The sequence below is a fragment of the Pongo pygmaeus genome, chromosome 19, assembly GCF_028885625.2.
Source record: "Pongo pygmaeus isolate AG05252 chromosome 19, NHGRI_mPonPyg2-v2.0_pri, whole genome shotgun sequence".
Taxonomy (NCBI): Eukaryota; Metazoa; Chordata; class Mammalia; order Primates; family Hominidae; genus Pongo; species Pongo pygmaeus.
In genome coordinates this window covers 45,112,885-45,253,357 of record NC_072392.2, presented here as the reverse complement: position 1 = coordinate 45,253,357, position 140,473 = coordinate 45,112,885, and the positions used below count along the sequence as shown (strand labels likewise).

The window sequence follows — 140,473 nt, the reverse complement described above, 5'->3', positions numbered from 1 at the left end:
CATCTGAGAGCTAGAAGGAAACACAGAGGTTTGAGGCAGGCTTCTCATTTTTACAACTAAGTAGAAAACTACAAGCCAGAAGGCAGTGTCCCTTGCCCATCAAGATGACGCATCAGGTAGTAGTGGCGAAGAGAATGTGGGTCTGTCAACTTCCAACCCAGGGCCCTGCCCTGCACCCCGCTTCCTCCAACACTTTGTCTGAACAATGAATGACTTGCATGGGAATGTTTCGGAAAGCATGGTCATGTCTCGGAAAGCATGGTCATGTCTTCACTAGTCTTTGGTTCCGTCCAACCGTCTAGCTGCTCCTGCATGAGTCCATCTAGATGGTCCCCGGGGCATTTGGAATACAGATAGGCAAAACTGAGCTTGTTACCTTCTCCTGAGTCTTCTGCTTCCCTCTTGTTTCTGCTGTCAGCAAAGGGTGCCACCATTTGTTATTGCATCGTCCAGATTAGAAATCTGGGTGCGCTCCTTGACTCCTACTTCTCCCTCGCCCCCCAATCACTCCCAATACCTGTCAATCCCACCTCCTGCTCTCTCCATTTCATCCCCATCTGCAGTACTGAGGCTCCAGTTCAGGGTCTCCTCACATCCAGGCAGGCTCCTCATCAGTCTCACTACACTCAGACTCCAGTCCCCAGCAGCTCAAAGTGTCACCTGCAGGCTGTTTGTAAAATACAAACCTGGTCAAATGTTGATTGAAGTCCTGTGCTTGGTGCTAAATGAATGATGATGAACAAGACAGATGGGGTCCAAGGGTTGACCAGGGGAAGGGTGATATGGACAAGTATATTCTAATTATAATATACCACAGTGAGGGTTGTGGCAGGGGAAGTGCAGAGTGAGATGTGAACCTCAGGGAAGGACAGCTCCTGAAACTGGTATGTGGAATGAGTTCATGTGAGTAGATGAATACTCCTAACCTAGTGAGATTTCAACATTTGCATCTCTCCCTGTGTCTTGTGGGCTGTGTGCACTGTCCTCGAGAGTATGTGTGCATGCATGTGCATGTGTGTGCATATGTGTATTTCTGTTGGGATTGCATTTGGTCGTGAGTGACAGACAACCGAAAGAGTGGTGGCTTCAACAAAATGGAAGTTTATTTTTCTCTGACTTAAGGTCCAGACCCAAGTGGTCCAGGATTGCTGTGGTGTCTTGTGTGTGTGTGTGTGTGTGTTTCTTTTTTTGAGACAGGGTCTTGCTCTGTCACCCAGGCTGGAGTGCAGTGGCATAATCACAGCTCACTGCGGCCTCGAACTCCTGGGCTCAAGCCATCCTCCTGCCTCAGCCCCTGAGTACCTGCGACTACAGGTTTGCACCACCACACATGACTAATTTTTCTTATTTTTGGCAGAGATGGGGTCTTGCCCTGTTGCCCAGGCTGGTCTTGACTTCCTGGCCTCAAGTGGTCCTTGACCTTCCAAAGTGCTAGGACTACAAGCATGAGCAACTGCACCCAGCAGGTTGCAAATTCTTTGACACTTCTCTCATTGAGCAGTTGGTCAGTGAGAGACTCAGCCTCATTGAGCTATAAATAAAAGGTTCAATTATTATAGAAGAAAAAGAATCTCATATTGGGGAAGGTTAGTAGTCTCTGTCACAGCATGTGTGTGTGTGTATGTGTGTGTGTGTGTAAAGTTTCTAAGTGTTCTCTGTCCCTTCTCCTTGAATGTTGGTGGACTTGTGACTGCCTTGACCCAAAGAGTAGGTCTATTAGTGTAGGCAGAAGTGATGGCAAGTACCTTCTGAGGCTCAGTTGTAACAGGCCATAGAGCATCTACTTTGATCACTGAAATACTTGCTCCTGAAGCCTGGGCTGCCATGTAAGAAAGTCCAACTCTCCTGAGAGCTGGAGAGGCCACATGTGGATGTTCCAATTCGCAGTTCTGGCTGAGCCTTCCAGCTGCCCCTGCCAGCATGCCAGACATGAGTGAAGCCGTCATGGACCCTCCAAGCCAACCCGTGTCCCAGCTAAACTCCACCAAGTGACCTCAGTCAATGGCACAAGGAGTAAAAAAATTATCCAGCTGAGCCTTGCCTGGAAGATGCACTTATCAACACAATGTTTATCCTTGTTGACCAGGGAGTAGTCGCATGGCCACACCTAGCTGAAAAGAAGGCTGGAAAAAATAAAGTCTATTCTGGGTGGACGTTGCCTAGGTATAAATAAAAGTCCAATTACTATAGAAGAAGAAGAATCTCATATTAGAGGAAGGTTAGCTCTGTCACAGCATATGTATGTGTGTAATGTAAAGTTTATATGTGTTTAGCACTGGAAAGTCATTCAATATTTGTTGGTTCTGTCACACAAATGAAGACCAGAGAGGCAGAGTGAGCTGCCCACAGTCACACAGGAAGTGATAGTGCCCCGGGCCTCTAATATCAGCTCAGGAGCATCCAGGCAGTAGATAGACAAGGAATTTACAGCTTCTGGTCCCAGGCCTGCCCTGTCACCTCCCTGGACTATACTAGTGGCACCTGTTCCACCTGGCACCCATTTCCTTGTACCCACACTCACTTCTGGGTGAATGAGGGGACCCTGGATTAGGGCAGTACTTTCGTAGCATCCAGCCTAGAACCCTGGGCAATGCTTCTGAGTGTGGCCTGGGAAGCCATTGACAGGTGGGCCAACCTGGCTGAAGGACCTACAGTTGGACCTTTTGATCCTTGGAAGGAAGATGACTAGGTAAGACATAAGTCTTTCCTAGCCACCTTCCTGCTTCTGCATGGTGAAACCAGTTCACGCCAGCATTTCATCACATCCTCATCCAGGGAGGCACCCATTCCATCTACTTGTTCATGGACAGTGGTTCCCGATGCTGGTGACTGGGCAGCCTGAGGAACACTGGTGAGTCTTTGTGGTGCATCTGAACGGTGTGGCTCAGTGATTGGATGACCTCATGCAAGATGATTTTGCCCTCTGAGGATCAGCTTCCTCTTAAAATGAGGATCATAAGTGCCTTGTAGGATTTTTATGAGCATTAAATGAGATAATATTGGCTGGGCACGGTGGCTCACACCTGTAATCCCAGCACTTTGGGAGGCCGAGTGGGCAGATCACCTGAGGTCAGGAGTTCGAGATCAGCCTGACCAACATGGTGAAACCCCGTCTCTACTAAAAATACAAAAATTAGCTGGGCATGGTGGTGGGTGCCTGTAATCCTGGCTACTCAGGAGGCTGAGGCAGGAGAATCACTTGAACCTGGGAGGTGGAGGTTGCAGTGAGCCGAGATTGTGCCACTGGACTCCAGCCTGGGTGACAGAGCAAGACTCCGTCTACAAAATAAAAATAAAAATAAATAAATAAATAAATAAATAAATAATATAGGTAAAGCGCTTATCACAGTGCCTGGCCATAACAAGCACTTAACACATATTAGCCATGATTATTATCGCTATTAAGTCCTGCCAGGCTATAATATCTCTGGCTCTAAGAAAAAGGAAATTGGAAGAAATAATAATAACAATAAGTTCAGATATAGTTATTGATTATTATTATTATTAGAGACAGAGTCTCACTCTGGAGTGAGGCTGGAGTGCAGTGGAGTAATCTTGGCTCACTGTAGCCTCAACTTGCTGGGCTCAAGTGATTCTCCTGCCTCAGCCTTCCGAGTAGCTGGGACCACAGGAGCACATCACCATGCCTAGCTATGTTTTTTACTTTTTGTAGAGACAAGGTCTCGTTTTGTTGGCCTTGAATTGCTGAGCTCATGTGATCCTTCCATCTTGGCCCCACAAAATGCTGGGATTACAGGAGTGAGCCACTGCGCCCGAACTTGATGTGATGTCTTGCAGACCTTACCCATTTTTTCCTTACTGGCATTTTAACACTTCATGGCCACCACTGGCCCCTTTCCTAGGAGCTGGACTGTCCTGTGCTCATTGCCTCAGAAGATGATGCTGCAGAAATAAAGTTTCTTCCCGGCCTAGTTCTCCAGAAACCCAGCCTTTAGGGGAATGGAGAGGTTTCTGAACATAGGCCCGCATAGTTGAAGGAAATACCATAAGTGAAAGCTGGGTGGGGTAGGTTTAAGGGGAGTGGGCTTCCCTTTAGAAACTAAAGAAGCTTCCTCCAGGCTGGTGGCAGAGGAAATGGGATGACTATGTAGGTGGCCATGAGTTCCAGCAAGAAGAACCCTACTGTGTATTTGGGGCCACAGCCTAGGCGAGCAGAAAGAGAATGGCCCCATTGTGAGGCTGGGCAGATGGGAACTTGGCTCCCTGGAATCCTAGAACATCAACGCTGGCATGAATGTAGTAAAAAAAAATAAGCCACCAGAAGCCAGGCGTGGTGGCACAAATCTGTAGCCCCAACTACTCAGGAGACTGAGATGGGAGGATGGCTTTAGCCCAGGAGTTCAAGGATACAGTGAGCTGCAATCATGGCACTGCACTCCAGCCTGGGTGACAGAGCGAGATATTGTCTCTAAAACAAAAAACAAAAAACACCCATGTGTGAGCCAATGACTAGCGGAACAGTGGATGACACAATGATACCAATCAGCGGCAGATGACACAGAGGCAGAGTGCTTCCACCCCTGCCTTTGGACACTTTGAAAAATTCCTGGTGCAGAAGGAGGGGGAAACTAAAATTGACTGGGATTAAACTGAGTTATACAAAAGCTAATACCTATTTCCTATACCCTGCAGTTGACGGTGGAGTCGTTCCTGCTACACTTGTGTCAAGTACTGTATAATTTATGATGTGAAGTCATGGAGTTTGAGTCAACCCAGATCTGAGTTTGAATTCCAGCTGTGTGACCCAAGGTAAGTTACCTAACCTCTCTGTTCCTCAGTTTCCTCTGCTACAATGTAGGGATCCTAATATCAATCTCATAGAGTTGGTAGGAGGATTTGAATAAGGAAAGGGATGTAAAGTTTTGTGTGTTTAGCACTGGAAAGCCACTCAATATTTGTTGGTTCTCTTACACAAATGAGGACCAGAGATGTAGAGTGAGTTGCCCAAAGTCACACAGGAAGCCATAGAGCCCTAGGCCCTTGGTTTCAGGCTTGAATGCTGAGAGAGGTCAGGAAGGCCAGAGAAGCTCGGCAGGCTTTCTGGAGAAGGTGGCCCTCTCTTGGGAAGGTGCTCCTAAACTTCATTCCCAAGCTTCACTGCCCCTTCCACCAAAATGGGAAAAAGAGCTGCTTTGGGGAGGCATAAGCCACAGTTCCTGATTCACTGCTGCCAGTGTAGACCAAGATCTCTTGGGGGCCAGGTGGTTTCCAAGCCAGGCCTCATCTGCCCTTCCACACAGGACCCTCAGGACGTTCACACCTGTGGAACAAATTTAACAAATCTGGCAGGCCATGGGCACAGCTAGGTCCTGAGTGCTGGCAGTGGGGGGATTCTCGTGGCTTCTGTTGTGCCGAGTGGGCAGGATTTTGAGCACGAGGGATGCCCATTGTGTCTCCCAGCTTTTGTCCCAGCTTTTTCTGAGTTTTCCTCCTGCAGGGCCCCCAAGGCCTGGGGATAAACAGCCCACATTCTGCACATTCCCTGCTCTGCAGTACCCCTAAGCAGGCAGCAGATTTATTTGGACCTCCAGCTCTCAGAGACAACTACTCCCTTTCAGGTAAGAGAATGGTGGGCCTGGCTCTGGGGGTTTCCAGAAGGCAGAACCATACTCAGAGGGATTTAAGATAGACTGAAGGAGCATCTTGCTGATGGGGAGGAGAATGAGGCTGTGGAGCAGGTTTTGTCTATGGGTTTGGTTCAAGTTTTTTTCTTTTTTTGTGTGTGTGTTCTGGGATCATGAGATGTACAGGCCTTTCATGTCCTACCATCTCTCCTTTGGAGGCTGCAGAGTACAAAGGGCATAGGCTTTGGAGACAGCAGACCTAGATTGAAACCCCAGCTCTGACATTTAGTTTTCTCATCCATAAAATGGGAAAAACTATATGTAATTATATATATGGAATAACTATATATATCTTTATTATAAATTCCATATAGCCATTCATTCAAAATGCTTTCATTGATTTTTGAGGAATACTTGTACCAGTAACCAACCTAAGGTTATGAATGATAGACAACTGTAGTTTTGACAGGAATGTTGGTTGATACTCTCATTTAAGTTAAGGAGGAAGATGAAAGTGAAACAATGAAAATTTTTGTCCTGAATTTCATTCCTTATTCAATGACGTGAGCAACCTCTTTGGTGAATCAGATGGTAGTTTACAAACACTGGAAGAATATTTCCTTGAATTCTTGTGCTATTCATAATGTAATGGCTACAGACAAGACACACTATTAAGTTTAATCTACATAATTAACAATTTCTCCATCAGTTTTTTTTTTTTTTTTGAGATGGAGTTTTGCTCTTGTTGCCCAGGCTGGGGTGCAAAGGTGCCATCTCAGCTCACTGTAACCTCTGCCTCCTGGGTTCAAGCGATTCTCCTTCCTCAGCCTCCCAAGTAGCTGGGATTATAGGCATGTGCCACCATGCCCGGCTAATTTTGTATTTTTAGTAGAGTTGGGGTTTCTCCATGTTAGTCAGGCTGATCTCGAGCTCCCGACCTCAGGTGATCTGCCCACCACAGCCTCCCAAAGTGCTGGGATGACAGACGTGAGCCATCGCACCCGGCCTCCATCAATATTTTAAGTCTCAACAATCAACGAAACAATAGATCAAGCCCTGTTTTGCAGTTTTGCTGATTTCCAAACTCTTACCATGGCCAAGTTCATGCTACCAATGTGACATCACTGAGCATGGAGTTGGGAGGAGATTTACAGCAGCACACCGCAGTATTGCACTTCCGCCATGCAGATGTAATAGACATTAATAATCTCAAGAACATAGATAATAGGAAAATGTAGTAAAATAATTAGGAAGTTATGGGTTTTGTTTTGAAGATAATTTATTTAATTGTAAGTTTATATAATTTAATTTTTTATAATGACTGTACTTAACCGACTCTGAAAATTTGACAATCAGCCCTTGTGAAATGGTGCAAGCTGGCTGCAGCTCACCAGTGCTCAGGAGATAAGGTGGGTCTTGTAAATGGGAGAAGTTGGCTGGGTGTGGCTAAGGGAAATTGGGCAGCACCCCCTTTTCCTAAATGGGAAGCCACTAACCAGGTCCCAAAAGCTATTGCCCATCATCTGTAGGGTTGTCAGATTATCCAATTTTCTTTCCCAGAAATCTAGGTTTTTATGTGATTCTCTTGATTTAAGAAAATTGGCAACAAGTGAAGACAGTTTTGCAAACATAGTGCAAGCCAAACAAAACCTATTTGTGTGCAGAATGTAGCCTGTGGGCCCCCCTCTGCCTTCACACATGCCTCATGAACTCTCCTGTTAGGGACCCAGTGAGCAGGGCCAGGACTAGGGTGAGGCACTCACTTAAGTCATAGTACTCAATGGGATGCAAAAAACTCAGTAATCAAAATAAACAATATTTTAATGCCATATTTAAAAAAATGTTTAGGGGTGGGGTCTTTCTATGTTGCCCAGATTGGATTTGAATTTCTAGGCTCACACAATCCTCCCACCTCAGCCTCCCGAGTAGCTGAGACTATAGGTGCACCCCACTGTGCCTGGCCAATGCCATATTTTTTAGCAATCAAATTAATGCAAAAAAAATCCGTATTGAACAAAATAATATTTTCAATAAAGACAGAATCAGTAACAGTATCATGCCAGGGCACACTGGAGCCTGAGGCAAAAGGAAAAATCCATAATACTGATTTGGGACTGGGGAGCTTAATGTGCACTTGTTAATGGAGCTTAATGGCACCGTCAGTGCCATTCTCTGGCCCAGTGTTCTAGGGCTTTGGGGAGGGCAAGGATACTTTAAGATTTGAAACTGGGAAACTTCCTTCCAGGTCTTGGCTCTTCTTGAAGGCTTCTGTTTTCCATGTGGCTCCTAGGAAGGCCCAGAGAATGCTTGCTCAGCAACCTGCCCCAACCCCAGAAGATCTGAGTTTAGAGCGGGAGCGGAATCCATCCACAGTGGAGCTGATTTGCATGGCAGGGCTTGTCATTGCTGAGGACCTGGGGAGTCACCACTCCCGACCCTGCAAGGTCCTTGCTGTGTGACTTTGCGCAGCTGACTGGAGCTTCACAATTTCCTAGGATATGGGGCCTATGTTATTCTCCCTGACTTCCAGCCAGTCACAACATGTTGTTTACCCCTTGTGGAGTTTGACGTTGTATTGTTTTTTCTTTTTCTTTTTTTTTTTTAATTTTACTTTAAGTTCTGGGATACATGTGCAGAACGTGCAGGTTTGTTACATAGGTATACATGTGCCACGGTGGTTTACTGCTCCTACCAGCTCGTCATCTAGGTTTTAAGCCCCGCATGCGTTAGGTGTTTGTCCTAATGCTTTCCCTCCCCTTACCCCCCACCCCGTGACAGGCCCCCGTGTGTGATGTTCCCTTCCCCGTGTCCATGTGTTCTCATTGTTCAACTCCCTCTTATGAGTGAGAACATGCAGTGTTTGGTTTTCTGTTCCTGTGTTAGTTTGCTGAGAATGATGGCTTCCAGCTTCATCCATGTCCCTGCAAAGGACATGAACTCATTCCTTTTTTTTTTTGAGATGGAGTCTCGCTTTGTCACCCAGGCTGGAGTGCAATGGCGCCATCTCATCTCACTGCAACCGCCATCTCCCAGGTTTAAGTGATTCTCCTGCCTCAGCCTGCCGAATAGCTGGGATTACAGGTGCCCACCACCATGCCCAGCTAATTTTTGTATTTTTAGTAGAGATGTGGTTTCACTATAATGGCCAGGTTGGTCTTGAACTCCTGGCCTCAAGAGATCCCCCCGCCTTGGCTTCCCAAAGTGCTGGGATTACAGGCATGAGCCACCGTGCCTGGCTGAGTTTTACATTTTACATCCTAGAATATAAAGGTCAGTTCTTTTCTCCCCGGTTTCCAAGCAAAAAAACACTTTGTTTAGCATAGATCAGTGGTTCTCAAATATGGGTGGGGGGAATTTTGTCCATCAGAAGACATTTGACAATAAAGGCATTTTTGGTTGTCGTGGCCAGGAGCAGGAGTGCTACCAGCATCTACCAAGTAGAGGCCGGGAATGCTGCTAACCCTCCTACAATGCCCAGGGCAGTTCCCTACGCTGTAGAATTATCTAGTCCAAAATGTCAATATGCTGAGGTTAAAGCTGAAGTTAGGAAACCCTGGCCTATAAAGATAGATCCCTGCTCCATTTTCAAAGTTCTCCTGAGAGACTATATTCTCTTCCATTGCCTTAAAGCTCTGGCAACCAGAAACTTCTAACTCATTCACTCCTATTGTTATTTTATAACTTTTTTCCCTTCTGACTTCAAGAGAGATAGAAAACAAGTTCCTCAATCCCCACTCTCTTCTTGGGCTAACTGGCATTTCCCCCTCGCTGTTCTATGCCTTGTGGATTTCCTTCTTTTCCACCCTTCTCCCACCAGGGCTCAAATCAAGAGAAGCAGGGGCTCAGTTCTGGCTTTTGGGGTTTGAGAATGAGCCCCAGCCTCTGCTCTGTGGAGAGGCAGCCCAGGGAGACAGGAGCTGACAAGGATGAGCAGGGAGCTCACCAGATGATTAATAAATATTTGAACCATGGGGGGCAGGTAGTTTCCTTTTGCCACCCCCTCCTGGATGTCTTTGCTTGGCCAGAAAAGAAGGCCAGGCGTGGTGGCTCATGCCTGTAATCCCAGCACTTTGGGAGGCTGTGGCAAACGGATTGCTTGATCCCAGGAGCTCCAGACCAGCCTGGGCAACATGGTGAAACCCCTTCTTCATCAAAAAAAAAAACAAAAACAAAAATTAGCTGGGTGTGGTGGCGCAGCTACTTGGGAGGTTGAGGTGGGTGAATCACCTGAGTCCAGGGAGGTTGAGGGTGCAGTGAGCTGTGATCGCACCACTGCACTCCAGCCTGGGCAACAGAGTGAGATCCTATCTCAAAAAAAAAAAAAAAAAAAAAAAAGGGGAAAGAAAATGCCCAGAAGCCTCCATCTACCAAGTGCCTCCATCTCCCAGGTGCCTGCTTCCTGACCAACGAGGCATACATAAACTTCCAGCCCTGCAGGAACTTCTGCTTCCTTAGTGGTGGTGGTGAGGAGTTTAAATACTCAGACTGGGGGTTTCTAGTATTTTCTTCCTGAAGAGCGAAGAGAAGGAGTTTGGGGCAGCAGGAGGGGAGCTGCTAAGAGCAATAATAATAGCTTCTATTTATCACTGAGCACTCCTACCAGGTGCCAGGTACTGAGGAAGGTCCTGCCCACCCCCCACCATTTGGTTATATAAGCTTTTTGGGTTTTTTGTTTTTCGTTTTTGAGACAGAGTCTCGCTCTGTTGCCCAGGCTGGAGTGCAGTGGTGTGATCTTGGCTCACTGCAACTTCCGCCTCCTGGGTTCAAGTGATTCTCATGCTTCAGCCTCCCAAGTAGCTGGAATTACAGGCACGCACCACCATGCCCAGTTAGTTTTTATATCTTTAGTAGAGATGAGGTTTCACCATGTTGGCCAGGCTGGTCTTGAACTCCTGACCTCAAGTGATCCACCTGCCTCAGCCTCCCAAAGTGCTGGGATTACAGGCATGAGGCACTGCGCCTAGCCATTTTGGTTTTTTTGAGAGAGAGTCACTCTGTTGCCCAGGCTGGAGTGCAATGGCACGATCTTGGCTCACTGCAACCTCCGCCTCCCAGGTTCAAGCGATTCTTGTGCCTCAGCCTCCCGGGTAGCTGGGACTACAGGCGTGCACCACCATGCCTGGCTAATTTTTGCATTTTTAGTAGAGACAACGTTTCACCACGTTGGCCAGGCTGGTCTGGAACACCTGACCTCAAGTGATCTGCCCACCTCGGCCTCCCAAAGTGCTGGGATTACAGTCATGAGCCACTGTGCCCAGCCAATTATATAAATTTTTTGTAGTAAAATATACATACAAAATTTACGATTCTGGCCGGGTGCGGTGGCTCATGCCTGTAATCCCAACACTTTGGGAGGCCGAGATGGGTGGATCACCTGAGATCAGGAGTTTGAGACCAGCCTGGCCAACATGGGGAAACCCCGTCTCTACTAAAAATACAAAAACTAGCCAGGCATGGTGGTGTGCGCCCGTAATTCCAGCTACATGGGAGGCTGAGGCAGGAGAATCACTTGAATCCAGGAAACAGAGGTTGCAGTGAGCCGAGATCACACCACTGCACTCCAGCCTGGGCAACAGAGCGAGACTCTGTCTCAGTAAATAAATAAATAAAATAAAAATTTACCATTCTAGCCACTTTTAGGTGTACACTTCATTGGCATTAAGTATCGCCACAGTGTGGCACAGCTGTTATCACTCTCCACGCCCAGCACTTTCTCATCATCCCAAACTCTGCACCCACTAAATAATAACTCCCCATTCCCCCTCTCCTAGCCCCTGGGAACCCCTGTTCTACTTCCTGCCTCTATGAATTTTGGGCAGAGTTTTTAGTAATACATTATCTCTCATTGCCAATATGTCTTTGTCATTCTATGTTAAAAATCTCTACTTCACAGATGGGAAAACAGGCCCAGAGGAGTTAAGTAATTGGCCCCAAAGTCACACGACTAGCAAGCGACAGAACTAGGATTTGAACCCAGGTCTGTCTGGCTCCAAAGGCCAGAGAAAGGAGGGGCAAAGAGGGAGAATGGAGGAGCTGCCTGAAGTGAGTTTGAGGTATGGGTGAGGAATGGAGGAGGCTTGCGTTTTCTTTCTTTCCCTTCCACTGACAGCTTGCTCAGGAACGCTGACTGGGTGTGTCTCTCTCTCTCTGAGCTACCTAATTTAGGCCTGGAACTTTGAATGAGAACCGGTGGCTTTCTTTCCTGCCTGGTGCCTCTGTTTCCCCAATTTCATCTGACATCCTTCCTAGCTATGGTAAGGAGGAGCCAGCAGTGGGGGAAATTTGAACTCTGGGCTCTGAGTAAAATCTGGCAGAGCTTCCTCTGGAACCTCCCTCCTCTCAGGCCTTTCTGTTCCTGGACAAGTTGACCAGTGTGTGAGTCTATCTGAGCAGCACAACAACAAGATAAGGCTTGATAACAGGGAATGAGGCCAGCCAGAATGTGCACAGGGATCCTGCATAGCAGTGAGCATAAGGAATTCAGGGATGCAGGCATTCGGGGTGGGTTGGAATAGTCAGGGGAGAATTCCTAGAGGAAGTGGGTCTCAAGAGGTGGGTAGGGTTGGGATGAAAGAAAAAGCAAAGAGTGTTCTTGGAGATGGGAATAATTCAGAAGTCTTGGAGAGTACGCCTCTCTCTGGAGCTCTGGGAACCCCAATGATGGAGGAATTCTATCATCTACCCATTCATTCTTTCACTCATTCATTTAATAAACATATATTAAACACCTACTTCATATTTAGAGTGGTGATGGCAGGGTGCGGTGGCTCACACCTATAATCTGCACTTTGGAAGGTCGAGGCGGGCGGATCGCTTGAGCCCAGGAGTTTGAGACCAGCCTGGGCAACATGGTGAAACCTCGTCTCTACAAAAAAATACAAAAATTAGGCAGGCATGGTGATGCACACCTATAGTTCCAGCTACTTGGGAGGCTGAGGTGGCAGGCTGAGGTGGGAGGATCACTTGAGCCTGTGAGGCAGAGGTTGTGGTGAGTCCAGATTGTGCCACTGCTTTCTAGCCTGAGTAACAGAGTGAGACTTTATCTCGAAAAATAATAATAATAAGAGTAGTGACAAATAAGATACAGTTTCTGCCATTGAATGATTCGCAGTCAAGTAATGGAGATAATTCTTATGTTTTAAATGAAATTTGTATATAAATGGAAATTACAGACATTATGTTCAGCAGACAATGCACTAAGCAGGAGACCACCATGGGAATGGTCAGTCCTTTCTGGGATAGGATCAGGAAACTTCCTTGGAGAAGGTACTGCTTGAACTGAATGTTGGGAGGTTAGTAAGAATTGGCTGGAAGGACAGTGGGGCTGGACAGGCAGAGGAAGAGTGTGAGTGACTGCTCGGGAGCATGAAGCTGTCTGCAGGTGTGTAGGGCTTCCAGGAATTCTGAGAGCTGGAGGGTAAGGAGGGCACAGATGGGGCTGGAGGTGTAGACAGAGGCTAGATTAGAGAGGGTCTTACATGCCATCTTGGGGAGTTAGGCTTTATCCCGAGGACAATGGAAGCCATTGGATGGTTATTTATTTATTTATTTATTTATTTTTCTGAGACAGGGTCTCATTCTGTCACCAAGGTTGGAGTGCAGTGGCACAATCTTGGCTCACTGCAACCTCCACCTCCCAGGCTCAAGTGATCCTCCCACCTCAGCCTCCCAAGTAGCTAGGATTACAGGCATGCACCACCACACCCAGCTATTTTTTGCATTTTTTGTAGAGACAGGGTTTCACTGTGTTGCCCAGACTGGTCTCAACTTCCGAGATCAAGTGATACACCCACCTTGGCCTTGCAAAGAGCTGGAATTACAGGCATGAGCCTCTGCACGCGGCTGAGAGTTTTAAGGAGGGAGATGAAATGACCAGATAACCAGATATGCATTTTAGGAATGCAGCCATTTAGCCAGGTGTGGTGGCACGTGCCTGTAGTCCTGAGGCACGTGCCTGCCTCAGGAGGCTGAGGCAGGAGAATCGCTTGAACCCAGGAGGTGGAGGTTACAGTGAGCTGAGATCGTACCACTGCTCTCCAGCCTGGGCGACAGAGCAAGACTCCGTCTCAAAAAAAAAAAAAAAAAAAAAATCTATAGGAATGCAGCCATTTGAGGGTAGATCAAAGGGACAAAACTGGAGGCAGAGCAAGTTACTAGGAGGTTAGTGTAATAATGCCGGCAAGAGAAAGGGGAAGGTCTGGACTAAGTCTATGCCATGGAATGATGAGAAGGCAGTGGGCGTGAGCGATATGAAGGAAGTAGTACTGTGGGGACTTGGTTACCAATTAGATGAGGAGAAGCGAGAGGGAGAAATGACAGATAATGATCGGGATTTGGGCAACTTGGATGATGGCGCCATTCACCAAGACAGGAAGAGGAGTAGGTTTGGAGGAGAGATAATAATACTTAGTATTAATGAAGTACTTACCATGTGCCAAGCACTTTTCTAAATCCTTTACATACATTAACTCAAGTAACCCATACAACCCTATGAGGTAAATCCCCTTAGAATCCCCATTACACGGATGAAGAAACAGAAGCATAGAGAGTTTAAGCAACTTGCTCGAGGTTACACAGCTCTGGGTGTCTAAGTCCAAGTTCATAGCCACTATAACACTCCTTTCCAGGAGAGTACGTTTTTTTTGTTTGTTTGTTTTGAGAAAGAGTCTCACTCTGTCACCCAGGCTGGAGTGAAGTGGCACGATCTCGGCTCACTGCAACCTCTGTCTCCCAGGTTCAAGTGATTCTCCTGCCCCAGCCTCCTGAGTAGCTGCGATTACAGGCACCTGCCAGCACACCCAGCTAGTTTTTGTATTTTTAGTAGAGCTGGAGTTTCACCATGTTGGCCAGGCTGGTCTCAAAAACTCCTGACCTCAGACGATCCGCCTGCCTCAGCCTCCCAAAGTGCTGGAATTACAGGTGTGAGCCACCACACCCGGCCCAGGAGAGTATGTTTAATGTGAGTTGGAGATGCCTGTGGCCATCCTAGCGGACTGCATCCTCCAGGACCAGTAAGAGGCTTAAAGTATCTTGAGGAACATTAATGTCTACAGAGTGGAGAGAAGAACAACACATTGACTCAAACGGAGCAGACAGGGAGATAAGAGTCAAGACAACTTGGCTTCCTGAAAGTTAAGGAGGAAGAGGGAGGGGTCTCAGTAGGATCTCCAGGATTCTGTTTAGGAGGGAGTTAGGGAAGGCAATCAGTTACAGGGAAGGCTGGGGTCTGGTCTTTACCCTGAGTTTGTACAGTAAGCATGCTACGTACCGCTGCATAGTAAGCAGGCTACGTACTGTGTCAGCTGGGTGCAGTGGCTCACGACCATAATCCCAGCACTTTGGGAGGCTGAAGTGGGAGGATCGCTTGAGGCCAGGAGTTCAAGACCAGCCTGGGTGAGATAAGAAGACTCCCCCATGCCTCTACTACACACACACACACACACACACACACACACACACACACATTTTTTGAGATGGAGTCTCACTCTGTCACCCAGGCTGGAGTACAGTGGCATGATGAACTCAGCTCACTGCAGCCTCTGCTTACTGGATTCAAGCGATTCTCCTGCTTCAGCCTCCCGAGTAGCTGGGACTACAAGGCACGCACCACTAAGCCTGGCTAATTTTTGTATTTTTAGTAGAGTCAGGAGTTGGGGTTTTGCCATGTTGGCCAGGCTAGTCTCGAATTCCTGGCCTCAAGTTATCTGTGTGCCTCAGCCTCCCAAAGTGCTGGGGTTACAGGCATGAGCCACAGTGCCCAGCAAATTTTTTTTTTTTAATTAGCTGGGCATGTGGGACACACCTGTAGTCCTAGCTACTCAGGAGGCTGAGGTGGGAGGATCACTTGCGCCCAGGAGTTTGAGGTTACAGTGAACTATGTTCATGCTACTGCACTCCAGCCTGGGTGACAGAGTAAGACCCTGTCTCCAAAAAAATACAATAAATAAATAAACTACATGTTTATTTGAGAGGCAGAAGGGAGAGTGTTGACAGAAATAATGGGTGTAAATGCCCCACAAGCTATACCTTGGGAATTTTTTCAGTAATTCTCAGGGTCAGAAGCTGCAGAAATGTAAAGTAAAATGAGATTGTTGCAATATGAGGCCTTAAGGAGAATCCACTGGACAGAGACAGGAGGATGTAAGGCCTGTCTCTTTCAAACCCTGACATAGTAGTCAAAAAACATGTTACCCTGGACTCGGAAGAAACACAATCTAGGTCATGAATTTCCACCGTGGCATCTTGGGAGAAATATGCCTGGTACTATGTCGATCTGAAGAAAATGCCAAGACAGTTGGAAGGCCCGAAAGCCTGTTGAGTTAGGAAGAGTTCCGTGGAAGCCTAACTGTAATAGAAGTGTGCAGCCTGTCTTGGTGAATGTTGGGCTGTGTTGGGCTCCTTCTGGGAGTCACTGCTTCCATCTTTTCTTCTGCAGTGTCCTTTTCTCTGCCAGCTTGTTCTTCCCGTCCTTGTCAGGCAGCGAGTGGCATGCCTGGGCGTCAGGCACAGATGGAGCTGGAGCTCTTGCTGTGGGCCAGAAATAGCTTTGCAAATATCTGGCTGTGGGGGCATTATGTTTTCGTCCCCTTCCCTTCCTGTCCCCTCACTTCAATTTCTTGTGATTTCTGTGTCCACAGAAATCACAAGATGAGTGACTGGTCATTCCTGGGCTGGCTCCTGACCCGAGTGCAGAACAATTCCACCATGGTTGGCAAGGTATGGCTCACTGTCCTGGTCTTACACATCCTGCTTGTCGCCGTGCTGGGAAATGCTGTCTGCGGGATGAGCACTGCAAGTTCATCTGCAATACCCTGCAGCCTGGCTGCACCAATGACCACTTCTCCCACTTCCACTGGGGCTTTCCAGATTGTGCTGGTGGCCGTACCCTTCATCTTCTTTGTTGTCTGTGTGCTGCACTAGATGGTGAAGGGGAGACAGTGGGTGTGGAGAGGGGGTACCTGCTGGAAACCGTGAAAGAGCTGGCAGCTGGAGGGGCTCTCCCTGGACCCAGGCTGGGGCCCCTTGGGGCTTATTTCTTTCTAGAGGGGCAGCTCTTAGTAGGAGAGGAGGTTTTTCCCCAAATGCCTTGCGGCTGCCACCTGGTACCCCAGCCTGCAGTCATACAGGGTCCTGGCTGTCTGCACTGCCCACGTGGTGCTGCGGGCCTGCATGGAGCTGGCCTTCCTGGTGAGGTCTACTCTCTGGGTGTGATGTGCCATAGTTGCTTCACTGCCACTCCTCCCCTGTCCCTCCAGTCCTGACTGCTTTGTGTCCAGAGCCATGAGGAAGAAAATCTTCCTGGACTTCATGTGCAGGTGGGGTTGGGCTGCTTCCTCCCAAACCCGGTGGAGTTGCGCTACCTGGGCTGGGTCTTCCCTTGCCAGGCACGCTCTGTGGCCTGCACCAGCTAGTGCTACTTCCGCTCCACTGTGATGAGGAAGGACTGTGCTCCAGGTGCCCTCCTGCTGGTGAGTGCCCCGGCGGTGCAGGCCCCAGCACTGCAGGCTCACTGCCCGGTGGTGAGAAGCAGCTGGCTTAGGGTAGCAGCAGAGACCTGACACTCCCCCCCAACAATGCCACCCAGCAAAAAAATCCTGCCATCCTGCTTGGTCTTTGAGGGTGGGGAATGTGGAGTGGGAGTGGAAAACCCTGCTTCTTCCTGAAGACGTTACCTCAACAGACACAGTTTAGTGAAGTGATGAAGAGTGAGGCCTCTGGAACCCAGGTTCAAATCCCAGCTCTGCCATTTACCAGCTGTGTAACCTCAGACAAATTGCTTAACTTCTCTGTACCCCAATTTCTCTACCTGAAAAATTGAAATCAGAATAGATCTTCACTCCTACTTCATAGGAATGCTGTGAGGGTGAAATGAGTTTATACACGTAAAATGCTTATAGATAGTAGCTGGTAACAAACGTTAGCCATTTGTATTAACCTCAGCTGCCTACAGCATTGCTTTTGCCTTGCCTAGCTTCCTGGGCCACCCACAATCGTGGAATCTATTGTCAATTCCTCCCTCAGTTGCTCTTACGGCTGTTGGAAGCCAAGTCCCCACACATTCTTCCTTGCAAGTCTCTCCTACACCTGTCCCCTCTATTGGGTCCCCAAGTCATCTTCCTTGTTCAAGTTTGTATTCTCGGCCCCCTGCACTGCTTTGCTGAACCTGCCAAGCGCCTCTCTGCCTGCACTGCCCTTCCCTCCATTCCAACGTACACCTGCCTCACTGTGGAATCTCCTTGAATTAATCACTTAAAGCTCCTATGCCTGGAAACCAGCATCTTTCATGAGCCAGCCCGGACCTCCTTTTCTAGCCTGATAACCTACTTTTTCCAAAGAAGCCCTCCATTCTAGCCACAACAGGAGCTGTGCCTGGGGCCTTCACAGGCTCCCTCCCCTACCTCCCACCCTTTGCTTATGTTCCCTCCTGGGGACCTCTGACCTGGGAGGCTTCAGGACTAAGTTCAAATCCTGCCCCGCCACTCGGTGGTTGTGTGAGCTTGCGTAAGCTACTTGGTCCTCTGGTGATCAGTTTCCTGCTGTGTCAGAAAAGACTATACTTTCTTCACATGGTCATTGTGAGGATTAAACAAGATACTCTGAGTAAAGTGCAAGGCACACAATGTTCATCAACGAGTAGTAGATGCCATGATTATCACCTACATTCTACTATTATTGCTCAGATACTACCTTTTTTCTGTGCAACGTTCCTTGACCACTCCTCTGATTTTTTTTCCTCTGTGCCTCCAAGGCAATTTCACTTAACAATTAGTCACGCAGTGTTTTGTGACTTCCCCTTTACTGTGGTCTTCAGCAGTTATTTAAATTCCATCCTGCTGTGTAACTTTGCACATGTCTCTCATCTCGGTCTTTCATCTCAGTTGCAAGGAGGGGTGGTGATGATGTGCTTTGCAGGAAAAGGACACAAGCTTCTGCTCCCAGCTTAGCACTTTGCATGGAATAGGAGCTCAACTCATATATGCCGATTTAATTAATTTTGAAATCTTTAGGCCACAATTAGAACTGAGTCCAGACTGAGCTGTACTTGAGGCATGTCAGAAAAGCAGAGTGACAGACATTCCTCCACTCTCTTCCACAACTTGGGCCGATTTCTAACAATCCTTTAACAACAAAAAAGTTCCTTGTAGGGTCTAATTTGAGTCCTGCTTGCTGCAATTGAAGCTGCTTTTCAGCCTCAGATTATTGATGTCTAGGTCCTAAAAAGTGTGTGTGTGTGGGGCGAGGTAGGGGGGCAGCAGGCGCAGTGGCTCACGCCTGTAATCCCAGCACTTTGGGAGGCCAAGGGGGGCAGTTGCCTGAAGTCGGGAGTTCAAGACCAGCCTGGCTAACATGGTGAAACCCCATCTCTACTAAAAATAAAAAAATTAGCCAGGCTTGGTGGCGCACGCCTGTAGTCTCTGCTACTCAGGAGGCTGAGGCAGGAGAATCACTTGAACCCAGGAGGCGGAGGTTGCAGTGAGCCGAGATCACACCTCTGAACTCCAGCTTGGGAGACAGAGCAAGACTCCATCTCAAAAAAAAAAAAAGTGAGGGGGACAATATCTAGGATAATTGGAGACGTAAACCTCCTGTGACCCAGCAATTCTATTCCTAAATATATGCACCAGAAAATGTCTTGCACAGTTAGCACCTGAAGAGATGTCTTAAAATGTTCATAGCAGCATTATTTTGCAATAGCAAAAACCAGAAACAACCATGAATATTTATCAACAGAAGAATAGACAGACTGTGTTATATTCACATCATGGAATATTATACAACAGTGAAATGAATAAATTAGAGCTAATCATATTAATAGGAATCTTTCTTTTTTATTTTTTTATTCTGTTTTTTAAAATAATAGGAATCTTTCAATGATGAGCAAAAAGAGCAAGTTTCAGAAGAATAATGACAGTGTGGTATTATTTTTACAAACTAGGTAAAATAATATTTTATATTATTTGAGGATATATGCTATGTAATAAAAGCATATGGAAGTGCATGGAAATGACAAACATCCAATTCAGAATAGTGGTTGCCCCTGGGAAGGGGGAGGATAATGCAGGGTGGTACTGAGTGTTCAAACCGAGTTTGAGTAATTCTTTCTTTCTTTACCTCCCTCCCTCCTTCCCTCCCTCCCTTTCTTCCTCCCTTCCTTCCTTCCTTCCTTCCTTTGTTCCTTTTTTTGGGACGGAGTTTCGCTCTTGTTGCCTAGGCTGGAGTTCAATGGTGCGATCTCAGCTCACTGCAACCTCCGCCTCCTGGGTTCAAGCAATTCTCCTGCCTCAGCCTCCCAAGTAGCTGGAATTACAGGCATGCGCCACCAAGCCGGCTAATTTTGTATTTCTAATAGAGACAGGGTTTCTCCATGTTGATCAGGCTGGTCTTGAACTCCTGACCTCAAATGATCTACCCGTCTCGGCCTCCCAAAGTGCTGGGATTACAGGCGTGAGCTACCACACCCAGCTATTGTTTAATTTTTTAATTTTTTGTAGAGATGGGGTCTCCCTATGTGCCCAGGCTCATCTTGAACTCCTGAGATCAAGCAATCCTCCCGCCTTGGCCTCCTAAAGTGCTGGGATTATAGGCGTGAGCCACCGCATCCAGCCTAAATAGATTTCTATGTAGAGCCATTTTCCAAGGAAAGAATAATGGAGACATAACCTGGTTTTGTTCCTTCTATCTCTGCTGGGAGGATTATAGCCCCCCTCTATAAGCGGGAACTCTGAGCTGGAGAGAGGTGACAGGATTTGCTGGATGCTATGTGGGAAATCAGGAGACCCTGCTGGTTCCTCTTTCTTTGGAACAAACTGGATTTGTGGAAATTACTTGTGGTTTTAGAGTCATTGAGACTTGAGTTTTAATCCTGCCTCTGACATTATCTATAATAGCTGTGTGTTCTTGGCCAATCTCTGACCTTTTAAAGCCTCAGTTCCTCATTTAAACAGGAAAATAACAACATCGAGTTTGCAGGGTTGTTGGAAGGATTAAAATGGGAGTGGTCCACCTTGCTCTGGTTTGGTACATGGTGGAAATATAGCTCAGGTCCTTTTTCCCATGCTCATAATCAGCTAGTCAGTGACCTTCTTCTCCTGGGCCCCATCTGTTCTCAGGGAAGTTAGCCAGCTCTTCTCCCTGACTATAATCAGGCCTCTCGACTGAAGGGAAAGCCACTTTCCATGTAATTTTGACATACATCTTGTGCCATGGAAATAATTAATACATTTATTCTCTTAATACATCTATTAATTAAGCAAATAACTACTGGTCAGTATAATATGGTAATCAAACTTTAGGCTTCAGGGTCAGAGATCTGAGTGCTAGTCTTGGCTATGCATTTACTAGCTGTGTGACCTGGGCAAGTTACTTCTCCTGTCTACGCCTCATTTCCTCATCTGTATAACGGGGATAACAGTGCCTACCTCCATGGGCTTTGCTGAGAGCATTAAATGAGAATACACGTATGATGTTTAGCAGTAGCTATTATTACCCTATCATAATCCCAGCAATGTGCTTGGGACCAGGGGGAGGAAGAAGTATAAATAAGACTGGTCTTGAAGCATCACAGTCAAAAGACATGATGACAAATAAATACCATATCCATTCATAGAATGATAAATGTGGTAAAAGAGAAAGTGCTGGAGTCGGTGAGGGACGACCAACTCCTCCTGAAGGGGTTGTGGGGCAGCTCCACAGAGAAGCTAACATTTGGAATAGACCTTGAAGAGCTAGTGGACCCCCTCAACTTGAGAGATGGGGAAGGATGTTTCAAATTGAGGGGGCAGCACATACAAAGGCATGGTGCTATGTTCTGGGGAGAGCAAGGCATTTCCCATGGCTGCTGCATGTAAAGAGTCTTTTGGGTTATGCTAAGAAGCTTGGATTCTGCTGGGCATGGTGGCTCACACCTGTAATCCCAGCACTTTGGGAGGCCTAGGCAGGCAGATCACTTGAGCCCAGGAGTTTGAGACCAGCCTGGGCAGCATGGTACAACCCCGTCTCTACAAAAAATACAAAAATTAGCTGGGAGTGGTGGCATGCACCTGTGGTCCCAGCTACTTGGGAGGCTGAGGTGGGAGGACGGCTTGAACCCAGGAGGCGGAGGTTGCAGTGAGCCAAGATTGCACCATTGCACTCCAGCCTGGGTGACAGAGCCAGACACTATCTCAAAAAAAGAAAGAAAAGGAAGCTTGGATTCTATTCCCTAGGCCAGGGGTCAGCAAACTACTGCCCTCGGGTCAAATAAAGAGAGAGGTGGCTGTTATGCTACATGTTTTTGTAAATAAAGTTTTTTTGTTTTTGTTTTTGTTTTCTTTTGAGACAGCCTCTTACTCTGTGGCCCAGGCTGGAGTGCAGTGGCATGATCTTGACTCACTGCAACCTCCGACTCCCAGGCTCAGGTAATCCTCCCACCTCAGCCTCCTGAATAGCTGGGAGCACAGGCACACACCACCACACCAGGCTAAGTAAATAAAGTTTTACTGGCCCACAGCCATGCCCATTCATTTACGTATTGCTTTTGTGCCACACGGCTGCTTTTGTGCCACAATAAGAGTTGAGTAGTTGAGACAGAGACCATCTGGTCCCCAAAGCGTAAACTATTCACCATCAAGTCCTTTACTGAAAGTGTGCTGACCCCTGAGCTGGGCCATTGGGAACCTTTGAGGAATCCCAAGCCAAGAAGTGACACGATCATATTTGTATTATGGAAAGACAACTCTGGCAGCCACATGGAGGACCAGTTAGAGGGGATGAAGTGGAAGCAGGTGACCACGAGAAGGCTGTTGCTATTGTCCAGCTAAGAGCTGACAAGGCCTGAATTGAGGCGATGGCAGTGGGAATGAGTGGATGATGGAGATCTGAGAGATTTTTGTTGTTGTTGTTTGAGATGGAGTCTCGCTGTGTCACCCAGGCTGGAGTGCAGTGGCATGATCTTGGCTCATTGCAATCTCCACCTCCAGGGTTCAAGCGATTCCTGTGCCTCTGCCTCTGGAGTAGCTGAGATTACAGGTATGCGCCACCACACTTAGCTAATTTTTATTCGAGACAGAGTTTCACCATGTTGGTCAGGCTGGTCTCAAATTCCTGACCTCAAGTGATCTGCCTGCCTCGGCCTCCCTAAGTGTTGGGATTACAGGTGTGAGCCACTGCACCCAACCTAGATTCGAGAGATATTTAGGGATTAGATCAGTAGGACTTGGTGCCTGAGTGGATGGTGGCTGAAGGAGAGGAAGGAGGCAGGGAAAGTGGACTTCTGGCCCCAGCAAAAGAGGGTTAGGGTTATTAACCAAAAGGAAAAAGTCTGTGGTGAAGGTTGTACATTTCACTTGGGATACAGCTTGGGGTATTTGTAAGTGATGGTGGAAATACCAGGCTGGCCTCTAGAGTAATGTCTGCGTGGAGATTTGTGGGAGGTGTGGGAGGTGTTTGGGAGTCCTGAGAATGAACAAGATCTCCCAAGGAGGGAGTGTAGGATCATAAGAGCAAAAGGCAAAGGAAGAAATCCTGAGAAGTGTCAGCAATGAAAGTCAAACAGAGGAAGTATATCTAGCCAGGAGATCCACAAGTGCTTCTGGAGGCCAAGTTCTAGAAGGAAGGCAGGTTGAATAGGCATTGACTAGCAGGCCAGGGAGGCAGGCTCTAGAATTAGCAATTGGGCGGTTACTGCTTGGGTGACCAACTCACACCCGGAACTTTCTCAGTTTTAGCACTGAAAACTCCCATCCTGGGAATGCCCTCAGTCTCGGGCAAACCGGCAGAGTTGGTCACCCTACTGCTGACCTTACCATGAGTGATGTCAAGAAAAGTTTAGCTTGCAAAGAGCTAGCTTCTGAAGGTATCAATTTTCCTTTAAGTTGATGACCTAAGTCCTAAGTTGAACCCTTATTTATTTATTTATTTATTTTTTTTTTTGAGACAGAGTCTTGCTCTGTCACCCAGGCTGGAGTGTAGTGGCGTGATCACACCTCACTGCAGCTTTGACCTCCCACTCTCAAGCAATCCTTCCACCTCAGCCTCCCGAGCACCCGGGACTACAGGCACACCTGGTTCATTTTGATTTTTTGTGGAGATGGTATCTCACTCTGTTGCCCAGGCTGGTCTCAAACTCCTGGGCTCAAGTGACTAGGTTGATCTTTTCTGAATCACTCCAACCGTAATAACAAAAAGCTCTCTTTGTACAGCACTTGACCATTGTATGACCTCATTTGATCCTTACAATAACCCTGCGAGGTAGGAGTTTGTAGCTGCAATTGCACAGGAGTGGAGATGGAGAGGTTGGCATTTGATGAAGCACCTGTGCCAAGTAAGTGGCAAAGGCAGGGCTCAACCTCAGCCTTTTGACTCCAGAAGCATTTGCCTGGCTGCCTCCTGGTTGTAGATGTCCATAGTCTGGGGAGCTGGGCTCCTGGGGAGCTGGGCTCCTGGCTGGCAGGGCTATGGATCCCCTGCTCACTGTAGAATCAGGCAGAGGTCAGGAAATTCTTGGAAGTGTAGAAGGAGCCCCACCACTATGTGTAGATCAATGCAAGAGTAAGGCTGTAGGTTCATAGAAAGGCCACTACATAAACTTATGCCATCAGGGGTTTGTAAGAGGGGCCATATTCTATGCAATAGCCAGGCTCTTAAACAAATTTTTCTTGTGGTAAAATATGCATAACCTAAAATTTACCTTTTTTTTTTTTTTTTTTTAAAGACAAGGTGTGGCTCTGTCACCCAGGGTGGTGTGCAGTGATGTGCTTATAGCCCACTGCAGCCTCGAACTCCTGGATTTAATTATTTTATGTATAAAATAGTTAATCTCTGCATTTTAGCTATTTTATGTGTACATTTAAACTATTTTATGTGTACAATTCAGTGGCATTAAGTACATTCACAATATTGTACAACCATCACCACTATCCATTTCCAGAACTTTAAATAATCCCCAGTAGAAACTCCATACCCATTAAACAATGACTCACAATTCCCTCCACCCTTAGTCCATGGTAACTTCTATTTTCTGTCTCTGTGAATTTGCATATTCTAGGTAGCTCATATAAGGAGAATCAAACAATATTTGTCCTTCTGGGTCTGGATTCTTTCACTTAGCATAACATTTTTAAGGGCCATCCATGTTGTAGCCTGTATTAAAATTTCATTCCTTTTTATGGCTGAATAAAAATGTGCATACATTGTATGTACATGCCACATTTTGTTTATCCATTTATCTGTTGCTGGATAGACTCTTTTTATATTCTTATATTTCAAGTGAAGACAATCATGAATTTCTGATATCTTAAAGTATTGTTTCAGAGACAACTGGATACTATGTGCTTCCAGATATAATAAATATTCTTGCCAAAAAAGAAAAAAAAATCAAACTCAAAGCTGATCAAGCCTCTAGATCTATCTACCAATGATAGGATATCAAACTACACTATGTGGATGCTGATAGGGTATCAAACTACACTATGTGGATGCAATAAACAAAATCCTGACTGTGAGAAAATCTATAGGATAAATGACCACGTTTCTTCAACAAATAAGTTGCAGGGGGAAAACAGAAAGAGATAGAAGGGAAACCTGTAGATTAAAATATACTTAAAAGTCATGTCAACTCACTGCAATGTGTGGATCTTGATTCAAACACACATTTTTTTAAAAAAGACATTTATGGAGACAATTGGAATTTATGGAGATCATTCCATCACGGAGATAATAGAATGTTTGACGATATTAAAAAATTATTGTTTAAGGCCGGGCATGGTGGCTCACGCCTGTAATCCCAGCACTTTGGGAGGCTGAGGCGGGTGGATCACCTGAGGTTGGGAGTTCGAGACCAGCCTGACCAACATGGAGAAACCCCATCTCTACTAAAAATACAAAATTAACTGGGCATGGTGGCGCATGCCTGTAATTCCAGCTACTCGGGAGGCTGAGGCAGGAGAATCACTTGAACCCAGGAGGCAGACGTTGCAGTGAGCTGAGATCGCAGCATTGCACTCCAGCCTGGGCAACAAGAGTGAAACTCTGTCACAAAAAAAAAAAAAAAAAAAAAAAAAAATTATTGTTTAAAAATTGGTATGACCATTGTATTACGGTTTTGTTTAAAAAATAATCCTGGCTGGCACGGTGGCTCATGTCTGTGACCCCAGCACTTTGGGAGGTTGAGGTGGACGGTTCGCTTGAGCTCACGAGTTGGAGACCAGTCTGGGCAACATGGTGAAACTCCGTTTCTACAAAACAAACAAACAAACAAACAAAAATTTACCTGGGCGTGGTGGTGCGTACCTGTAGTCCCAACTACTTGGGAAGCAGAGGCAGGAGAATCACTTAAACCCCAGAGGCAGAGGTTGCAGTGAGCCAAGATCGTGCCACTGCATTCCAGCCTGGGTGATAGAGCCAGACCTTGTCAAACCCTTATCCTTTAGAGATACACAATGAAATTCCCTTTCTTTCTTCCTTCCTTCCTTCCTTCCTTTCTTTCCTCTCTCTTTCTTTTTTTTTCTTTCTTTTTTTCTTTCTTCTTTCTTCTTTCTTATTTTGACAGAGTCTCTCTGTTGCCTAGGCTGGAGTTCAGTGGTACGATCTCAGCTCACTGCAACCTCCACCTCCTGGCTTCACAGGATTCTCCTGCCTCAGTCTCCCAAATAGCTGAGATTACAGTGTGTGCCACCACGTCTGGCTAATTTTTGTATACATATTTTTTAACAGACAGGGTTTCACCATGTCAGCCAGCTGGTCTCAAACTCCTGACCTCAAGTGATCCACCCGCCTCAGCCTCCCAAAGTGCTGGGATTACAGGCATGAGCCACTGCGCCGGCCTGGCCTGAAATATTTTTATATAAAATTATTTGATATCTGGGATTTACTTCAAAATTATACTCAGTGTGGGGGTTGGGGAGTAGGTGGAAAGATAGTTGAAACAATATTTCTGTGAGTTGATAACTATTGAAGTTGTATGCTGGCTACTTGGGGGTTTATTATATTATTTTGTTTACATGTATATGTGTTTGACTTCCTGTTAGTAGCTTTTTTACCTCATTTCAGAGACGTTTTTCTTCATTTTGGACTGATCTTCAGCCGATACTCTAAGAATTTAGCTTTAAGTTTCCTGGAGAGCATTCTCCACCCACACTCCAAGTTTCTGCACAAAGGGTAAAGGATCTTAAGCTAATAAATGCAATAAGCTAATAAATGTTTGAGGAACAATATTTAAAGGTGTGCTTTTGACGTTTGAACAACACCAGCTATCAGGCAGATTTGCAATTCTGTGGACTTTTAAAAAAGCAGACTTGCTTATTTTCAATTCTTTTTGGAGAGTCATATCGTGGTAACTTACCACATGATAGGCATCATCTTACACACTTTACCATTTGCTATATCTTCTAAGCCTCACAGTAACTCTACATATTATTATCAGCCTCCATTTTACAGGTGAAGAAATAGAGGTTCAGAGAGATTAATAATTCCTAACACTTGTTAACCACTTACTATGTTTCGAGCACTGGGCTAATTGCTTTAAATGAATTTGCTTATTTTATTATCTCACACCCTTACAAGGTAGGCAATATTAATATTATTATTATTATTTTTGAGACGGAGTCTTGCTCTGTCCCCCAGGCTGGACTGCAGTGGTGGGATCTCGGCTCACTGCAACCTCTGCCTCCCAGGTTCACACCATTCTCCTGTCTCAGCCTCCCAAGTAGCTGGGACTACAGGCGCCCACCACCACGCCCGGCTAATTTTTTTGTTTGTTTGTTTGTTTGTTTGTTTGTTTTAGTAGAGACGGGATTTCACCGTGTTAGCCAGGACCGTCTCTATCTCCTGACCTCGTGATCTGCCTGCCTTGGCCTCCCAAAGTACTGGGATTACAGGCGTGAGCCACTGCGCCCGGCCACATTATTATACCTCTTCTACAGATGAGGAAATTGAGGTTTAGAAGGCTAAGGAGCTTGCTGGCAGCTTCTAGAGCCAAGCATCCTCTCTGTGAGGCCCCAAAGCCCAGGCACTCACCACTCCACACAGGATGCAGCCCAGAGCTTCAGGGCAAGCATTCCAGGCTCTGCTGTTTATTAGTCACAGTGCCTTGGGCAAATTAATTCACTTTCCCAAGCCTGGTTTCTAATCTGTGAAATGGCGATAAGAATAGCATCTCCCTAATATGGTAATTCTGGGGATTAAGTGAGACAGTGCATTAAGGGGTTAGCATACTGCCTGACCCATAGTTAGGCTCCCTTGATATAAGTGAGTTTTATTACCTAGCTTCTTTCTGGGATGAAGGGCTTCTTGATTAAAGTCGGATCATTTTAGGACATTAGGAATCTTCTGGGAAAATTGGCCTTCCCATGACCATCTGGGCGATTTTATGTGGATACTGCTCTGGCTTTTTTGTGTGCGAAGAGGAGAGGAGTGCTTTACTTTTACTTTTACTTAGAGCTAGGGCAGGGTTTATTCTGGCATTTGGGAAGGAAAAGACTAAAATCAAGTGACGAAGAACCAGAGTTACTGTGTCAGTGTGAGTGCTGCCCTGGAGTTTCAGTCTCGCTTAGTGTCTGAAACTGGTTCCCGGTTCAGGCAAGAAGAGCTCTCAGGGACACCATATGCTACCCGGAGAGTGCCCTAGGTGTAGACACATGTAAATAAAAGAGTTGTTGACTGGCACGTGGTGGCTCACGCCTGTAATCCCAGCACTTTGGGAGGCCAAGGCAGGTGGAGTACCTAAGGTCAGGAGTTTGAGACCAGCGTGGCTAATATGGTGAAACCCTGTTTCTACTAAAAATACAAAAAGTTAGCCGGGTGTGGTAGCGGGCGCCTATAATCCCAGCTACTTGGGAGGCTGAGGCAGGAGAATCGCTTGAACCTGGGAGGCGGAGGTTGCAGTGAGCTGAGATGGCGCCATTGCACTCCAGCTTGGGCAACAAGAGTGAAACTCTTTCTCAAAAAAAAAAAAAAAAAAAAAAGAGTTGGTATACCTATTCATTTCACTGCCATGGTGTAGGGAAAAGAATGGGCTTTGGAGCCTTAGGGACCTCAGTTTGAATCCTGACTCTGCTACTCTTAGGCTGGGTGCAAGTCACAAAGCTGTCTGTGCTTCATTTCCACAACTATGAGTTAGGAAAGATAACCAAGCTAACAGCTATAGAATGCTTACCATGTGCTGGGCATTGTTCTTTTTATATATTAAATCATGTAATTTTAAAAAATTAATAAATACAAGGCCAGCAAAATGGCTCACGCCTGTAATTCCAGCACTTTGGGAGGCCAAGGTGGGTGGATCACCTGAGGCCAGGAGTTTGAGACCAGCCTGGCCAACATGATGAAACCCCATCTCTACTAAAAATACAAAAATTAGTCTGGTGTGGTGGCACATGCCTGCAATCCCAGCTACTTGGGAGTCTGAGGCAGGAGAATCACTTGAACCTGGGAGGCAGAGGTTCCAGTGAGCTGAGATCACAGCACTGCACTCCAACCTGGGTGGCAGACTGAGACCCTGTCTCAAAATAATAATAATAAATATTATTTTAAAAATCAGTTTAAGTTCACAGCCAAATTGAGCATAAAGTACAGAGATTTCCCATATGCCCCCTGCCCCCACACATGCACAGCCTTCCCCACAATCACGCTCTTCACCAGAGTTGTACATTTGTTATAATCGATGAACCTACATTGACACATCAGTATCCCCCAAAGTCCATGGTTTACATTAGGATTCACTCTCAGTGTTGTACATTTTGTGGGTTTTGACAAACGCATAATGACATGTATTCAACTGTGCGGTATCACACAGAAGAGTTTCATTGCCCTAAAAATCCTCTGTGCTTTGCATTTTCATCCCTCCCTTGACCTTAATCCATGGCACCACTAACCTTTTTATTGTCTCCATAGTTTTGCCTTTTGCAGAATGCCATATAGTTGGAATCATACAACATGTAGCCTTTTCAGATCAGCTTCTTTCATTTATTAATATACATTTAAGTTTCCTCCATGTCTTTTCATGGCTTGATAGCTCATTTCTTTTTTAGTGCCACACAATATGCCATTGTCTGGATATACCATAGGTTATTTACCCATTTACCTACTGAAGTTCATCTTGGTTGCTTCCAAGTTTTGGCAATTATGAATAAAGTTGCTACAAACATCATGTGCAGGATTTTGTGTGGACATAAGTTTTCAACTCATTTGGATAAATACCAAAGAGTGGGATTGTTGGATTGTATGGTAAGAATATGTTTCATTTTCTAAGAAACCACCAAACTGTCCTTCAAAGTGGCTATACCATTTTGCACTGCTACCAGCAGAGAATGGGAGTTCCTGTTGCTCTACATTCTTGCTAGCATTTGGAGTTGTTGGTGTTTTAGATTTTGGCCAAAATCCAAATTTAGGTAAATAAAGTAGTTTTATCTCATGGTTATCTTAATTTGCTATTCTCTTTTATTTTTTATTTATTATTATTTTTTGAGACGGAGTCTTGCTCTGTCACCCAGGCTAGAGTGCAGCGGTGCAATCTCAGCTCACTACACCCTCTGCCTCCTGGGTTCAAGTGATTCTCCTGCCTCAGCCTCCTGAGTAGCTGGGACTAGAGGTGCGTGCCACCACACCCGGCTAATTTTTGTTCTTTTAGTAGAGACAGAGTTTCACCATGTAGGCCAGGATGGTCTTGATCTCTTGACCTCCTGATCCACCTGCCTTGGCCTCCCAAAATGCTGGGATTACAGGCATGAGCTACTGCACCTGGCTTTAATTTGCTATTCTCTAATGACATACAATGTTGAGTATCTTTTCTTTTGCTTACTGCTATCTGTGTATCTTCTTTGCTAAGGTGTCTGATCAGGTTTTTTACCCATTTCTAAATTGGGTGGTTCATTTTCTTATTGTTGAGTTTTTAAAACTCTTTGCATATTTTGGATAACAGTTCTTTATCAGATGTCTTTTGCATATTTTTAGTAGAGACGGGGTTTCACCATGTTAGCCAGGATGGTCTCGAGCTTCTGATCTCGTGACGCACCCGCCTCGGCCTCCCAAAGTGCTGGGATTACAGGCCTGAGCCACCACACCTGGCTTTAATTTGCTATTCTCTAATGACATACAATGTTGAGTATCTTTTCTTTTGCTTACTGCTATCTGTATATCTTCTTTGCTAAGGTGTCTGATCAGGTTTTTTGCCCATTTCTAAATTGGGTGGTTCATTTTCTTATTGTTGAGTTTTTAAAACTCTGCGTATTTTGGATAACAATCCTTTATCAGATGTCTTTTGCATATATTTTATCCCAGTTATGGCTTGTCTTCTCATTCTCTTGACAGTCTTTTGCAGAGCAGACATTTTTAATTTTAATGAAGCCCAGCTTATCAGCCCTTTCTTTTATGGTGCCTTTGGTGTTGTATCTAAAGAGTCATTGTGATACTCAAGGTCATCTAGGTTTTCTCCTAGATGTTATCCTCTAGGAGACAGTTTTATAGTTTTGTGTTTTACATTTAGGTATATCATCTATTCTGAGTTAATTTTTGTGAAGGGTATAAAGTCTGTGTCTAGACCCCCCTTTTTTTTTTTTTTTTTTTGCATGTGGATGTCCAGTTTGTTGAAAAGCCCTATGTGTTAAAAAGACTAAGCTTATATAATTTTCAAAACAAATTTTGAGGGAGGTAGTCACTGTTATTATCCCAATTTTTTGGATGAACAAAGTGAAGCACAGAGAGGTGATTTATAAAAAATCACCCAGAGTAACACAACTAGTACTTTACAGAACTGAGATTTGAACCCAGGCAATCCAGCTCCAGAGTCCATGCACTCAACCCCTATCTATAATAATAATGTCTCCCTCATAGGTTCATTGTGGGGAATAGAGATAGTGTATAGTATATAGTAGGTACTCAGGAAACACTAATGATAGTCATTGTCCTACCTAGCCTGCAAGGTTCTGCTCAAATGTCATGTTTTGGGTTTTTGGTTTTTTTTTTTTCTTTTTTGGAGACAGAGTCTTGCTCTGTCGCCCAGGCTGAAGTACAGTGGTGTAATCTCCGCTCACTGCAACCTCTGCTCCCCGGGTTCAAGAGATTCTCCTGCCTCAGCCTCCCAAGTAGCTGGGATTATAGACATGCACTACCATGCCCGGTTAATTTTTTGTATTTTTAGTAGTGATGGGGTTTCGCCATGTTAGCCAGGCTGGTTTTGAACACTGGCCTCAAGTGATCTGCCCACCTCAGCCTCCCAAAGTGCTGGGATTACAGGCATAAGCCACCATGCCTGGCCTCAAATGTCATGTTTTTGAAGCTGCTCTTCTCACTCCTCAAGCCAAATAAGCCTCCCATCATAGCACCTATCTCATCATCCAAGTTATGCCAGCATGGTGAATCCTACTACTGTCACAGCTCAGCTCTACCTGTTCCCCATGTGATTTCCCTGGAGATATGCCATGTCTAATCTCCTTCTGTGTCACCCCAAGTGCCTGGGGCTGCACTTGGCACTTAGCCGGCAGTTTGTTAAATTGAGTTTGAGTTGCATATTATTCCAAAATGTGTATCCCGCCTGGGTCTATTCCTCAGGAACTCCTAACTCTTACTCAACTCTCTGCTTTCTGAGCCTCCTTGCTCTAGCCTTCCCTGGTCTGTCAGGTTGGGCTGCCCTTGCCTGGAGAAGTACCTGTTTGGGCTGTCTAGGGAGGCAGCAGCCTTTGTCTGCTACACCCTTCTTCCTGCACCACCCCACTCAGTTTCTTCCACATTCTGGCACACCCCACTCCAGCATGGACACTGCCAGGGAAGTGTCCCCATTTCCTTCTTTCTCCAAACTCTAGACATAGCACCTATCTTGGAGGCCTGGTATCTGGATGTCCCTTGGCCTCTCCCAGGAAGTATAAACTGTCTTCTTGGTGGGTAGAGCAGCTCACTTGATATTTACAGCACACGGTGGACCCAGGGACAGACTGCATTCCAAAGAGCTTCTGAAAGTGTTAATCTTGGCACTGGTGAACTCCTTCAGGGAGTGAGTGGCACTTACAGCCATGGCTCCCGGGCCCTGGTACGCCTCTTGATCCACTCCATTTTGAGGCAGGGCTGTATCAGACCAAGCTACTGGGAGTCTGTTTTTACCTCGGGGAGTGCATTCTGGCAGTGCCATCTCGGACATGGCAGGCAGTACCTGGTCTGGACTGAGCCTGGGGCACCATCTAGCAGGGCCCTGTGTGTGCCTCTGCAGAGCCACCTTGGGAGGAGGCGGCCAGTAAGGCTTAATTGCTTCCTCTAGACAGCACTACCTTGAACACAGCCTGCAGAGTTCGGTGCCTGCCTTGGACAGCCCCTCTTCTATACGTTCATCATGACCCTGGTGCCTGTCCTGGGCAGTGCCACTCGGCCCCTTTCGGACCCTTTTCGGACAGTCTCCAGTGCCCAGTGCAGACAGAAACTCCAGGCAGGGCCTCTCTCAGACACAGCGAGAGGGGCTTCGGAGTCCACTGCGGACGGAGGCTGCCAGGGCAGCGCCCGGCCCGCCTGGCCCACGTCTGGCGGCGCGCACTGGCGCTGCCAGGCAGGCCGGGCGTTTATCCCCACAGCCGCCAGCAGGGAGCTCCCTTTCGGCTCGGCCTGCGCGGTCGCTGGGGGCGGCGCTGAGCTGCGCCGCGCTGCGCTCTGCTCCAGCCCTGACCGGGCCGAGGCTGCTGGATGCCGCGTCTCCGCTTCTGCTGCCTGCCGGGCGGGCTCCGGTGGCCGGTGAGTGCGGGTCGGCGGCGGCGGCCGCTCGGTGGCGGGCCCGGCTTGGTGGGGCGGCTAGGCGGGTTCCGGCCGGGAGGGCGGGGGCGGGCGGGCGGGCGGCGGGGCCCGCCGGCTCCTCCTCCTCCCCCGTCCCCTGGAAGCAGCGGCCCGGACTCCCGGCTCCCGTCCCTGGCGACGCTGTGGAGCTCGACGCCCGGGGGTGGGGGCCGACCGGGAGCGGCGGGGAAGGGGTACCACCGGCCCTTCCAGCCAACCTGGGGGGACGCAGGGAGGCAGGACAGGGTGGCCTTCAGTGTGGGGGGATTTGGCGCTTGGAGGCGCCCAGGTGGCCCGGAGCTGCGGGATGGGGGCTGCAGCCTCGGGGGTGGGGGGACTTCTCCTGCCCCCGTCCAGGCCTCCCGATGGAGCGAGCGAGCGAGCGGGGCGCTGAGGAAGGCAGCGGGGAAGGGGAGCACCTCTACCGACCCTTTTATCCCTCCCAGCGGCCTTCACTCTTTCACTGCCGGGCAGACTGCGGGCTCCTCTCAAAGGAGCAGCTGCTAGACAGCTGGCAAAACAATGGAGACCCCGCTTCCCTGGGCCCCCTCCTCTTGGGACAGAAGATGAGAGGGTGAATGGTGGCAGGCTTTGGGGATTAGGGAGTGCAGGCTGTGCCCTGCGATTGAATGCTCACCTCACCTTTCCCTGCAGAGGGGTGGGGTGCGTGTGGGAAGGTCGGACAAGCTGCCCCAGGCCTCTGGAGAGACCGCCCCGACGCCCCGCCCTGCTAACCTGTCATGCCAGTTGTTTCGCCAATGGGAAGGGGAGGTGGTAGGGGTGGCTGCCCCTTCACCCTGCCCCTTGTTAGTGGGGATGCGCTCCTTGGTCCCAAACCCGGCCAGGAGTGTGGGTCATGTTCCTGGGTGCGATAAGGCCCGCAGGGACAGGCCAGGCATTGGGGCTTTGTTTTGGGGGTGGAGATGGGGGAGTTGCCCTACTGCAAGGCACATGTGTCTTGCTGATTAGTTGGAAAGGTTGCGGCCAGAATGAGCTAGAGGTGGGGGTAGGGGAGATGGGGAGGAAGACAGCCAGTTTGTTTTTGAGCCGGTATTCATTTTGCCTGGCCGCTTTGCCAATGGGGCATGTGTTTGGCGCTGGCCTCATAGTTTGTATTTGTGTGGGGAGGGCTGGGGAAATGCTTCCTGAGAGGGACTTGTTCTGGGTAGGGGCCTTCATGCCCTCAGATGGCTGCCCCGAATTAAAGAATTGGATTCTCTCCCCGCTTCACCCTGCCAATGACTTGAGCTAGTTAGTGTGGGTTCGCCTTGTCTTTTGGAGCCCCTGGCGTGTCTGTGGCCGAGAAGGCCTCATCAGTGCCCCTGTGGCAAGTGAGCTCTGGGAAGTGTGTATGCACTGGGGCGTGCTGGAAGGGAGGGGAGGCCACCTGGGTGATTAAGAGCAAGATCACCTGAGCAGGACGGTGAGTACAGAGCCCATTGAATCAGCTGCCTTTCCGTTGTGCTTTGGAGCCCTTTTCTTGGGCAGGTTGGTGCCCTGTTGTTGTGGCAACAGGCCTGGCCTAATGTTCTCCACCCTTTTTAGTTCAGGGGCTACTTTCCATCTGGGGATATTGAAAGTTGCTCTCCTGAGGTCTCTGGCTTCCTGACAAGCCTCACTGGCTCTTTGTCCATGGGCTTCCCACCTCCTCAGCTTCCCCTCTGTTTTTTTGTGATGAAGGCTTTCCAGGAAACATCCTCCTGGTTTCTGGATTTGACATGACGGGTTATATATAGCCTCGGGTGGAGGTGTGCTTGTCCATTTTGGGTTGAGGACATCGGGGTTGTGGCCTCAATTCCAGGAAAACCGTGGCTTTGGGGGCAGCTGTTGTGTTGAGGGGATTAGGGGAATGAGAAGGGCTGTAGGTGGGGGTGGAGGGTGGGCGTGGGAGGGGCCACAGGCTGGCGGTCACTTCCTTTGGGAGCTTTGAACTTTGAACAGTTGATGACCTGGTGCCTGGTAGCTCTGAGTGTCTAGTTTGTTTACTCTCTCCTGGCCTGGCCTAGGTGCCAGTGTGTGTGCCTGAGGGCTTCCTCCTGCGCCCCAGACTTTCCTCATGTGGGTTATGCCCTTCGTGACCCCCAGCTGGTCTCTCGGCCTCACTCCCGGGCTGTCTAGGTAGCCAGCCAGTTCCCTGGAGGCCCCCTCACTGGCCCTGGTAGTGGCTGTTCATTGAGGACTGCATGTGTCTTCAGAAACTGGGCCTGAAAACTCTGGGTCCCCCAGAGGCAGGTACCTAAAGGTGGACTGGGTGGGGCAGAACTGGGGCTCATGTGAAAGGGAGAATCCACCCTGCTGAGGTGGAGCTGGGAGTTGTTGGAACTCAGGAAGTCTTCATCCGGACTTGCTGTGTCACAGGTCTTCAGGGCAGCAGGGTTGTTCTTAATCCTTCAAACCAGAGGTCTCTCCCCAGCCAGATCCTCTCACCTGGAGTGGATGCCACAGGCAGGAGCCAGAGCATCCATGTGAGCTGGGTTTTGTTGGTGGCCTGGGGTCCCAGGCCTGAGTGTGGTGGGAAAACTGAGGGGCTCTGGCTGGTTGTAGTTTAAAGGTTTGGGGCAGTAGGAGGGCCCAGCCCACTGTTTGCTGTAATTGACAGGTTCCCACAGGACTTGGGATTGGTAGGGCGGCTTGATGGAGTTTAAGTTCTGCTTTGGGTCAGACCCCCGGGTGCTTTAAGATCTGCACACCCCACCCCATCACCATTTTTTTCCCCCTAGCATTTTCCAAGGTGGCCTGAATTAGAGGAGGTGGGGAGGTGCCGAGGTAGGAGCTGGATTGGGAGGGCTGGTGAGCAGACCTGGTGAGCCTCCACTTCCCACCTTCACTTCCCTGCCCTTCTCTTGAGGTAGGAATTGCAGGGCTTGTAAAATGTCAATTTCCCTTGACATTTCAAACAGTTTAGAGTCAGGCAGCAGTTTTGGTTGTTGGACTGATGATTTTACAGGACCCAGGGCCCTTTCTGTCTGCCAAGTACTTTATCATCACTTACAAGAGATTATTGTGATTATTCTCTAATATTCAGAGAGGTTGGATGATGGGCTGAAGGTCACACAGCAAGTCGGAGGCAGAGCGGGATTACAACCTGCAGTGTGTGGTTGAGCAGAATAGCTCTCCAGCAGAGGCTGAGGGCCAAATCTGAGCTCTCAGGCCCTTGAAGATACTGTAGCTGAAATAGTGGAGGCCTAGGGAGGGGAGGGGACTTGCTCAAGGTCACACGGAAGGGGATGTTAGCGGAGCTGAGCGCCAGGCGGTGCACCTGGAAGAGCAGCAGGGGACCTGGCGGGGCCGCAGGAGCTTTCCCGCTCGCGTTCCTCCTGGGCCCGCGGGATTGCTGCCTTCCGGGGGAGATGGGATCGCAGCGGGAGGCGCCGCGGGGCTGCGGCTGCGCCGGCCCAGCCGCGGGGAAACGCCAAGGGCCGCCCGGCTCCCCGCGCGGCGGCGTGAGGGCTGGCTAATGTCACGTGAGAAGCGTGCAGTCGGAGTGAGGGAGCACACCTGGAGCCAGATATGCTCCGTGTGACCTGGCAGGGAGTCACCCGGCGCTACGGAGCTCAGCACAGCCGGCCGGGAGGAGGCTCCCCCTGGAGCACGGGGCCAGGCCAGGTGCTGGCGACCCCTCCGGCCGCTGCTACAACCCTTGGCGCGGGGCAGAGCCGAGATGGGGGTCCCGGGGCTGGAGGAAACGGCCGCTCAGGGAGGTCAGAGGCCAAGGGAGACAGGCCGGCTCTCTCGGGAAAGTATTTCTTTTGTATTTATTTATGAGTGTGGTCTGGGGGTGGGGGTGGGAGGACTGACCTAAGTATCTATCCACCACAGCCAAGTCTGGGCACCCTTGTCTTGGGACTCTAACGTTATAGTTTCCATTTCCTGGGGTTTTTTTTTCTTTTGCCAGCTGCTAGGTGACCCATTTAAATGTGTCCCCACTTACAGCCACAAGACACCAGTGAGCTCTATTTTAACCAAGTCCCCCAAGCCACTGAAACTTTTTCAAGACATGAAGGCAATCCTTAAACTGACCATTACCCTGTTTGCAGCTTTACTGCTAGTGGATTGCCTACTAGTTTGTCCATTTTTTTTTAGTCTGGAAAAAAGTTGAATCATTAGGTAGAAAGCTAAAGCGTTACTAAAGTGTTACCCTTCTTCTCCCCTACTCTCCAGAGATGACCACTGATAAATTTTTGGATCGAATTTTTCCAGACCGCTGTTTTTTTTGAGAAAGAGTCTCGCTCTGTCACCCAGGCTGGAGTGCAGTGGCGCAATCTTGGCTCACTGCAACCTCTGCCTCCGGGGTTCAAGCAGTTCTCTGCCTCAGCCTCCCGAGTAGCTGGGATTACAGGCGCCCACCACCACACCCGGCTACTTTTTTGTATTTTTAGTAGAGACAGGGTTTCACCATCTTGGCCAGGCTGGTCTTTAACTCCTGACCTCGTCATCTACCTGCCTCGGCCTCCCAAAGTGCTGGGATTACAGGCGTGAGCCATTGCGCCTGGCCAGACTGCTTTTTAAAAGCTTGTTATATATATTAGGCATTATATATGTTTATAGTTTAATATATGTTTTATAAAATATCATCTTATATAAATATTTAAAAAATTTCTGTAGGAGGCCGGACACAGTGGCTCGCACCTGTAATCCCAGGACTTTGGGAGGCCGAGATAGGCAGATTGCTTGAGCCCAGGAATTTGAGACCAGGCTGGGCAACATGGTGAGACCCTGTCTCTACAAAAAATACAAAAATTAGCTGGGTGTGCTGGCACGTGCCTATAGTTCCAGCTACTCAGGAGGCTGAGGCTGAGGTGGGAAGGATCGCTTGAGCCCCAGGAGGTTGAGACTGCAGTGAGCCGAGATCGCAACACACTCTAGCCTGGAGGACACAGTGGGACCCTGTCTCAAAAAAAAAAAAAAAAGATGAAATAAAAGTAGAAGAAAAATGATAGATAATCCCACTCCCTAAAGCTCCTAGGTGTAAGCAAATACACATTTACCAGATGAACGTTCTTTAATTTAAAAAATTAAAATATAGCCCGAGTGTGGTGGCCCATGCCTATAATCTAGCACTTTGGAGGCCAAGGTGGGTGGACCACTTGAAGCCAGGAGTTCAAGATCAGCCTGACCAACATGGTGAGACCCCATCTCTATTATTTAAAAAAAGAAAAAATATTAAAATATGGATGAAACACAAGTCTATTTGACCCTTCTAAAATTCCAGTCTCCTCCCCAGAGCATATGTTTTTCCTGCACATATGCAAATATTGTACACAATGTACATGTAATATATTCACACACATATATATATAGGTTTTTAAATTTTAGCAAAATTATAAACTATCCTGCAACCTGTTTTTTCACTTAACAATATAGTATAGAATCTTTCCAGGTCAGTGTATACAAATCTACTTCATTCTTTTGTAATTATACAACTGCTCAGTTGTATAATTTAGCTTTTTTTTTTTTAAGACAGAGTCTCGCCTTCTCGCGCAGGCTGGAGTGCTGCAATGGCGTGATCTCGGCTCACTGCAACCTCCGCTTCCTGGATTCAAGCGATTCTCCTGCCTCAGCCTCCTGAGTAGCTGGGATTACAGGTGCACCACTACGCCGGCAAATTTTTGTATTTTTAGTAGAGATGGAGTTTCACCATGTTGGCCAGGCTGGTCTCGAACTCCTGACCTCAAGTGATCTGCCTGCCTCAGCCTCCCAAAATGTTGGGATTACAGTTGTGAGCCACCATGCCTGGCTTTTTTTTTTTTTTTTTTTTGAGACATAATCTCCCTCCACCCAGGCTGGAGCACAGTAGCACGAATCTTGGCTCATGCAGCCTTGACTTCTAGGCTCAGGTGATCCTCCCACCTCAGCCTCCCAAGTAGCTGGTATTACAGGTGTGCGCCACTGCCTAGCTACTTTAAAAAAATTTTTTTGTGAAGTCAGAGTCTCACTGTGTTGTCTAGGCTGGCCTCAAACTCCTGGGCTCAAGCAGTCCTCCCGCCTTGGCCTCCCAAAGTGCGGGAATTAGAGGCCTGAGCCACTGCACCTGGCCAGTTTTACTATTCTCTAGTAAGGACTTTTATATTTATAGACTTGCTATTATAAACAATGCTGCAAGGATTAGCCGTGTGTATTATGTGAATGTACCTATTGATGTCTTATAATGGAATTGCCCAAAGAATATGTACATAAATATTTTCATATGCCAGGTGCAGTGGTGGTGCCTGTAATCCTAGCTACTCAGGAGGCTGAGGCAGGAGGATTGCTTGGGGCCAGGAGTTTGAGACCAGCCTGGACAGAATAGCAAGAACCTGTCTCTAAAACAATTTTTAAAAAATTAGCCAGTAATGGTGGCACACACCTATAGCCACAGCTACTCAGGAGGCTAAGACAGGAGGCTCACTTGAGCCCAGGAGTTCAAGTCTGTAGTGATCTATGATTGAGCCACCAAACTCCAGCCTGGGTGACAAAGCAAGACCTTGTCTCTTAAAAAAAAACATTTTTTTTCACAGATACCACTAACTTGACCTCTGAAAATACATTAGTTGGTGCAAAAGTAATTGAGGTTTTTGCCATTAAAAAGTAACGGCAGGCCGGGCGCGGTAGCTCACGCCTGTAATCCCAGCACTTTGGGAGGCTGAGGCGGGCGGATCACGAGGTCAGGAGATGGAGACTATCCTGGGTAACACGGTGAAACCCTGTCTCTACTAAAAATACAAAAAATTAGCCAGGCGCGGTGGCGGGCGCCTGTAGTCCCAGCTACTCGGGAGGCTGAGGCAGGAGAATGGCATGAACCCGGGAGGCGGAGCTTGCAGTGAGCAGAGATTGTGCCACTGCACTCTGGCCTGGGCGAAAGAGCCAGACTCTGTCTCAAAAAAAAAAAAAAAAAAAGTAACGGCAAAAACCATAATTACTTTTGCACCAACCTACCAATTTGTGTTTCCACCAAGACTTATGAGACTCCCTGCATCCCATGCCCTAATTGATTGATGTTATCATCCTTGATAGTTTTTACTAAACTGCTAATTGAAAATAGTATACCTCAATTTCACATGTCTGTGAATGTTGTGGAGGCTGAATACCTGTTCATGTTTGTTGGCCATTTGTATTTCTGCCCCTACAAATTGCCTGTCCATAGTATCCTTGGCACTGGCTACGTGGTTCCTCTGGACTCAAGCCAGTGTGATCCAGCTTGGCCTTGTGCTTATCAAGTTACCTTCACTTCTTTGGGCTTTACTTTCCATGTACAAAGGTTTTGACTTATTTTAGTCATACTTGTGCACTCTGTTATCCTCTCTACTGTGTCGTTTAGATGGCAAAAAATGTGCCCTGCTACTATTAGGTACCTCTCTGAGGGTAATTAAATATATTTCATTTAATTCCCCCACCTTAGGTGGTAGGTACCATTATTATCTCCATTTTATAGATGGGGAAATGGAGGCATGGAGGCCTTAAGTGACTTGCCTGAGATTTCATAGCTATTTACTCAGATTTGTTTTCATTTTTATTTAATTTTTTTTTTTTTAGACGGAGTCTCGTTCTGTCGCCCAGGCTGGAGTGCAGTGGCGTGATCTTGGCTCACTGCAACCTCTGCCTCCCGGGTTTCAGCGATTCTCCTGCCTCAGCCTCCTGAGTAGCCGGGATTACAGGCACATGCCACCATGCCCAGCTATTTTTAGTAGAGACAAGGTTTCACCGTGTTGACCAGGCTGGTTTCGAACACCTGATCTCAGGTGATCTGCCCTCCTCGGCCTCCCAAAGTGCTAGGATTACAGGCATGAGCCATCGCACCCGGCCCTGTTTACTCAGATTTGTTCACAGGTTTGTTACTTGATATCCAAAGCCCGAGCTCTGACACTGGGCTTATTTATCTTTATGTTGCTTGCCTTTAGGAAGTGGCTGATAGATACATATTTTTTCCCAAAATTTTATCACAATGACCTGCAAACATTCAGAAAAGTTAAAGAATTTTGCAATGAATACCCTCCATCTCCTAGATTCTACAATTAACATTTTCCTGTCCTTGCTTTTACACATCGTTATCCCTTGATCCATCCATTAGGCTATGGTGGTTTTTTTTTTTTTCTTTTTTTCTTTGTTTTGAGACAGGGTCTCACTCTGTTACCCAGGCTGGAATGCAATGGCGTGATCGTGGCTCACTGTAGCCTCGACCTCCCAGGCTCAGGTGATCTTCCCACCTTAGCCTCCCAAGTAGCTCCCACAGGCATGCACCACCACATCCAGATAATTTTTTGTACTTTGAGTAGAGACAGGGCTTTGCCATGTTGCCCAGGCTTGTCTCCAGCTCCTGAACTCAAGCGATCTGCCCGTATCAGCCTCCCAAAGTGTTGGGATTATAGGTGTGAGCCACCTTGCCCAACCTCATCAAGCTGTCTTAAAATTTTACACCTCAAAGTAAAATGTAGACATCAGTATATTTCGCCCCAAATACTTTAACATATATATCATTCACTAGAGTTCAATATTTGTTTATAGTTCTTTTCTTTTGAGTGAATATTTACAAACAATGAATGCACAAATCTTTTTTTTTTTTTTGAGGTGGAATCTCACTCTGTCTCCCAGGCTAGAGTGCAGTGGCACAATCATCTTGGCTCACTGCAACCTCCACCTCCCAGGTTCAAGCAATTCTCCTGCCTCAGCCTCCCTAGTAGCTGGGACTACAGGTGCGTGCCGCCACGCCTGGCTAATTTTTTGTATTTTTAGTAGAGACGGGGTTTCAGGATGGTCTCGATCTCCTGACCTCGTGATCCACCCGCCTCGGCCTCCCAAAGTGCTGGTATCATAGGCGTGAGCCACCGTGCCTGGCTGAATGCACAAATCTTATGTGTACCGTTTGATAACTTGACAAGTGCATATACTTATCAACCCAAACCACTATCAACATACAGGACATGAACATCACCCCAAAAAGTTCCCTCATGCGATCCCACTCCTACCCCCACCATAGGTTAGTTTTGCCTGCACTAGAACTTCATATAAAGAGAATCATACCCATATGTGCTCTTTGTCAAAGACTTCTTTCCCTCTCACTTGACATCATGATTTTGAAGTCCATCCCCATTGTGTGTATCTTTAGTTGTTTCCTTTTTCTTGCTGAGTAGTATTCCATTGCATGAATATGAGCATTGTTTATACACTCCCTGATGGACAGATAGATGTCTATTTGAGGTTAATGGTCGTTGCCTTTGGGATGCTTACTCTCTTAAAGTGATAGAGCAGCTGAGTTGACAGATTGTACTTTCTTTTTGTTTTTGGGGATAGTAAGATCAAGATAATTCGGGTCCATACCCTAACTTACATAGATGCCTTCCTTTTCTTAAAATTAGGAAAAACTTCTTAGAGTATGATGAGGAGAGAAACGCAGAAAAGGAGGTCAGGAAAATTGTAAGGTTACCTTTACTGGAGTGGAGGGAGAGGGTAGGAGAGGAACGGGAGGCAGATGGAAACTGCAGCCTGGAATAGGGGGTAGGAAGGTGGTGGTATCAGAGCTGTTGGAGACTTTGGACCTGAGGCCAGGAGGTGCTGGAAAGTGCAAAGTCTACAAGAAGGTGATGGAGCAGCAGTCGCATTGCAGCTCTGATCCTGGACGGGAGGCTGCAGACAGCCAGGCAGCTCTAGACTCAGGAGTGAACCAGTCCACAGCCAGGCCTGGCGATTATGGGGATGGCAGTGGGGAAGAGGTGCCTTCCGAGCTGTGAAGATTGTGGTGGCAGGACAGGGGTGGTGAGGGAAGGGCTGGCATAGCCTCATTTTCTGAAGGCCCCAGGGTTGGGATGAGAGGGGTGCCTTTGGTAGAAAGTTAATAACTTAACCTGTGTCCACAGGAGACTTAGATATTTAGAATTTTAGAGCCAGAAGAGATCTAGATCATGTAGTTCAACCTTGAGCAGAGTGACAGGCGCAAGGTCCCCCAGCGATTTTTTGGCAGATCCAGGCCTAGATACCACATCTCCTAAAACTTCTGGCCAGCGCCATCCCTTGTGCTGCTGCTGTGACCGTCTGCTGTCCTGCCTGCTGCAGTGACAGTGAGGAACAAGCTTTTGCTCAGACTTTTTCAGGGACCTTTCCAGCCCAAGGATCCTAGAATTCTGGGAGATCCTTTCCACTCACATTACTCAGCGATCTAGCCCCCAGCAAAGAGCCAGGATTGGGTAAGCATTATAGACCGAGAATTGGGCATCTTGGTGGGACAGCATTATAGTCACTTGGGTTCTCTGTGGTTGAACTGAGGCCAAGATACTCTTGTTTGTCCCATCCAAGTCCCCAATGTGCATTTCTTTCTTCATTTCTTCCACAAGTGCCCCTGGAGTTATCTTCTAAACCATCCCTTTAAGATGGTGCAGGCAGTGGTGGGTGAGGTATAAGGTGGGCAGTAACAGCTGAAGACCCCACATCTTGGTTTATGGTAGGTCTGTGCCACACCCCATCAACATTCAGGAGGAGAGAGACTCCCCTTGTCACAGTAGAGCCCTGAAGAGAGAATGCTGGCTGTCAGGTACTCCTCTATCCCAAATCAGTCCAGACCTACCTGGCCAAGGCCCCTGGCTGTGTGCCTTTTGGACCCTAGATTTCCTGTTTTCTAACTCCCAGGTACTGTGCATGTAGCATTTAGAACCAACAAGTTCAAGGCTGGGCACAGTGGCTCACGCCTGTAATCCCAGCACTTTGGGAGGCCGAGGCAGGCGGATCATGAGGTCAGGAGATCGAGACCATCCTGGCTAACACGGTGAAAACCCATCTCCACTAAAAATACAAAAAATTAGCCGGGCGTGGTGGCAGGCACCTGTAGTCCCAGCTACTCGGGAGGCTGAGGCAGGAGAATGGCGTGAACCCCAGGAGGCAGAGGTTGCAGTGAGCCGAGATTGCGCCACCTCTGCCTCCTGGGTTCAAGTGATTCTCATGCCTCAGCCACCTGAATAGCTGAGATTACAGGCGTGCACCATCACGCCTGGCTAATTTTTGTATTTTTAGTAGAGATGGGGTTTTACTATGTTGGCCAGGCTGGTCTCGAACTCCTGACCTCAGGTGATCCGCCTGCCTCAGCCTTCCGAAGTGCTGGGATTATAGGCATCAGTGGTCTTGAACTTCTGACCTCAAGTGATCTGCCTGCCTCAGCCTCCTAAAGTATTGGGGATTACAGGCATGAGCCACTGCACCTGGCCTTGAATTATATTTCTTATGGACAGCACTGCTCTAGAAAGGAGATGAGTTGGTATGCCAGGAGCAACACCAGTCAGGGTGCTGGGCAGGGGGAAGCAATTAGCCATTGCATTAGGGCCTTTGGGAATTTCTGACCTTGATACCTTCCTGAGCATTGTACCAGGGTTGAAGGGTGGTCCCTCTCAGTAGACTGGGGATCCTGGAGGGCCCTGCTTGGTTGTAGGGGTGGAGCACACAGAGAGGAAAGGCCTGTCCAGGGCCGGCAAGAGGCCATTACTAGAAGGGATAAGCTTGTAGATCCTATGTATGAAACTCAGAGGGGTAGGCTTTCAGAGAGAGAGAAAAAATGTCATTTAATTTCCAGTTAGGTGGCATGGCCTATTTCTTCTTCTTGTTCCCTGCTGGTTAGAACAAGAAAGACTCTCTCAACTCTTCCCCACCAGGTTTTTATCAGTCCTGTCCCCACTTAGATGTGCAGGGGGTTGGGTAGGTTGGTGGGTAGGTTGCACACACCCTGGGGCTGGGATTTTCTTTCAGGCTACCACAGTTTTCTTCCTGGGGCTATATTTAGGTGTTGGTCTGGGGAAAAGGATGTGAATTTTTTAGGATCCTGTTTATCCAGTGGACCCTACCCTACCCCCACCTCGCAGCTGTCTATCCTCTGTTTGGTCTGGAACTTCCCTTCCTTTTCTTGCTGCTTTACTTTGGTCACCCAGGCCCTAGAAAGAACACAATATTTGCCACTGAATCCCAACATCACCATTTATTAGCTGTGTGACAACTAACATATACTTAATTTTCTGTGTCCCATTTTCCTCCTTTGTACAGTGGAAATAATGATATCTACCTTGCAGGAATGCTGTGAGGTTCAGAGGAGATAGTGCATGTAAAGTGCCTGGCATTAGGCCTAGCCAGTGGTAGTCATTAAATAAATGTTGGTTCCTTTGAGTTCTGTTAGGCAGTGGCTAAGGGTGCTACTCTAGGGATAACAGGCTCAGGAAAGAGTCCAAAGAATGGGATGTCTGTTGCTTAAACGAACATTGTCTGTGGGAGGTGATGTTGAGTCCCTTTTCTTTTTCCTTTGAGTTTGAATCTTTTTTTTTTTTTTTTTTTTTTAAACAGGGTCTCACTCTGTTGCCCAAGCTGGAGTAGTGTGATCATAGTTCACTGCAACCTCGACCCCCTGGGCTCAAGCAATCCTCAGATTCCCAAGTAGCTAGGACTGTGGGCATGCACCACCATGCCTGGCTAATTTTAAAAATATTTTTGTAGAGATAGGATCTCACGGTGTTGTCCAGGCTGGTCTTAAACTCCTGGCCTCAATCGATCCTCTTGCTTCAGCCTCCCAAAATGCTATGATTACAGGCATAAGCCGCCCTGCCTAGCCTGTGTTTGAATCTTAAGTCAGGTCCCAGGTTGGCTTGAAGCATTCTCTCACCAGGAGGTCAGGTCTCCCACATACTACCTCCAGATACACCTAAGCCTTGGTCTATCAAATATTCAAGGAAATGACAGGCTTTGGAATCTGGGCTTTTACCGCCTTATCTAAACCTCAAGTTTCCTTATTTGTAAAATGGGGTAATAATAGTAACTACCTATAGAGGGTTGTAAGGATTAAATCAATGGAGACAATATTGGGTAAAGCAGAGTGCCTGGCACATAGCTAGCACCCAGTGAGGAGTAGCTGTATCATTTGGTTATGTCTGGACTGGAGACACATGAGGCTCTGTTCGAATAACCTTTCTCTCTGTGTGTTTCTGTTTGCAGCAGCAAAGTGGGGCACCAAGGCCCTGTGCTAAGCACTCATAATCCTCTGGGGGTGCTACCCCTACAAACGGCACCCCCACCATGTTTAACCTAATGAAGAAAGACAAGGACAAAGATGGCGGGCGGAAGGAGAAGAAGGAGAAAAAGGAGAAAAAGGAGCGGATGTCAGCGGCAGAGCTTCGGAGCCTGGAGGAGATGAGCCTGCGACGTGGCTTCTTCAACCTGAACCGCTCCTCCAAGCGTGAATCCAAGACGCGCCTGGAAATCTCCAACCCCATCCCCATCAAGGTGGCCAGCGGCTCTGACCTGCACCTGACTGACATTGACTCCGACAGTAACCGGGGCAGCGTCATCCTGGACTCGGGCCACCTAAGCACAGCCAGCTCCAGCGATGACCTCAAGGGTGAGGAGGGTAGCTTCCGTGGCTCGGTGCTGCAGCGGGCAGCCAAGTTCGGCTCACTGGCCAAGCAGAACTCACAGATGATTGTCAAGCGCTTTTCCTTCTCCCAGCGTAGCCGGGATGAGAGCGCCTCGGAAACCTCGACGCCCTCAGAGCACTCTGCTGCCCCCTCACCACAGGTGGAAGTGAGGACTCTGGAGGGACAGCTGGTGCAGCATCCTGGCCCAGGCATCCCTCGACCAGGGCACCGATCCCGAGCCCCTGAGCTAGTGACTAAAAAGTTCCCAGTCGACCTGCGCCTGCCCCCCGTGGTGCCCCTGCCCCCACCTGCCCTCCGGGAGCTGGAGCTGCAACGACGGCCCACTGGAGACTTTGGCTTCTCCCTGCGGCGCACAACCATGCTGGATCGGGGCCCCGAGGGCCAGGTCTATCGGCGTGTGGTCCACTTTGCTGAGCCTGGTGCAGGCACCAAGGACCTGGCCCTGGGGCTGGTGCCAGGAGATCGACTGGTGGAGATTAATGGGCACAATGTGGAGAGCAAGTCCAGGGATGAGATTGTGGAGATGATCCGGCAGTCAGGGGACAGCGTGCGGCTCAAGGTGCAGCCCATTCCAGAGCTCAGCGAGCTCAGCAGGAGCTGGCTGCGGAGCGGCGAGGGACCTCGCAGGGAGCCATCCGATGTGAGTGCTTCCCTGGGCACCTGGGCTGAGCAGGGATGGGGAATGTGGGCACCTCCTGCTTGACTGGGTAATCGGGGTACCCAAGAGCTGTGATCAGAGCCTAGCAGTGTGTAAGTGGGGAAGCCCTGCTGCTCTCTGAGCCTGTGGGGAAGCATGAACTCAGGAGAAGGTGCCCCATGCTCATAATCCTCTGGGGGTGCCACCCCTACAAACAGCACCCCCACCATGTTTAACCTAATGAAGAAAGACAAGGACATTAAAGGAGTCACACCTTTGTTTCTCAACCTTGTCTGGGAGCTGAGGACAAGTCCCCAAAGGTTCACTGCGGTAGAGTTCTGAGCAGTTTGGCCAGGCCTCATGGTTTTATGGTTCCCTCCAGTGTTCTGTGTCTGTTGGATTGACCTAACTGAATTCAGCGAAATGCCTTTCTCAGGGGTGCTGGGCTAGACCAAGCTCTGCCTGAACCTTAGTTTCAGCCCTGGAGCCCTTGAGAGAGCTCTGCTGTTGGTTAGTAATTACCGTGAAAGTATTCAGCTTCTCCATTACAAGGACGGGTGAGGGGTTTGGGCACCATATTTCCTGAGCCCTAAATTGGTGTGTATAGGCTAACATGTGTCACTTCCAGATATAAGAGACAATCTGGACAGTAAAATACAATATTTCCATGTTATTTAGATCTTGGGGATAAAAAAGGACAAATGATTTCAAATTAGGGCCGTCATGGAACATCTGAGATGTACAGCTGGTATGATTATATCTTTGGGAAGGATGACCTCAGGCCAGAGCCTCCTCTTGCCCCTGAGTGAGCAAGAGAATATCAGGTGAGGCTGCAGAGAAAGCAGGGGCAGATCATGGAGGACCTTGTAAGTCACAGTTGGAATTCAGATTTCATCCCAGTGAAATGGGACTATTGAAGGGTTCGAAGCAGGGGAATAACTGGATCTGATTTATAAAGATCACTTGGGCTCCAAGTCTTTATTACCTCTCCTGAAAGGAAAAAAAGCATGGACCTGGAAAAGCAAGAGGGATAAAACCTGCACAGATAGTATGTCCTGACTGTCCCTGAGACCCCAGCTGCCTGCACAAAAAGAGCAGCAGGAGGCACAGGAGCAGAGAGGTTTAGATCAGATGGAGGAGTGGATCTCCATGGGGCATCAAGCTCACTAATCCCAGGGGTCTTTTGATAGGGTGGCTACATAGCAGTTTGAATGTCCTGCCTGGAGATAGTATACGAAGGACAAGTTGACCACCTCTGGCCATCTTCCCCTCCCAGCTGTGGGTTTTAGGACCGTCCAGATCTGGCCCCTGCTGCCTGACCAGGACCTTTTGGTACTAAGTGACCAGCCAGATGTGTCAAAGTCAGAAATGGGAGGAAGTGCTAATGGGAGGAAACAGGCAGAGTCCCGGTCTCAGCTTTCTCCCAGGGAGGGGAAGCAGCTGCTAAGGATGGCTGCTCAACCCAGTAGTACCGTGGGCCTGAAGAGGGGCTGGCAGTGGTAGGGTCAGACTGTCAGGAAGCACTGTAGTTGGGTTCCAGGCCTTCCTTTAACCCAGAGCTAGCTGGGTTTAGGCAGCTGTGCTGGTCAGGGAAGAGTAGTGAATGGGAGGAGGCCTGTGTGGAAGACCTGGACTCTTCATTCCAGAAGCACACATTGAGCACCTACTATGTTTTAGCCACCAGGTTAGGTGGAACTCAGAGAACCACGAGGTAGAGAGGGAAGAACAAGGAGGGGTCTTTATGTCAGAAGCAAAGACTGGGCTGGGTGGTGGGGGCTCACGCCTGTAATCCCAGCACTTTGGGAGGCCGAGGCGGGTGGATCACTTGAGGTAGGGAGTTCCAGACCAGCCTGACCAACATGGAGAAACCCCGTCTCTACTAAAAATACAAAATTAGCCAGGCGTGTTAGTGCATGCCTGTAATCCCAGCTACTCGGGAGGCTGAGGCAGGAGAATCACTTGAACCAGGGAGGCGGAAGTTGCGGTGAGCCGAGATCAAGCCATTGCACTTCAGCCTGGGCAATAAGAGCTAAACTCCGTCTCAAAAAAAATAACAGAAACAAAGACTAACATGTTGCCATGCCTGTTTGCATTCTTCCAGGCTAACACTGCTTTTAGCAGATGGAATTTTCTTCTTAAAGAATGAATCCCCCAGGGGATTGTTGCCAGCTCCCTGCTGAACCACAGCAAGGCCTCTGTGGGGCCCTGGGCCTGGCATCCCAGATGCTGTTTGGTTTTCTCTTTATAGCACAGGGATCATCCTGGCATCTCAGATTTTCCTAGCTTTCCTTCCCAACTAGCTGCTGCTATCCCATCCCTGGGGAAGTAGATGGTTTAGCTTTGGAGGCCCTGGTGGATTCCAAGTTACAGCTGGTATCCCTGAAATGCTGGCTCACTCTAGCTTCTATGGGGTAAGCCCAGCTGGTGCCCAGAGGACTTCTTCCCCGAGCCTCAGCCTGTTTCATCTGCCAGAGGACACAGTAGCAAACCCCATCCCCATGCATCTCCTAGAGCCATGTGGCAGGATAAGGAGACACATAGGGCTGAAAGAAGCCCGTATCTTTTCTCACCCAGGTAGGTGGTGGGGACTCATGCCACGAGCAGAGAGGAGCAGGGTGAGCCCAGCATTTCCAGCTTCCTGGGACAGGGCTGGGAGTGGTGTGGGGTGCTGCAGCCTCTTCTGTACCCTCAGCCTCTATCTCCTCCTCTTCCTTTTACTCCTCCTGCTCCCTGTCTTGGCAGCAGTTCTAATCCCAGTTATGCACCAAGAGAAGTCTTCCCGCCTCCTCCAGACTCCTGGGAGGGATACCCTGATGACTGTAGCCCCACAGGGATAGCTCTTGCTGGCCACCCTGCCATCAGGCCATCCATCAACTGTGTCCACACATTGCCTGTCCCCGGGGAGTTCTGAGGGAGCTGACTAGCCATCTGTTCTCTTCCTGCACACAGATGGGGCCAGGCCTCCGGCTCCTCTCCATGGCCTGTTTAGAAGGCCCCAGGGAGACACAGCCCCTTGGGTTTCCCTCTCACATGGTGTGTGTCTAGAATGCTGGGTTCACACCTTCATGTGTCCTGGTAGCTGCTAGATGAGGTTCCGCTGGGAGCAGGGGTGAGCCACGTGGTAGGGTAGACTTACGGCCTGGTAGAAATCAACCAGCAGGCCTGGGAGAACAGCGTTTTCTTCTGCCATCTATCCTTCCACCTGCCCATCCACTAAGGAGGCATTTGTTGAGCAGTTACTGCATACTAGGTCCTGGGCTGCAGTGGTGAGCAGCACATAATCCCAGCCCCAAGGAGCTCATAGTAAGCGGGAGAGATGGTCCAGTAGCAGACCATGACAGCACCCTCTGAGAAGCTCAACCACAGGGGCCAGTCCTGGTGCTGGGAGTGCAGCAGAGGGGCTTCAAGTCCAGTCTTGTGGATGGGTCAGCGAAAGCTGACATCTGGGTAGTAGATGAGTGAAGGGGAGGCAAGAGGAAGGGAAACACTGTCACAAACACATGCCAAGGCCTAAAGTTATGGAGAGAGAATCACACATTTCAGGAATAAGGCTGGGAGACGGTGTGTGGGAAGGGAATGCTGGGAGAAGCACTGGGAGGCATCCACGGGAGCCAGGTCACGGAGGCCCCTGTGAGCTGTGCTGGGGAACGTGAACTTTAACCAAAGGGCACTGAAGCAATTTAATCAGGGAGCAGTAGGAACAGGTTTTAGGAAATCGCTCTGGCTGCTTATGGAGCATGCTCTAGGGTGTAGCAAAGTTGGCTATGGGGAGAGTGGTGAGGGAGTGATTGTGATCCTAGGAGAATGGATGGAGACCTGGACTCAGGTAGAGGCAGTGGGATGGAGAGCCATCTCAGACTCGAGCAACTGAGTCAGACTCTGGGGTCTTGGTGACCCACTGGTAGGGGCCTGAGGGAGAGGAGGGGTCACATGACCACCAGAGCACTGGGAAGATGCTACATTCTTTCCCCTTTGATTCCTTAGGGAAAGTTCTTGGGGGGCATCTGTATTTGGATCAGTTACTCTTAAGTTTGCTGAAGGCCAAGTGTTTCCTGAGTCTGGTGAGGTTAGGGGAGATGTTGGTAAAGTTGAGGATCTTAAAACCCCAGTTGGATCAAAATTCCCTCCTCCACTTCCATGAGTCTGGATGGGAAAGTCAAGGCCCATTGAGAAGGGGCAGAGGCCAGGCCTGGGAGAGGAGAAGGCAAGTCTGTCTGTATCCTCAGTCGGTCCATCCTAGGGGAGGACAAATGGAGTCCCTTAGGACGACGCATGTCCTCCTGCATCTGGAGTATAGGACTTTTCTGCTGAGCTCAGAAAAGCCCACCCAGCTAAACCCTGCCCAATGTGGTTGTCCTGCCATGAAGAGCCAGAGGTGCTGGCCAGAAAGCAAGGCCTCCTGAGCATTTTTCTTTTTTTTTTTTTTTTTTGAGACAGGGTCTTGCTCTGTCACCCAGGTTGGAGTGCAATGGGACAATCTTGGCTTATGTGCTCAAGCGATCCTCCCGCCTCAGCCTCCTGAGAAGCTGAGACCACAGGCACACACCACCACACCTGGCTATTTTTTTGTTTTGTTTTGTTTTTTGACATGGAGTTTCACTCTTGTCGCCCAGGCTGGAATGCAATGGCGCGATCTCGGCTCACTGCAACCTCTGCCTCCCTGGTTCAAGCGATTCTCCTGTCTCAGCCTCCTGAGTAGCTGGGATTACAAGTGCCTGCCACCACGCCTAGCTAATTTTTATATTTTTAGTACAGATGGGGTTTCACCATATTGGTCAGGCTGGTCTCGAACTCCTGACCTCAGGTGATCCACCCGCCTCAGCCTCCCAAAGTGCTGGGAATATAGGCGTGAGCCACCACGCCCAGCCTAATTTTTGTATATTTTATTAGAGACAGGGTTTCACCATGTTGCCTAGGCTGGTCTCAAACTCCTGAGCTCAAGCTATCTACCTGCCTCGGGCCTCCCAAGTGCTGGGATTACAGGCGTGAGCCACTACACCTGGCCCTCCCTGAGCTTTTGAGAATGTGGCGGGAAGGGAGAGGGGGTCTTTAAAGGAAGGCTTACCACTCCCCCCCAGCCAAGTCTAGTCGCTGTGGTAGGGGTACTTCTCCTGGTGGACCGTGAGGCTGCTAGTTGGAGGTTTTAGTGTATGGGGTGGAGTTTCTAGTCAAAGGCTTTCAGGCTGTCGGGTTCCTCATGAGGTTGTCATGTTCACGTAAACCACCTCCACACTCAGGTGGGTTTGGGAGAGGGCATGTTACAGTGGAAAGAGCATGGGCTTTGGAGCCAGAAAGACCTGGGTTTGGGTTTTACCAAAGTTATCAAACCTTTCAGAGCCTCAGTGTTCACTTTTCCCTCAGTAAATATTTAATGAAGTTGACCTAAGGACCGGGCACTGTGCTGGCATTGGGGGATTAAATAAATAAAATATAATCTTTCCTTGAGGAAGCATAGACCTAAGTAAAGAAATGCAAAGCTGCTATTGCAGAAGTCTGTGCAGGCATACAGTGAGGCAGGAGGAAGTTCTGCCTAGGGGGAAGGGGGGTGCAATCAGGAGAGGCCTCCTGGTGAAGGTGACCTGTTATCTCTATGAAATAGGCCTATTCTATCCTCCCAGAGGTTGAGAAGGTTAAGTTGGAGAAAGATGCATACCCAGTGAATTCACTCCAATTGCCTCTGAGAAGCAGAATAGAATTGCAGGCTGAAAGGAGACTTGCTTTTTATTCTGTATATTTTGTGGGTCTTTATATAAGGTAAGCATGTTTATGTTAGGCAAGTTCACGTATGTGAGATGTTGGCAGGTGGTAAATGCTTAGAAACATTAGTACCCTTCCCTTCCCTGTGCCCAGTCTCTAAAGCCATCCAAGGAGGGTAATTTTGCAGCTTCTTTAATTAATCCATCCTAGTGTTCACCCATCCTTGCTCCTGAGGTTTTCTGATGCTTTTTTTCTGGACTTTTCCTGTAGCCCTAGCCTTATAGACAGCCATGTGAAGGGAGAGATGGGCTTCTGGGTGCTTCCTATCCTTTTCTAGCTTATTAGAGGCCAGCTTCTCGGGCCTGCAGACTTGGCCATTGGTGGCCCTGCAGGAGATGGGCAAGTCAGGGTTGCCTGCATCTGGGAGAAGGACAGGAGAGCCCTTTTGCTGTAGGGGAAGCCCTAGACCCCTGGTTAGAAACTGTAAGAGCCTCATCAACCTTGTCCCTAGGGTACCTGGCTGCTGCCAGGAGTGGGGCCTGCAGGATTCCAAGGGAACACTCAAAATGGTCTTGCCTCCAGGTCTGCCAGGCCGGGTTTGGAGCACTGGGCTTTCCTAGGGCTTTCTGGTGGTGGTGGAGCAGCTGTGTGCTGCCTGGCTCAGTGTTCTAGAATGCGTCTGTTCCTGATTTTACTGCAGGTGATCCTTGGAGGGTTTTTGTTTTGTTTTGTTTTGCTTTGGGTTTTTGGTTTCTGTTTCTGTTTTTTGTTTGTTTGTTTGTTTGTTTGTTTTTTAAACAGGAAATTTTTCTTCATTTTGTGCCAAAGCTTCAGGCGCCCCTGGCATCTGAGTCTCGCCATGTGAGAATCCTGGCTTGGGGGCTCAGTGATGGACTCTATCTAAGTCCTTTAGGTAATGAAGGGCCGAGGGCAGGGGGCAGGTGTCAAGGGCACGGGAAGTGGTGGGTGAAAGGTCTTTGGGATTGTCTATCCTGGATTAGTGGGATGCATGGGACTGTCAGGGTGGAGCAGTGAACTAGATCATTTCCAGGGCTCCCTTCTCTGTCCTTGGAGGCACCATTCTGCTTTCTTCCTTATGAGATGCTCGATGAATTGCAGCCCTGGAGTACCCTGGCCATCCAGCCCGTGGGTGGTGGGCATAGTGCCCAGGCTGCATTGACCTGAGTATGGTACATGACATGGTCATGGCTGCTTCTGTGGGCACAGATTGGAGCCTTGGTGCAGGGGCAGGGTCTTAAAGGTAGCCTGCCCTTGCCCCTTCCTGTCCTGGTCCCTTCCTGCCTGCCCTGACACCCCAAGTCACCCTGCCCTCTGCTCCCTTCTAATCTCTCTTATTTACATTGGAATGGTTCTGGAAAATACCAGATATGCAAACATCCTGACTGGGGGTGAGTGGGGAGTAGGGTGAAGGGGAGTGTGTGGCGGGTGGGAACACAAGTATTTTAAAAATGCTGCAAATCTCTACAGCGTTTCCCAGAAACCACAGGCACACGCTGCCTGCCAGCAGGGCTCCCGCCACCCCACTGCACTAAGCTGCTGTATTCTACTCACTGCAGTCGTGGGGGGACGGTGGGGACTGGTGACCCAGCTGAGGTGAGGGCTCCCCTGCTGCCTGGGCAGGTGGCCTGGCGCCTCCATTGTCAGTCCTGGGCAGCGGGTACGGTTGTGCCCCAGGCATCTGGCAGCACTGAGGGCGTCCACCATGCCAGACAGCCACTGTGAAAGAGTGGAGTTTTCAGGGCCCCCACCTCTGCTGTGCAGTTTGATGGGGGCAGCCAATTCAAGAGTCCCGCATGGTGTTTGGCAGCAGCTTCTGTTCTGTTAAATACAGGGGACAGTGTTAGCAAAGCTTGCTTTTTCAGTTGTGGGCTCTAGTTTGGTTGGGAAACTATTTCCTTAGACCTGGGTCACCCCTCGGGCTCCCTTAATCTCCCGCCATGTGTTCTCCAGAATCAGGGCACGGCGTTCTGCCTGGTGCCACTCAGCCCGGTTGCTCTGCACAGACTCTGGGCCAGGGCAGGGTGTCGGGTGTTTGCCGGGTGTTATCTGTGTCGCTCAGTACGGTGCATAGTGTAGACACGTGCCCTAGGTGGTGTTTAATTGATCTGGGTAAGACTCAGCCGACGCAGGGCACAGTGGCTTACGTCTATAATCCCAGCACTTTGGGAGGCTGAGGTGGGCAGATCGCTTGAGCCTAGGAGTTTGAGAACCAGCCTGGGCAACATGGCAAAACACCATCTCTGCAAAAAATACAAAAATTAGCCGGAGGTGGTAACGCACACCTGTAGTCCCAGTTACTTGGATGGCTGAGGTGGGAGGTCCCTTGAACCTGGGAGGTTGGGGCTACAGTGAGCCGTGATTATGCCACTGATTATGTCACTCAACTCCAGCCTGGGACACAGAGCAAGACCCTGTCTCGAAAGAAAAAAAAAAGACTGAGCTGAACAGAAATGCCTTGGGGGAAGGGCATGAAAAGTTCTGGCAAGGTGAGGATAACATCTAACATTCATTGTAGGTTAGGCACTGTTCTCAGTGTTTACATATATTCACTTATTTAATTTTCTCAACAACTCTTTGAAGGAGGGATCATAACAATCTGTTTTAAAGTGAGGAAACTGCATTACTGAGAGGTTAAAGTTAGGCAAATTGCATAAGGTTGCACAGGTATTAAGTGACTCACCAGTACTTGAACTCAGGCCATCAGCTCTTGACTAGCCTGCTGTATAGGGGAGAGGAAGGCAGTATCCGGATATCCATATAAATCCACTGCCTAGCTCAGACCTTCTGACTCCTGCTGCCCTGTCACTAAAAGCCTCCTCACCTCCTTGTCATCCTTCCAGAAGGAAGCCAGGAGTGATGGGCCACTCTTGAGCTGTGGTGGTGTGCTGCAGAAGGGTGTGACCATTGCTCTCAGTGTCTCCTGAGGGTTAGCCAGAGGAAGTGAGCCCAAGTGGCAGCAGGCAGGATTCAATCTTGTGGGAGCTGGGAGAGGGAAGGGTGGAAGAGGGACGCCTTAAGAAGAGAAGTGGCACCTACATTGGCAGCATTCGATGTGGTCCCCAGGAGTGGAGGGCCATATGCTAGATCTGGGAGTCTGGGACATTGCCCCTCTCACCTTTTTGGTCCATACTGGCATGCTAGTGCTGATCTCCATAGCACTTGGGGTGACAGGATCCCTGCAGTGTCACCTCTGACCAAGAGCGGGCTCGCCGTGTTGCTCAGGGCCACGCTGTTGTTTCCTCTGTGTGTTGTGGAAAAACAGTGGCGGAGCACAGCCTGGCGGAGGGCCTGGCAGGGGTGGGGGCAATGCAGGCTTCTCACTGGCGTCTACCCTTGAGCTCCTGCTGTTCCTTTTGTCTGTAGCCCCTTTCCCTGCCCTCCCTTGTACACTTCTACACATTGGCTTCAGTTTGAATATCACTTGTCCCTGATCCTCCCAGACCATGTCAGGTCCCCACCTGGCAGCACCCCAGCCTTCTCATAGCATTCACAGGATGGTAATTACTGAGTTATCTCATTCCTTCTCCAGTGCTGGAGCACTGCACGAGAGCAGAGTATATTTGTTGAAGGAAAGAAATGATTCTGTAATCAGGAACTGGTTTCTCATTCTCTCTGTTCGGTCTTCCAGACCAGAACCAAAACTTTAGCTCAGTTTTGGGTCCTGGACCCCTCCCGCTCCAACTGACCTTGGTGACTTGTCTCTAGGACCTTAGCGTGTCCCGTCTCCACCCATGGACTGTTTCTTGCGTGCCTGGGGCCTGGCATCTCTCACAGGACTGGAGGAGAGGCAGCTCTGTGGGCATCCAGGAGCAGGAGCCTGGGAAGGGGGGTAACTGGGGACAGGCTGCCTCCTGCCCCCACACAGGAGCCCGCATGAAGGTGCCAGGCTTGGGTGAGAAGAAGATTCAGGGTTACATGGGGGCTACGCAGTGTCTGGCCCAGACCTTGGAGGAATGCGCCTGTCTCACTGGCTGCAGGTCTCTGAGGGGCTGGAATGTGGCCCGGTGGGGCTTCCTCTTCCCTTCTGCTGCTCTCCCTGAAGTGCCTTCATGCTGGAATGTCAGCAGGCTGGGAATTTTCACAGCAAGGATCTTACCCAGTCACAGCAATGGATTCCAGCTGGAGCCTGGGGACAGCTCCCACATGTCCCTACCAGGGAGGAGAGAGTGGGTGCCAAGGCAGCCCCAGTTGCTCTGCTCCTGGGGCCCAGGCTCAGCTCCCATCCCCTCTGGGAGACAGTTTTGGTTCCTGGAACCTTCCCGCTCTGACTGGCCTAGGTGACTTGTCTGTAGGACCTTAGCATGTCCCTACTAGGCCAGGACAGGGGGAACCTGGGCTTCTGGAGCTGTAGGGCTCAGGAGAGGGAGTGGGAGGCCTTGGAGCCCAGAGACTCCACCTCTGAGGAGAGAATGAGGCTGGCCATGTCCCACAAGGCCTTGCTACCTCTGGTGTGAACATGAGTCAGGGAGGGGAGCCGCCTCAGATTCCATCCTCAGGTGGGGCCGGGCCTCTGGACCCAGGTTCTCTGGCCTACTGGGGCCGCCCAGCCTCGGTTGGAGGTGGCCCTGCTGAATTCATCACCTGTATCTGTCTTCTACTCTGTGGGTCCCGCAACACCTTCGGGGCCTGGTTCCCTCTCTTAGTGACCTTTCTGGCTCCTGTGCCCTTTGCCCCCTGATGTCATTTCTGCTGGCTCCTCCCTCCCACTCCTGTTTCTGCAAGGAGCTGACTCACTTCCTCCCTCCCTCCCCAGCACCTCTCACTGCCAGCCCTGGGGCAAGCAGGGTCCACACAGGGCGGCAGGTTCTTCCCATGGAGCTCTTCTCTGGCAGCAGGACTGAGGCTGCCCCGGCCCTGGGGCAGAAGAGGGCTGCATGTGTGGTGGGGAGGAGGCAGAGCTCTGTGCTGTAGGAAAGGCCAGATGCGGATGTCCCCAGAGCCTTGTTGCAATCAGGGTGGGACGTCAGGACACCTTGATGAACACTGCTCCATGTCAGCCCCTGAGCCTGGTTCTGTGGAGAAGAAAGGCTGAAGATAGCACCCTGTGATGATGGAGCCTATGCTTCTGCAAGGACAGAAGACATGTGCAGGAAGATCGATCTCAGCCCTGGGTGGCATGGGCTAGAGGCCAGGCAGTGACAGCACTGTCAGGCAGCGTGAGACTGTCATGACTCCCCGTGACACCCAGTTTCATGCCCGGCCCCAACACATCAAGGGGAAAGTATCTAGAGATTCCAGTAGAACCTTCCAGGGACATGGTGAGGGGAAGGGTCTGATACCATCTCCTTGTGTGGTTAGTTCTTCCTGCTGGGGGCCCTGCCTTCTGCCCCTGCCCCTCCCTCATGTGTGGACTGCTTTGGTTGTGGAGCTGATTGCAGAAGCACTGGGCTCAGAGCAGTAAAAGATTTCCTCCCCGGCTAGGCTGGCATCTTCTGCCTTGCCCTCCCCAGAGCTGTCCAGGCTGTGGGAGCTAGTGTGCCTGGCACTTCAGGCACGGGGGGAACCCAGCATGTGCTGAGCCTGGCACAGCCCTGCCTCCTCTCAGCAGGCACCTAGGTTCCCTAAAGGACACGGGCACAGGCTGGGTCGAGTCCCCACTCACTTGGCCATGCCTCAAGATCAATAGAAGCAAGAGGGAAACTGGGCCCCCTGCCTGAGAAGCCTGGGGGGACTGCTGTGGCCTGTCTTCCTGGAATCGGTGACCAGCAAACATCCCTATTCCCCTTAGCACTTGGCTTTGCCTGGCAGAGCCCCGATTGCCCTGGCAGCCTGAGATTCTGGCCTCAGGATTTCTGAACAAGACAAGGGGTTTCTTGCTCAGATGAGGTGAGGGACAGGCAGGAATGAAGCCTTCTCCTAGGGGTACCAGCCTGACCACCTCACCCCAAATGCCCTTGCCCTCCCTCAAGGGAGGCGAGCCACCCTGTGCGGGCACACCGAGGCCTATCTACACGCCTCTCCCAGGGCTACCTGATCACTCTTGCCTCCACCCATCATCACCTAACCTCGACCTGGGGAAGAGAACCACAGAACTGGGCTCTGTGGCAGGACACCCAGCTTAGGAATGGCCTAGGCACCACATACACATGCACACACACACACACTCTCTCACACACACACACACTCTCTCTCTCTCTCACACACACACACACACTCTCCCCCTCTCTCTCTCTCACACACACACACACACTCTCTGCAGAATTTAGAGTGGGTTGTCCTTTTCTCCCAGACCCCTCCAATTTCTGCCATTTGCTTCTAGCCCTTACCTTCTCTGTCCAGAGGAAAGCAGCTGGCTTCGCACCAGAGGACTTTGTCTCTGGGGTAGGGGAAGCAGTTTTCCTGCTTTAATCAGGGCTTTGGGGTCCTCCCCCAGCCCCCTTGTCTTCCTTTGATGACTGATTTTGAGGTCTCTCTTCTGTGCCTCTGAAAGAGGGACCCATCCCATAAAGGGTCCTCTACCCTTTGTCCTGCCCATTTTCTTCAAAATCCCAAAACTGCAGCTCTCATTGTTGCTGTAGAAACAGATGCTTGTCAAACATGAAGTTGGTTGGAAGGACTAGTTTTGGCTACAGGAACTGCTTTCAGCTCATCTGGGGAGGAGAGAGGAGAAAGAGAGGAGGAGAGGGTGGGCCCTAGGCAAGGACCCACAGGTGAGGAGTTGTGTGTGGTTGCGAAGGTGTTGTTAACACATTGCTAAGTATTGGCTACAGCTTGGCCTCTGGAGCCAGACTGCCTGGGTCTGAATCCTGGCCATGCTGCCTACTGGCTGAGTGACCTTGGGCAAATTATTTAATTCCTCTGTGCCTCATTTTCCTCATTTATAAAATGAGAATAATCATAGTAGTTTTAGTCCAGTGTGGTGGTTCATGCCTGTAACCCCAGCACTTTGGAAGGTTGAGGCAGGAGGATCACTTGAGCCCAGGAGTTCAAGACTAGCCTGGGCAACATAGTGAGACAAGCCCAGACAACATGGTGAGACCCCATCTCTATTAAAAATACAAAAATTAGCTGGGCATGGTGGTGTGTGCCTGTAGTCCCAGTTACTCAGGAGGCTGAGGTGAGAGGATTGCTTGAGCCCAGGAGTTTGCTGCAGTGAGCCATGATTGCACAACTGCAGTCCATCCTGGGTGTCAGAGCAAGACCCTGTCTCAAACAAACAAGCAAACACAAAATAATAGTACTTTCCTTGTAAGGTTGTCTTGAGGATTAAATGAATCAATACATATAAACCACTTAGAGCAGTGCTTCAAAATAGTGCCTAGAGTCAGTGAGCACTGGCCAGACATGGTGGTTCACACCTGTAATCCCAGTGCTTTGGGAGGCTAAAGTGGGAAGATCTCTTGAGGCTAGGAGTTCAAGACCAGCCTGGGAAAGACAGTGAGACTTTGTACAAAAAGTAAAAATATTAGCCCAGCGTGGTGGTGCATGCCTGTCCTAGCTACTTGGGAGGCTGAAGCAGGAGGATCGCTTGAGCCCAGGAGTTTGAGGCTGCAGTGAGCCATGATCACACCACTGCGCTCCAACCTGAGTGACAGAATGAGATCCTGTTTAAGGGAAAAAAAAAGAAGAAGAAAGAAGTGAACATTATCATCATCATCATTAATCTGTCTCTGGTATGTCAGGAAGCACTGGTGCCTGGTAGCTTGGTACCCGCAGGAATGTCACAGGTGCTGTTCCTGTTAATGGCTCAGCTCTGCTCATGGGGAGTGTTGGGGAACTGCTTTATTCTTGTCCCCACGCTGATGCTTATGCCCAAAGTGCCTTTCAGGTAGAGATGGGGAACAGGCCCAAGCTTACTCAGGGCTGCACAGTAATCTTAGCGAGGGATTGCTTTGGCCTGAGTTTCCAATCTGGTCTGAAGTTTGATTCCAGTTTTTAAAATTGGGCTGCTTTCTCTGTGACTCCCTCCAGTCAGATTCTTAGCTGATGGCAAGACCTCTAGAGTACCAGGTGTCTTTCTACCTATTTGTTTTCCATTTGAACAAACTCACCCTACTTTTTGGTCTTTCTGCAATTTATTTTGTTTCTTCACACCTGTCTTGCTCCTGACAGCCCATTTAGATTAGGACTAAGCAGGAATTGAGGCATAAAACAGAAAGACAGTCCTGACCTGCCAGTTCCAGAGTCTGTTCTCTGCTTTTTCCACTACGCATATGAGCGTGCCCAGACTCTCCCACTTGTAATTTTTACTGCAGCAAAACCTCGCCAATGAAGTCTCTGTGATGGAACACAACAGTGGTCAGACCTGCCAATCTGTTCCTTTGCTCTTCTGTGGATGCAGGGCTGTGGGGCTTCTCTGAGCCTCCTCTCCAGCATGTCAGGTATGTCCAGAGTCCATTCTCCACCATGTCCTCCCCTTCCTACTCCTCCTTTGCTTCATCTAGTCGGTGACACAGGGAGGTGTCCAGTTATGGGCCTCACTGCTCCATGGCAGAAATCCTGGCATGCCCTGGACGAGGTTTCATTGGCCTTATTTGCTGTTGAAAGTTCAGGATTCTGTTGGGACTTCTGATTCTATAGGAGTACTAACATCAGATAAGTCCTGCAGCGGGTGGCTTGGGGAAGCCCTCAGGCCACTGCATTCCAGATGTCTTACTCGTGCTTGGCCCAGAGAATGCAGAAACAAGGAACGATTGTGCGATTGTGCAGGCACTGAGGGGCTTTCTCCCAGGCCTGGGACGCCTTGGGGTGGGAGCAGGTTTCCATTCAGCCTTGGCTTCTGCTCCCAGCTGGGTATTAAATTGTGACTACAGTCCCCTCCTCCACCTCTTTTGGAGGCCTAGAGAACAAGGCAAGGCATGTGGGGATAGGAGTCTAAGCAGACTCTGGGGTGAGGAAGGGAGACAACAGCAGGTAGGCAGGGGCATCATCTGAAGGAGGCATTGGTAGAGGGACCAGGACACACTGAAAGGGAACCTCTAGACCAGACCTGTCCAACAGAACATTTTGCAAGGGTGGAAATGGTCTATAATGCTATCCAACTTAGTAGGAACTGAACCTTAAATTTTATTTGATTTTAATTTAATCAGAAGTATCCTCATTGTTTCCATTTAACTGGAATCTTTTTTGAGACGGGGTCTTGCTCTGTCACCCAGGCTAGAGTACAGTGGCACCATCACAGTTCACTGCAGCAAACTCTTGGGCTTGACTGATCCTCCCACCTCCCCCTCCCAAGTTGCTGGGACCACACCTGGCTAATTAAAAAAAAATTTTTTTGTAGAGACGGGGTCTCACTATGTTGCCCAGGCTGGTCTTGTGTTAACAACACCTTCGCAACCATATGCAACTCCTGACCTGTGGGCCCTTGCCTGGGGCCCTCTCTCTCCTCCTTTCTTCCTCCTCTCTCCTTCCCAGATGAGCTGAAAGCAATTCCTGCAGCCAAAACTAGCCCTTCCAACCAACTTCATGTTTGACAAGCATCTGTTTCTACAGCAACAATAAGAGCTACAGTTTTGGGATTTTGAAGAAAATGGGCGGGACAAAGGGTAGAGGACCCTTTATAGGGTCTTTCAGAGGCACAGAAGAGAGACCTCAAAATCAGTCATCAAAGGAAGACAAGCGATCTTGCTGCCTAGACCTCCCAAAATGTTGGGATTATAGGCATGAGCCATCACACCCGGCCAACTTCAATTTGAATAGCCACTCATGGCTAGTAGCTACCATATTGAACAGTACGGCTCTAAACAGCTCCCAGAAAGAAATAGTTGGGTGTTCTTGAAGGTTTGTTTCCTCCCTCAGAGTCCCCCTGGTGAGGCAGGGGATGGTGGCATTTCCCCTTCCTCTCAGGAAGGAAGATCTGTCCTCTCTGGCAATTTCTACACCTCACCAGCTCTGGAATCCTAATGCCCCAGGGCCAGCAGGTCCCTGGCTGTGTGCCGCCACAACTGGGGCAGCGCTTCCTTTCCTCGCCAAGCATGTCTTCTGCCCAGCTTTGTAACACACAGGTACTCACATGCCCCAGTGGATTTGGCCCAGGCTGTTAGCACGGAGGTGGTGGGTTGGTAGGCAAGGTAGAGGCTTTTGCTTCTTCCTGTTTCTATGGACATAGGGTTTGTGCTTTATTTTTACTTCAAAGGGTTTTAGAAGCAGGCCCAATAGGGGCTCCAGAGGTGAACACACAGATTCTCAAATATTTATTGGATGTCCAGTGTTATGAGGAACCTGAGGCTTGTCTAGAGGAACTTCTCTGACTTTGAGAATAAGCCCCACAGGCCTCCATCTCTCACACCCAGGAAGACCTTACGGATATTTTATTTAAATTGCTGTGGCTGACCCTTAAGCCGGCTTCCTTTTTTTTTTCTTCTGTGGAAATGGAGAAGAGTTGTCATTTATATGAAAAAGAGAACAATGCTTCATTATGTTTATTCCCTCGTGTCTGCCAGAGGGGGTGGGGAGGAGAACATAGTGCATGTGGTACATTTAGAAGACCCAGAAGTGACCCAAGTCCTGATGAGATGTGGGGCAGGGCTGTGGAGGATTTTGGGAAACGATCCTCAAGGCTGGCTCATGGCTTTGGGCCTTGGGGGAGCTTGGCAAAGCAGAGGCAATTTGGAAATCCCCAGGGGCCATGAGGAAATCCCCAGCAGCTGAGAGGCCTCAGAGAGCAGCAGGCCTGCTGTTGGGCCAGTCAGGTGGTACCTGCAGTCGGCCGCATATGCCTGCCTAGTGTTTGGGGATTGACTCCGGGTCTTGGCAGAGAGGACAAGCCCAGGCGTCCCTACTTGGGCTCTGTGCCCAAAAAGGTGTGGTGGCACATGGCTCTGAGCAAACCGATGGGTGTGCCAATGCAGGGACTGGGTGGGTGTAGGGGCTGGGGGGAGTGTCAAGAGCCCCAAGCCTCGGCGACCACCTCTGGGGCAGTGATCTGTGGCTCGCCGTCCCATACCCACTGACCTTCCTGATTGCTTGTCCTAGGCCCCTCTCTAGAACAGACTCAAGGCCTTCCTGGCGTCTTTTGACCTTGCATTCATGTATTCATTCATTTATTCCATCAATAAGCATATACTGAATGCCTACTATATGCAGGAACTGTTTTAGGTTCTAGGGATAGAGCGGTGATAAAAACAAAGTGGGCACCGAGCTCATCCCTGCCTCTTCTTGCCCTACACGTCCTGGGGACGGCGAGAGGCCATCTTGCCGCCGCAGCCCCCTCGGGCCAGAGCTCCTGGGGGACGCCTCCTAGGGGTGGGGCCCGGAGGCCGGCCTGGCGGAGGTGAAAGCGGCCCCAGCAAAGCGAGAGGGTAGATGAGAAGGGGGCTGCCACCCTCTGCCGGGCGCCAGCGGCGCTGCAGGGTGGAGCTTCCAGGGCTCTAGGCGCATGTGCTGGGCCTGGCCCCACCCCCTTGGCCCCGCCCAGGCTCCGGCTGGCTGGTGGGCCAACCCGGGAAGTGCCGCCCCGGGCCTGGGGCTGACTCGGCCGTCACAGACCCTGACCCGTGCGTAGGGTGCTGAGTGGCTGGGGTGGCCCTGGGCATGCGCCGTTGGTCACTCCAGGTTTCCTCTCAGCCCTCCTCCTCCTCTCTGAGACCATCCCTAGGCTTCTTAAAGGGAGTCTGCCCTATAACCCTTCAGAATCCACTGGCTATCGGCACTGGTAGAATTTCATAAAAAATCTTGGCACCTCAATACCAATCGCTGTCTCCTAACACTGCTGTTTCATATGAGGTGACATTTTGTTACACACACACACACACAAAACAATAAAGGATAATTCCTCCCAAGAAAGGGAAGGGACTCCTGCGCTGGCATTTTCTTTGAGGCAGGTGTAGACTCTAGTACTGGCCCTAGGGCTGGTGCTGAGGACTTCTGAAGTGGTCATCCTGGAAGTGCACCTGCCACCCTAGTGGCTGGGCTCTCCCACTCCAAAAGCAAGTGCTCCAGGACCTCCTGGCCCTGAGCTCTGAGTGCTTTAAACAGGACTCTCCCCAGTTCCCTAAATAGAGTTCTATTAGTGACACTTTACACACAGCAAATTTGTAATACAAGGATCATATAATTAGTACCCATTTACGGCAACAGTGCTTATAGACTTTTTTTTTTTAGGAGTTTTGATTTACAGGGGAACTAGAGGGACAAATGGGGTCAGAGAAGTATTCTTTTGTTAAGATATATTTTGTTAAGATATATCTCATTGTTAAGATATATCTTAACAAAATATATTTTCCCAAGCTTTAAATCTTGGTATCTTTCCTTCGTTTTCTCAAATCTCCACCCAGACCCGCTTGTGCCCATTTCCCATCCTTCCCCAAATAGTTACCACGTCCAGCTTATTTTTTCTCTTGAGTCACCCTCTCTTCCCCATCAACTGCCAGAATCCTAGGCAGACCCTTCCTATCTCTCATTTGGCATCACCTTTTACCCTGACTTCCTTTTTTTTTTTGTCACCCAGGCTGGAATGCAGTGGCATGGTCATAGCTCACTGTAACCTGTAACCTTGAACTCCTGGGCTCAAGTGATTGATCCTCCCACCTCAGCCTCCGAAGTAGCTAAGACTACAGTTGCAGTCCACCACGCCTGGCTAATTTTTAAATTTTTTGTAGACGGGTCTCTGTGTTTCCCAGGCTGGTCTTGAACTGCTGGTCTGAAGTGATCCTCCTGCCTCTGCCTTCCAGAGTTTTGGGATTACAGGTATGAGCCACCATGCCTGACTACCTGACTTTCTAATGTTCTTTCACCTTCCAGCCTCCTGTCTCCTCCTCTTGCATCCTGTTAGCTCAGAATGTTTTTTGTTTTTTGTTTTTAGGCAGGGTCTCTCACTCTGTCACCCAGGCTGGAGTGCAGTAGTGTGATCATGACTCACTGCAGCCTTGGCCTTCCCTGGGCTCAGGTGATCCTCCCACTTCAGCTTCCCAAGTAGCTGGGACCACAGGCATGCCACCGCCACACCCAGCTAATTTTTGTGTTTTTTGTAGAGATGGGATTTTGCCATGTTGCTCAGGCTGATCTTGAACTCCTGAGCTCAAGCAATCTGCCTTCCTCGGCCTCCCAAAGTGCTGGGATTACAGGAATAAGCCACCATGCCTGACCTGCTCAGCATTCTTAAGGCACAGGTTAAATCATGCCCCATCACTCTCCGGAAACTTGTTGTGCCTCCCATTGTTTTCCAGGCAGGTGGTGGTGTGTAAGGAGCTGGGCTCTGGAATCTGAACAATCTGAGTTCAAATCACCTGGCCAGTCACAATCTGTGTGATCACAGGCAATTATTTAACCTCTGTAAACCCTGTTTCCCCATTCCACAATTCCCCTTTTCATTACCTCGCAGGGTTTTGAGAGGAAAACCAGTAGCATGTGCCTGGCCATGGCTAGTGCTTGGTGTGTACCTTCTTGTTCCTTTGACTGCCCACCTTGCTTTCATCTCAGGTACAGCTCTTTCAGGTGAGAGTAACAGAAAGCCCAGCTCAACTGGCTTAAAAAGAAGGTATGTGTTGTCACCAGTATCTGAAAAGTCCAGCAGTAGAACCGGCTACAGGCTCAGCCTTATCTGGAAACATTAACAGTGTGACCAAGACCTGACCTTTTCTGTCTCTCACCCCATCTTCTAGGCAGGCTTGGTCCTCAGACAAAGGCAAAATGTCACAGCCCCAGGTTCTAGTTGTGTGGATAGAGATGTGTGACTCTTTGAATAATCCCAAAGTTTCATTATGTATCCTTGAAACTGATTGGGTCACATGCCCTCCATGAACCTATAGCCTGAGGATATTCTTATTGGCCAGGATATTCTTATTGGCCAGGGCCAAGTCATGCGCTGGGGTGGGTCCCCAGAGGGGAAAATGGGGTGCTATAATCAGAGGATGGAGGAATGGGTGGTGGGCAGCAGAAACAACACGTGTCCTCTACAGCACACACTTGCTTGATTTGAGACCCAGCTTCCTTCCCAGCTTTATCCCTCCTTGGTTTCCTATATGTGTCATACATTTCTTCCAGACTTACTGTCCACATCTCATGCTTTTCCACTTCTTTGCCTTTTATTTTATTTTATTTTTTTGAGATGGAGTCTCTCTCTGTTGCCCGGGCTGGAGTGCAGTGGCGTGATCTCAGCTCACTGCAACCTCCGCCTCCCGGGTTCAAGTGATTCTCCTGCCTCAGCCTCCTGAGTAGCTGGGATTACAGGCACGTGTCACCATGCCTGGCTAATTTTTGTATTTTTAGTAGAGACGGGGTTTCACCATGTTGGCCAGGCTGGTCTCAAACTCCTGACCTCAGGTGATCTGCCCACCTTGGCCTCCCAAAGTGCTGAGATTACTGGCGTGAGCCACCACGACTGCCCGGCCCCTCTTTGCCTTTTCTTACACTACTTCTTCACCCTGGAATTCCCTTCCTACGTCATTGCCACATTATAACATTTCTCTCTTTCATTGGCCTAGCTCCAAGCTGTCTGTAAGCTGTCTACCTAATTCCCTAACTGGAACACATCTTTGCCTCTGAACTTCCCTAGACTGTTATTGATGTCCCTGTTGGAGCACTGAGCATATTCTGACTTGAATTTTAATTATCGGGGTACATTTGTTATCTCCTCTGCTGGTCTGTACATTTTTTAAAATCAGGAAGTATTTAGTTGAAAACAAGAACTAAATTATCTTCTTTCCCTCAGTCACTCAAACGTGCCTCATATTGTCTCTGAGCAGGGCCCAGTGCTAGGTGAGTGCTGGGGATAGAGCAATGAACAACACACAGCCTCTGCCTCAGCAAGCTCAGTCTGTGGTGGGGAAGCTGAAAAAGAAGCAGGCACAGTGCTTCCCCACAGTGTTCACCTTGAGGTATTACAGTTCACAGCTAGTTGAATAAGTGAACGACTTCCTCCAGCCCTCAGAGCCTCCTGTCTGGCCTGCCCCCAGCTCTGCTTAGCCACTCTGCCTGGTCAAGTGCCTGAAACAGAGCCAAGGACCTTCCACTCACGCACGCCACCAATGTGGGAGAGCAGAGCAGTTGAAGTTGTCACCACACATGGAGATCCCCTTGTTCCCCACTCTGTTCCAGCCCGCTTATTGTGCATGCACCGTTCAGATCAGTTGGTTAAATCCATATGGATTTTCGTGGAACACCTGTTGTGTGCCTAGTGCTGGGGAACGGGATGGTATATAAAGGAAGTAGGAAATGGTCCCAACTCTCTAGGGAGAGCAGGCTTAAACATTCAACACGAATTGATTATCATTCAGAACATTAGTCATGCTGTATAGTCATGGCACGTGGACAGTAAACTTCAATAAGTTCAACTATATGGTTGTGAAAGAAACTATATTACTGTAGCCTAAAATTATAAAAATTATATTTTGTATGTTTTTACTATATGCTGTACATGACTATTATGCTTTCCTGCAGCTATATTATATCAAATGGCATACTCAAAATCATGTGTACTATACTTTGTGAGCAGTTTAAGGGATTTTCAGGAGTTTTGGACTATATTCTATTTTTGCCTTATATGCTGACTTTGGAATCTAACCCCATATAGTGTGTGACTCCACTGTATATAATAGAGCACCATATTGAGTATAACCAAGAACCATATGTATGTAATGTGTTCAGGTGTAGACAGTGAGTGCTATGGTTTATGATAATAATGATATTAATAATTTAATAACTATAATTTGCCAGGCCGCATGTCAGTTGCTTTATATGTACTGTCTTTTCTATTCTTATAACAGCCTCATAAGGTGGATATCATACTATTTTAAGGCCAAAAAAGTAAAAACTCTAAGAAGTCAAGTAACTTTCCCTTAGGTCAGACAGTAAGAAAGAGGCTGGGATTCAGACCCAGGTGTGTCTGGCTGCCAAGTCCACATTCTTTGCATTGCCGGGTGGGTCTTGGGTTTCAGGGAAGGCTTCATAAAGGAGGCAGGAGTTGAGATGGGCCTGGAGAGATGGAGAGGGTCAGCCTAGGTAGAGACATGTTCATAAGGAATGGCTCTGGTGGTGACAAGGGCAGGCAAATGAGGGAGAGCCAGGCTGGCTGAGAAGAGGGAGAAGACACTAGAAAAGTGAAAGTAAAGTCTGAGGAGGGGCCAGATTATAGCTTCCAGCTGTCCTTGGGGGCAAGCTGAGGGGCTTGGGGTGGCCTGGCTGGCTGTGGGAGTGCCCACATGGCCTCTGGAGCCATCAGTTAGACTCATCGAAGAAATGGACCATGCCCTGATATTGCACCACCACGCTTTGGGCAGCAGAGGGACTAGCTGTGGTTGCATGTGAAGCTGAGTGGAGACAGGCACACCGACAGACGAGTGACAGCTGATGGCCTAATGAGGTAGGGGACAAAAGAATTAAAAAGCAGACATATGGCCACAAAGGGCATCTGGCCTTCCTAATATAGGCATATGCAAGGCTTCAGCATGGTGGTGCCTAAGAGGGGCTGGTGCCGTTGGAGAGAGGCTGGGGCATTGGTGGGGCAGAAGCCAGGCTGCTGTAGCCAGGCCAGGAAGTCAGGAGTCATCACGGTGGAGATGGCGTGCCCTTCAGTACAGGATGGAGCAGAAATGGATTGGGTTCAAGAAGGAAAGCTCAGAGTTTGAGATCTTTGAGATGAATTAGGAGTGTTGTACTTAAGGAAGCAGGGATATATGTTGGTTATTTTTAGGATTATAAATAGTATAGAATTTAGAAAATGACTTAAATCTTTTATCCCTTAAAAAGGGTAGGCTCCAGTTACCTGGAAATTTTGCTTACAATGCCTCATTTTTTCCCCCGCTTATGATCATAGGTAGATAATAATAGTTAAAATGTATTAAGGCCAAATGTGGTGGCTCATGCCTGTAATCCCAGCACTTTGGGAGGCTGAGGCAGGTGAATTGCTTGAGCGCAGGAGTTTGAGACCAGCCTGGGCAACATAGGGAAGCCCCATGTGTGGGAAAAAAAAAAAACAAACAAAACTTACATGGTGGCATGGTGGTACATGCCTGTGATCCCAGCTACTAGGGAGGCTGAGGTGGGAGGATGGGCTGAGCCCAGGAGATGGAGATTTCAAGGAACCAAGATAGTGCCACTGCACTCCAGCCTGGGCAAAAGAGTAAGACCCTGTTTTTTTTTTGTTTGTTTGTTTTGTTTTAAGTATTGAAAATGAATGTGCTGGACACTGTTCTCAGAGCTATGTATGTACTAATTCTTTTAACCCATGTAATAACCCTACGTGGTAGGTGCTATTATTTTCCCATTTTACAAATGAAGAAATTGAAGCACAGAGGCTGGGCGTGGTGACTCACGCCTGTAATCCTAGCACTTTGGGAGGCCGAGGCGGGCGGATCACTTGCGGTCAGGAGTTCAAGGCCAGCCTGGCCAAAATGGTGAAACCCCGTCTCCACTAAAAATACAAAAATTAGCTGGGTGTGGTGGCGCACTCCTGTAATCCCAGCTACACAGGAGCCTGAGGCACAAGAATCGCTTGAACCTGGGAGGCGGAGGTTGCAGTGAGCCGAGATGGAGCCACTATACTCCAGCCGACAGAGTGAGTGAGACTCTATTTCAAAAAATAAAATACAAATGAAAAGAAGTTGAAACACAGAGAGGTCAAGTTGTGTAGTTTACTACATGCAAGAGCCAAGATTAAACCAGGCCATGTGGCCCTGGAGGTCATACTCCTAACCATGGTATGCTGTGAATGATTCCTTTCAAGCCGTGCTTCTCAGACTTTAATGTGCCTCAGCATCACCTGGAAGCCTAGTTAAAACACAGATGCTGCACCCCATATCCAGAGTTCTTGGTTCAGCAGGTCTGGGTTGGGTTCCTGGAATTTGCATTTCCAACAAGTCCCCAGGGGATGTCCATGCTGCTGGCCTGAGAACTTGGAGAACCAAAGCCCTTTCACATACATTATGTACCAGTCTCATACTGGTTGGGTAAGAGTCAGTAAAGGTGGAATCCTCATTTTACAGATAAGGGAAATTTAAGTCACCTGCCTGTGTTCACACAGCTAAATCATTCATTCATTCACTCATTCATTTAACAAATGGACATTTCTGTGCTAGGCCTTATGCTGGCCTTAGAGTCCTGCAGTTCTCAACCTTGGCTGCATGTAAGAATCACCTGGGGAGCTTTTATCAGTAAAAAATCCCAGTGCCCAGCCGGGCACAGTGGCTCATGCCTGTAATCCCAGCACTTTGGGAGGCTGAGGCGGGCGGATCACGAGGTCAGGAGATTGAGACCACAGTGAAACCCCGTCTCTACTAAAAATACAAAAAGTTAGCTGGGCGTGGTGGCAGGCGCCTGTAGTCCCAGCTACTCAGGAGGCTGAGGCAGGAGAATGGCATGAACCCGGGAGGCGGAGCTTGCAGTGAGCCGAGATCGCGCCACTGCACTCCAGCCTGGGCGACAGAGCAAGACTCTGTCTCAAAAAAAAAACCAAAACCAAAAACAAAAAAAATCCCAGTGCCCAGGCCTCCGCTCCCAGACCAATTATGTCAGAAACTGAGAGGGAAAGGGTGGGCTCCAGGCATCAGTATTTTTTTCAAGTTCCCCAGTGGATTTCAGTGAGCAGCTGAGGCTGGCACCATCGTTCTAAGTAGCCACTGGAGATGTGAAGACCTGTGACACTGCACGTGCTTCAGAAGGGCCAGATGCTTCCCCTGGGGAGACATCCCACTCCCTAGACAGCAGGACACAAGTGCTGTGTCGTAAGAGTCTGTGTATGTGACTGTATGACAGACTTGGACAGTGCCTGGCAGGTAGGAGGCAGGGCTGGGTTTCCGTCCTCTCTGGCAGTGCTTACCAATCTTTTCATGGAGAAAGTCAGACAATTTATAGAACCAATGGCCCTTAGAGCTGGCCAGGGGCAAGAAGCATGGGGTGTATGCCAGACTGGTTAGGAGGTGGTTCTATACCAGGGCTTCCTAGCACCACCCCCACCCCATTTTTTTTTTTTTTTTTTTTTTCCTGAAGAGGAAGAGGGAGGCAATGACTGTTTCCTTTTTTCTGCAGAGCTGACAGCTTCTGAGACTTGCTCTGCCTGTCTTTTGGCCCCTTGCCATTCTGTTCTCCAGCTCCCATTTCAGCATCTCAGCGGGTCCCTGGTCCTGGGCTAGGCATCCCATGGTGCTAACTGGAAGCCAGGCCAGGATTTCTCTTCACAAGAAACACTGGCTTTTCATAGGCAGCCGTCACTCATTGGCTAGACACCCATGACTTCCTCTGTCTGCAGGGAACCACCCTCCTCTCTGCCTGTGCAGTCCCTGGCATGTGTGGAGGGGAGAGGGATGTAAACATAGAGAGTGCAGTTGATTCTCTGCATGCCCCCCGTGTGCTGATGGCAGTGGGGCAGTAAGTGGGCCTGCCTGTGTGGGTCTCTGCTCCTGCCAGACCTTACAGGACTGCTTTGCGGCTGCTGTTTGGGCACAGTGTGCAGTGGGCCCCATGTGTTGTCTTGGATGTGACGTTAGTGGCTGTCTTGGCCTCTGCCGCAGTAATTAGATGGCTAGGGTAGGCCTGTGATTTGGGTGTTCTCAAGAACACTGTGTTGATTGAATGTTCGTGCATGCTGGCGTGTGTATGTGTGTGTGTGTGTGTGTGTGTATATACATGTACATGTACGTGAGTGCACATGTGCTTGTCTCAAGCTTGGCCTGTGGGGCCGGGGGCTGCAGGTCTCAAATTCCTCTGCTATTTTTAGGAGCCATATCAGCTCAGCTGTCCCGGAGCTGGGGTGTGTGTCCATAGGCAAGTCTTACACTCCCTGTCCTTGCCCTAACCCCCCAACACTGCCTGCCCCCCACCCCAATGACTTTACCCTAAAAGCCTTCTCCTTCCCTTTCCACACACACTGCTGTATCACCCTCTCCCTCCTGGCATACCTGATACCCGCAGTCCTCCGGGCTGCTGGCTCCAACCAGGGCTGGGCAGCTCGGGATGGGAGGGGCTGGGGAGAGGGCGGGAACTGGGCGGGGCCGCAGCCTGTGCTATTTTGAGCTGCTAACGGAGCCAGAGCAGCATCAGAGCAGAGTCTCCTTGCTCTGGGCTGCTCCAGGCCAGGCCATGCGGGTGAGTGTCCCTCTGACCCCCCACCCCGGAAATGTCCCAGGCTCCTCATGCTATTTCCTCATTTAGGAAAGGAGGGACCTTTTTGTGATTTCCCCAGATGTGGCTGAAGTAGGTGGGGAGAGGGGTGGGGCGGCCTTGGGGCTCCTCTCCAAGCTTCTTGGTAAGAAGGGAGTTACCCAGCCCTGGAAGCCTCAAAACCCCTCCGTGGCTGGGAGCAGGGCATCCTGGGCCTGACTCATGACTTCAGGAGTTTTGGAGGGGCACTGTCTTCCGAACCTCAGTTTCCTAGGGTTGCATCCACCCCCAAGGCTGTGACACGCCTTCCCCACCAACCATTAGTGCTTTTTTGGCCTTCATTCCTTAGAATGCTATTTTCTTCCAAAGCCCAGCCCCCCAGCACCCAAGGTCTTTGGTAGTCTTGTCTCTGCTTTGTTGCTGGTATAGCTCTCTCCTCTCTTCCTCCTTGAGAGGGGATGGTCCTTGGAGTTGTCAGGGAGCACCCCTTCTCGCTGTCCCCAAGAGTAGTCTTAGCATGGCCACCTCCATTTCTGTGCATAGGACACTTGCAAGGGGCACAGATGGCATGTTGGGGATGCTCTGACTGGCCCTAAGTCTCTTTTTTAGTGGAGATTACTCCAGATAAGTAAGTTCCTTAAAAAAGAAAGTGAGGAGAGACATAGCTGCTCCCAGTCCTTTCCGTTCCCCTGACTCTACCCCTCCCAGCCACTAAGGGTAAGGTTTTCAGTTGTGTCAGCAGTTGGCAGAGTATGTGGGCTGGCCTGGTGCGGAGGTGCATCAGGAGCCTGAGATGTGCCCGTGAGCACTTGTATCTCTCTGTGCTCAGGACTGCCCTGCCTCAGCCCCCAAACTGGCACCAGGGCTGAGTTGTGTGGGCAGTATGCCCGGGGGTGGGGGAGAGGTCAGAGAGAGCTCCTCACCCTGAGAGATGGGTGCTTCCTGGTCTAGGTTACTCTCCCCCAGCCACCCCCGGGCCACTAGCACCAGGTCACAGATTCAGGGCCGTGCACAGTGATATCCAAGCAGACAGCAAAGTGCCCTGCAGAGGGGCAGTGAGCATCCCCAGGGAAGGGAGGCGTCCAGCAGGTTCAGTCGTTGGAGGAGGAAACCAAGACCCTTCTGCAACTGCAGTTGCGGCAGGAAGCCATTCCAGTGCACCTGCTTCCTCTGGGCTGGCCTGCAGTGAGGCGGGTGCCTGGCTGCTTTCTGTTCCGCCCTGGGGCTGGGGAGGGCTCTGGCCGGAGGCTGGACTGCAAGGGCCAGGTTGTCCCTGCCAAGCTCATCTCCCCCTCCCCCGCTGTCTGGCAGCATGGCCTTCAGTTCATTCCTTAGAGAGCTTCCCTTCCTCTCAAGCAGTTCCATGTAAAGCATATTCAGGTCGGTGGGTGGAGGGGCGGGTCATCATTGGGAACCCCTGCTGTCCTCCCAAGCTGCTGTTCTGGCAGCTGATGTAGAAGGACAACAGTGCAGGTGAACCAGGGGAGATGGAGGGCAGGGCATGCCTCCATCCCTTAAAGTGAGCAGTGGAGGTCTCTCGCAGGAGACCTGAGTGTGAGTCCCAGATCTGCCACTTGCTGCTGTGAGGCTTTGGGCAAGTCACCTGACCTTCTGAGCCTCCTTTTGCTCATTTGTAAAGTAGCAGTCACACAGTCACACTAGTGTCTATTTCAGAGGGATGTTGTGAGGATCAAATGAGATGATTCATGTGAGGGATTCAGCACAGCGCCTGACACATACCAAATGCTCAATAATGATTAACCGTTTTTTACTATTATGCTAGTATTTCTTCCCTTCTCCTTTGTTCCTCCCACCCTCCCTCGCCCCCAATCCCTAGATAAGTTGGTGCTAGGTTGGTACTGGGAGGAAGAAGTCTCCTGGGAGCTGCCCTCTGTGCCTCTGAATGGGAAAAAGGGAGGAGAGGAGAATGCCCTGCCTCTTGGTCCTCAGAAGGAGAAGCCTCCGGTGTGTGAGTGCTGTCAGAAGCGGCAAGGCGGGAAAGTGACCTCGGCCACCAGCCACGTCTCGGCTTCCTCTGGGCACTCTCTCGAGGGTTACCTGCTGCTCTCGGGGGCTTGCAGTGTGCAGATGTCTGGCATGGATGCTTGGGCCTCAAAGCATTTGTCCAGGCCGGGCATTCCAGGCCTGAGGGGCCGCCTGAGGCGTGGCATTATTCTCCCAGGAGCATTTGTGCCCCCATTCCCTCCTGTGAGGGGCCCAGAGAGTGCAGGTTAAGGGCAGGTAGGCTCTGCTGGCATGGTGGAGGGTAAACCCCAGCTGCTCCCAGAGTGTCAGAAGCCTCCTGGGGCTGAGGCTTGACAGTCCCTCAGCACATTTCTTGGGTTTCTCCTCTTTGAGAACAAATGCTTCTAGCTATTATCTCCTTTGCTTTTTCTTTTTTATTGACTATTTAGCCATCTTCACAATAAAAATAAGCAGTAAGTAACAAATACTTAACAAAATAAATACCAGGTGTTCCTATTGTGTCTAATTCACACAGTTTACAAGATTATTATGATCACTCTTTGTAGACTATTTGGGTTCCAGTTTTTTTGATTGATGTCATTTTATATGGAGCTTTCCATATGGTTACATTGTCCACACATTTGTCAGTTTAAATGGCAAGACAACAACGGGTTGTACCTAACCATTTCCTAATTCTAGGCATTTGGGCTCTTTCCAATTTGGAGCTGTTATATAGAGTGCATCTATAAAAATCTTTGCATTTTTTTTCTTTCTCTTTCTTTCTTTAAGTCAGCTCACTGGACATACATTCCTGAAGATGGAATGGCTAGGCCAGAGGATGATGCATTTTGTGGCTATTGTTCCATGAGGAGCTGCTAAGCAATTTCAGTGTCCTTGCCCTCCCCGCAAACCCAGGCATTGAGTTGACTATGTATTTATTGTGAGCAGGTTTAGAGATTATATCTCCCTTGTTTGTACCATGTCCCTGGGAATCAGAATGGGCAAGTGTTGTTCTCTGTAGTTTACATTTGGGGAAGAGATTAGATGGGAATAAGAGGTTTGTGCAAAGAACCCCTGTCCCAGCACTCTCGTGCAGCTAACATTTATTAAGCGCCTACAGTATGATGAGTAAGATGGGTAAGTTCTGCTCAGAGGTGAATCACAGTCCAGGGATGACAAAGATGCACAAACAGCTCCCCAAGATCCATTCTGGTTGTGGCTCCCAGCTCTGCCACTTAATAGTTGCAGCACTCTCGGCAACTCACCTTCTTTATTTCCTTATCTAGAAAGTGGGTTGTTATGAGGATTCAATGAGGAGACCTGTATGAAGTGCCTTCCCCTGTTGCCTGGCTCATAGTAAGTGTTCAGTGAGCGTTGGTCTCTCTTGCTGTCCCTCAGAAGTGCCACAGAGGGAGGAGGTGGGTAGAGCTGCAGAGTGGCAGAATCATGGTGGGGTCTCCCTTTTTGCACGTCCAAAAACTCGATTTGGAAAGTTGCACACTAGTAAAACACACTATCAATCCATGCTTTGGCTTGACCAGATCTTCTGAACCTCCACGCTGATGAAGTTTATCAACCAGATTTGGCTACCAAGGCTGATGCCTGCCTAACATACCAGAAAAGGTGGGCACTAAGGAAGCAGCACAGGCTTTGGAGGCAGACCAGTGTGGGTTCAGGTCTGGGTTCCCCCACTTAACTAACTTCGTGACTTAATCTCTTTCTGAATCTTTTCCCTCATCGATAAAATGGGAGTAATAATAATTCCCATATCACCAATCCTCAGATTGTTGTAAGATTTACATTAGAAAATAAATGTTCAATACCTTGTATAGGGCCCATCTGATTGTATGTGCTCCATATTCAGTAATGTTGCTGGAAATGGCTGAAATCTCTAGAGAGAGAACAAGTCAAGGAAGAGAGGCCTTAGATCTAAACACCCTTGCTCCAGAGAGCCATGTATTCCCAACACAGATGCTGCCACCATCTTTGGGGCCTGAGTTCCTTACCCATTCTGTCTTGGATAACAGTAACTTGATCTTTTTTTTTTTTTAATTTTTGTGGGTACATGATAGGTTTATATACTTATGGGATACATTTTATATATATATATATATATATATATATTTTTTTTTTTTTTTTTTTTTCTTTTGAGATGGGGTCTCACTCGATCACCCAGGCTGGAGCATGCAGTATTGCGATCTCTGCTCACTACAACCTCTGCCTCCCAGGCTGAAGCGATCCTCCCACCTCAGTCTCCCCAGTACCTGGGACCACAGGTGCGCACCACCATGCCCAGTTAATTTTTTGTGTTTTTGGTAGAGACAAGGTTTCACTGTGTTGCCCAGGCTGGTCTCAAACTCCTGAGCTCAAGCAATCCACCCACCTCAGCCTCCCAAAGTTCTGGGATTACAGGTGTGAGCCACCACGCCCGGCCCATGAGATGTTTTATTTTGATATGGGCATGCATTGAGAAACAAGCACATCATGGACAATGGGGTCTCCACCCCCTCAAGCATTTATCCTTTGGGTTATAAACAATCCAGTTCCGGGATAACTTGCTCTTGATCCTAAACAAATTCAGTGATAAGGAAGAGAGGAAAACTGTCTAGGCAATTCTGCATAAAAGCCACAGAGAGAATTTCCTCTGGGGAAAGCCCCACATCTGTGTTCAGAGTGATGCTCATAGGAACAGCTGATGCAGAGGAACAGGCCTGGGTGGAAATGTCCTGGTGTCCTCACAGCCTGGGCCAGATGGGACCTCTATGGACAAGTAGGAAAACTTGAACAAGAGATCAAAGATCAAATGAGTTAAAATTACACCAACAGACAAACTTAAAGTCTCTAGCACATTAACTGAATAATAAAACAGAAGTCAACGAAGCAAAATAGAAATAATTAATTGAAAACAAAACATTTCCTAATTTTTAACTATTCATTCATGATAAGCAGTTTTAAGAATGAACCAGTTCTTGGCCGGGCATGGTGGCTCACCTCTGTAATCCCAGCACTTTGGGAGGCCGAGGCGGGTGGATCACGAGGTCAGGAGATGAAGACCATCCTGGCTCACACGGTGAAACCCCGTCTCTACTAAAAAAATACAAAAAATTAGCTAGGCGTGGTGGCGGGCACCTGTAGTCCCAGCTACTCGGGAGGTTGAGGCAGGAGAATGGCATGAACCCAGGAGGCGGAGGTACAGTGAGGCAAGATTGCGCCACTGTACTCCAGCCTGGGTGATAGAGTGAGATGAGACTCTGTCTCAATTAAAAAAAAAAAAAAAGAACCAGTTATTAAACTCCATTGAAGTGCACTGATTCTTTGAATGCAGCCTCTCCCTGGACTGAGGCAGATTCTGACTTGATTTTTCAAGAGGCCCAGCTTTGGTTTCTAATCCATAGATGGACAGTTTTGCAGTTCCCCAGGCCTCTTGCCCCAGGTAATCGTGTGTTACAGCTGGAAGGCAAAGTCGCTGGAGTCCTGAGGCAGATTCCTCAGTTCCTCTCCTAGGTCACAGGCCCACAACTTTGCTTTACTGTATTAAGGGTTTGAGTGTCGGCCGGGTGTGGTGGCTCACACCTGTAATCCCAGCATTTTGGGAAGCTGAGGCAGGTGGATCACCTGAGGTCAGGAGTTCGAGACCAGCCTGACTAACATGGAGAAACCCCGTCTCTACTAAAAATACAGAAATTAGCTGGGCGTGGTAGCGGGCGCCTGTAATCCCAGCTACTGGGAGGCTGAGGCAGGAGAATCTCTTGAGTCTGGGAGGCGGAGGTTGCAGTGAGCTGAGATCATGCCATTGTACTCCAGCCTGGGCAACAAGAGTGGAACTCCGTCTCAATAAATAAATAAGTAGAGTTTGAGTGCCTCTCTCCACATAGACTCCTAAGGTGCCAGACATGGAGAGGCCTTGAGCCATTATCTAGACTAGCCCCTAATTCTACAGAGAGGCCCAGAGAGGTGAAGTGGCTTATTCAGAGCACAGCTTCTGGCCAGGCACGTCGGCTCACACCTGTAATCCCAGCACTTTAGGATGCCAAGGCGGGTGGATCACCTGAGGTCAAGAGTTCGAGACTAGTCTGGCCAACATGGTGAACCCCCATCTCTACTAAGAAGTACAACAATTAGCTGGGCGTGGTGGTGCCGGGGAGGCTGAGGCGGGAGAATTGCTTGAACCCGGGAGGCAGAGGCTGCAGTGAGCTGAGATGGCACCATTGCACTTCAGCCTGGGCTACAGAGCGAGACTGCGTCTCAAAAAATAAAAATAAAAAAATAAAGCACACAGCTTCCAAGGGTAGGGAGTGCTATGTTCTGTGCCTACTTTCCTTCATTTTCCTTTAATATTTTATTCCTTACTCCAATGCCCTTTTGAGTTTTGTAATCCTTCCTCCTCCACTCCATCCCTCCTTTCCCCTTGTTGCCCACAGCGTTTATCCTGGCAGGTTCTGGCCTTTAGGAAGACTCTGAGACACTGAGAGACCCTGCCCCCCATTTCTTCTCTGACCCAGGATACAGGTTACCTTCAGCGCCATGGCCTTTTCATCAAGGTTCGCCTTCTGGGAGCAAAAGGAAAGTTGGATTTTAAAATCTTTATGTTTTTCCTGTGTGCTTGGCATGTTGTATCTGCAGGCAGGAGACTGGCTTGTGGGAGAGGGAGCTTTGGAAGCTAGAAATGGACTGGGGCATGTGTGTATAATTGGGGTGGCAGGGAGAATGACGGGAGCTGGTGAACTCCCAGTTCTGGCTGGATGGGCTCCTGCGCTGAGTCATGCTCCTCCCCTAAGCCCCACCTCTGGTAAGGTGAGCTGCCTTTTGTCCTGCTGGTGTCCCTCTGGGTTAACCCCTCCACACCCTTCCCACCACCCTGCTGCCTTGACTCACCCCTGGAACGTGGGCTGCTGTAGAGGGACCGCTGGAACTGGGTCTCCCTGATCCTGGGGGCTGCAGTGGGTAGGAGGACAAGGGGCCAAGGGTGGGGAGTCAGGCCAGTTGGCCACCTGGGTCCAGAGGGTGATTCAGGCCGCAGACTTGGGACTGCCTGTGTGTGTGCCTTTATGCGTGTGCATAGTCCCCAGCTGGGCAGTGACCTACAACAGCCAGAGCCCTTGTGGGGGAGGGAGCAGTGAGTCAGCCTGATGCTAAATCCAGAGCTGAGCTCAGAGCTGGGCCCAGTGTTTCAGACACTTGGGGGGCACCCAGTATTTTCCCCAATACCACACCTTGGGCCAGACATTTGGGGTCCCAAACTTGAGCCACTGGAGGGAGGACAGATTTGGAGCTGGTGAAGAACACAGAGTGGACTTGGAATCTGGGCCACCCTGGCACCCAAGTTAACAGCACTGCGTGCAGTAATGAGTGTGTCTGTGTGGTTTGCGAACACTTGTCCTCCCACTAACCTGTGTGCCCCAGAACTACTGCATGGTGTGATCCCTGGGGCAGCAAGGGGGAGAGTGATGGCTTGGTGGGGGGCAGCAGGCACAGACCTAGACCCTGCCGCTCTTCCTCACTCTGTCCACCAGTCCCTCCCTTCCCTTTCTCTGCTTCGATTCCAGTTCTTAAAGAAGTAGGCTCCACTCTGGTGAATATTTGCCATTTCCCCTCGTCCTTGGCATTGTGAGCTAACTATGAAGATTGAGCCCATTGCAGATAGCTCTGTGGACAAGATGCAGCTTTAAAACTGCAGCGGCCATCATGCCAGCCAGTGCCCCTGGCACTGCTAATTTGAGCTCAAAATTAGCCGTAGACCCTGGTTAAAATTGGAGAGTCCCCACAAGTGGATCATATAAATGATTCTGGATGTTTCTAAGGATTTTTTCCCTTAGGAATCAAGGACTTCTTGCCATGCTCCTACCCACATTGTGCTGGGAAGGAGAGGCATGCTGAGGAGGAGGTAGGGTTGGTAACAGGGCTGTCTTTTTCCTGTAGTCCTAGGTGATGCGGGAAAGAGGAGAAATTAAATCCACTAGGACTGCCTGAGCTTTTGGAGGGAGAGATACTGGTGAGGGGAAAGGAGAAGACTTTTTTAAACTTGAGGCCTGGCCCCTCTGAGTCTGTTGTGAGCCAGTTTCTGAACTGAAAGAACCTTCAGAGCTTCCACATCATCTGCCCTTTTTCCAGATGTGTGATGGTATCTGCTGTTTCCACGACTCCACTCCTCCCCTCTGACTCAGGCCAGCCGGCTCCTGGGCTCCAGCACAAACCCGTGGCCACAGTGTCCAGAGCTTAGGCATCTTTCCTTCCTCCATACCCCGCCCCTAACTTCAGGGTTCCCTCCCTCGGCTGCGTGGTTGGCAGTTTTGTGGGTCTGAGGTTGAGAAAATATCTGGCCTCCTGAATCTCTGCCTCTGCCCCATTCACTGCCTCCAGCAAGAGCTCAGCTGAGCTGGGGGAAATGTGCAGGATCAAGAAGCAAGCCAGAGCCAGCCCGATAGGGGCCAACCTTCACTCTACTCTAAAAGCTGCTGGCCCACAGGTACCCACACTGGGTTACTTTTACCTCCTCAGTCACTAGATCAGGGGCTTTTTGTTCAAACCACTTCTTGCCTGAGCTGGGGATGATTCTTGTAGTTTGGATGAGTTAAATTAGCTGGATCTTCCCATCTGCCACGTAACCAAAGCCATGATGGCACTGTGGGTGGACCTCTTTAGACAGCCCCCAAAGTGGGCAAAGTGGCTGGTTGCTGAGGGCAAGGGTACTTGGCTTTTGCCCCCACAGACTCTTCATTCTTGAAGTCATCACTGAACAGTTCTGATTCTAGGATAGGATAGCTCTTGCCCAGGTCCCCTAGCCCCGGTATTCCTAAAGACTAAGGAGCTCCACCTCTTAGGGAGAGGGAGGCCCCTTGAATGTTCTCTCCCTGTGCTTTTAGTGCTGGGTCTCCCAGCCTTGACCTGCCAGTGACTTCTTCATCTGCTCCCTCAGGTTAAAGAGGAGGACAAAACTCTGCCAAAGCCTGGCTCTCCTGGCAAGGAGGAAGGGGCTGTAAGTGCATCCCTGAGTTCTCCGAGGCGTGCGTGCCTGCGTGCTTGCATGTGTGCATACGTGTGAGCGGGCGTGTGTATGTGCATGCGTGCATGTGTGTGTGCGTGTGTGTGTTTGCCCCTGCACCCGCTAGCCCTGGACTAGCCTGTGAGACAGCTCCATGGAGTAGGTGGGGATTGCAGGGGGCCCCTTCCTGTGGGGCTCAGCTGGAGAGAATTCTAGTAAAGGGGAAGAAAGTATGGTGTGTGTGATGCCAGCTTCATGTGTGTGAAGGAGATGGCCAAGGTGCTTTGGGACCTCCCCTAACCTCCTCCCCAATCCCCTTAAGTTGCCTCCCTTTGGTTCTGGTTTCCTGAACCCTTTGGGCCTGGAGAGGCTTGGGTGGGCAAACTCTTAGGTCAGGGAGCGTTGAATGAGAGCTCAGCTGTTGGGATTCTTCAGCCTGCTCTGGGTGGCACAAGGCAAAGGCATGGAGGGACTTCGCTGCAGTCTCTGCTGTCTCTTCCAAGACCCTGTCAGCTGCTTGGTGCAGGTGACCTGGAGGCAGGCTCCAGCTACTCACTGCCTCCAGCCCCAGTGCACTGGGATAGAGACCCTGAATAAACCTGGACTCTCCTAAGGCAAGAGAGGAGAATCGGTTTCTGAATAGCCAAGTCCAGAGATGTGTAGTTAGGAGAGGGCAGCTGGTAGCACAGGGGGCAGGAGTGCCCAGGGCTCTGGGGCAGAGCTGGATCACAACACAGATTCTTACTTCATTACCCCAGATGGTGCCTGTCCTAGCTCCCCGCACTTCCTTGGTCAATTTGATTAGCCAGGCACTGTGGCTTCACCTGATCTGCAAACAATCCTGGAAAGCCAGCCTGTGATTTGAAAGGATTGTGTGCGTGTGTGAGGGAGAGGCCTCAGAGTTTCCCAGAATTTGTTTTATTTTATTTTTTTGCAAAAACTACATGTAAAGTGCTTGGAAGAGTGCCATGGCCCATAGTAAGTACTGTGTAAGTCTTACCAATTACTATCATCATCATCATCATCATCATTGTCATCATTTTCTTTCTTTTTTTTTTTTTTTTTTTTTGAGATAGGGTCTTACTCTGTCACCCAGGCTGGAATGCAGTGGTGTCATCTCAGCTCACTGCAACCTCTGCCTCCCAGGCTCAAGCCATCCTCCTACCTCAGCCACCTGAGTAGCGTAGCTGGGACTACAGGCACACACCATCAAGCCTGGCTACTTTTTGTATTTTTTGTAGAAACAGTTTTACCATGTTGACCAGGCTGGTGTTGAACTCCTGAGTTCAAGCAGTCTCCCTGCCTTGGCCTCCCAAAGTGCTAGGATTACAGGCGTGAGCCACCACACCTGGCCCATTGTCATCATCTTAATGATGGAAGGGGGACGGGCGGAAAGCCAGAAGAGGGAGGGGAGGAGTGTAGGATCCAGTGGCTAGGGCCACTGGCCAACTCTGCAGTGCCCTGGCATGCCATTGAGCACTCTTGGCCTAAGAGGTTGAGGAAGAGGCACCTTCAAGCCCTTTCTCTATCCCTTCAGCAGAGCCAACCTGTAACCAGGGCCTAGATTAAGGCCCTTGGCTCAGCTCTGCTCAAAAGGTGGAGCAACTTCTCCTTGTGGCATCCAGAGGCAGCAGCTCCCAGGTGTGCCTACTGTGAGCGTCTTCCTGCATCCAAGCAAGCATGGGCAGGTGGGCCTTCATGGAGCCCAGTGCCCATATGTGTTCTAGAACCAAGATCATTGTTTTGGGCAACAAGGACTCAAGCACAGCTCAGCTGGTGACAGAGCTCTGCCTGGCCAACAAGGAGACCCCAGGTTGCCCTTACACCCCCCAGGCAATGGGGCTGGCTTTATGGGAAACTCTGTCCTGCCGTTAGCCAGCCTGGCCTTCTAGTGGCAGTCCCTTGGGACCCAGACAGTTAGCACCAGTGTGTGGGGGAAGGGTGGGTGCACCAGCTAGAGTATACCAGTCCACTCCAGGGAAGAATGGAGCTGAGGCTGCTTGAGTGCTTAACCCTTTGTGGGCTATACACACGCTCTGGGAGCTAGGGGGTCTCCAAACCCTTGAGAGGTTTGCAGGAGGAAAACTGCAAAGAGATTGGCAGAAAGCAGGCTGAAGTGGAAGCTTCCTGGGCCCGTGCTGGGCTCTGCAGCACTTGAGAACATAGGTGAAGGGCAGACAGTGGCCACAGACGAGGGACGCTGTGAGGAGGAGGCCTGGCATGTCTTGGGACCAGGAAGAGCTCCCTGATCATTTTTTCCTTCAGGATGGGTAGGCTCTTGGTCTGACTGCCTGGAAAATAGGTGATGGAAGGACCAAAGACCACAAAGGGCAGGAAGCCCTGGAGTTAGGCCTGGGATTGGTGGTAGGAATGGAGGTGGGACTCGGCTGTTTGACCTCTGCATACTCCATCTCTGCTGCATCTGGGCTGTGAGGCAGTGGGCTCGCCTAGATTGGGACTTGGTTGCTGCCCTAACACAAAGCCAGTAACCCCAGAGCGCCTCATAGGCCTCTGGGCGCTCTGTGCCAGCATCTCACATGTTCATGCTAAGTCTGGGGATAGACAGCAGGTGACAGTAATACCTGATTGTGCTGATTGTGCTTCGTGGGAAAGAAGCCAAACTCTTAGCTGCAATTGTCCTGTCTGGAAGATGGAAAGTGGGCTTCCTGGGGTAGCCTCGTGGAGCCATGTGTTGCTTGGTAGATGAATGGGAGATCTGTTCCAGGGCGGGAGGTCACACCTTCTTATTCCCTCTGCATGGGATGGGCAGGGCTGCAGGGGTGATGCTAATGTCTACCTGTATTTGTATGACTGTAGCTAGAGGGCAGCTCAAAGGAAGGCAGTGGCCCATCTAGGAGTCCTCAGCCTCCCACCAGCCCGATACCCCCAGAGACTTCCCAGAGAACCAAGAGCCCTGCACCCACACTCTCCATGAACGGCCTGGGAGCTGCCACAGCAGAAGGCCTAAGCGAAGAGGCCCAGGGCCTGTCCCGGAAGCGGGTGGCAAATGCAGTGAGGAAGGTGGTGAGTAAGGTGCTGCCTGGCGAGGAGCTTGGGAATGCCAAGGAGCCCCCAGGCAGAGGAGTCAAGTCCCCTGAGCACCCGACTCGAAGCAAGAGGGGAGAAAAAGCAGCTTCTAGTCCCAAGCCGCCACCCCCTCCCCCACCTCCCCCTGCTCCGCCTAAGCCTGAAGTGAAGAAGGAGGCAGCCAAGGATGAGCTCTCCCTGGGCCTGCGGAGCCTGATGTCTCGGGGCAGGGGCAAAGAGCACAAGGCCCGCAGCAAGCAGTCTCCTGGGAAGGGGGAGAAGCCCTCCAGCCAGGAGCCAGGCTCCCCAGACTGGGTGGACTCCCCAGAGAAAGCAGGATCCCCAGCCAAGCCTGAAGCCCCAAAGAAGCAGCACTCCCCAGCCCCACCGGAAGAGCTGGTGGCCCCAGGCTCCGCCGGCCCGAAGTCAGACCTCACTGGAGAGCAGCAGTCCAAGTCACCAGTCCCTGGTGTGAAGCAGGAGGTACAAGAGTGTGTCACTAACTGCTCCTGCCCCTCACCCCACCCTTGCTCAAGGGCCAGGCACCCTCACAGCCGGCTTCCCCAAGCCACCTCAACGAACCCTGCATGACCGAGAGGCTGGGCCCAGGGTCGTGTGCTGACGGCAGGGGCTGCATGGCTTTCCCTAACCCAATGCGGACCCTGCAGTTGCCTGGGCTCTGGCCTGGCGGCTGGGATGGAAACTGCTAACCAGCATGCTGGCCTTGCCATGGGAGTCAGGGCCTGGTCCCCAGCTACATGGCACCAGCTTGAGACCTGAGACCCAAAGCCGAGGATCAGAGTCTCAGCAGATCAGTTCCGGGCGGAAAGACTGTTTTCTTAAGTCAGGGGTCTGGGCTTGCATTCCCAGTCACTCATCCCCTGGGACCTCAGCAAAGTCCCATCTCAGACTTCCTCTGTTGAGTGGGGATAATACAGGTCCAAAATTTCTTCTCTGATACCCTGGGTGTGGCAGTATTTTGGAAATTAGTAATCTTTGTATTTTAGTGCCATACAGTATACATAATGAGCAACAACCCGTAACAAACATTAATATTTCCAAAGCAAAATCTATGAATATTCACACTACAGGAGCATAGAGGATAAACTGCCAGGTTTTGCCACCAAAATAGTTAAGAAAAATGTTTTGTTTGGGGGGCTTTTGGGATTTTGGAATTGCAAATAAGGGTTTTAAGTAACCAGAAGATTAGAAATGATACAGATAATGCTCCAAGCCGGTCCCTGGCATGGTGGGTGCTCCATAAATCGTAGCGTTGATAGTGGTGCTAATAACAGTTGTTACTGATGCCCTCACTGCCGTCACTGCCTTCTTTAGGCCCAGCCAGCGTGACCCTCTGGCAGCAGGACTCTTGAGGAGCCCTGTGCTTGGATGGCAGATGGGTACAGTGGGCCCCTTGGAATATAGGGACAACCCCTTCTTCCCAGAAAGTGTTCTCTGGGTGGGGCAGGAGGCTGAGAAGCAGGAGGGAGGGTCAGTCCAGCCTCTTTCCCTTGTAAAGTGTTGCCTCCTTGTCTGGCCTCTGAGTTGGGGACAGTTCTCTTCAAGCTTCCCTTTTGTGGACCCTGCTGAGGCCTCCCAGGGTGTGGGGGAGGAGCATCAAGTTTTGCTACTACTTCCCTGTGCTCATGCAGGCTCCTTTTGGCTGGAAGGAGAGGGGTCTGGAGGATATGGGGGAACAGCCTGAGAGGCCTTGAGGCCCTCCCTGACTGTTACCTCCTGGGACCTGGGGAGCCTTGTTGCTCCCCATTCTTCCTGGGCATTGCAGCACTTAGAGAAAAGCCAGCCGCCGCTTCCCCCACCCACCTGGCCCACTCTGTGAATCAGGGAAGTGCCTGTCCTGCTCACAGGGAGGAGCTGGCATGGGCATTTTGGACAGGGTATGGGCAGAAATGTTGGTCGCTCTGGAGAACCCATGAGCAGGTGGGGAGTGTCGTGGTCCTGTTCCCAAGCGGCTGCCCTCCCCTCCCTCCTCCCTGTCCTTCCTCGTCTCACAAGGGAGGAGTTGGGAGCTGAGACATGCCCTGACCTGGAGTTTAGCCACCTGTCACCTGGGCCTGGGGCAGGGTCCAGAGGGCAAGTGGGATAATAGGGCCATTTGGTACTCAAGATAGGCAGGTGGGAAGAAATAACCCCAGAACTCCCAGGCACTTGTTCTTTTTTTCCTAATCTGATGGTTTAAAAACTCAGATTGCCACGCGGCTTGCTCCCTGGCCCTGCTCCCCTTCCCTGGTGGGTCCCAGTGGCTTCCTGGGCTGGGAGCTCCGCATGCTGTGGCCTCGCCCTTTCTGGGCTGGGACTAATAGTGGTTTAACCTTTAGGCAGGAGCTGCCAAGGTCCAGCTGACCCCCGTGGAAGAGGCCCACCAGCGGCTGGAGAGGATCTTCACAGCTTCTGTAATGCCACTCTTGTGTGTGGGTCCCAGTCCCTGGCCGCCCTCTTCCTGGGGCTGGTGGCAGGAGGCTGTGTGTGTCTGTAGGCGCGCTGACCGTGAAGGTGGCTCCGTGGTGGCCTGTGGGCCCTCATGTTGGGCTCTCTCTTAAAGAAATGAGAGAAGTGCTCTGGGGAGAGTGGTTGCTCCAGAGAGCCCAAAGTCCTGTGCTTGTGGTAGGGTGCCCCTCCTCGCTCAGGGCCCAGTCCCTTTCTCTGGCCACATTGTCCTGCCTCGAGGACATGTGTTGGTGTCAGGGCCTGGCGGGTGGTAAGGAAGGGTGCTGTCGCTATTTTTGGTGCCCTGGCTCTCCAGACCCAGGTGGGGCCTGATAACTCCTTGCCCATTTCTAACAGGTAACATCCAAGTCCTGGTTGACTCGCCTTCCTCCCCAGAAAGGCTTTTCAGGGCTTTAAGTAACCAGAGAGGTCACAGCTGGCCACAGGGTTTGCCCACAGTGCCTTGGCTCTTGGGCAGCTGTCAAGTGGCCCCCAGGTTGGATCTAGATGGGGTTGGTGTGCCTGGCTGGCAGAGGTGGGAGTGCTATAGGGTGCGTTGGGGTTGAGAAAGAGATTCTAGACTGGAAGCTGCTGGGAGCTGTGTTCTATGAGAGGTGCAGGGCGACAGCTCTGAATGCAGCCCTTGGCCTGGGGAGTGGCACCCTTGGGCTGTGTTAGAAGGCAAGGAACAGCTCTGTGCTGGTGGCCACAGGGGAGCTAGGCTGAGAAATGCTCTGGAGATAAGGCAAGAGGCTGGCAGGGGGCCCAGGCCTTGGGTGTGGTGAGGTGGCCTGGCCTGGTAGACAGACACACAGAAGAGGGAGCCTGATTCAGAATAGACTGGATGGCCAGCCCAGGAGAGACTGTGGCCAGAGGCAGAGTGGCAGACTCCTGTCCAGGCCACCGGGAATGACTTAGAGGAGCATCTCCTCTGAGAGGCCTGATGGTCACTAGTGTCTCTTCACCTTCCTGGCCTCTCCTTGACTGGGTGCAGTTCACCTGCTCAGGCCAGCTCCCAGGTCCTGGCACCAAGTTCCCCCACCTTCACCCCGAGCCTTGGACAACTAGAGAGTGTCGGCCCACTTGACTCAGGAGCACTTGCTAAAGGGGGTGTGCCAGTGGTCTGCTTATCTTCACCCTTCTTCTCTCTCTCTCTCTCCTTTGCTTGCTGTCTGTAGCTGGACTCTGAGGCCGCCTCTCGTGCCCACAGCCAGGTAGGGTGCTCTCCCCCAACTCAGGAGCCCTCCGCTCCCTCCGGTGACCACCCAGCGCCCCCGGCCTGCACCTGGGCTGGCGTCTGTGCTTGGGCCTCCTGCTGGAGTGTAAGGCCTCTTTCCTCTCCAGGCTCCCACCCTGTGTCTGGGAGGACCCCAGCGGGAGGTAGTGCCCGGAGCTTGAGATGGTGCAGCTCTGTGTCAGGCCCCTGGGGAGCATCTAGACCGAGTGTCGCCCTTCAAGTTGGGCCCATGTGGCATGTGGTTCTCAGCCACTGGAGCCCAAGGGGGGCCTGGTTGAGTTCTAGGTGTTTCAACTCTGCTCACTCTGGAGAGAAAGCTGAAAAGGCGGAATCTCTGCCCTCTTCCCAGCTCATGCCTGAACATGAGACATTCTCTGTCTCCACCTCCTGGCCAATGTGAGAAACCCATTTTCAGATGATGAGTCTTAAAGGAGTTAGTTACAGGCTATGATGTCACCTTCTTCATCAGTCCCCAAATACCTGGCCCATAGAAGGTGCCTATTCAACACAAAGGTCTCCCCTGTCTTATGTGATTTGAAAAAAAAAAAAAAAAAAATATATATATATATATATATATATATATATATATATATATACACACACAACATTGTAATGATTTTTTTTTTTTTTTTGAGATGGAGTCTCACTCTGTCGCCCAGGCTGGAGTGCAGTGGCGCAATCTCGGCTCACTGCAAGCTCCACCCACCTCCTGGGTTCACGCCATTCTCCTGCCTCAGTCTCCCGACTAGCTGGGACTACAGGTGCCCGCCACCATGCCCGGCTAATTTTTCGTATTTTTAGTGGAGACAGGGTTTCACCATGTTAGCCAGGATGGTCTCGATCTCCTGACCTCGTGATCTACCCACCTCGGCCTCCCAAAGTGCTGTGATTACAGGCATGAGCCACCGCTCCCGGCTGTGATTTTTATAGTTCTTCAAATATAAAGAACTAGCCTTTTTAATGTCCTCACTTAACACACCAAAATGTTGCCAGCCACGTGGTGATCCTCCTATTCAGAGTTATTTCATGGGTCCGTGAAACCCAGAGATCTGGGAGCCACTGGTGCAGCCCAGCCCTCCTACTCCAATCTGGGGAAGGGCTGTCCAGCACTGGAGGGATCTGTCTAAAGCCAGAAGCCAACCTGAGAGGAGAGCCCACATCTCCTTTACTTTCAACTCCAAGAAATGTGACAACGAACATACTTCGTATGTTTTCTTATCTTTTCCTGATTTCTCACCCAGGGGGTCAGGACCCAGGCAGTGTCCACGCCTGGGCCTCACGTTTCAGGCTGATTGTGCCTCACAGCTGGGGTCCTCCGAGAGTGTAGGGGCTCGGGCTAACCTGAGGGTGGGTCCATGCCACTGGGGTGCCCATCCCCCACCCGGGGCACAGGACGACCTTGCAGCCATTTCGCCCACACACAACAAGAGGAGCCCGATGGGCCCTGGGTCCCTCGTCTGTTTCCCCAGCTCCCCCAGACACCGTTTCTTCCCAGTTCAAGTGTCCTTCTTAGAGAGTGCCAGGTTTGATAGCCCCACACCCTGTCAGTACCTATGAATGCTTATGTCTGAGTTGGTGACCTCCTGAGGCCTCTGGGGGCTCCTAGCCCCTTTACACCACTCCTGTGCCCATCTGTATAATGTGTAAGCCTCTCCTTGTGTTTGACAGAGCAGGGCTGCCCCTATCTCCATATCTCTGGCTGCACTGCCTCATGCCTTTGTGTGGCATTAACATGTCCACTAGGTCTGTGTGACAGGGGTCTTTGCTGATGGTGGCATGGAGAAGGAGCAGGGAGGCTGGTGTGTGCACCTGGGCACTGTCCCCCGGCCCGAGTAGAGCACCCTCTGGAGGGGAGGGCCAGGGCTGAGGCCAGGGCCCCGAGCCCACCTATCATTCTGTACTGCGAAGTCCGGGTGACTCCCCGCTGAGATCTGAGGACATGCCCTCTCCCAGCTTGGCAAAGGAGGCCCTATCGTTTGGATGAAGGGAGAAGCTGGGCATGAAAGATCCTAGTAGCTGTGGCAAGGGTCTAGGGCCTTGGACTCAGGACACTGATCTCCTGGGCTTGACAGGGTGGAGGGGCAGAGGGTGGCTGAGGGAGAACCTGGTGATTTGCTTTCCTGGGGTCTCCTCTCTCCTGGGCACAAGCTCCCTGCGTCCCTGTCTTGCCAGACCCTCACTGATGGTATGATCCCTAGCCTTTGTGTCCTGTCCTCAGGGCTCCTTAGAGCCACCCCTGTCTGCTAGCTTCCCCACCCTCTTTCCTGGACACCTCTGATGTCCCTGTGTTCTGTGTCTGTCACCTAACTCATTCCTTGCCCAGTGGCTTGTCTCAAAGCCCGTGCCCTCACTTGTCTCCCCTCTATGGCTGTCCTTGTCCCTGTCTTCCATAGCAGGGCCTGTTTATTCTTCTCTCTCTCTGACAGGCGAAAACAGAAGAGCAGATTGCAGCGGAGGAGGCCTGGAATGAGACGGAGAAAGTGTGGCTGGTCCATAGGGACGGCTTCTCACTGGGTGAGTCTTGGAGGGTCCGGGGGCACATGTCAGGACTCACTGGTCTCAGGGCTGGGCAGCGAATGTGCCTTCTGCATCTGATGAGGGCTGAGCAGTGAGCAAGGAGAGGCTGGTGATGCAGTGGGGAGGAGGATAGGACCGAGAAGTTCCCAAGTGGAGTAGCAGAGGCTTCCCAGGCCCATCCCAGCTGTCTGTCCCTCCCCTGCAGCCAGTCAACTCAAATCTGAGGAGCTCAACTTGCCTGAGGGGAAGGTGCGTGTGAAGCTGGACCACGATGGGGCCATCCTGGATGTGGACGAGGATGACGTGGAGAAGGTGGGCAGGGGGCTGGGTGGGGGGAGGAGGCTCAGGAGTGCACTGGGCAGGGCAGGCCCGTCCTCTGGCAGCGGAGATGGGCTCTGCTGCTTCAATGCCCACCCACCTGTCCTCCCACACAGGCTAATGCTCCCTCCTGCGACCGTCTGGAGGATCTGGCCTCACTGGTGTACCTCAATGAGTCCAGCGTCCTGCACACCTTGCGCCAGCGCTATGGCGCTAGCCTGCTGCACACGTATGCTGGCCCCAGCCTGTTGGTTCTTGGCCCCCGTGGGGCCCCTGCTGTGTACTCTGAGAAGGTACAGCACCCTCAAGGCTACCCTGCAGACTCCTGGTCCCACCCCCTGCCCTGGCTCTCTGCCCTTCCCCTGTGGCATCCCACTGGGCTCCTGTCCACTCTCACAGTTGACCTTGGGAAGAGGAGTCATTTCAAGAGATGGGGACAGGACCTCCCCACAACCTTTGATGGAGTCCAGGACTTAGTGTCTGCATTTCCATGCATGGCCGTGGCCTTGGAATTGGCACTACAGGAGAGAAAATCCAGAAAGATGTGGACCTTGGGGGTGAGGGGTGTCTTAATGGGATCAGCTAAGAGCCAACCCCTTCTCTCCCTTGCTCTCCTGCCCAAGGTGATGCACATGTTCAAGGGGTGTCGGCGGGAGGACATGGCACCCCACATCTATGCAGTGGCCCAGACCGCATACAGGGCAATGCTGATGAGCCGTCAGGACCAGTCGATCATCCTCCTGGGCAGTAGTGGCAGTGGCAAGACAACCAGCTGCCAGCATCTGGTGCAGTACCTGGCCACCATCGCGGGCATCAGCGGGAACAAGGTGTTTTCTGGTGAGGCAAGGACAACGGAGAAAACTGAAAGTGGGGTGAGGGGAGGGGAGTGAGGAGAGAGCACCCTCTTAAGTGCCAGATCTTTTTCTCCCTGGCCTTTCCATCCCCTCGAAACCCCTCTGTCCATGGGCAGTTCTGGTCTGAATGGCCCCAAGCCTTCATACCTCTGGAGCTCCTAGCTGGGGGATAAGCTGCTCCTGGCTTTCCTGATGTCCCCTTGGGCCTGTATTCTGCAGCGGAGAAGTGGCAGGCTCTGTACACCCTCCTGGAAGCCTTTGGGAACAGCCCCACCATCATGAATGGCAATGCCACCCGCTTCTCCCAGATCCTCTCCCTGGACTTTGACCAAGCTGGCCAGGTGGCCTCAGCCTCCATTCAGGTGAGAGTGCTGCCCAGGACTCGGGGTAGTAGGACACGGGCCACATGATTTCATGACCTAGAAATCAGGCTGTCTCCCATGCCTCATTTTCCTGGGATTCTACCCAACAAAATTGACCCAGGCACGGGCAGGGTTGACCTGCGCTATCCGGAGGCATCACCATTCTGCCCTCAGAGCCTCCTGCCCTGGATGGGGCCCAGTCCAGCTTTCTGCCCAGCTCCCTTCACTCTCCCAGCCCTGGGGTTGTCCTCACTCTACTGCTGGGCCTCAGCCTTATGCCCACTTTCTGAGATTCATGCTCGGAGCTTCTCTCAGGCCGATTTCACCTAGCAGAGGACTGGCTTATCAGTAAAGTAAGGCCCAGCCAAGGCTGATTCCCTCCCATGCTAAACACCTCACCACAAGCTCCCATTTCCGGAAGGCAGGCACCTGGGAGCTGGGCAGAGCAGCAGGACCCCTTTGGGAGCTGGGCCTGTCTTCTTCCACCTCATTCTGGTTTCTGTCCCCCATTTGATCCTAGAGAGATCTGGTATCTGATTGAGCACCTTGGGAATAAGATGCACCTGCTTAATTGAGCCAGATGTGGTAGTGCACGCCTGTGGTCCCAGCTATTTGGGAGGCTGAAATGGGAAGGTCACTTGAGCCTGGGAGGTTAAGGCTGCAGCGAGTTGTGATTGCGCCACTGCACTCCAGCCTGGGCAACAGAGCGAGACCCTATCTTAAAAAAAAAAAAAGAATTAAAAAACAAGATGCAGGTTGGGTGCGGTGGCTCACGCCTGTAATCCCTGCACTTTGGGAGGCTGAGGTGGGTGGATCACCTGAGGTCAGGAGTTCAAGAACAGCCTGGCCAACATGGCAAAACCCCATCTCTACTAAAAATACAAAAATCAGCCGGGCATGGTGGTGCATGCCTGTAATCCCAGCTACTCAGGAGGCCAAGGCAGAATTGCTTGAACCCAGGAGGCGGAGGTTGCAGTGAGCCAAGATCGCTCCACTGCACTCCAGCCTGGGTGACAGAGTAAGACTCCATCTCAAATCTTAAAAAAAAAAAAAAAAAAAAATGCAGCTGCTTGTTCCCCGGGGCCTAGAGGACCATGGGTTTGATTCCTTCTGGTGTGTGGTGGGAAAAGCTTGATCTGGCACTACCCTCCTTACCCACACGTCCATGCTGTGTCACAGACAATGCTTCTGGAGAAGCTGCGTGTGGCTCGGCGCCCAGCCAGTGAAGCCACATTCAACGTCTTCTACTACCTGCTGGCCTGTGGGGATGGCACCCTCAGGTGAGATGGGTCAGAGGGTACGCAAGGGTGCTCTGAACTCCAGCCCACTGACTGGGCTTCTGGACCTTGATTGCATCCAGGATTAAAGCCACTTGATCGCATCCTGCACTGTTTGGTCATTGCATGTCTGCTATGTGCTAGGCTCTGAGCTAGGCCCTAGGGACAGTGAGATGGATGAGACGTAGTCCCTGCCTATGAAGAACTCCCTGGTCCTGGGTACTGGGGCCTGGCTATATGGGAGGGGAACAGCCAGCCCTTCAGTGTTGCCAGGGCCTAGCTAGGATCTCCATTACCCATGAAGCTAGTTCTGGAAAGCAAAGCACACTGAGGTGTCGGTGGTTGGGGACTTGCCTACCATCGCATGACTGGTAGGGGGCTGAACTGGTATTTGAGTCCACACTGGGACCAAAAGCCCATGCCTCTTCCAGTGCCCTCCAGACTAGCCCTTCATGCCCCATGTTGGCTGCCTCTGCCACGCTCTTCCCTTCAGATCTTCAGATTTGCCATGTGTGTTCACTGAAAAGAGATAAATGATGAGGCTGAGCCAGCAGCCCCAGGCCATTGTCCTCTTTAGCCCTTCTTGTAACTGAGGGCATGGTCTCTGCCTTGGCTGGACTCACCCTTCGGGCAGGTTCCCTGCTCCCTTCCAGGGGCCAGGTTGCATCCTCTCACCAGGGCATGTCTGGTGGCGTGTCCTCAGGAGAATGGTGCTTTAACCAAGCATCCAGGCCAGTTAGGAAAGCTGTGGCAGCTGGCCTGCCAGTCGGGGATGATGGGATGATGGGCAGACAAAACTTGGAGTCCGGAAGCTGAGTCTGTCTGTCTCCACCCTGGGAGGAAATGGCCTTGGCATGGGGACCAAGTGCCGTGCTGATGCCTCATTTGTACCCCTAGGACAGAGCTCCACCTCAACCACTTGGCAGAGAACAGTGTGTTTGGGATTGTGCCACTGGCCAAGGTGAGGGGTTTGTGGGGTCTGGGTTGGCAGCCCTGGGCCTTGGTGGGTAGGAGAAGCTTCCATGGGTCCTGTGGGGATGGTGGGAGCCCAGCTCCAGCTGCTGGCTCTACCCGAGCCTTCCCCTGAGGGCCCAGCCTCATGGGGGTGTGCTGGGAGGGACACCCCCATGAGGTCATCTATCTCCACAGCCTGAGGAAAAGCAGAAGGCAGCTCAGCAGTTTAGTAAGCTGCAGGCGGCCATGAAGGTGCTGGGCATCTCCCCCGATGAACAGAAGGCCTGCTGGCTCATTCTGGCTGCCATCTACCACCTGGGGGCTGCGGGAGCCACCAAAGGTAACCTGCAGTGGGTCCCAGTAGGCTGGCCTGTCCCCTGGGTGACCTCATAGGGGCCCTGTCCACTCCCAGTTTATTCTTGCCCAGCACAGACTTAGCCATTCTGCGACACCCCTCTTTTGCTTGTGCCTCTTCTCAGCCCCCCACATCAGAGCAGAAGGCCCGGGAAGCATCTTTGGCAGTGACGGCCCGAGGCCTGGACTTAGCTGGCTGTGCCAGGGGGCACCGTGAGGAAGCATGGAAGGCTGGGGGTTCAGAGGCTGAGGGATGAGAAGGGCACTAAGGCAGGGCAGCCCCGCTGGAATAACTCTCCTTCTTGTTCCCTTCCTGACAGAGGCCCCCGAGGAGCAAGCGGGTAACTGACCTTGGCCCCGCCCTTGGGTGTAGGGGCCGCCATGCCCTGTCTTGGTGCTTGCCCAGGACTTTCTAGGGGCTGGGCTTGTTCTATTGCTGCAGAGAGGACTGGTCTGGGGAGAAGCCCGGAGGTTGAGAGTGGAAGGGGAGCCTGCAGGCTGTGGGGTGTCTTAGAGTCCCAGGAGTAGCTGCTTCTCCTGCCGGTTTTGGATCTGAATCCTGGAACCTCTCAGGATGCCCACCATGGGGTGGGGTAGGGTAGGGTGGGCTTGCTTCCTGGGGCCTCCCGAGACCAGTTTTCCCCAGTCCTCTTCCCTTCTCTCCACTGGTTGGGTAGCTGCGTATCTTCCTCTTGCATGTCAGGATGGTGGCCACTAGGGGACAGCAGGCACCGTGGTAACGAATGGGCTGCAGCTTTGGCACTTGCGCTTGCGGACTTGGCCTGGCTTGGAGGAGCTCTGCTCCATCCTTCAAGATGACTTACGTTGGAGGGTGGCGATTTGTTGGAGGGTGGCGATTCGAGCACCTCTTCACCCCTTTTTTCTCCAGTTTAGGGAAAGGGGATGCTGGTGCTGAACAGCACCTTGGGCTTTGGCTTTGTCCCCTTCTGGGATGTGAAGGGCCCCAGGCTGCTCAGCTGGAGTGAGAAAGTCCTGGCAGGTGGTGGGTGCATGGAGGAATGGGTGCCCAGGCGTGAGGCTCCGTGCAACCCCAAGAAGTGGCATCCCTGCCCAGGAGGAGCCAGGCTCTAGGTTAGAAAAGTTTTCTTGAGAATGTGGAGGACAGACAGGCAGGCAGGCATGTGGCTGTGTGCTGAGGGAAGTTGCTTCACTCTGAGGCAGTGACAAGCCTAGCTTTCCTCTAACCTACCCAGCCCCAACTGCAAGCGGAGAGCTCCGGGTGTCAGCACAGGGACCTTCTCAAACAATGTCTGTTAGCGAGCGCCTCAGAGCTTCCAGTGTTTTCCGGGGGGATGTGTGTGTGTGCGTGCACACACGTATGCAGGAATGTCTTTGTGGGTCTCTTTCTGTGTGTGTCAGTGTGATTACACCCACAAACATACTCCCTGGAGACTGTGTGTGTGTGTGTGCGTTTGTCCCAAGTCTGACTGTGGTTGTGTTTTCTTGCCTGCTCATCCTCACAACACCCCCACCCCACGGTCCCTCCGAGGCGGCGAGCTCCATTGATGACTGTTTGCTAACACACTGTTTTTCTTTGCATGCTGCATGCTGGTCCTTTGCCTTACAGAAGCTGCTGAAGGTAAAACCTTGTTTCTTGTTAGCTTTCCCTAATTGCCGTGATTAGACACATGTTGGCTGAGGCACATACGTCTGTGCGGGCTGTTCCCTTTCCCCTGCGGCTTTTTCACCTCCCCACTGTTGGGCCATCAGTGGGTGTTTGTGGTCTCCACTGGCAGATGCCGGGGGGCAAGAGGGAGGGTTCTAATGCACCCAGGGAATGGGGAGGCATAAGCGATCTCTCAAGATAAGTCCCCCACAGGCACACAGGGTTCTTGTGCCCATCCCAGGTGGGCTGGTTCATCCTCTGACTCCGCCCTTCCCCTAGTTGGGCACCCCCGGAGCTGAGCCATCTGAAAAGGGATTTTTGCAGCTGGTTTGTTGCCCTCCGGTGGCAGCATGTGGAGTTACCTCCTCCTTTAGGACCTGCTTATTCTCTCCATCCCCACGGGACACAGGAAATGCTGGCCACTGCTGGCTGCCCCTGTTCTGCCTGAAGCCCATCAGGTGTCATCAGGGCTGGTTTTTGCCTCTAGAAGCATAGTCATCAGCTGGTCATCAGGTCATCAGCTGGCCTAAGGAAAAAGACCCAGGATGCCAGATCCCTTTTTCCACTCCACAGCTGGGCGCAAGCAGTTTGCCCGCCATGAGTGGGCCCAGAAGGCTGCATACCTACTGGGCTGCAGCCTGGAGGAGCTGTCCTCAGCCATCTTCAAGCACCAGCACAAGGGTGGCACCCTGCAGCGCTCCACCTCCTTCCGCCAGGGCCCCGAGGAGAGTTGCCTGGGAGATGGGACAGGTACCCTTTGTCCCTTGGCTGGTGGTTGTAAGCGTGAGGCCTTATCCGGGGCTTGCTGCCATCCCTGGGGCGGGAGGGGACTGCTGGAGTGAACAGATGCTCTGTCAGTGGCAGAGGCCCCGCCCCAGGCCCCGTGCTGACTGGGCCCTGGGCAGGTCAGGGGCTTACCCAGGTGGGGAGCCATGGGGAGAAGGAGATAGCGCTGCTCCCCCTGCCCCACAGGCCCGAAACTGAGTGCACTGGAGTGCCTTGAGGGCATGGCGGCCGGCCTCTACAGCGAGCTCTTCACCCTTCTCGTCTCCCTGGTGAACAGGTGAGTGCCAGGCAGGACCCAGGGCTTTTCCTGCTTTGGCAGAGGTGGAGTAGATGCCTTTGTGCCTTGTTGGCCGAGGCAGAGCCTGTCTCCTCCAGCAGGGGCTCCCTGTCCCATGGGCACGAGCAAGGCCAGCACGCCCTCCCCACCAGGGTCCTGGGCACCTGGGCAGGGATAGAGGTCTGGCTTGGGCAGGGTGGGGCTTCCTGGTGCCAGGGGCCAACCAGCGGGGCTCTGACCCAGGCTGTCCCTATCCAGGGCTCTCAAGTCCAGCCAGCACTCACTCTGCTCCATGATGATTGTCGACACCCCGGGCTTCCAGAACCCTGAGCAGGGTGGGTCAGCCCGCGGAGCCTCCTTTGAGGAGCTGTGCCACAACTACACCCAGGACCGGCTGCAGAGGCTCTTCCACGAGCGCACCTTCGTGCAGGAGTTGGAAAGATACAAGGAGGTAGCTCTGGGGCCTGGGCCTCACCTAGCCTCAGATTCTGGCCTTGGCACCGCCAGCGAGGGCATCTGTGGATGCAGAAGGCATCACCTTACTCTCCATTTCTGTCCTCCTGCGCTCGCTGGAGCAGGAGTCGTTCCTTGCCCCCTTGTCCCTGGCCTCTGGCTTTGGCTACATTCTTACTTGGTGGAGAGTTTACTCTCCAGGAAGCCTACAGGTGCATTGAGGGCCCCCAGGAGGCCGCCCTTGGCCTCTTTTGAGGCACCTCCCTGGCCTGGTGAGTGCCACTCTGTGGTTCCTGCTCCAAGTGTGTCTGGGCCTGGTCTTCCCGTCTCCCTTCCCTGATCTGTGAGGGTGCCAGGTGATGACTTAGTGCCTTCTGTAAAAGGGTGTGCCGGATGGGATGAGAACTGGAAATCCTGCCTCATCTGGAAGTGAGTTGAGTGAATTGTCAGGATATTTATTTGGGGTGAGAGAAGATTCAGAAGGAAAATGGCAGTTGTCTTCAAGTGTTTCAAGGATGATTGTGTGAAATTGAGAGTGGGCTTGCTCTGTGTTGCCTAATCAACTGACGTGAGTAATGAGAATGTGACTCTGGCTTAGGATAAAAAGAGGTTCTGAGAATTTTAGCTGTGCAAAAAATACAGTGTGTTGCCTTGGGAGCCGTTTCATTTGGGATGATGGAGGGAGCTCCTGCACAGCACAGAAGGAGATTGGCCTTGCTGATCTCAGAGCCACTTCCCAGCCTGCTCACAAGGCTATTCCCCACAACGTGACCCCCGTGCTCAGTACTGCTCGGCCTTCTTTCCCAGGAGAACATCGAGCTGGCGTTTGACGACTTGGAGCCCCCCACGGATGACTCTGTGGCTGCTGTGGACCAGGCCTCCCATCAGTCCCTGGTAGGAGCTCCAGAGAGGGTTTGGGCAAGCCTTTCCTCTCGTTTCCCACCCCTCTCCCTGTGGTGGAGCCCTCCCCATCTGAGCCGCTGCCGGCGGTGCCACTGTGGGCTGAGGGAGGGTCCAGCAGCTATGCCCAGATACCAACTACTCTGTGGCGCTGGGGCTCTGCCCCTCAGCACTCAGGCAGTCTGGCCAGGAAGGTGGCACTTTCTTCTGCCCTGGTGCCCTGGGGAGCCGCAGCCCACGGGGGTCCCAGTCAGGCAGGAAAGCATATCTCCTTTCTCAGCAGCTGAGGCTCAGGCCCCAGCTGGTGACTGGCTGAGCCTCCAGTGTGTCTGCTAGGAGCCCTGGTGACCATTCTCAGGTGGCGAGGGCCCAGACCCCAAGGACAGTCATTCCCTCCCTTTGTCCCCAAGTAGAGGACTGGTGCAACCTAACAGAGCAGGGCCAGGAGCCAGCCTCCCGCTACCAGGGGAAACAGTGCTAAGCTGTCGAATGCCCTCTGGGGGACTGTCATGGATATGAACCCTCGCCCCTCAACTTTGGGGGCAGGCTTTGTCACCCTTTGTGCTAGTGTCCTGGGCACCTTGGCACTTGATGGGGGACTGGCTGGCCTAGCAAACTCTTGGCATTTGGCGATTGTCCGCCATTAGGGAAATTGCATAAGGTACTTTATTGGAGAACCGGCCCTTTTGCGAGGCTGCCGACCTCCCTCCTCTGCTTTGATTCCTGCCTCTCCCTCCCTGTTCTCTGCCATAAGGCCCTGCTTGGCTTGCACAAGTGGTGGGGCTGGGAAAGAGTAAGTATCCCCCCGGGGACAGATGTTTAAAGTGCCCAAGCACTGCATCTCCCCAGGGAAGTGAATTTTCTTTTCCTGACACCTGGGCTCCTGTGGTGGCCTCACTCAGAACCGTTGTGGTTCCCGTGAGAGGGGGGGATGTCAGCATGAGCAGCAGGGGTCAGACAGCGTGTGGGAAGAGCTTGGCCCTCCTTTCTCTTCTGTGGTCTCCCCTGACTAATGGACCTTGGCATGGGGTGGCTGCACCCCTGGGGAAGGGGCCCTCGATGCCAAGCCTGTCTTCCCATCTCACGGCTTCATTGCTCGTTCCTGCTATTCCGTGCCTGCCACTGGAGTTGCCTTGGCCTTTGGCCACATTCTGCTTCCTTCTGGTAATCACGCCAACTCCCTTGGGCATCTGCGGGGAGGAGATGCAGGCAGCTGGGGTCAAAGAGAGGAAAAACGGCCCTTTTCTCACTTCTTTTATCCTCCAGCCCCTAAAGGCCAGGCCAGAATAGGGTGTGGGGAAGGTTCCATCCTTCCTGCCCAAGAAAGATGCGGGAACTCCATAGAAAAGGCACCTTCAGGCCAGATGTGGCCACAGGCCTAGTTTGTTTGGCCTTCATGGGATATTGGAAATTAGAATTGAATATTTCTACCTTCTCTTGAAGAACCAGAGGGTTTATCAATGCTAGGCCAGTGTTCTTCCAGGAGAGCAGTTGGCTGCAGCTCAGTGGTGGTTTTTCCCTTTGGATAGGGATACTTGCTCTCTAGCTTGCCCCAGCCTCTACCTGTTTTGGCTGCCACGTCCGTTAAGTCACCTGTCTTATGCTTTTGGCCCTTGAGTGACCCTGCAGTGATCCCACCAGCAGCCATCTGAGCCCCCTCTGGGTTCTCTCCTTTCAGAGACCAGGATTAACCCCACGGCTGTCACTTACTGACAGCTTCCTTAGGGCCAACCCTTGTGCTCAGGGCCTTCCAGACTTTATCCCACTGCCAGGGAGTGAGAGCAATATGGGGTTCATCCAAGTCCCTGGAGACCTCCGAGGGGACCGGGGTGGAGGAGGGCCTCGGGGCGCGGGCTCGGGCCAGCAGGAAGGCTGCAGTCTTTTGGTGACTTTGGACTGGAGCGCTAAGCACCCTCTTTTGCTGTGGGCTTCCCTCTGCTCGCTTTCTTGGCTCCCCTCTCCCCGGGCTGCCCGCCCCCTCCACAAGGTGTCAGCAGTGAGCGGCAGGAGCTGCGGCATGTGTGTGCGTGCATGTGTGCACGTGTGTAGCATTCTGTAGGGTGTGTTTGGGCCCAGCACCACCCTGGCCCCTTTCCCACAGCTCCATATGACAAGGAGGGATTTCCTTCCTTCTCTGTAGGTCCGCTCACTGGCCCGCACAGACGAGGCGAGGGGCCTGCTCTGGCTATTGGAAGAGGAGGCTCTGGTGCCAGGGGCCAGTGAGGACGCCCTCCTGGAGCGCCTTTTCTCCTATTATGGCCCCCAGGAAGGTGACAGAAAAGGTAGGTGGCATCCCTAGAGGGTAGCTCCTCTGCTTCCTCTTACACACAGGTGGGTCCAGGTGGCACTCCCTGGGAGGGGGGAGTCACTTTGTGCCTGTGCCCTGACAACCTAAATCTTGCTTCTCCCACCGTCAGGCCAAAGCCCCCTTCTGCACAGCGGCAAACCACACCACTTTCTCCTGGGCCACAGCCATGGCACCAACTGGGTAGAGTACAACGTGACTGGCTGGCTGAACTACACCAAGCAGAACCCAGCCACCCAGAATGCCCCCCGGCTCCTGCAGGACTCCCAGAAGTAAGACCACCACTCCCTCCGCCCCTGTCCTGTACCCGGGACTGTTTTGATTTTGGGGCTCCCTCCCCCTGGGGTTGTCTCAGAGGCCCCCTCACTAGCAAAGTAGATGGCCTTTATTCCTGAGAGGCAACAGCCTAGGGCACTTGGCCTTGAGGAGCTGGAGGGGTCTCTTGGAGTAGAGGTGAGAGGCAGACATGGTGGGAGAGCCTGTGGTTTAAATGTGAAGAACACCACCCCCAAGTCAAAGAAGGCAGGAGTGGCCTTAGAAACCCCCAGCCCCATAGGCCCTGAGCAGCCTTAGAACCCCCAGCCCCACAGGCCCTGTCATCCGCTCTACTCTTCAGAAGATGGTTAGTGGGCACCTACCCTGCGACAGGGGCTTCTAGGTACTTGGCAGATAATAGTGAACAAAACTGAACTCCCTGCCCTTGTGGAATTTACATTCTAATGGGAGAGACAGATAATGAACAGTAAACATAATAAATAAGTTATATTGTATGTTGGAAGATGTTGAACCCTAACCCCTCCTGTCACATTGGAAACCCTTCCACCCCTTTGCCCTCCCTGGCGAGGGGAAGTAGATGAGTAGATCGCTCCCCTCTGTCCGATTCCTGTCCACCCCTTGGCTTCTGCCCACCTCTGGCTTTCTCTCCTTACTGTTTGAAAATTTCTCCACAGTTTGTTTCTCTGCAGGGTGTGGGGCATGCAGTTCAGGTAGCCGGGCCCCTGGACGTGGCCGAATGGGACTCTTTGGTGTTCTGGGGCCTTGGGGGAGGAGCGGCCTTTCCCGCTCCATCGATGTGACTGCTTTTCCTCCCTTATCCTCCCACCTCCGGCAGAAAAATCATCAGCAACCTGTTTCTGGGCCGCGCAGGCAGTGCCACGGTGCTCTCTGGCTCCATCGCGGGCCTGGAGGGTGGCTCGCAGCTGGCACTGCGCCGGGCCACCAGCATGCGGAAGACCTTTACCACAGGCATGGCGGCTGTCAAAAAGAAGTCACTGTGCATCCAGATGAAGCTGCAGGTGGTGAGTGCCAGCCGGGCCCCAGCAGGCAGGCCTGGGGACTCTTCCTTACCCCTGGTAGGCAGGCCTGGGGACTCCGAGCACACTGAGGCCATCTGGTGCCCACTCAGCATCCCGCTGTGACTCAGTGGCTGCTGGTGGGGTCTTCTTTTCAGTGCTGCCACCTGCGAGTGCCCACCCAGGCCCGGCGAGGGCAGAGTTGTCCAGGTTTAGCATGTCCTGGCTGGTGCTGGGGCCCCTGCTACCCCGTGAGCAGTGGAGACGCTGGCACCAGTCCCTGCTCTTCTGAGCACAGGCCATTAGAGCCCACTGAGGGCAATCCCTTCCCCTCGGCAGGACGCCCTGATCGACACCATCAAGAAGTCGAAGCTGCATTTTGTGCACTGCTTCCTGCCTGTGGCTGAGGGCTGGGCTGGGGAGCCCCGTTCCGCCTCCTCCCGCCGAGTCAGCAGCAGCAGTGAGCTGGATCTGCCCTCGGGAGACCACTGCGAGGCTGGGCTCCTGCAGCTCGACGTGCCCCTGCTCCGCACCCAGCTCCGCGGCTCCCGCCTGCTCGATGCCATGCGCATGTACCGCCAAGGTGGGGCCTCCTTTCCTCTCCACTCTGGGCTCTCTTTTCCAGAGCTGGCCCTGCCCGGCCCCACCTCCCACCTGGGACCCGTGGGCTGCAGTGGGGCTGCTCCTGTCTTTCCTCACGATCCTTTCTGCTCTGGTCTCTGCTCGTCTCTCCCAGCCCACGGCCCCCTCCTTTCTCCATTTCTTTCCATCCTGCAGAGTCCCCGCCTCCTCCTCTCCCCTCCATATTCAGTTCTCTTCATCCCCCTCCCTTCCCAGCTCCACCCCGCACCTTGTTATTTGTCCACAGCTCCCTTTCTCCCCACGTCCCTAGTTTGGACAGTTCAACCTTGCCCACAGCAGCAAACCCAGTGCCCTTTCGGAGCCATCTGCCCAGTGAGAAATGAGGTGCTAAATCTTTCTGAAGTACTTAAAATTCCCAAGAAAGGCCAGACAGACCCTTTTTTATGGACCCATCTAAAGGAGGAGACAGAGAGGATGGTAGTATTAGTGGTTACTTAGAGTCCTTAGAAGCTATCGTTGGTGGCTGGGGGCCGGGATAGCACACTGCTATCATTCCAGATGAGGAGACTGAGGCTCAGAGAGGTTAAGTAGCTTGCCCAAGGTCACACAGCTCCTGAGTGGCAGAGCGGGATTTGACCAGGCAGGCTGGCTGTGGAGTCATGTCTCATGTCTCTCAAGTAGGGTGGGTTTTTTTTTTTGTTCTTTTGTTTTTTGCCTGAGAAGTTATGAGTTGCTGGGTTTCTGCTGTTTTTCTCCTTCACTAGAAGAGCAGATAGGGTCCCACCCTCCCACAGCCAGGTCCCCTTCAGGCATTCCCATGGGCACCAAAACTTTTCCTTAGCAGCCCAAGCCAGGAAACAGGCTCCCTGCCCTGCTCTAAATAAATCATTGATCTGTCCCCACGTCTTGATATGGAGTTGGTGTTTATTATTTCAAAACCAGATTGTTACCGCTCTGAACCAAAATCAATGTGCTTTGCTCAAACAAGCAGATCGATGAGGCCAGCAGCGGTAGGCCCCCCTTCCCTCACCCGGCCCCCAGCCACCGACGATAGCACTGATGATTAATTAAGATGCCAGGCGTCCAGACCTGCTATCCTGGCCCATCAATTTAATTGCAATTCAGATACAATCAATAGCTCACTTTGTCTTGGCCCCTCAGCAGCCCCCACCTCCTGTTTCAATTATCAGGCACATGCATCAGCCTCACCTCCCAGCTGGAGGGTTTCCCAGAGCCAGCTAGCCCATCATTGCTGTGGAGCGAGCCCTTGGCTAGCTGTCAGGAGTCCAGGTTTGGAAGCCAGTTCTGCCCCCAGTGGCAGCCTCTGTGACCTTGAGCAAGCCAGTCGCTCCTCCCAAGGCCTCCGTTTCTGTGTCTGAAAGATGAGTCGGATCTGGTTTAAGATCCCTTTCTGGTTTGAAACTCTGTGATTTTGTGGGAGTGGAGTTCGTGGCCCTCCACCCTGGGCTCTGGTAAGATCAGGGTGACTTGGGGTCACCTCCTGCTAGCCACTTCTCTGACCTTGCTCCAAGCCAAAAGCCACTTTGCTCCAAGCCAAAAGTCAGGTCACACCTCCCCTGACCTGAAGCCCAGACACTCTTCAGGGAAAGAGAATCTACAAGTCTTTTTGGTCACCTGGCCTAGGACTCAAGGTCAGGGTGAGGCAAGGAGGGCGGCCTTTCTCATGTCCTGCTTCAGTGGACAGAGGGGAAAAGGAGTGTTTATTAAATGCCAACCAAGTGAGTCACACTGTGCTTTTTTACCTGGTTTCTCATTTAATCTCCATGACTACCATGCGAGATAAGTGCGAGGGCCCCTGTTTAAAGGTGAAGAAACTGAGGCTCAGAGAGGTTGAGTGACTGGCCCAAGGTCACATGATCCTAAGAGGCAGAGCCAGGAATCCAGCACCTAGCCAATGCACGATTCCTCTCAGCTACTCTCTGGTGCCTTTTTTTTTTTTGAGACAGAGTCTTGCTCTGTCTCCCAGGCTGGAGTGCAGTGGTGTGATCTTGGCTCACTGCAGCCTCCGCCTGCTGAGTTCAAGCGATTCTCCTGCCTCGGCCTCCCGAGTAGCTGGGACTACAGGCATGCACCACCATACCTGGCTTACTTTTTTGTACTTTTAGTAGAGACGGAGTTTCACCATGCTGGCCAGGCTTGTCTAAACTCCTGGCCTCAAGTGATCCTCCCACCTTGGCCTCCCAAAGTGTTAGGATTACAGGCATGAGCCACCATGCCTGGCCTGGTGTCCTTTTTTTTTTTTTTTTTTTTCTTTTAAGACCATAAGACATTATTTTGTCTGGGTTATCACTGAGGCATAGATTTGGAGGGCTGGAAAGCATCTTGGGGATTGGGACGTAGCCTTCCTCCCAGCTGGTCAGCTACCCCACAACCCCCCATTTGCATACCTCACTAACTAGGAGCTTACTTCTCTCTGAAGGAGGCTGTTCCTTTTTCGGGCCTTCCTATCCCCCTGTGGAGCAGGCCTGATTGTCCTCCTGGCCTCCTCTTCCTCTTCCCTGCCTCCCCCCTCTCCTTTCTAGGCCTGCCTTCAACCACAGGCTCCCTATCCCCTACAGTTTCTTCCCTTTTGGTGACTCTCCACTGACTGCCCAGGTACAGTGGCTACTGGGGTGTGCTGGCAGCAGGCGGCGTTGACAGGCCTGGCTCTGGGCTGCTCTCTCTAGGTTACCCTGACCACATGGTGTTTTCTGAGTTCCGACGCCGCTTTGACGTCCTGGCCCCGCATCTGACCAAGAAACACGGGCGTAACTACATCGTGGTGGATGAAAGGCGGGTAGGTCCAGGTCCCCAGACCGCTCTCCCTCTGCCCAGGCCCCTCAAGCAGCTGCCCTTTCCAGACTCGTCTGCCTTCCCTTCCCTGGAGACAGCTCATCTGGCCCTGCTCAGACTCCCAGTTTTGGAAGCACCCAGCTGTGTCCTGGGGCCCAGACCATAGGAGCTGGAGAAGAGCCACCCCCTCCTTGGAGGCCTGAGCTGGGGGTGTCTGCTTGCTGGTGAGCCAGACAATCATCCAGGAGCGAGCAGGGCCTGGGCGCACTGAGGGTGCGTGAGAATTATTAGTGCTTTGGGAGCCCCACTGATGGCACCTGGGCCCCCATGTCAGGGACTGGTTCCTGAAGCAGGAAGCTGTCCAGGGCTGGGCGAACATTCCTCCTAGAAGGAAGGTGGATATGGCGAGACCTCCGTGGTGCCAGGTTAACATAGGCTGCCAGGCCGTTTGCCGGCCCTGGTTGGTGAACTCGTGGCTGCGAAAGAGGTGTCCCTGCCCGTCTGGGCTATCACCTTGAGCCCCAGAGGCAGCCCCTTAGACAGTCACAGGGCTCCCAGAGCAGAGGACCCCTCCTTTACTGTGCTTGGGCCTCAGGCACCCAGCCCAATTCTGAAAGCACCTCAGACCTTAGGATGGCTTCCCTAAATGGAGGGGATGCTGCAGAATGGGGCAGAAAGCCCACAGAGTGCCCAGCCTGTCTCTGTGTGTGCCCCCCTGCCCCTCCACCCCTGCCTTAAAGACCTGAATTCATGGAGGGGGCTCGGAAGAACTTCCCTCCATCCTTTGGCCTGCTGGTGTCCTGGGCAACCTCGTGTGGACATAGATGCCCGTCCCACGCCCCCTTCTCACGGGCCCTCAGCCTCCATTCCAGCCTCCCACCTGTGGCTACACCAGTACCTCATCAGCTCTGGAAATGCCCCACCTTCAAAATCAGAAATCCCAGCATGGTCTTCTCTGACCACAGCCTCCTGCCTGCTGGTCCCACTCCTCTCTTCCCCTCAGGACACCCGCTCTCTGGCTCCATCAGAACCTCTCTTTCTGAATCACACTCCATTTCTCTGTGAATTGTCTCCTTTTCCATGGTTCACTCTGCAGTCACTCAGCCTCCCTTGCCCTCAGCCCTCCTGAGCCTCCCACAGCACCTGGCCTGTCCAGCTCCCACCGAAGCGCCAGCCTCTGGGTGTCTGCACTCCTTGCTTTGGGCTTCCAAGGGTGGTGGGAGAAAATTATACAACTTTGTGGACTTGACTTCCTACAGGTTCATGGTCTTCAGCCTTTGGTGGGCCCTCGGGGGGACCAGCAAGTCTTCTAGATGTCCCCTCCTTATCTGGCCATGACTCCAGGCTTCCTGTCTGCTATTGCATTCTCCATCTTTCTTCTCAAATCCTCCTCACCCCACCTTCCTGGCTCACCTTACCAGCAGATGCCCAGCCTTCAGATCTCAGGACATCAGGCTCCAGCTTCTTCTGCTTCCTGCAACCCTCTCTTCCTCGGCCTCCTTCTTCCCGTACCCCTTCTGTCTTGGTGGGGAGGGTCCCTCTCGTCCAGTCCCTTGATCCTATGCCTTGGAGTCCGTTTCCTTGGGTCTCCCCAGAGACCCATTCCATCAGCGTGAATTCACTTCTCTCTCTTTTTACTCTGGCATCTCCTTTTCTCCTGGCCCTTTTCTCTCCATGGAGAAACTCCCCACAGACCTGCAGGTTTTGCGCTCTGGAAGGAGCCTCTGTCACCTCTGTCATGGTCTCCCTGGACTGTGCTCTGCCTCTTGCCTGCCCTGGGCTTTCCTCCTGCTACCCTCACCGCCCATGGCTGCCTGGTCCCTCTCCCTGATGCCCTGGCACTGGTCTTCTCATCCCTCACGCCCTCCATATTGCCAGAGCCAACTGGCACTTTTCTTTTTTTTTTTTTTTTTTTTTTTTTTTTTGAGACGGAGTCTCGTTCTGTCGCCCAGGCTGGAGTGCAGTGGCGCGATCTCAGCTCACTGCAAGCTCCGCCTCCCAGGTTCACGCAATTCTCCTGCCTCAGCCTCCCAAGTAGCTGGGACTACAGGCCCACGTCCGGCTAATTTTTTGTATTTTTAGTAGAGATGGGGTTTCACCGTGTTAGCCAGGATGGTCTCGATCTCCTGACCTCGTGATCCACCCACCTCAGCCTCCCAAAGTGCTGGGATTACAGGCGTGAGCCACCGCGCCTGGCCCAACTGGCACTTCTATCCCTCTGTTACTTGAATTCTTAGCAGCATGGGGCTCTGTTCTTTCTGAGACATTCTCTCCTGGGCCTCTTTGCTGCCACTCCTGGTTTCCCGCTTGACTCTGTTCACCCTCTGAGGTCCTCTTTTCCACTTGCCCCTGAAGTAAAGAGGTGTCTTCCTCAGGACTCTGTGCTTGGCCATATGTATTTTCTATTTTGCACCCTCTTCCTGGCCATCCTCATTCACACTCATCACTTCAATTATCACATATATATTGATGACTCCCAAATCAATATCTCTAGCCCAGGCCTCTCTCCTGAGCTCCAGGCATACATTTCTATCTGGCTGCCTTCTGGACTTCTCTACCCCTATCCCTTATGGCCTCTCAGACTCAGCTTGTTCAAACCAAACTCATTCTCTCTCCCCACAAGCTGCCTCTTTCTCTTATATTCCCTACCTTGGGGAATGGCATCATTATCTGCTTAGTTACGTAAATCGGAAATCTCAGTATAGCCCTAGATTCCTCCTTACATACCCTATCCCCGTATCCAGCAAGGCTCTGTCTCCTTAACACCTGCTGCATGTTCTCCTCTTCTCTTTCCCTTGGGCCAGGCTCTAGCCTCCCTTCCTGTGGATTACTGCCTAAGTGGGGTGGGTCTCCATCCATCTACCCATTTGCCAGTGAGACCTCTACCAATGCAGACCTGATCATGCCCATCCCTAAGAGAACCTTTCAGGGGCTCCCGAAGCACATGGGGCTCCACATGCTTTGGCTTCAGCCTCCTCTCTAGTTGCACCTTCACTACCCACCCCCCAGTTCCAGTGAGCGACTTGGAGTTTCCTCAGTGCATTTTGCTGTCTTGTGCTCCCAGGCCTTTGCATACACTGGTTCCTCTGCCTGAAATGCCCTCTCCCCTACTTTGTCCAGTGAATTCTCACTTGTATCGTAAGTTCTCAGCACAACCAAGAGCTGTCTGAGGTGCCTTGCGTAGGTGCCACCTCCTGTGGGCACTGCACTATTTCACTTGCTTTGCTCCCCAGCAAGACGGTTTGTTCCTCTTGTAGTCATCTCTGTGTCCCCAGAGTCCAACCCAGTGCCTGACACTGAGGAAGCCCACGCAAGTGCATGAATAACAGACTGTCTAGGAGGAGGGAGGGGAAGGGCCAAGGGCCTGGAGGAAGCCCTGCATGGCGAGGGGAGGCCCAGGCGGGCTGCCTGACGGAGGCCTCTCTCCACAGGCAGTGGAGGAGCTGCTGGAGTGCTTGGATCTGGAGAAGAGCAGCTGCTGCATGGGCCTGAGCCGGGTGAGTTGTCCCACAGGAGGGCAGTCGGGCCTCACTCCAGGGACCCCTGTCAGGTGGCTGGCCCACTCCTCCTGTTCTCCTTGCTCAGCCAGACATCACCAGTCTCCTGGCGCCCTCTGAGTCTTGTCCCCCAGCTTCACCCCGCCCAGCCACTCAGGGGCTGCCCCCTTCAGGGCCAGGGGCCAGGGAGCTAGAGGTTTCAGATGCAGCAACCTGGCTTTCCTTCCTTCTGGATAACTGGCTTGTTCAGTGCCAGGAACACCTCTGTGATGTCAGGAGAGAGTGGGTGGAAGGTGGCCCTGAACTTGGCCCGAGTCCTGGTGTGGGGAGTGGGGGGAGACAGGAGGGCTGGACCCAGAGGATGTGGGCTGGAAGAGGCAGGAGGCCTTGGCTAGAGCCCCTGTGGAGAGTTATCTGGGGCTGCTGGGTTCCAGAGAGCAAGCAGGACATGGTGAGGCTGTGCCACCTCCACCTGCCCACAGGCCGAATTCCTCATCTGAATGGAACGCCATGCGTAAAATGCAGGCACGCCGGCCCCTGGGTGCCAGTCTGCCGCGTCACTCCTCACCAAAGGGTCAGCTGAGCATTCCTCCCACAGGCAGGAAGCCCTGCATGCCCCTCTCTTCCAAGCCTGGGAAGCTTGGACAGGTGGAACCCACATGTGCGCCCCAGGGCCAGGGTGGAAAGGAGGCCAGTGGAGAGCCAGAGAGGGTTCTGGACCGGTTGTCTGCCGGCAGAGAGGGAAGGAACTCTGGGTTGCAGGGCCCCATGGGGCGTGTGCGGTGGAAGGAGGTGCTTGTAGAGGCTTGAGTCTCACTTGTCCTGTGAGCTTGGTCCTCTCGGCCCTGCATGTTGAGTCACTTTCCTGGCTCCTCCTGCCCTCCCTCACTGTCAGTCACTCCCATCTCTGTGTCTTTGCATCTTCCCATCTTTGCTTCTGCCGTTTCTGGCTTTCCCTTTGGCCCCAGCAGTCCCTGCTGGTCTCTATTCCTTGGTTTCTAGTTCTGTTTTTCTGTTTCTCTCCTTGTTCTCTGTGTCTTTGTGTCTCATCCTGTTTCTGTGTCATTTTCTGGTTTGTGTCACTGCTTTGTCTACCTCTGTGTCTGGTTCAGCTCTTTTCTCTCTGTCTGTTCTCCTCCTCCTGCTTTTTTAAGCTGGGGCTGCCAGCTGGGCCCCTGCCTAGGGCTGTCTGCTGTCAGGATTTGCTTCAGCTGCAGGGTCTCTCCCTGGGTCCACTCACCCTGGTCTTTCCCGCCAGGTTCCTGCCTCTCAAGCAGGCTGAGCTGCTGCTGGCTGCCATTGGGGATGGCACCTCCTCCAGCCCATGCCTGGGTTCCCAGGCTTATCTCGGGCAGGGCAGGAAAGGGCCTGTACAGGCTGATCCTCTTCCCAGCTGCCATCTCAGACCTTCTGTCGTCCTGAGCCATGCCAGGTGCCCGGCTGAGGCAGGCAAGCCCCAGGGCCCACTGTCACTCAAGGGCAGAGCTGGGCCAACATTGGGTGCCTGCTCACATCTAGTTTGGGAAAGAAAGTTCAGGTCGTCTAGGCTCTGGTTAACACTGACTCATGAGCGAGAATTCCCTGTGTGTCACATTGCTTCAGAGGAGGGGGGTCTTCATCTGAGCCATGGGACCCTGAGAGTTTCAATAAGGACTTTGGGGGGCTCAGAGCCTCCTGACATTGTAAAATTTGTATGAATGTGTATTCTGGGGAGGAGATGGCCCTGAGCTTTCACCCAATACCCAAAAGGACCCTTAACACCGCAAATGTTCAAGAGAGATTTGAGGCTCACTGCTTTGGCCTCTAGACCATTCTTTCTCTTCTCATTGTGTCTCTGGGCCATTATCCACCCCCCACTCCAGCACCTCACTTCTGCCCTGGTCAGGTGGCTATGTGTCCTAACCAGGTGTGTTTGCTGTCCCCCGGCGGGACTTGGATATTCCTTACCCCCAGCAGGATTTCAGGCTTGCACATTATATGAAATTAAGCAGCTGGGGGCCAGGCGTGGTGGCTCACGCCTGCAATCCTACCACTTTGGGAGGCTGAGGTGGGCAGATTGCCTGAGCCCAGGAGTTTGAGACCACCCTGGGTAACATGGTGAAACCCCATCTCTACTGAAATACAAAAAAAGTATCTGGGCATGGTGACGGGCACCTGTAGTCCCAGCTACTCGGGAGGCTGAGGCATGAGAATCGCTCGAGCTCAGGAGGTGGAGGTTGCAGTAAGCAGAGATTGCACCACTGCACTCCAGCCTGGGTGACAGAGCAAGACTCTGTCTCCAAAAAAAGAAAGAAAGAAATTGAGCAGCCAGGCACGGCAGCTCATGTCTGTAATCAGTACTTTGGGAGGCTGAGGCAGGAGGATTACTTGATGCCAGGAGTTCAAGACCAGCCTGGGCAACATAGGTAGACCCCATCTCTACAAAAAATAAAAAAATTAGCTGGGAATGGTGGTGCACACCTGTAGTCCCAGCTACTGGGGAGGCTGAGGTGGGAGGATAGCTTAAGCCTGGGAGGTAGAGGTTGCAGTGATCCATGATCACACCACTTTACTCCAGCCTGGGTGACAGAGCAAGACTGTTCAAAATAAATTTAAAGAAAAGAAATTGAGGCTCAGGTAGAACTTAAGACCCATGGGAAACCCCATGTTCGATGGTGGGATTTAGGGAAGTGTCACAAAGGACTGAGCTGGCTTTTTCCAAGGCCAGCCTCAGGGGACCAGGTTTCTGTGGAGTCGCCAGAGGCAGAGCTTTCTCAGCAGAAAGTTTAGGCCCTCTCTTTGCATCTTTGCTGAAGGGGGCCTTGGGATACTGTGTCTGTTGGCTCTGAGTGCATTTATGTAACCTGTGTTTCCCATCATGTTCACATCTTCTCTTTGCCCCACAAAAAGGAATTTTCTGTGTTCTGTGCCAGATGGAGGTAGGCCTATACCTAGGTGTCTCTGTCCACTCTCATGGATACAGAGTCATTTTTTTCACCCGACCCTTCCTGTTTCACACACACTCCCCTTTGTGGTGTGTGGCAAATTTTACCGAGCCCTATCTCAGGGCAGCACAGAGTGTTACGGAAAGGCCGGGTGTGGGGGCACCCAGCTGGTTCTGCACATGCCTGCCCTCCAGCCCCCAAACCTGTATGACAGGTCCCTCAGCTGGGCCAACCCCCGCCCACCTCACTGGCTTCTTCATGAGAAGGTGAAACTTGGGTGTGTGTTGGGGGGTGGCACATGAAAGAGGAGACCATCTGAAATGAAACTAGCAGGGAGGGGGAGGAGAAGGCAGGAGCTTCCCACCACCCCCCTTCCCATTCTCCCCGCTTTTCCTCTGCACGCTGCTCCCCAGCGCTGCTTCTCACGCAGACATCCTCCAGCATCCACCCCCCTGATCCCAGCAGTTGGGAGTCAGAGGGGGCTGGGCTGGAGCCCAGATTGGGCCCTGCAGTGGGCTGTGGGCACAGGGGGCATTGACAGGGTTGCTGGCAGTCCTGGGTGAGGAAGCCCTCACAGATGTGGCAGGACGCCCCCTCCCTGTTTGACCAATGACTGCTCCATTTCCTTGCTTGCCCCAGGTATCTTCCTTTTACCTTCCCTCTCCTTTCATCTCTCTTTGAAGTTAAATTTCACACCTTACTCCTCCCCTGCCAAAACCTCCCCAGCCCCTTCTCCCTCAACCTTCCCAGGGCCTCTTCCTGCTCCTCCCCTCCTCTCTTGGACAATTGGATTTTGAGGCTCTTCCCAAGCCAAGGGCTGTACTCCCTGGCCTGCTTGTTTCTCCAGTTCCTCACCTTCCCTCCCTTTCCTCCCTTTCCTCTGCCAGGCTGGCCCAGTCTCCTGCCTTCACCTGGCCTGCTTTTTCACAGGTGTTCTTCCGGGCGGGCACCTTGGCACGGCTGGAGGAGCAGCGGGATGAACAAACCAGCAGGAACCTAACCCTGTTCCAAGCAGCCTGCAGGGGCTACCTGGCCCGCCAGCACTTCAAGAAGAGAAAGGTGCTGCTCTAGGGACATCCCCTCCCCCTCCCCAACCTAGATGGGCACAGCCAAGTTCCTGGGGTGGGGACTATAAGGGGGAGAAGAGGCAGGAACCTCCCAGGGCACCATGTCCTGAGCCAGGGTGGAGAACAGGCAACTCCCTGGTGCCAGCAAGTGTGCTGGTGTGCCCAGCGAAGGGGCCTGGTTGGAGAGCTTTGTTGAGTGGTAGGGGAATCAGGGCCCAGGCAAAGGTGGGCTCTGGATCATAGGCTGCTCCATGAAGATTAAGGAGCTGTGTCAGCGACTCCTTTTCTTATTAGCAAGTCCATAAAACAGCCAGCACTGCCACCTCTTGTGTTTCAGCAAGATTAGGTTTTATAGCACAGCTAGGCCAGGGTGCTGGAAATAATCAGGCAGCAAATAAAGCAGATGAAATTATTCCTAATGGCAGCGGAGTGGCTAGTGCCCAGCGCAGTGCTCCCAGGGCTGGGTTCTGTGCTGCCCACCCTCTGAGGGATGGAGGGAGCCTGGGGCAAGGGGGAGCATGGGAAGTATCTGACTCGGGGTCAGGGGGCCAGAGGAGCAGCCCTGGGAGCCTGTGCTGGTGGTGGGGAGGATCCCAGGCTGAGCTTGGCCAGGGTGACTGAGAGCCCCGCTGTGCGCCACCCCCACCCCACCTGCAGATCCAGGACCTGGCCATTCGCTGTGTACAGAAGAACATCAAGAAGAACAAAGGGGTGAAGGACTGGCTCTGGTGGAAGCTCTTTACCACAGTGAGGCCCCTCATCGAAGTACAGCTGTCAGAGGAGCAGATCCGGAACAAAGACGTATGTGACAGCCTGGGAGGGCCAAGTCTGGGTAGGAGGAAGCCTTGCCTGTTTATCTTGGGCTTCCAGGCGCTTCTTCGTTTAGTCCAGAGAGCTGGCATCCTTGAAATGTGCTCATCAAACAGAAGATTTCCCCCGGGGTGCTGGCTGAGCCCCTGGGCAGCCTCTTACGATAAAATCTTGGGCATCCCTAGCTTATTGGGAAGGGTCTAGGGACAGGATTCCTGGGAGGCAGTGGCTCAGCTATTGGGGACATGCCTCCCCCATGGTGTCCTGGCCCAAGCTTCATCAGCTTTGTTCACTACAGGGGTGCAGACCCAGGGCCCCAACCCCTCGCAGTGCCTTTGGCTTACTTTGCCCTCTTTGGTCCACCCTAGGAGGAGATCCAGCAGCTGCGGAGCAAGCTCGAGAAGGTAGAGAAGGAGAGGAACGAGCTGCGGCTCAACAGTGACCGGCTGGAGAGCCGGGTGAGTGACTCCTGGCACCACACTGACTGGTCATGGCTGCAGGGAGACCCAGCCCCTGCAGGTCCCCCAGGTGTTCTGGCTGAGTGAGGCAGGCACTTCAACTGGTGGTGACTCCCTACCCCCAACCCCAGATCTCAGAGCTGACATCGGAGCTGACAGATGAGCGTAACACAGGAGAGTCCGCCTCCCAGCTGCTGGACGCGGAGACAGCAGAGAGGCTCCGGGCTGAGAAGGAGATGAAGGAACTGCAGGTGAGGGCAGGGCCTAGGTGAGAACAGCAGGCTGGTGACTGCCATACCCCAGTGTCCATTGGTTCCCCCCAAAGACAGTTGGCATCTTCACCCCTAGCCCAGCATCCCTATCTGCCCTGGGTAAGCATGTGATCATGGTCTGTGTGGTTCGGGGAGTGGGTATGAGGGGACGGAATGGCACACCCTGAAACCCTGTCTTCTGCAGACCCAGTATGATGCACTGAAGAAGCAGATGGAGGTTATGGAAATGGAGGTGATGGAGGCCCGTCTCATCCGGGCAGCGGAGATCAACGGGGAAGTGGATGATGATGATGCAGGTGGGCCTGAGGCCCAAGGAGCTCGGCAGTCGCCCACAATGCGAGCCCTGATGCCCACCCCTGAGTAGTCATGCCCCTTGTCCAGGCCTGTCTCCCCTCCATGGGGCTAAAGTGAAAGAAACAGATGAGAAGGCAGAGGTGCCAATAAATGCAGGGGATTGTTAGGTAGAGCTGAAACAACCACGATCGTGACAAAGACTGAGGGCCATGGTCCCAGCAGTCCCTTGGGGGGCACAGCACATGTAGCCACATCCCCCGCTCTGGTCTTCTCCTGGCTAGTGGCTCCTTCTGCCTTGGGAGGAAGCCGTCATTGCAGAGAGCTTTCTGAGCCCTGGCTGACTCCACCTGCTGCTCCCCCTGCCCCATCCTCCTTCCCCTCTGCCCCTTCTGGAGACTCTCAGCACCTCCATCCTCCCTTGTCTGCCTCAACCCCACAGGTGGCGAGTGGCGGCTGAAGTATGAGCGGGCTGTGCGGGAGGTGGACTTCACCAAGAAACGGCTCCAGCAGGAGTTTGAGGACAAGCTGGAGGTGGAGCAGCAGAACAAGAGGCAGCTGGAACGGCGGGTGAGGCTGGGGAGGAGCTGAGGCCTGTGCCTGGAAGGGCCAGGAGGGGACTGGTGCCTTGTGTCAGTCCAGTGAACGCTGGGGGCAGGCAGGCCTGGCCTGGGACGGATCGGGGAGGCTGGCATGTTAGCTTCTCGGTGCAGGGGCAATCAGGAGCAAGCTATCATTAGAGCTTCTTCAGTTCCCTGGGAGACCCGACTTCCTCCCACATCCCTGGGTCTTCCCCTCACTCACCCACTTCCCTCTCTTCACCTTCTCCACCAATGCTTCTGGGCCTCTCTGTATATGCACCCCATCTTGGCCCCTAGCTCGGGGACCTGCAGGCAGATAGTGAGGAGAGTCAGCGGGCTCTGCAGCAGCTCAAGAAGAAGTGCCAGCGGCTGACGGCTGAGCTGCAGGACACCAAGCTGCACCTGGAGGGCCAGCAGGTCCGCAACCACGAACTGGAGAAGAAGCAGAGGAGGTGGGTGGGCCCCCTGCCCTGGGCCCAGAGAACCTTCTGGAGCAGCCACAGACAGGACTGCCTCCTCGCCCTCCAGGGAGAAAAGAAGGAAGGACCTGAATTTGTCCAGGGGCCTTGCTTGCCTGGTCACTCATCTTGGAACGTGAAGGGGCCCCCTCCTGACCTCCAGGGTGGACTCAGGCTGTGTCCCCACTGAAGGCCTGCCCAGGCCTCTGCTTTTAGAGGTGCTCCCCGCATCATGTGCCTGTCATCCCGTGCCAGGCCCCATCAGGAAGGGCATCAACCAGGGCCTGTGCAGGAACCTCTATGTCCCTGCCCCCGGCCCCCAGCTCTGCCTCTCCCTCACTTGCCTCAGCTACACAAACACACTCTGCTGACTAATGTCGTTAAACTACCGTGCCACTTCCATCTCATTATGGTAATGATACAAAGGAGGGGGGTGGCCCTCACAGGAGAAAATCCAATCTAAATTAATTTCCGGGGCTGGGAATGAGAATGGGACGCCTTCATTAGCAGTACTGAGGAACCCACACACCCCAGGAACAGCAGGGCACCCTGGGGAGCGGGAACAGTGCCCATTTCTCCTCTGTAGGGCAAGGGCTTCTCAGCAGAGGCACCGGTTGCCTTTATGAAGGGGTATCCCCACACCCACGACCCTGGGAGTGAGGATGGCAGAACAGAACCTTTCCAGTGACCCTGGGTTACCCCTGGCTTCCTGGACCCACCACCATCACCCCAGCCGGGGGAAATAGGAAGGTTGTCTGTTCCTCTCACCTGACACCGTGACCGCCACTTCCCTCATTCTCATCTCTGCCCCCACCCTACCCCTTTACCCAAAGGCTGGCACCCTTAGCTCAACCCCCCTTCTGAGCACCTGATGACAATGCCAGCTCGACCTAGTTACGGTGCTGCCGTGCTCCCCACTGGGCAACTTATTAGGTTTCAGCTGCCCAGAGTTTTCTTACTTTTTTTGATGTGGGGTTGGGGTGAGGGGAGCGTTCAACTTCCACAGGAACCTGATTAGCTATTCAGGGAAGGTGTTAAGAGGAATTTGGGCAATTTGCTCCATATTTAGTGGGAAATGGAAGGCTGGCAAGTGGAGGAGTGAAGAACAAGGCCCCCTGTGTGCCCGTTGAGGCATGTGGCCAGCTGGGCACAGTGGGAATGCCAGCTCTGAACCCAGTATGGGGTGTCCTGGTGGTGTCCTGCTGGCACTGCTGGGGTGCGTGGTCCTGGCCAAAGGCTGGTGCCCAGAGGCAGGGGGCAAGGAGCCAGCTGTTGCCCTTACAGTTGCTGAACCAAACTGTGGAAAGTGAGTTAGTGGAAGCAGGGTGCTCATCTCTACCCTTTTCCCACCCCACCCTCACCTGGGTCCCTCATTCTCTGATGTGTTGAAATGGAAAATGTAGAGACTTAACTCCTGAGGGGGCCTGTTAAGCAGTCTGTGGGTCCCTCTTAGGCCTACTTGGTGAAAGGGCTCACCTGAGTGCTCCCTATCCCAGACCCAGTTGCTCAATAGGGCCTCAGTGGCCTGACCTGCCACCTGGAAACGTCACCGCTACCTTACAACTGGCCCCACGTTAGGGCTGCGTGGGTCCCCCCACCCCTGCTTGAGTCCTGTCCATGGCACCACCTCCTGACAGTCTCTGTGTGGGGGACCCCGGCTCTTCCCCATCTGATGGAGCCGCCACACTCCCTCGCAGGTTTGACAGTGAGCTCTCGCAGGCGCATGAGGAGGCCCAGCGGGAGAAGCTACAGCGAGAGAAGCTGCAGCGGGAGAAGGACATGCTCCTCGCTGAGGCTTTCAGCCTGAAGCAGCAACTAGAGGTGGGTAGGGCCACCCACCATCTGTGCCCGTCCCCCTCACAACATGGGATTAGCCCTGCACCAGCCTCATCTCTTTTGCTCCAGGAAAAAGACATGGACATTGCAGGGTTCACCCAGAAGGTTGTGTCTCTAGAGGCAGAGCTCCAGGACATTTCTTCCCAAGAGTCCAAGGATGAGGCTTCTCTGGCCAAGGTCAAGAAACAGCTCCGGGACCTGGAAGCCAAAGTCAAGGATCAGGAAGAAGAGCTGGATGAGCAGGCAGGGACCATCCAGATGCTGGAGCAGGTACAGGAGGGCTTGGCCAAGGGAGAGGTGAGGTGCAGTGAGGCCGCCACCATCCCCACAGCCAGCCTTAGGCATGGGCCAGAGGATCCTGCCTCCATTCATTCGGGTGTTCACTCACTCACCTACTCACAAAATGTGGAGTGAGCACCTGATCTGTGCCAGCCACAGTGTGAAGACATGCTCGTGGAACTTTCCACAAAAACAAATCTGATGGAGCTCTAGTAGGGAGGGGCTCAGGATGCATGGCAGCTGAGGGCCACAGGCCTACCCAGCCTGCCACCCAGCCACCAAGTCAGTTCAGGGAGCTAGAGCCTGCAGGCAGACGGAGAAGCTGCAGGACTGTCCCCACCCCAACTGCCTCTCGCTGGGCCTATGCCAGACCTCTAGTAAGGGAGTTCAGCTGCTCTGGAGAAGCTGCTGCCACGGGAGCAAGGTGCCGGCAAAGGGAACTGGCTGGTGGACGTTCTCTGCCCCTGAGCCTAGGGAGAGCCATGCACAGGTGGGAAGGGGGTGGGCACGGCTGGGGAGGGAACCCAGACCCTACTCCAACCACCTCCAGGCCAAGCTGCGTCTGGAGATGGAGATGGAGCGGATGAGACAGACCCATTCTAAGGAGATGGAGAGTCGGGATGAGGAGGTGGAGGAGGCCCGGCAGTCGTGTCAGAAGAAGGTAAGGTATCTGAGTACTTACCTGTCCAGCGTAAACACCTGTTCCCGTCACCGCTTTAAAGTAACGGTCTTTCTGCCTCCCTGCCTCAGCACATTGTCTTCCATTGTCATTCTGGGCCAGGAAGCGCCTCTCGGGATCCTAGCATTGGCAGGGATGTATTGGCTCAGAGTCTGTAGAGAAGCTTGGGCCCCTGAGGAACTAACACTCCCTGCTTTCTGTGCCAGGGGCAGCCCCCTGTGCCCCTGCTGTGCTGCACTGCGCTGGTGCTGCCTGCAGTCAGCCAGCCTGGCCGGACAGGTCTCCACTGTGCGGCAAGGTCTCCTACTCTGTCTTGGCTAGCCACTGCATGTGGCCTGCCATCCCTCTTCGCCCTCCCAGGCTGCTTTGAAACCCTAGAAACCTGGAATTTAGGTTCTGACCCCTCCACCAACATCATTGTGCTCAGGCCTGCCCCACTGTTTCCCGGAGTGGGGAACCCAGAATGGAAGGGGCCTGCTTGGCACCAGGCACTGAAGGGACGGATGGGTCTCTGTCCCCACGGTACTCCAGTTAAAACAGATGGAGGTGCAGCTAGAGGAAGAGTATGAGGACAAGCAGAAGGTGCTGCGAGAGAAGCGGGAGCTGGAGGGCAAGCTCGCCACCCTCAGCGACCAGGTCAGGGGATGCTCCACCCACCAAGCCTGGCCGGCTGCCTGCCCATGCAGCCTGAGGAGTGGGGATCCTAGGGATGGGGAGCCACGAACAGAGCTGTCAGGGGGATGGGGGTGCTGCAAAGAGCCCATCGTCATCCCTCGTGGGATGGGGGCATCACCATACATTGGCACACCCAGCCCTTTATCGCTGGTTGGCATGATCCTGGCTCTTCCAGCATCCTTATGGGGACACTGATAATGAGGACGTGGTGAGGAGTGGGCTTGGGGAAGATAGGAGGAGGGCCTGTGCGGAGCCCAGAACCCCAACTGCTGGTGCCCACCCAGGTGAACCGGCGGGACTTTGAGTCAGAGAAGCGGCTGCGGAAGGACCTGAAGCGCACCAAGGCCCTGCTGGCAGATGCCCAGCTCATGCTGGACCACCTGAAGAACAGCGCTCCCAGCAAGCGAGAGATCGCCCAGCTCAAGAACCAGGTATCCACAGAGAGCACACGGCTGATCCAGGCACAACAGAGCTTACCTTTTCCATTCTCTTTCTCTCTCTCACTCCTCTCAGTGGCTCTTGAGTCCTTGGGAAGGAAAGTGACAGGAAAGAGGGGAGAGCCACGTGTAGCAGCTAGACTCCCCAGGCTCTGCGTGTACCTTACTGTCTCACCGCCCAGCCTGGGATGGTGTGGATGGGGCCTGGTGCCCACCAGCCCTGTCACGGGAGGAGATCCTCATGCATGTACCACCACACAGCCATGGCCCTGGGGTCTGAAGTGAATGGAGGAGGAGAAGGAGGGCATCGGGGCTCCCTCTTTCCTGTACAGCCCTCCTGCCCCCAAGGAATGGCTGACATCTCTCCCTGGGGCGGGGGTGGTCTGTGTCCAGCTGGAGGAGTCAGAGTTCACCTGTGCGGCAGCCGTGAAAGCACGGAAAGCAATGGAGGTGGAGATCGAAGACCTGCACCTGCAGATTGATGACATCGCCAAAGCCAAGACAGCGGTGAGGGGCCAAGGTGCCCGGGGCAGAGCTCGGGGGGCTGAGGCAGAATAGAGCTGCCTCTGTGGCTCCCTTCACCCTAGACAGGTCCCTCCACGTCAGGACTTGTGACAGGTCCTTTCACGCCAGGACTTGCTGCAGGAAGAGCAGGCCTCCCCTCCTCTGCGTCTCTCCACGCTGAGCAGAGGCCACGGGGAGGAGCAGGCGGAAGAGGGAGCCAGCAAGGGCCCATCTCCCTGTTTAACCACCTGCCTACGGGAGCTTGGCCGCAGGCCCCAATACCATAAATAAAGGCAGCTAATGTGGCTGAGGGATGTAAACAGGTGCCTAGAGATTAGCAGAAGCACCGATAAGAGGACAGGATGGCTTGGCTTCCTTCCCCTTCCCCCTGCCCAGCCCACTGACAAGCCCAAGCGGCAGCTAATTAGAGCTCTTATTTAATGTCTCCCTTTTAATTTCCCACCTCTCCCACGGCCCATCCATCGGCAGAGAATTCATTACTGGGATGCGGCCAGTACAGGCAGCTCCCTGAGCATCACTGGTCCTGGGACCCACACCAGTGGGCAGGCTCCTTGGGCAGGGAATGGGGCAGGGGAGGAGGCTGGGCTGGGCTGGTGGCTTCATGGCCCCTGAGCTAGTCACCTAGCTGCTGGGAGATGCCAATCTCACGGGCTTGATTTATCCCCATGACATTTGTGCTCCTCAGCAAGTTTTCAGGTGACTAATTCAAATTCCTTAATTGTGTTAAAAAAGATTATTATAAAATTACCATTTTATTTAAATCTGAGTTAATAAATTTCTTGGCGGAGGCTTCCCCAGTTCCCCACAGCCCAGTAACAAGATGGATGGGGCAGAGAAGGAGCCAACACAGTCATTTTGGTTTGGAATTACAGGCTAATAGATTCATTCATTTCCTGAAGCTGCTGTTGGATCTCTCTTCCCCTCCCCCAAGGAGGGGACTGGCTGTGGGGGCTGGATGCCCAGGGAGTGGGCGGTCCCAGGGAAAATGAGAGTCTAAGCCAGGAGACCTTCGCAGACTTGAGGGGTCCTTCCCTGGGGCCTGAAGGGGGCAGAGTACACGCAGGCCAGGGCCTGGACTGATAGTGCCAGGATGATGGGTCATTTGTTCTGGGCAGACCTTTTCTGCCTTCTCATTAGCCTCAAAGGAGCTGCCAGGAAGCAGCTGTCATTCAGCTCAGAGGCCCAGGGTCTGCCTGTACTGCACACAGCCCTTTCCCTCCCCTCTCTGGTCCACAGCAGGACAGGCAGCTCCCTGAGCATCACTAGTCCTGGGACCCACCCCAGTGGGCAGGCTCAGCCCACTATCATCTTCTCTACAATGCCCCCGCCACTGGAGGCAGCTGGAGCCCACAGGCACACTGGGCCTGAGGCCCTCTGATCTGTCTTTGCCTCTGTCCAGCTGGAGGAGCAGCTGAGCCGCCTTCAGCGTGAGAAGAACGAGATCCAGAACCGGCTGGAGGAAGATCAGGAAGACATGAACGAATTGATGAAGAAGCACAAGGCTGCCGTGGCTCAGGTACCCCTGCCAGGAGTGCCCGTCACACTCTGCACCGTCACCATCCTTCTGGTCCACGTCATGGGTCCTCCACACAACCGCTTGTTTTGGGAGGTGATGGAGTGGGAACCTCAGTCCCCTGGTGTTCCAGCTGGGCTGGGCTGGCTGAATGTTTATGGGGGATCCTGCTTCTGATGCTCTCACTCCTTTCCCAGGCTTCCCGGGACCTGGCTCAGATAAATGATCTCCAAGCTCAGCTAGAAGAAGCCAACAAAGAGAAGCAGGAGCTGCAGGAGAAGGTGAGGACCAGGGGCTCCCTCGGGAGAGAGATAGTGCCAGGGTCACTAGGTGTGGGAGGAACCCCCAAGTTCACAGTTTAGAAGGCGCTTTTCTCTGCCATCAGTAATCCACAGAGCAGCGTAAATGAGGAGCAAGAGCTAGGCTTGGAGCCATGTCACCATAGCAGACATTTGGGCTTCCCTTGCCTCATTTCCCATCTCTATTCCCTCTCCGATCCTTATCTTTCTCCTTTCTCTCCGAAGGGCAAGATCTGTGCCAAGCACTGGGGCAGATGGGGGAGGCCTCTGGCCCAGGGCTCCATTCTCTTTCCTCCCAGGTGCATCCCTCCCTCCCTGCACCTTCTGGTCACTGTGGTGATATTGCCTGCCCCAGACGCAGCCTCCTCCCTTTCTGGGCTCAGTTCTTTCTTCTCTTCCTGCCCCCCACCTCTAGCTACAAGCCCTCCAGAGCCAGGTGGAGTTCCTGGAGCAGTCCATGGTGGACAAGTCCCTGGTGAGCAGGCAGGAAGCTAAGATACGGGAGCTGGAGACACGCCTGGAGTTTGAAAGGACGCAAGTGAAACGGCTGGAGGTGGGTTCACACTTCTCCCGGGCTGCACCAAACAGGGCAGAGCTGCCCCAGCGCTGGAGCCGCGCATGCTCAGCAGGGCTGGGCAGGCCCCCTGGACAGTCCTCAGAGGCCTGTGCCTCGCTGCCAGGCCAGCTGACGGGCAGGTGCTTCTCTCCTGCTCTGCCTGGGCTGCTCTCTGGCTACCGTGGAGCCCGCCTGCTTTACATTCTGTTTCCGTGCTTGCTTTCTGCCAAGGGACCAGAGCAGCTTAGCTCTTCATCTTCATATTTTCCTCTACCACGAGCTCCCCCCGCCTGTTCCCCTCAACCAGTTCTCTGGCAGGGTCATAAATATGCAGCGGATGGTGCCACTTCTGTGCAGGCTGGAATCTGTTCTCTCATCTGCCCTCGCTCTCCTCCTCTCCCCTTCCCTGCTTCATTCCCTTTCTTCCTCATTTCTTCTGCCCTCCTGTCTCTGCTTTTTTTTTCTCTCTCTCTCTCTCCCTTTTTCTTGATTATGATCCTATTCTTTCTTCTCCCTTCCTTTTTTTTTTTGAGACAGAGTCTCACTCTGTTACTCTCTTGCCAGGCTTGAGTGCAGTGGTGCAATCTCAGCTCACTGCAACCTCCACCTCCCGGGTTCAAGCGATTCCCCTGCCTCAGCCTCCCGAGTAGCTGGGACTACAGGCACGTGCTTTTTTTAAATTGTATTTTAGTAGAGACGGGGTTTCACCATGTTGGCCAGGATGGTCTTGATCTCCTGACCTCATGATCTGCCCGCCTCAGCCTCCCAAAGTGCTGGGATTACAGGCGTGAAATATTTTATATTTTTTCCTCTCCCCAGTCTTATTTCTCTTTCTTACTCCCTTCCCATCCCATTCTCCTCTTCCTTTATTATAAGGTTCATTCTCTCTCTTCCCTTTTTTTTTTTTTTTTTTGATGCAGGGTCTTGCTCTGTTGCCCAGGCTGTAGTGCAGTGACGCAATCATGGCTCACTGTGTAGCCTTGACCTCCTGGGCTCAAGCAATCCTCCCATCCTCCTGCCTCAGCCTCCTGTCTAGCTGGGACCACAGGCATGTGCCACCATGCCTGGCTAATTTTTGTATTTTTTGCAGAGACAGGGTTTTGCCTTGTTGCCCAGACTGGTCTTGAACTTCTGGGCTCAAGCAATCTGCCTGCCTCAGCTTTCCAAAGTGTTGGGATTACAGGCATGAGCCACCATGCTGGACCAATCCTTTTTCTCTTGGTCTCCCAAAGCCAATATGGGCCAGCCCCTTCCATCTCTGGCAGAGCAGATAGCAAGAGAGAGGCAGAAAGGATTATCTCCTGGGTTTACATCCCTCTCGCCTTATTTTTAAGTTCTCCTTGAGTTTATAAGCCTTTGTCTCCACACCATCGGTTCTGCCTGGGCCCTGTGTTGATGAGTGTGGTTGGTGAGGGGCAGCCCTGTCACCACCTCCATCAGCTCGCAGTCCATGGAGCGGGTACTTAGGTAGGGATAGAAACAGGTGGGCATCTAGAGGGCATTAATAACCTGGACACAGGAAGAGAGCACAACTGACCCTCCCAAGGCGGGGTCACAGTCCTCAGGAGAGCTGGAGAGAGTTAGGGGAAACTTAAGAACTTATTTTCTGCCCACCCCAACCCCAGGCTGGCTGATAATATTTTGATCCCCATTTTACATACAGGAAGGGTTAAGTAGGTTGCGTGAGGTCACAAAGCTGTCAAGGGACAGAAGAGGCCATTGGTCTGGTGGGCACAGGACAGGCCCACAGGACTTGTCTCCTTTTCTCTTGGGCCTAGTCCCTTCCCGCACCTCTATCCCTCAGGTTCCCTTCTGCTCAGAGAGTTTTGTGGTTTAGACTCATAGGATGTTAAACACGAACGGCCCAATCCTGCAGCCTGGCTCTGTTATTTTAGGGATATAGAGGCTGGGGGCCCAGTCAGAGGTAGAACCAGGATTACAAGCAGATGCGGGGTTCTTCCCTCACATTCAGCCCCTCTCTCCAGGTCATTTTTTGCTCAGCATCCCACTGCCTGGCAGGAGATTCATTAGGCTTAGAGAGATGCTCTCTGCTTGGAATCTGATGATTGTTTAGTCTCTCCTAATTCAGAACTCCAGCAAAGCCATTTACCTCTGAGCACAGGATCTAGCTTTTGGGGCTTCTGGGTTCAGAGTCCCTGTGGGAAGCCCTGCTGACCTGAGAGGACTCTACATGCAGTGTCAATACCGACAGGCCCACCAGGCTGTACCCAGAACACTTCCTCAGTCTTGGTGTAGTAATAATGATAATAGCACCTTTCATCTTTCAAAGTGCATTCACATTCATTAACTTATTCATCCTCAGAAGACGCCTGGGGGTTAGGTGTTATTCTCCCCACATTTTACAGAAAAGCAAGGGAAGCTTCGGGATTGCTTGCCCAGGTAGCCAATGAATGGTGGAGCCAGAGCTCGACCCCAGGCCTCCTGACCCAGAGCTCTGCCACACCCTCCCTCTGCCTGGCTGATGGGCCTACCTGCTGTGTCTTTCTTCCCCACCTGCCTATCCAGAGCCTGGCTAGCCGTCTCAAGGAAAACATGGAGAAGCTGACTGAGGAGCGGGATCAGCGCATTGCAGCCGAGAACCGGGAGAAGGAACAGAACAAGAGGCTACAGAGGCAGCTCCGGGACACCAAGGAGGAGATGGGCGAGCTTGCCAGGAAGGAGGCCGAGGCGAGCCGCAAGAAGCACGAACTGGTAATGCCCCATGTCCCCAACAGGGCTCACATGGCAGCCCTCTAACTAGCTGCTGAGTGTCTGCCTCACTCTGGCCTGGTTGGGAATAGGGTGAGTCAGAGAATGGGAGGGAGGAGGAGCATATCAAGAGGGCAGGCCAGGAAGCCAACAGCACTGGAGGCTCCCTCAGGTGAGGCTTGGACCCCACAGCCCAGCAGCAACAGAGCGGAAAAGGCTCTGGAAGCCTGTGTCAGCCCTCGGGTGGCACCCCCATGACCGGAAAGGACTTGAAGCAGGCTTCTTCTGGGCATCTAGGGGAAAAGCTAGCCTTCCTGCAAACTGGGCTGCCCCCTTCCTCCTAGGAGATGGATCTAGAAAGCCTGGAGGCTGCTAACCAGAGCCTGCAGGCTGACCTAAAGCTGGCATTCAAGCGCATTGGGGACCTGCAGGCCGCCATCGAGGATGAGATGGAGAGTGATGAGAATGAGGACCTCATCAACAGGTGAGAAGTGGCCTCTGGGGCATCTGCAGCCAGCACGGAGGCCCTCTTGACCGCCTCTGGAACCAGGCCACCAGGTAGAACAGTTGCAACCTCTGCCTCCCCATGAGCAAGCCGCCAACTCATCCTCCCTTTACTGCCAGACCCCAGCACAGTCTGTCCTGCAGGGGCAGAGGGTGAGACAGGTGCACCCTGATTGAGGCCACCCAGCCAGTCTCCCCTCTCCAGAACCAGGCCTTCCAGCTCTGCCCGCTCAAGATGAGTTATTCCCCCGTTTAGCTGCATTTCCGATGGCGCCTGCCCCACTCTGGGGAGAGCAGAGATTTAAAGGCTGTGGTGCCTTGTTACTATGCCAGAGATTTTCTCATAAAACCCACCCAGGGAATGGTTTGGAGAGAAAGAGATTTGTAGTCTTAGGCTGAGGAGACAGTCACGAGGAAGGAAGGCCGGCAGTACGGGGTGGCACCAGGCCATGGAGAAGCTCCCAAGGCTGCCCTAGGCGGAACCTAGACCTGCCCCCTTCCCACCTTAGGGCTGGGGCCCATCCTGCAGGCAGGTCTAGGGCAGCACAGGGAGCCTGCTGCTTTGGGGCAGGGGAGAGGTGCCAGGGGCAGCCCGCATCAGATTTTGAGGACAGTGCCATCATGCATCCCTCTACCTGGTCTCAGCCAGCCAGAGCTGGCTCTTGCTGAGGGAAGAGAGGTCTTCAGCTGAGGGGTCCACCTTGGGTTGCCCATTGATTTTATCTGTTTCCTCTGGACCCTTTGCCCACCATTTTCCTTCTATTTCCAGTTTGCAGGACATGGTGACAAAGTATCAGAAAAGAAAGAATAAACTGTGAGGACTGGAGCGCATGTGCTCTCTGCCTGTCCTCGCGGGTGTCTAACCACCCCTAACACTGGCTCCCACCCCGGGGCCACTGCACGCAGCATGTGGATACAGCCTCCCCACACTCCCGCCTTACTGGTCTCTAACGCTAACATGCTGACTCTATCCTCGGGGGAGGCAGGGAGCGGGCAATGAGATGTGCTCCCCAGAAGGCTGGGGCTGGCTCGTGCACCCTTGGTGGGCAGGATGGGGGGGCTCCTGCAGAAAGGAAAGCGCAGCCTATTTGAGAAGTTTACCTTCCTGAGCTCCAGCACGTTCCTCCCTCAAAAACCAAGTGTGGCCACCTCCCTGGCCTATTTCTCTGGGGGGAAAAGTCTTTTTGGACTGGATCTGTCCACATCCTTGGGCTCCTTGGGAGCCTGAGCTGCCTGAAAGAAGCGGGCGTGTTTCGTCTTTAAAGGTCCACCACCTTCTCTTGGCAGACAAGGGTAGAAGGTGAGGGGCATCTCCCAGTTTCTTGTTTGGAGAAAGCATGCAGGCAGCTAATCATGGGCTGCTCGCCGTGGCGGGGGAAGGGAACACAGCCAGATGTGTTTACTTTACTCCCTGCGGTACCGTGGGCAGAGGGAGGCCCCAGCGGGCGCTTGTGCTGGTGCTGTCAGGTGGCGGGAAGCCCAGGAAATCCAGCCCTCTCTTTTCCCGCTTTCTGGGTGGGAGCTGGACAGCAGATGCAGATGCGCAGGCCTTCAGGCAGAGCGGGCTGATCCTCCATCAAGTTCGACAGGGTTGTTTTTTGGAGGTCATTTTTTTAGCATGGCATTGGGTTTCTTCCCTCACTCTCTCTCGCCTGATGGGCCCCCTCCCCTGGCCAGGATGGGCTGGTGGCAGCGCACAGGACTCAGAGAGAGCTAACGATAAATGTAATAGTGTGTAACAGTGATAGAGGGCCGCTGGAGCCTGGTTGTCACACACAATTAATATCCCCGGCCGTTCTGTCTCTGTTTGTTTGTTCCCCTGCGATTCGGCTCCCAGTTAACTAATAGCACATGAGTCCGGACATAAATTGTATTTGACGTGAGGTTTAATTCCAACCATTTAAAATTTCAACTGCCCCCTGAGCCTGCCTGCCCCTGGAGTTTGTTTACGGGCCTGATTATTTAAGGAAAACAACATCTTCTAGATGCTTGCAACTAAAGGAAAGGCAAGGGCAGGCAGGCCAGCTTTGCAACCCATCCACTGTTCTGAATGTAAGGAGGAAAATTCGTATTCTGGGCCCACAACTGTCTGTCCCCTGTGTGTTTCAACCCTGCCATCCTTGGGCGGCAAAAGCTTCAAGGGCTGATAAAATGCGCATTTAAGATCATATTCTAAACTACTGCCAGGCACGCACACACACAGGTACACCGCGCATGCACACACACTCACGCACGCTGGTGTGTGCTCACATAGACGCATGGGGACGTGCAGCTCTAACCAGGTTCCGGCTGATGGCAGAGAGGTGGTGTGGCTCCTTCCTCAGCAGCTCTGGGCCCCAGCTCCAAGTTATTGAGCCCAGCGCACTAAGGCGGGCAGAGAAATAATGTTTCGATTTACTTAGAGATACAGTTGTTATTGCCATAACCTTAATGAAAGCAGTAAACAGCACGGTATTAAGGGAGATTTATACAGAAACGCTTTTAACATGTAGACATAGATTTTGCGATGCATACAGCGCACCTCCTTTCTAAAGGCAATCAATATGGTTATGAATGGTGGTGATAAATTATAGGCTCTGAAGCTAGAGAGGGAGGTTTTTTGCACAGGTGTATAAATCAGGTGGTATTGGTGTTCCATGGGGCCCATGCACCACAGTAAATCTGCCAGGCTCGGACGGGCACAGGGCTTGCATTAGCAGTTTCGAGGTTGTCTGCTAAACTCCTGTTTACCCGGGGCATCAGCCAGCCTCGTCTTTGTTATAATTCTGTATTTGATGGAAGCCCATAAAATATGCCTCTTTATTCCCCTCTCTATGAGTTGGGCTCTCTCATGGTCCCCAGAACAGTCTGCTGGTTTCGTGTGTGTGTGTGTGTGTACGTGCGCGCACACGTGCCTGTGTGGCTATTTATTTAAGAACATAATTCAGGAATGGAGCCATTCCTGTTGACACAGAGGAAAGGAAATTTATATCAAGGAGAAACCCTAGCCTATCCATAGCAGGGCAACTTGGTGAGCAGACATTCTGCAGAATTTTAGAAGCAATCTTACTCAGAAGCTATCTCCAAGCCCAGCTGCTTCATGAGGGGGTGGCCATGACTCCAGCCTCAGAATTGGACTCCTTTGGGCTTTCTTGCAAGTGCTAAGGTCAGCTCTGCCAGATGAAGCACTTGTGAGCAAGGGCTGGGGGCTACCTGAGGATGGAAGAGGAGACCTTGAGCGACAGGGCTCTGGTCTGGGACTTTCTGAGCCCAACTGGGTCTCCAGGGACAATTTAGGTACTGAAACTGTTGCTAGTCCCTCTGGAAATGCCGATGCCCCCTGCCCCTTTTCCTTTCTCTGTTTCTTAAGAGCCAGAGAAGCCACAGGGTGGATCTGGGATGTGGCCTGGGCCTCCTTAACCTAGAGCCCAGGTTGGTGCTGCCATCCACCAAGGAGACCTCCAGGTTCAAGCTAACTCCAAATCCTACAAAGCCCTTCTCTTCGCTCTGTGGCTGGCAGCCCAGCTCTTGTAACAAAGGCATGGAAATTGACAGCAGCTATAGCCACAATCTGAGGAATGGCAGACAAGAAACAGCAGAGTAGGCCTCAAGGAGTCACTGAAGGACCCAGGGCTCCTCTTTTTAGCTCAGAGCCATTTAGCTGAAATTGATGAGTGGATGGTCTTTAAGTCATTCTCCCTCGATTGGTCAGCTGAACAGTGGCCTGTCACAGATAACTGGCTTGGGAGCTGCCTCCATGCTCCTGAGGGTCTTCTTGGTGGTCACACAGTGTGGCTGCTGAGTGGGGACAGGCTCCTTGTGAATGGTGTGCTCTGTCTAACCTCTCTCATTCCCCCCACCGACTCACCGACGCGCATGCTGCCCACATCCCCCCTGCCCAAGACACCCCCTGCACCCCCATCTGCTCCCCTCGTGGGCAGCAGGTGCCCATGCCTTGCCTGGCCTTGCCTACCTTTCTGCTCCTCATCCCTACAGTGAGGGAGACTCGGATGTGGACTCGGAGCTGGAGGACCGTGTCGATGGGGTCAAGTCCTGGTTGTCAAAAAACAAGGGACCTTCCAAGGCAGCTTCTGATGATGGCAGCTTAAAGAGTTCCAGGTGAGCATATGGCCTTGAGCTTGGAGCAAAAGCCACCTTGTGCCACAAGGAATGGACAAGTAGTGCCTGGATCCCATGAGGGCAGGCCTGCGTCTCATGCCTGGCATTTGTGACTGTGGCCCAGGCATGCTCCTGGCATGTGCATGGGCACAGGAAGTTTCTTCTTAGTCAGGGCTGCGTCGCCTTTATTTTTTCCAGGGAATGTTTTCCCATTAGGCTCCAGGCTTTGGTTTGATGTAGGTTAAATGTCACCTCCACTTATTCATTCAACAAATGTTCATCAAGCTTCCTGATAGTTCAGACCCTTGGAATCAAAACTGGGATGGGGCACAGGATACTCTTGATCCCACAGCCCTGGCCAGCTCTGGATCTCTGACGTCTTACCATGAATAGCAGCAGAAGAGGCACCAGTTCCACTGATTCTTGACCCAGTTACAGGCACATTTCTGTCTTTTTCTGCCCATTCTGTCCTTCCTCTAATCTCTTCACTGCCTGCACTTCTTTCCTCCTAATACCCATCCACTGGGGGAATGTACTCCCCTGTTTTCTAGCCAGTCATAGTCCTCTGATCATACAGACAGCTACCCCTGGAATCCAGAGCTTCCCCTTGCTCATCTCTTTCCTACTGGCCAGTGTGGCAGCAGGGAGACAGAACAGCCCTCGCCCCCCCCCACCCCCCTACAAAGCCATATCCCTGCTCCCCCCACAACACAGAATCCCAACCCCCAACTCAAGCCCATCCTGGTCCAGGACACACCCTTCCTCATCCTCTCCCAGAGACAACAGGTAGACTGGGTAGAAAAAGTAGCATCTCTCCCTCCCTTCTCCAGCTCCCCCAAGGCCCCTTCCCCAAGCCTGGCCCCTCACCAGAAGCATCCAGCAGCCCCCTCTAATTGGTTTAATTTATTTGGCCAAACAACATTTTGTTATTGCAGATAATGCCGGTTTCCCCGCCCCACTGCCGTGGTTCACCACGGCGTGGCACGAGGCTCCAGGTAGTTGACAATGAAATAAATTGAACTAAACGTTTAGAGGGGGAAAAGTGATGAAATAGAACAATAGTCTAATTTACATGACATTCTCCATGAAGCTATTTTCACTGATGCAAATTATTTTGCTTCATTTCCTCCGACGCTCTCACCACCACTTTGCCAGGGCTGCTGCCGTTTTCTCCTCCTTTCGCCTCCCTCCCCCTGTGTCTTTATTCTCTGGGTTTAATACTTGTTCCTCTCTCTCTCTCTCAACCTCCCTCTCTCCCTGCTGCCCTCATCCACGGCTGGTTCTCGCATCCTCCCTCGGAACGGCCCTCAACAGCCTCTCTAAGGAGGCTCCGGGGGTGGAGGAGAGGCCGTCCTCGGTGGTGAGCTCCCTGAGCTATCGGAAGCGGCTCACCCTGAAGGACTCCATCGGGGGCACCGGGGACGCGGATTCGCTCTTCACCTCCCTGAGCGAGCGGGCGGCCTCCCCCGAGAGGCCCCCTAGGAAGGCCCATGTGGGCCCCAGGGAGGAGCCAGGCCCAGGCAGGAAGTCCGAGGAGCCGGAGGAGTGCGGTTCCGTCCGCTCGGGGACCGGGGGGCGCGCTGGCCGGGGGCCGCAGAAGCGGTGGGGTTCCGACTTCAGCCGGGTCTCCACCGTCTCTGCACCGGTCAGCCGGGCCTCCTCGGCCACGCGGCGGGGCTCTGGCGAGGACAGGGCTGGCTCTTCCCTGAGTTTCTCGCTGTCGGGCTCGCCCGGTTCCCGCCGCAGCACCTCCCGGCTCGACAGCCTCTCCAGGACGCTCAGCCCTTCCCTGAGCCGGGCCTCCGGCCTAGGCCGGGAGAGCCCTGATTCTCGCCTGTCCCTGGGCCGGAGCTGCCTGGAGGAGTGGGATGATGGAGCCAGTGTGGCCCTGAGCGAGGCGTGCTCGCAGTACAGCCACCCGTCGCTGGCCCGCAGTCTGTCGGTGCCACCCCGGCCACGCAGCTCTGCCTCGGCCGTGGATGAGCCTCCCAGCTCCAGCATCCGCTCCGTCAGCCGTCACTCCTACCTGGACCCAGACCTGGAGGCTGCCATCAATGAGGTCTTGAGCTACAAGCCTGTTCCATTCCAGCGGAGCAGCCTGGAGCTCGACTCCGAGGAGGATGACAGGAAGAGCATCCAAAGTGCCCGGAGCGCCCAACTGGACCCCCCGGAGCGAGCTGCCAGCATCCGCCGCTCCGCCTCTGCTGCTGATGTGTCCCGGTCCCGCAGCGGCCGGAAGAGCCGAAGCCGGCGAAGGAGCAGAAGGAGCAGCTCCAGCTCCAGCTCCAGCTCCAGCTCCGAAGCTTCCTCGGAGCACAAGAGGCGGAAGAAGGGGCGCTCTCGGAAGAGCAAGAAGTCTAAGTCGAGAAGAAAGAGAACGGAGACGGAGTCTGAGTCCTCCTCGTCGTCATCCAGCGGCTCGACCGTCTCCAGCCACAGCCGCTCCAGTGTGAAGAAGGGTCCAGCTGCAGAAAGTGAAGAAACTGGGCAGACGCACCGGCCGTCGAGGAAGGAGGAAAAGAAGCACAAGAAAGAGGTGGACAGCCTGATGATGCGGTACCTGTACCGGCCCGAGAGCGACTAGCGCAGTAGGTGGCACCTGGCCTGGGTTCAGCATGGCGTGTCCCACCCAGTGTGAACTAACGTGCTCCCTGCCCCTCAGGCCGCCACCTTAGGGCCCACCCGCACTCCTCTCGGGCATGCCTGGCCTCGGAGAGCCTCCTGGCTGCCTTGATGAGCAGGGGCCAGCCAAGCTGGTCAGTCATCCTGAGCCCTGAGCCCCGTCAGCTGAACTCGCTGGTGATGTCATAGCTCCCACTTACAAGTCCTGACCCTGAACCAGGGACTGTCCTTCATACCTTCCACACTTTAGTCACTTATCCCTCACAGTAACTCCGTAACAAAGTTCTGATTAGCTCTGTTTCGTAGAAGATGAAGCTGAGGCTTGGAGAGGTTAAGTCACTTGCCATGTGGTCACGCACAGCTGGGAAGGGTTGTTGCCAGGGTCTGAATGGGGTCTGCCCAACTCCAGCACTCTTGCCCTTACCTACTCCTCCAGGCAGCCAGTGCAGAGCACATGGGCATCATGTTTACTGTGTGTGCCCAGCAGCACCCATTCAGGAGCTTTCGTTCATGGCCCCAGCAGGCTGGGGCCAGGAAGGGTCCCAAGCTGATACCCCAGCTGTGGTTGGCGCACATCAGTGGCCCTAAGCTATTATTGGGCCTTTTGCTTAGCTCTCCCTCTCCTACCCCGCCCCCGCAAATCTACCTTCCTCTCTGGCATAGATTCAAGCCTAGGAGTACAAGGCTCCCAGGGCTACAGCCCACACAGCGCCACACCCTACAGCAGACCCAGGAGATGCCTGACTCCCTCCCCAGCCCTCCCACCAAAGGCCCACACATGGGCGTCACCTCGCTTCTACTCATCTTGTAAAGTTCTAATGAATAGAAATTAGCAGCTGCTGAGTGACAGCCTCCTCCTGGCTCTCCTGCCTCCCCCAGCTCTTCTCCCTGTGGGGAGGGAGATCTAGCAGTTAGGCCCTTTATGCCCACACCCCCACCGTGGAAGAAGGGCAGAGCCTGACTCATTGGAATCCCATTGTTGCCAGTTTCCCTGGTGGGTGGTGACATTTTAGATCACCCTGCTTATGTGAAGCTGTTTTTGGCATGCTGCCCTCCCAGGGCAAGCTTGCTGCTTCCCAGGAGGTACATCCCCCGAGTGCAGCCCCCTGGGGCACAGACATTTGTCTCCCAGATGCATGAACTAACACACCTGTCGCATGCTTGTGCTGCGGAGCGGCTGGACACCTAGGCTGACTGAATGGATTATACCAAACGGACTGATGTAAGACCTTTTAAGGAATGGAGCAAGTGGAATGGCTCAGCCCTTCTCTGTCACTTCCCCCATGCAGCAGATGGTTACTGGGTGCTCTGGGAGGAACAGGAAGCATCTCTGTTGTACTAAGGAACCAGTGTTGGCTCCATAGTAAGACAAGAGTCAGCTGAGCATGGTTATTCACACCTGTAATCCCAGCACTTTGGGAGGCTGAGGCAGACGGATCACCTGAGGTCAGGAGTTGAGACCAGCCTGGCCAAGATGGTGAAACCCCGTCTCTACTAAAAATACAAAAATTAGCCTGGCATGGTGGCGCATGCCTATAGTCCCAGCTACTTGGGAGGCAGAGGCAGGAGAATTGCTTGAACCCAGGAGGCTCGGAGGTTGCAATGAACCGAGATCGTACCACTGCACTCCAGCCTGGGGAGGGAGGACCTCAGTAGCGCTCAGCATCAACTGGCTTTGGGGTGGAGGCATGGGATGGAGCAGTCACTTAGCTTCCCATCTGGTGATGAGGACCAGCAAGAATTTGCAACAGGAATGCAGCTTCCATAGCAAAGTCAAGGGGAGGGGAGCTGCCGCCCTGGGCTTGCCTAGCAGGAATTAGCTTATGTACCAAATTGTTTGTGACAGCGCTGAGCAGGAGACACTGGCTTGTGGGGAGGAAGGCTTTTTTAAACAATTTGGTTAACATGTTCAAATTGCCAGCCCTGACTCTTGCCCTGGAGAGGAGGGCCTCAGCCTGCTGTTGACTCCCTGATGGCTGGAGCAGTGGAAGCCACTAAGAATGGCTAAAGATCACCCAAGCTACAGGCAAGGGCAATCTCGTGGGTCCGCAGCCCAAGGCAGAGAGAGACATGTTGTTTACCACCTCCCTGGCAGCTTCTGCCACTGCCCAGCGTCTTGATGAAACAGTATGGAAACATGGCTGTCAGTATGGAAACATGGCTGTCAGTATGGAAACAAGCCCACAGGAATGTGGGCTTGGGGACTGGAGCCCCCACCTTAAAAAGAGGTGAGGCAATGGAAAGGACCAGAGGGGCCCTGATTCAGCAATTTACAGCGCCTCGGAGCTTGCCAGCAGCACCTCATTTGCATCTGGATTCCAGCTCTGGCATCTGCCTCGCCCCCCTCTGCTCACAAAGTAACCCCACTGTCTTTCCACAAAGCCAGACACTCCTTAGCCTAACGGCAGACCCTAGCCCTGAGTGCCTAGAAATTCTATGTAAAAAATGAGAACCAAACCAGGCTCCCACTAATTTAGAATCCAAACAACCCCAAAGCTAAAATGACCCCAATTTTTTTCTATATTGCATAGTCATCAGTGAGCTTTAAAATTTTGTCCTAGAAACCCCCCAGAGTCCTTAAGTGCCTTTGGACTATCAAAGTAAGACTCATTTATGTTCAGTCTAGTTTGTATTCAATGTGTTTTGTGCTATCCTGATTCCTTTAAAAATGGTAATTCATTCATGAGAAATACGATAACTATTAACCAGACTGTCCCATTCCTGAACCATTTTGCATAATTGAACATGTATTCTATCAGCCTCTTCCTTTCCCCCAGGGATAGAGACTGACCTTTCTTTACATAACCCCTGGGCACTCGCCCAAGCCAGCAGGAGAATTCAGGTTTGGTCTTTTTTTTAATCTCAGGTCATCCAATCGAGTGGCAGGGTGAAGTTGTCCAAAGTCTTTGAGGTCTAAGAGTCCCAGATTCAAGTTTACATACTGGCTGTGTGGCCTTGGGGAAGATCCTTTCATCTCTTTGGACTGGCTTCCTCGTAATATTTCATAGGGTTATTGTGAAGAGTGAGATAGCCTATCTCACATGCCTAGGCCGTGTCTTACACATAGGAGTACTCAGTGACCAAATCTTGCCCTCTGCATCTCTCACTGCCACCTTGGGAAAAGCTAAGAAGGTGGTTCTTTCTGCAGAACGTTGACTCCTCTTTTGGTTTGGGAATAGAACTTTAAAAGGGCTAGTAAACAAAGGTCCCTTTTCAGCTTAAGTCAGAATTATAGGCAGCAGGGAACATGGAACTCCTGCTTGCCCAAGTTGGAACTCTAGGATCTGGAGGCAGGGCTGCAGCTCCAGGGACCACGCTGAGTGTGGGGCACCAGTAGGAGAGGAGCCACACTGGGCTGTGTTTTCTCCAGTGGTGTTGAAGCGAGAGTGCACTTGAACTGACGGAGGCAGTGGAGGCAGGAGGAGTGGGGGAAAGGTGGCCCCAAGGCTTTGGGAGAAAGAAAAGAGAAGGTGAATGGAGCTGTGAAATGAGGTCCCCTCTTCCCTGTTCAGTGCCGTGATCCTGCTCCATCCGGGGGAAGAGGCCTCTTCACATCTGGGATAGCTGGAGGCCTCCAGAGCCAGAGGCCTGATGAAGACTCTGAGTTATGTTATTGTACCAAGAAAGGGGCTTTTCCCCTTGGGCCACCCTAAAACAGGTCTTCACAGCCCCTCCTTCCTGAACCTCCATTTCTTGTTAGTAGATGATGGCATGGTCAAAGGTAAAAATTCTCACAGGCCTCAGGGAGCCATCATTAGGGGAAAGGGTTCAGATCTGGGAGTATTTGACAGGGAAAGCGCCTGCTTCTCAGAAGGAATCTTTCTAGGAATCACTCGTCTAAGAGAGCCCCTACCCTAGACAAGTTGTAATCACCAGACCTCCAGTCTCCAGGCTAATGTGGTTCGTGGACTGCCTGCTTCAGAGCCTTCTGGGGAAGGACTGAAAATGCAGAATTGCTGGGTTGTACCCAAGAGCCAGCGATTCAAGGTTTCTAAGAGGAAGGGCCCAGGAGCCTGCATCAGATTCTTATGTACGCTCAAGTCCGAGACTCACTGCTCTCAGCATCCCTTTCCTCGGAGTTTTAAAAGCTTCCAGAGTCTCCTTCCTCTTACCACTTTGAGTATCTTCTAAGTAAGCCAAGGAGGGTTTTTACTTAACAATGTTTGGCTTTTGGGGAGTGCTCTGACGCAGCTTTGTGGGCCTCCAGAACCAAAGTCATGGGTGCTTAATGGTAGGAATGTCATTTGTCCCTAACCGTATTCCTCTGTCCCTGCAGCCCCACTAACTACTGGAAGTCCCTTGCCCCTGATCGGTCAGATGATGAGCACGACCCTCTCAACAACACCTCCAGACCCCGATACTCCCACAGCTATCTGAGTGACAGCGACACAGAGGCCAAGCTGACGGAGACTAACGCATAGCCCAGGGGAGTGGTTTGCATCCCTCTCACCCCACGGCCTGTGGCTGCCTGGGCACCTCTCCCAGGAAGTGGTGGGGCACCGGTCTCCCCCACCCAACTGCTGATCTGCATGGGAAACACCCTGACCTCCTTCTGTCAGGGGGACTTTCCAGGCTATGGGTGTCTGATGTCTCCACGTGGAAGAGGTGGGGGAAAGAGGAGTTTCTGAAGAGAACTTTTTGCTCCTCTCTGTCTCAAAATGCCAGACTCTTGGCTTCTACCCTGGGTCACCGTTGGGCAGTGGCAGGTGGCCTGGCACTGCATGGAGCCAGCACGTTGACCTCCCTCTCAGCTCCCTGCTCAGGGACAGTGGACAGGTTGCCTACTGGGACACTCTAGGTTGCTGGGTCCATGGGGAGGATTGGGGGAGGAGAAGCAGTGCCTTCCCTCTCGTCTGGGGTGGGGACTCTCTCTTCTTGGTGCCTGCTGTCTTTCTACTTTTTAATTTAAATACCCAACCTCTCCATCACAGCTGCATCCCTGAGAGTGGGAGGGGGCTGCAGTGGTAGCTGGGGCTCCCAAGAACGACTCGGGAATGTCATCTCCATCGTCACCCTTCAGAGAGCAGTCCTTTCTCTGTGCAGCTGGAGATGCTGGTGAGGAGGGCCGGGTCCAGGTTCTTAAGAATGAGGTGGGGAGGGGCTCTCCGGTGCTGCTGGGCTGGGTCGAGCAAGCCTACGCAGACAAGTGTGTGTGTGGACCATCTGCACCTCCAGCCCCCACCCCACCCTCTTTGTCTCAGCGTGTTATGTGCAATGACCTATTTAAGATAAACCCATTCCAACTACAGCAGTTCAGGGCTGATCCAAGCACTGCCTCCCTCCTGCTCTGTCCAGGTGGTCTGGACCATAAACTCAACTTGAGAGGGAAGGCTTGGGGTTGAGGGCTTGTGATCAGAAAAACTGAAGATGGAAGTTTTGGCCGGTGCTCATTAGACATGAGTCCTCACTCTGTGTCCTGAGCCCATGTCATTCTTCTTCCAACCTCCCTGCCCCCACACACTTATCCCAGACACAACACCATGTGGTCTGGAGGTCCCAGCCCCCACCCTAAAAAGGTTATCCCTGAGAACACCAGACTTGGGAGCCCAAGGGCAGTGCCTGGTGCTGCTCCCATCTGCCGCCCCACTTCTCTCCTGCGATTGGTTTGTACTCACTGGGCTGTGCTCTCCCGTTTACCTGATGTATGGAAATAAAGGCCCTTTTCCTCCTGGCTGTGCCAGTTTTCCTGCCTGTTCCTTCAGGCTCAGGTAAAGTCCGGATTGGTCCAGGGGGTGGTGGGCAGAGGCAGGATTCTGATGGGGACCGCGAGGGCATCACCCTGGTCTCTGGCCTGCTCCCCAGAGTGTCAGACCAGTGCCACTTAAAGAGCCTAGGCAGCTCATTTTGGGGCAGGCAGAGGTAGTGGAATGAGGGGATTGGCCGAGGAAGACACAAGCCCCACCTTTTATGTGAAGAGCCTAGGGACTGTGATTCAGGTTAGCAAGAGTAGCAGAGACTCCAAGCCTCATCCTCCCTGGCCTCCACAAGGGAATGTTGAGGTCCCTCTGATTGTTAAATCTCACCAATTACAGAGATTTCTCTTCTCTTGTCTTCTCTTCTCTTCCTCCTTCCTTCCCTCCCTCCCTCCCTCTCCCTCTCTCTCTCTTTCTTTCATTCTCTTTCTTTTTGGATTCAAGCCCTTCTCATTAGACCATTTTTTAAAAGCTTAATTTTGGCCATTTCAAAGGTGACTTTTTGGTCAAAACTTGGCAGAACTAGCTCGGGCCCACAGGGCAATGTGAATAGGTTGGGAGTGCTGTCTCTGCCCTGCTCAGTCCCTGTCTTCATGCCCCGCTCCATGCTTTGTTCCTTCATTGACAGCTAAGAGGCAGCTCGTGCAGAAAGGCAAGAAACAAATGACACCCCTCCTCCTCTTCTACTTCTACCTTCTCATTCTGTAATGTGGCCAGTTACAATCCCTGAATGAATAAAGTAGTTTGGACAGATCGGTGGGAAAATACAGCAAACAGCCCAAGTGCCGAAGCTCTGGTAATGTCAGCCATCCAGAAAGAGTCCAAAAGGGAAGAAGGGAGAAAAGTCTGCCCCAAAATGAATGGGACAGAGTGTGAAGTGGATCCGTCTCGAACGGAGACTGCCCCCTCCATTGCCCCACAATAGAACAGAGAAGAGGATAAAGACAATAGTAAAAGGGAAGTTACTGTTTGTCTTTTGGAGACAGAGTCTTGCTATGTCGCCCAAGCTGGAATGTAGTGGCATGATCTCAGCTCACTGCAACCTCTACCTCCCGAGGTTCAAGCGATTCTCCTGCCTCAACCTCCTGAGTAGCTGGGACTTAACAGACGTGTACCACCACACCTGGCTAATTTTTGTATTTTTAATAGAGACGGGGTTTCGCCATGTTGGGCAGGCTGGTCTCAAACTCCTGACCTCAAGTGATCTGCCTGCCTCACCTCCCAAAGTGCTAGGAGTATAGGCGTGAGCCACTGTGCCTGGCCTAAGTTACATTTTTTTACAAAAAAAAAAAAAAAAAAAAAAAAAGCTGCTAGCTTATGTTCAGTTCTGTCACTCTCGTCTTTTATTCCTGTTTTCACATAACGTGGTA

General features: G+C 52.0%; 1 protein-coding gene across 10 annotated transcripts; it reads left to right on the top strand.

The window, feature by feature from the left end:
* The first annotated feature begins 33,135 nt into the window (after positions 1–33,135).
* MYO18A (myosin XVIIIA) lies at positions 33,136–139,083 on the top strand. Of its 10 annotated transcripts, none has more exons than XM_063656095.1 (43): positions 42,533–43,465; positions 46,242–47,321; positions 88,611–88,646; positions 91,096–91,183; positions 91,392–91,498; positions 91,621–91,797; positions 92,128–92,341; positions 92,578–92,720; positions 93,900–94,000; positions 94,895–94,958; positions 95,147–95,291; positions 96,894–96,905; positions 97,506–97,682; positions 97,905–97,995; positions 98,254–98,446; positions 99,256–99,342; positions 101,489–101,630; positions 101,766–101,925; positions 102,765–102,951; positions 103,285–103,528; positions 106,215–106,324; positions 109,752–109,817; positions 113,672–113,800; positions 114,466–114,609; positions 114,987–115,076; positions 115,208–115,327; positions 115,533–115,644; positions 116,082–116,209; positions 116,518–116,672; positions 118,376–118,499; positions 118,584–118,784; positions 119,344–119,454; positions 120,004–120,108; positions 120,432–120,578; positions 120,978–121,091; positions 122,509–122,625; positions 122,820–122,903; positions 123,337–123,474; positions 126,004–126,189; positions 126,531–126,670; positions 127,460–127,504; positions 130,666–130,788; positions 137,687–139,083. In XM_063656095.1, the coding sequence occupies exons 2-43, from the start codon at positions 46,323–46,325 to the stop codon at positions 137,829–137,831; spliced, it is 6,201 nt and encodes a 2,066-aa protein (XP_063512165.1). In that variant the 5' UTR covers positions 42,533–43,465; positions 46,242–46,322; the 3' UTR covers positions 137,832–139,083. The 10 variants fall into 10 exon arrangements, with proteins under 10 accessions (XP_063512166.1, XP_063512169.1, XP_063512170.1 ...); XM_063656093.1 differs by lacking the exons at positions 42,533–43,465; positions 46,242–47,321; positions 96,894–96,905 and adding exons at positions 81,892–81,951; positions 84,775–85,467; positions 87,324–87,398; XM_063656096.1 differs by lacking the exons at positions 42,533–43,465; positions 96,894–96,905 and adding an exon at positions 33,136–33,269.
* Positions 139,084–140,473: the final 1,390 nt, after the last annotated feature.

Bases quoted from the DNA above. Each gene is read 5' to 3' on its own strand.
- MYO18A (XM_063656095.1), top strand. From the start codon at position 46,323: ATGTTTAACCTAATGAAGAAAGACAAGGACAAAGATGGCGGGCGGAAG. The intron at 92,721-93,899 runs GTGAGAGTGCTG...GCTGTGTCACAG, and splicing joins TGGCCTCAGCCTCCATTCAG to ACAATGCTTCTGGAGAAGCT. The intron at 120,109-120,431 runs GTCAGGGGATGC...GTGCCCACCCAG, and splicing joins TCGCCACCCTCAGCGACCAG to GTGAACCGGCGGGACTTTGA.